The sequence below is a fragment of the Hemitrygon akajei genome, unplaced genomic scaffold, assembly GCF_048418815.1.
Source record: "Hemitrygon akajei unplaced genomic scaffold, sHemAka1.3 Scf000077, whole genome shotgun sequence".
NCBI classification, from domain to species: Eukaryota; Metazoa; Chordata; class Chondrichthyes; order Myliobatiformes; family Dasyatidae; genus Hemitrygon; species Hemitrygon akajei.
In genome coordinates this window covers 928,267-1,072,445 of record NW_027331963.1, presented here as the reverse complement: position 1 = coordinate 1,072,445, position 144,179 = coordinate 928,267, and the positions used below count along the sequence as shown (strand labels likewise).

General features: G+C 44.7%; 1 protein-coding gene across 1 annotated transcript; it reads left to right on the top strand.

The window, feature by feature from the left end:
- Nucleotides 1–23,082: 23,082 nt before the first annotated feature.
- On the top strand, nt 23,083–127,489 carry LOC140722413 (uncharacterized). The gene is made up of 8 exons (XM_073037163.1): nt 23,083–23,220; nt 26,868–27,040; nt 28,176–28,353; nt 46,541–48,709; nt 113,647–114,679; nt 119,144–119,441; nt 121,355–121,459; nt 124,487–127,489. Exons 4-8 carry the CDS (start codon nt 46,939–46,941, stop codon nt 125,945–125,947), a joined length of 4,668 nt encoding a protein of 1,555 aa, XP_072893264.1. The 5' UTR covers nt 23,083–23,220; nt 26,868–27,040; nt 28,176–28,353; nt 46,541–46,938; the 3' UTR covers nt 125,948–127,489.
- The last annotated feature ends 16,690 nt before the right edge of the window (nt 127,490–144,179 follow it).

Genomic DNA, 144,179 nt, shown 5'->3' with positions numbered 1-144,179 from the left:
ATTTTGATGATAGACTCACTTTGAACCGGTGATTTCTAACGTATCCTGAGACTGGAATAACATAGGGATTCGTGTTTTAATTGGAGATCGTTTAATAACTTGTCTATATTTGATTTTTCGCAAACGCACAACTGTGATTGATTCATCCTGTGATTGTACACTTTGGCTCTTGATGGAAAATTCACAATTTAATATGCAGAATAAGGGTTGGGTATTTAGAATTAAATGTAATATTGTGCTCGGATATTCAGTCACAGTCCGTGGTCGATGATTATGGGGTATTATTATTGACGAGTTTAAATATGAACGTCACTGCCGTGCCCGAGTTGGGACAGGAAATGTAACGGCAGTGTTAGTTTCGTGAGGGAAGTTCTGAATGAGCAATGAGATGATCTGTGCAGATATTCATGGACCTGATAGAAACATTTCTAACACGATTGCCGATATTGAGGGAGAAGCCTTGTCCCTGTGGTCAGTGACCGGTCTGAATACACAGTGACAATACCAGAGCGTCAGTGATGCGACACCAGCAGTCGTGATCGCTCTGTTTACTCCACGTTGAAGTGACAGGTCAGATCACTCGCTTTTCTCCTCTGATTCAGGGAATAAAGCGATAACCTGTTCAAGCTATACTTATAGCTCTGTCCTCAATACCCCACAACAGTCTCGTAAAATCCGTATGAACTCATTCAATCTTATTGATACCGTTCCTTCAGAAAGGTGACCAGATCTGCATACAATACTCCTAATTCGGCGTCACCGACGTCATAAAACTTCAACATAACATCTCATCACCGATACCCAATACAACATATGAAGATCAATGTACCAAATACCCTCTTTACGGCCCTGTCGAACTTTGATGCCGCTTTCGAGAGATTATGGATCTCCATTCCCAGATCCCCCTGTTCCACCGCACTCATCGCTGCCCCAACATTCAACGTGTGAATCCTCCTAACGCAACAGCTCGCAGTTCCCTGAATGAAATTACATCGACCACTTCTCAGCCCATTTTACCGGCTGCTCCAATGACTCTGAATGACTTTGATGGATTTGGGGAATTCAGGTAAGTTTGGAACACACGCCAATGGCATTAGGTCTGTGCTAAGTCTGAAGGAACGCGCAGTTCCAGAGTTTTCAGTCTCTCGATCCCTATCGGTAAAACACCAAAGTATGTGCGCTGTATTTCCCCCGCGTTTCTTTCACATTGGAATCCGGCGAAGTGTCTGTCCTCGCCTTTCCCCCCCTCGACCAGACTGAGGGTTTATAAAAAACTACAGCAATTGCACCCGACATTGCGGACTGACATTCGCATTTCCACAAAACTAGCATCGACTTTTCAAGCTTCCGTTAACACTGAGATTGCAAGATGTTTCCGGAATCCTTGGTCTCGGTCAGCGATACCCGCGACACGATCTCCAGTCTCGAACTGCGAACTGGGGGAACTGGACCGCTGAACAGGAGAGGTTTCGGGAACACAGAATCTCACGCTGGAGCGGGGTAGTGCATCCGCACCAGGTGGACGGTGGGACTTGCAGGACAGAACTGTGGGTCACCAGGGCTGATCTACGCTGACAAACGTAGGTCGTCCCACTCGGGAAGAGAGGGGAATACACTGGTGAATGCAGAAAAAAACACGATTCAAAGGGTCGTCAGTTGAGCGGGAGTGAGGAATCATGCGCGATAGTAAAGCGAGTGCGGAATGAGACGAACACGTATTTACACGGGTCCCCTTTGGTGCAGAGTTTGCCTGCAATGAGTGGTGAATTAGTTGAGCCAGGCAGGGAAACATCATTAATTCATGACATCCTCGCAGCAATGAGAGCCAGGGGATGTTTTATCGCGTCTTTCAGTTGCTCCCTGAACTTGGTCTGGGTGACGGCGTAAAGAGCCGTGTTTGTGCAGCAGCTCAGAAGCTGCAGCATCGAGCCCAGTTCTCGCAGAGAATCCGGAGGAAGATTCGCCGCAGAGGAAGCAGACAGTCGGTTCCACAAAGAATAAACAGTGAACGGTCCCCACAGCAGGACGAAATTACCAGAGATGATCAGCAGTAAATCGAGGGATTTCCTGCGGCTCTCCATCTCCGGGTCCCTGGCACCCTTTCCCTTGTCAGCACACCGGAGTCTCCTGCGCCCTCTGCTGGTGACTAAAACATGCCGGACGGTTAATGCATTCGTCAGGAGAACCAGCAGGAATGGGATTACAGGGGTGAGAAGGTAATGAAATAAGTCTATTGGCATTGCGACAGATAAAGGCAAATAATACGCAGTTTTCATACAAATAAATGGAGCAATCATCCATGAATAATGCCCTACGAGCCGAAAATACCAGTAAATGTTCCTTAAGCAGCTGATCACAGTCACTGTCCCCAGAATCACAGCCGCAGTTTTCCCGGTGCAATATTTTGTTTTCAGCTTCTGGCAGCAAATGGCCACAAACCGATCAAAGGTGAAAGTGACGGTGAACCAGACCGAACAATCGGTGGCGGCGTAAAGCAGGACGGCGTGGATTTTACATACTGGTGTATCCCAAGACCAGAGGAAAAGTTTCATTGGCGCATAAGTATTCGGAATCTTGCTGAATATCAGGTCCAGGACAACGACCATAAGATCCGCCGCTGCCATGACAACCAGGTAGCGAGTGACAACTCTGGAGAGACCACACTTTCCTCTGGACAGGATTAAAATCGTCACCAGGTTCACTGCGAGGAGGAAAAAAAAATATTCAAGTGACACACATCAGGAAGCGATTTCTGTTAAGAATTTGTCCGATTTGTGGCTAGTGTGTAGATTTGTGGCTGGCGTTTAGTCGACAGGGCGGTTGGCAGCGAGAATGTTCCGGCTTTAGATTATATTTCCAAATATTTGGATTTGGAAAATTAATTTGCATTTTAAACACAAGTTCTGGAAGCAACTTGATTCGGCAGCTGATGTTCTCGAGTGGAGATGAAGCGACAGAAAAGAAGCAACGTTTCCAGAGGCAACATATCAAAGCCCCGGTCATGTCATGGTGTGTGCAACGGCTGGACAGAGTTTACCGGTTACATCACTGACCTGCGCAGTGCCAGGAGTCACAGGGAACAGCATCGCTGCAGAATTTGAAGCTATCAGAATGTCTTATACGCAGTGTGCGACAGCAGCAATGATTTCAAATGGGCGATAAACATTAGAAAGCAGATAAATACTGTTGCATAGTTGAGCTTTGGAGAGAGACTTACCGGGAAGAGCAATGACAGCGAGGACGGGAAAGTAAATCACTTGAATGACTTTTAATGCATGCGCAATTCGAAGCTCTAAGGTCATCCATTCATAATTAGCAAAGATAAACTGAGCAACCCAGAAGACATTCTTAGGAATCTCTGCCACATTCGACACTGTTGCTCCGGGACTCTGATCCATTACGGAACCAGCAAACCTTCCTTCTGCAGCGTGCTCTCTCTGTCCCGCTGTGTGGATCGGCGAATCACTGTGAGTGCCGGAGCGGCTGTTCAGTGAGAGCTCAGTGATTCAGATGCTTATTAATAGGAGAGGGAAACTCCCTTGTGACGCTGAAACCCTCCGTGGAAATGACGATATCGGCATTTAACGAAATGACACATGCAGTTAACCCTTTTTGCATAGCAGCTGAGCAGCAGGTGTGGGGAGCTAGATTTATATGTTTATAATACGTTAATAAAATATTCAGTAGATTTAGCAAAAACTGAGTCAGAGTAAAATTCGATGAAAAGTTTAGAATAAAACGTGCAGATTCTCTCCTTAAGTTCGTTTACAGAAAACCGATGTTTGCTTCAAAAGCAACACAAACAAAATGCTGGTGGAAGGCAGCAGACCAGGCAGCATCGATAGGCGGAAGCACCGTCGACGTTTCGGGCCGAGACCATTCGGCAGCAGACCCGGCAGCATCGATAGGGGGAAGCACTGTCGACGTTTGGGGCCGAGACCATTTTGTGTGTGTTGCTTGAATTTCAAGCATCTGTAGATTTCCTCGTGTTTTTGTTTCAAAAGCTTACTTTTTATTATTGCGATTGCAAAGCAGGGTGGCATGAGTGTTTGGCTTAGAGAGTGAGAGAGACAGAGACAGAGAGAGAGAGAGAGAGAGAGAGAGAGAGAGAGAGAGAGAGAGAGAGAGGAAAGAGAGAGAAAGGGAGAGAGGGCAGGAGGGAAAGAGAGAGAAAGGGAGAGAGGAAGTGGAGGGGAGTGCGTGAGACGGAGAGTGAGAGAGAGAGGGAAAGCGAGACAGAGAGCGAAAGGGGTAGTGAGACAGAGAGAGAAAGAGAGTAAGGGATCGAGTGGGAGAGTGAGAGAGAGAGTGAGAAAGAAAGAGAGAGACAGGGAGTGAGACAGAGACAGACAGACAGAGAAGGAAGGGGAGAGAGAGAGAACGCGAGAGAGCGAGCATTATTATTCTTTGCACTCGGTCATTCTGTTCCTTTTCAAGTGCTTAATGGCCAGTTTTCCTATCATCGTAATAAAGTGATTTTGATCATGAAACATGTGGGGGAGGGTTTCTAAAGCATGAAACACGTTGCATTGGGGCAGTTCCATTCTTTTGACCAGAATTCCGTGTCCAGTGGTATAAACAACCATCACAAACTGAACTCTTTCTTGGTTCCATTGAAGAACCATGAGTTCATCTGTATCTTGACATGCCCTTCGCTCTCCCCGGAGCGTTGCAGTACCGGATGAAAGCATATACTTTCAGAATCAAAATCAGTTTTATTATCTCCAGCATGTGTCGTGAAATTTGTTAACAGCAGAAGTTCAATGCAATACATCACATAGAAAAAGTAAATAAATAAGTAAACCAATTACATTGGACGTATAGTGGATTTTAACAAAATCGTGTAAAACAGAAGTAATATATCTTAAAAACGTGAGATAGTAAGCACGGGTTCAGTCCATCTGGGAATCGGATGGAAGAAGCTGTTCCTGAATCGCTTAGTGTGTGGCTTCATGCTTCTGCACCCCCTACCTAATGGTAACAGTGAGGAAAGGCATGATCTGGGTAATCGGGGTCCTGAGTAATGGACACTGACACGGCTCCAAGAGGATGTCCTGGGAACTTTATAGGCTACTACCCAAGATGGAGCCTCCTAAATGTACGACGCTCTACAGCTTTTTTCGGTCCTGTGCAATAGCACAACCCCCAACCCTCTCTATCAGACAGTGACACAGCCTGTTAGAATGCTCTCCCATCTATAGAAGTTTTTAAGTATTTTTTTGTTCACATACCAAATCTCCTCAAACTAAAAATGAAGTATAGGCGCTGTCTTGCCTTCTTTATAGCTGCATCGATGTGTTGGGACCAGGTTAGGTCCTCAGATAAACAGACACCCAGGAACTTGAAACTGCTCCTCTCTCCACTTCTGATCCCTCTGTGAGGATTGGTATCTGATCCCTTGTCTTGCCGTTCCTGAAGCTCTTTCGTCTTACTGACGTTGAGTGCAATGTTGTTGCTGAGACACCACTCCACTAGTTGGTATATCTCGTTCCTGTGCGCCCTCTCGTCTCCATCTCATATTCGACCAACCATGGTTGTATCATCAGTAAATTTATAGATGGTATATGAGCCATGTCTAAACCACACAGTCATGTGTATAGAGAGTAGAGCAGTGGGCTAAGCACACAGCCCTGAGGTGCACCAAAGTTGACGTTAGCGTAGGAGCTATTTTCACCAATCCGCACAGATTGTGGTCTTCCAGTTAGGAAGTCGAGGATCCAATTGCAGACGGAGGCACAGAGGCCCAGGTTCTGTAACTTCTTAATCAGGATTGCGGAATGTGAGCTATTGTCACTAAACAGCATCCTGCATAGGTGTTTGTATTGTCCAGGTGGTCTAAAGCCGTATGAAGAGCCATTAAGATTGCATCAGTCGTTGACCTGTTGTGGCTATAGGCAAATTGCAGTGGGTCCAGATACTTGCTGAGGCAGGAGTTTTCCCTGGTTCATGAGCAACCTCTCAAAGCATTTCGTCACTCTCGATGTGAGTGTTACAGGGCGATAGTCATTAAGGCAGCTCACATTAATCTTCTTAGGCACTGGTACAATTGTTGATTTTTTAAGCAGTGGGAAATTCCGCCCGTAGCAGTGAAAGGTTGAAAATGTCCTTGAATACTCCCACCAGCTGGTTGACACAGACTTTCACAGCCTTACCAGGAATTCCATCGAACCTATCGCCTTGCGAGGTTTCACTGCCTTTAAAGACAACCTAACATCGGCCTCTGAGACAGAGATCACAGAGTCACCGCGTCCAGCAGGGATCTTCACAGCTGTAGTTACATTCGCGCAGAGAAGGCGTTGGGTACATCTGGTAGTGAAGCCCCGCTGCCATTCATGCCATTGGGTTTCGCTTTGTAGGAAGTAATGTCTTGCAGACCCTGCCAGATTTGTCGTACATCAGATGTCGCCTCCAACCTCATTCGAAATTGCCTCTTGCCCCTTGAAATGGCCCTCCGCAAATCACACCTGGATTTCTGGTACAGGCGCGGGTGGCCAGATTTTAATGCCACTAATCTAGACTTCAGCAGACGGCGTACCCTCTGTTTCATCCACGGCCTTTGGTTTGGGATTGTACAGTAATTCTTTGTAGGAACATACTCATCCACACAGGTTTTAATGAAGTCCGTAAGAACTACACCATACTCATCCAGGTTGGAAGATGAATCGCTGGATACAGTCCAGCCCGCCGATTCAAAGCCGTCCTCTAGGTGCTCCTGCGCTTCCCTGGTCCAAACGTTCCTGGTCCTCACTCCTGGTGCTGCGGTCTTCAGTCTCGGCCTATACTCAGGGAGCAGAAGTCCAGCCAGGTGATCAGACTTCCCGAAGTGAGGGAGTGGGACCGCACGGTTGATGGTGGTGTAAGAGTGGTCCAGTGTGTGGTTTCCTCTGGTACTGCAAGCGATCTGTTGATGGTAATTGCTTGGTGATTTTGTCAGACTGGCCTGGTTACCATCCCCCAAATCGCCGGTGAAGGCGTTAGGGGGCGCTGTTTCGTGCATGTTGATCCCATTGCTCCTTCCTTATGCCACCGAAAGTCGGGTTCACACCTATTAAGTTTTTGACTGAAATGTCTGTTCTCTCTCATCTCTCTTAAACCTGGAAACTAGTGGAGTGACGGTTATTGGTCACGAACGAATTCCCCACTGACACAGGAGCGACGTGAAAAGTCTCGCCCTCTCATAAATGATCGAGTGTAATGGTCTGACTCTCAGTATCGTCTTCATTTCACTTCTCAAAGCGGTCCCGGATTCATATAACACATTTAACCCGATCTACATTGGTGGCACTTCGGCAGTCTCGGGCAATATTTGGGAGGAATTCTTCAAGTATTACTACTACTTCTATTATTATTGCTATTATAGTGATTAATATTCGTATATTTATCTCCGAATTCCACACGTATTCTCACCTCTACTTCCTGCTCACGACTGGGTGTCCTGGTGTGCTAGCCCAGGTATTATGGATTGCCCTGCCCGCAATACTGGATCGCTCGTCATGTGATTGTCGGCCTCTGACTCTAAAACAGGACGCGGATTGTATTCATAGTAATGTATGGCATCTTTTATGGGATTGCCTTTTAAAACAACATTTTGGTGAATGATGTTTGCCACGTGGTTGTGTCCGTGTCAGTAACCAGATGATAAGCTCCCGCACGGGAGGCTGGTCACGAAGGTTCAGTTGCTCGGCATTCACGATGAGGTAGTAAATGGGATCAGACATCGGCTTTGTAGTGGAAGCCAGAGAGTGGAGGGAGATTGTCGCATCTCTGACTGGAGGCCTGTGACTCCTATAGTGCCGCAGGGAGCAGTGCCGGGTACGTTTTTGTTTCTCGTCTCTATCAACTATCTGAATGATAATGTGGTTTACTGGAAATCTGCGGATGACAACCTGATTGGAGGTGTAGTGGACAGCGAGGAAGGCTGTAATGACTTACAGCGGGATCCGCACCAGCTGGAGAAATGAGCTGAAATGGCTGAAGGAATTTAACGCAGACAAATGCGAGGTGTTGCTCTTCGGTAGAACTAACCAGGGGAGGCTGGACGGTCGGGCACTGAGGAGTGCGGTAGAACAAAGGGAGCTGGGAATACAGGTCCATAATCTGTTGAAAGTGGCGTCACAGGTAGATAGGGTCGTAAAGAAAGCTTTGGGCACATTGGCCTTCATGTATCAAAGAGTTAAATACAGGAGATGGGACGTCACGCTGAAGTAGTGTGATACATTTTTGAGGAAATTTACAAGGATGTTGCCGGGTCTGGAGTTCATGCTCTTCCATTGGTTAACAGTGTCTACTGTCGTGATACTTCCCTCAGTATTCATCCTTGTGCTTTCATTTAATTTCAGTTTCGTGTACTTCTTATCAGAATAGTATATGTTCGTTGGAGTGGTTAATCATGTCTCCATTAATGAAAATATATCCTTAGAAGTTTTATCTGACTGTTGTGTAAAGTATTTATGTCTTATTCTGTTCACCCTTCTTTCCCAGGTGGAGTTAATGTAAATAGGTTTGAGTGTACATGGTGTTTTCTGAAATTCCTCATTTCAGTCCTTATTTTCCTTTGTAAGGTTTCCAGATCGGTTTCAGACCGGGATATTATGTGATATGTGTGTTATACACGTCAATATGTATTATTTTGTTTTTCTCGGCTCAAGCTGATAAAACCAGAGGTCCGGGCACACTCATTTCTCAATTGCTCAGAACTTTCCGACTATTCTAATGGTGGTCAGTATTGAGCTTTTCTGGAGATTTACTGACATACTGCTGTATGAGGATGGTGACGGGTGGGGAGGATGGGGGGATGGAGGAGGTGAGGAGCGTGGACAGGGGAGAGAAGATGGTGAGGGAGCTACACACACTCAGACAGGGGATTGGGAAATTCCATTCACACTGACCCAAACACAGTAACCAAGTTAGCACAAGGGGAGGGGTCTGAGTTTCCCATTCTCGCTCCGTTCGCCATTTCCTCCTGTTCCCGAGCTGCGGTGCGAGTTTCCGCTACCATGGAGACGGGGAGACGGTGGAGGGGGGTGGGGTGACGGGGAGTGTCAGTCACTGATTACAGATGGACAGTGCCGGGTGCGACCGGGTAAAGTTGGACTGCCGTTCTCCCGGTCGCACTAACTCTCACCGACCGGAGCGGTCCAACAGCAGTAGGGAGGAGGAGTGGAACAACTGTAGCAACCGTAAACAGGACAACAAACAGGCTGCGTTAACCCTCGCTGCTGGCAGCAGGCAGTTTCTGTCTGGATGTCCATGGAGATCCCTTCTTGTCCTTTCATCACAACCAGCGGGGCGGAGTTTCCCTGTTAAACTCGGCGAATCGAAAGCTGCGAATTTGCTCCAGCCCGGTTTCTGGGAGGGTCTGTGCTCCGCCCAGTGTGAAACGGTGCTGCCCGGCACAGAGCGAGTTTCAGCTCAAACAGCCCTCACCAGGGAGACGCATTTCTGCTGAAAGTAGACAAAACACGTTCGACAATTTACTCCCACCCAACAGGAACAAATTTTGTCAATTATTTTCTCAGTGATTCTAGAACTAAAGGAGTCTATTCACGTTCATTATTTAACACTAACATTAAGAGATTATTACCATACCATCCGGACAACTGCTGTCGCAAGAAACCCCCTCCTCCAGGGTAAACAGCGGGTTTCATTTCACAAGCAGGGGTTGTTGCCCCCACCCAACCGGAATCATTTGTGGAATTTGTCTCCCTGAAAGTCCACAAGACAAAATGACCATAAGACATCGGTGCAGAATCAGCCCATCAGATCCATCGAGTCTGCGCCGCTATTTCATCATGACTGATTCCGTTTTCGTCTGAGCCCCAGTCTCTTGCCTTCTCCGTGTATCCATTTATGCCCTGACCAATCAAGAGACGATCAAACTCTTCCTTAAATATACATAAAGATTTAGCCTCCACAGCAGCCTGTAACAAAGAATTCCACACACTCACCACTTTCTGGCAAAATAAATGCCTTCTGAAAGGACGCCTCTCCATTGTGAGGTTGCGTCCTCTGGTCTCAGACTCTCCCACCAGAGGGAACATCCTCTCCACATCCACTCCGTCAAACTCTTCAGTCAGGCTTCAATGACGTCACCTCTTATCCTTCTGAAACCCAGTGAATACAGGCCCAGAGTCAAACACTTTTCATATGACAAGTCATTCAATCGCAGAATCGTTTTCGTCAACTTCGTTTGAACTCCTTCCAGTTTCACGACACTTTTTCTAAGGTAATGGCCTGAACTGCTGACAGTGCGGCCTCACCAGTGCTTTACAAAGTCCCAACAGGACATCTTTGCTTTTATATTCTATTCCTCTTGAAATGAATGCTAATATTGCACCTGCCTTCCTCACCACAGACTCAGCCGGAAACTCACCTTTAGGGAATCCAACACAAGGACTCCCAAGTGCACTTGCGCTTTCGTGTTTTTTCGTAATTTCTCTCCATTTCTAAAATACTCAATCCTTCCACTTCTTCAGTCAAAGAGCCTGACAGTACATCTGTGGACACTGTATTCCAACAGCCACTTCTTTGTCCATTCTCCTAATCTGGCTGTCCCCCTGTACCTCCTCAACTTCCTCAAAACTACCTGTCCCTCCACCCTTCTTCAACTCACCTGAAACTTTTCAACAAGGTAATCAATTACATCATCCAAATTCTGGCATACAACGCAAAAAGAAGCAGTCCCAACACATGTCCCTGTGGAACACCGCTAGCCATCGCCAGCTAACCAGAACAGGCTCGATTTATTCCCGCTCTTTGCCGCCTACCAATCAGCCACTGATTTATCTATGCCAGAATCTTTCCTGTAATACCACGAGTTCGTAACTTGTTAAGCAGCCTCAGTATAGGAAGGATGTGGAAGCATTCGAAAGAGTACAGAGGAGATTTACCAGGATGCTGCCTGTTTTAGAGAGTATGGATGATGATCAGAGATTAAGGGAGCTAGGGCTTTACTCTTTGGAGAGAAGGAGGAAGAGAGGAGACATGATAGAGGTGTACAAGATATTAAGAGGAATAGATAGAGTGGATAGCCAGCGCCTCTCCCCCAGGGCACCACTGCTCAGTACAAGAGGACATGGCTTTAAGGTAAGGGGAGGGAAGTTCAAGGGGGATATTAGAGGAAGGTTTTTCACTCAGAGAGTGGTTGGTGCGTGGAATGCACTGCCTGAGTAAGTGGAGGAGGCAGATCCACTAGTGAAGTTTAAGAGACTACTAGACAGGTATATGGAGGAATGTAAGGTGGGGTGTTATATGGGAGGCAGGGTTTGAGGGTCAGCACAACATTCTGGGCCGAAAGGCCTGTAATGTGCTGTGCTATTCTATGTTTTATGTATGGAATCTTGTCAAAGGCCTTCTGAAAATCCGAGTACACAGTTTCGATCGATTCTCCTTTGCCTCTCCTGCTTGTTATTTCTTCAGATAATTCCAACAGATTAATCAGTCGAGATTGTCCTTTGAGGAAACCATGCTGACGACGGCTTATCTTATCACGTGCCTCCAAGTACCGTCAGAGCTACTTAACAATAGACTCCAACACCTTTCCAACCCGAGGTCAGCCTAACTGGCCTACAATTTCCTTTCTTCTGACTCTTTCCCTTCTGGAAGAGTGGAGTGACACATGCAAACTTCCAGTGTTCCGGAACCTTTCCAGAACCCAGTGCTTCTTGAATGATCATTACTAATGCTTCCACAATCTCTTCAGACACCTCTTTCAGAATCCTGGGATCTCACCATCTGGTCCAGGTGACTTATCTTCCTTCAGACCTTTTAGTTCCCCAACAACCTTCGCTCTAATGATGGTAACTTCACACACTTCATGAAACATGACATCGGGAAATTCCACCATATTGCTCGTGTCGTCCACAGTGAAGACTGATGCAAAACACTCAATCAGTTCGTCCGCCATTTCCTTTCCCCATTACTATCTCTCCAGCGTCTTTTCTCAGCGTCCGACACCTAGTCTCGCATTTTGCTTCCGACTGTATGTTTCGAAAGAAACTTTCGATGTCCTCTTGGAATGTCGCTTATTCCAAAGGGCCAAATGATTTAACACGGGAAAGAGTGATGGGCTGATCCAAAATGGGAACCATGGAGGGAATGAGGTAAGAACTTCAGTAAAAAATTGTTGTCAGAATGTCGTCTGTGAGGGAGAGATGCATTCACTGAAAATGTTCACCTGTGTTAAAATGCCCGAAGGGAGGGTATGACGACCTGATTGACAATCAGCGAAGGAGTGAGCCGCGGATTGAAAATGGCCACCTGTGATGAAATGCACTGACCTCTTCAGGCTGTAAAGCGGGGAAGGTGTCTTCAATGGATTTCTGTGCCAACTGGAGGCGAGGTTTAAAGGTGCGAGTTGGTTAACGTCAATCAAGACCATCTTCTACAGGGGACATGGAGAACGGGAGAGGGTGATGGGAAGAGATTGGGGATGAGAGTGGGGAAAGCGAAGTGTAGAAGAGGAGGAAAGGTGAGTGAAACCATCATCACCCCGTGTCCTCCATCTCCACTTATCCATCACATTTCTGTCCCTCTCTCCACCAGTCTTTCCACTCACTCTGCACTCTCTCAACCCCCTCGCTCTCCGTCCACACTCTCGCCTCTAGCTCTGCACCGCTCCGTCACCACCCCCCTCACCACCACTATAGTCTTCTCTGCACATCCTTTGTCCTTCATTCCACTTTCCCCCGGTCTATCCCTCTCTTCCCATCCCTCCGCTCCATTAACCCTACCTGTAAGCCTCATAATTTGTATAATCTCTATCAAATGTCCCGGAAATCTACATTCCAAGGAATAAAGTCCTAACTTATTCAATCTTTCCTTATAACGTAGGTCCTCCAATCCCGGCATCATCCTTGTAAATTCTCAAAGTATTCTTACAAACCTATTTACATATTTCATGCAGTTAAGTGACCAAAACTGCAGACAATACTCTACATTAGGCCTCACCAACTTCAACATAACATCCCATCTCCTGCACCCAGTACATGGAGTCCAATGCGTCAAAACATTTCCTTACGACCCTATCCACATAGGACGCCATTTCCAACGCATTGCGACCTTGTATTCCCCGAACCCATTGTTGTACACACTCATCAGTGTCCTACTTTTAATCTGTAAACCCTAGCCTCCTGGTTCCTACCGAAGGTCCATTTGCCATTTATCCAGCTGATCCAAATCCCTCTGCAAGATAAGATGGCCTCCTTCGCTGTCCAATATACACTCACTTAGTGTACATACAGAAACTTGGTTAAGTACATGGATGGGAGGGCATGATCTGACGGATTTTCAGTTCGACACAGAGACCGGGAGCAGTGCGTGGAAATCGCAATACCCCCAACCCCCGCCTCACCCCACAACACCCCCTACCCCACCCCAGCGTCGGGTTGCAGAACCGGGGCCATGTGCGGTAAAAGTTTCGCTGTGGGATTCCGAGACGAGGGCCACAATCTCAACCATGACTAACATATTCGCCACTGTGGATAAATAACTGGTTAGTTTAATCATTCTGACCAGACGCACCGCCTCTCACTCATCCATGACTTCTCACTGCCGCTCCCCGTCACAGTGGACTCTTCTTCCAGCCTCACCCTCTTCCCTTCCAAATCGGTCCACTCTCCTCGACACCCAAAATACTGAACCCTCCTTTCCACGAACCCGGTCAGTTTACCACACCCTCCACACTGCACTCATTCACTCATTTACGCTGCAAACTCGTCTCCCCATCTCCTTTCTCTTGACGCCATTTTCACTCACATCTCCTTCCTCGCCACCCCTATAGCTCACCCCCACCACCTCGGTATCCTGCACACCCATCCATCCTCACCCCTTTCTGTAGCCCACCACGCCGTCTTCCCCCCCCCCCCCACCAATTCCACCTTTCCATCCCAGTCTCCGTAAAAAAAAACCTCCCACTCCCTTTCTTTTAGCCCTCTATCAAGTTAGTAATGGATCTCACGGGAGTGAGTTTGTTGAATGCCCGAGGGATAGCCTTTCAGAGCAGTTTGTCGTTGAGCCTACTACGGAATCAGCTGTACTGGATTGGGTGCTATATAATAAACGGGAGGCGATTAGGGAGCTTAAAGTAGAAGAACCTTTGGAAAATGTGATCGCAACACGAGTGCGAGCAACTAAAATCATTAGAAGGGAAAAGATGAAATATGAAAGCAAGCTAACAAATAATATCAAAGTGGAATATAAAAGTTTTTCCCCAAGTGTATATTAAAAATAAAAGAGAAATTAGAGTGGATCAAGGACCGCTAGAAAACGAGGCAGGAGAAATAATAACCGGGTACAAGGAGATGGCTGATGAAACTAATTGAGTATTTTGCATCATTCTTCACTGTGGAAGACACTAACAACACGCCTGATGTTGTGGTGTGGGAAGGAAGAGAAGTAGGTACAGTTACTATTACAAGAGAGAAGGTGCTCAAAATACTGAAAGACCTAAAGGAAAGTAAGTCACCGTGACCAGAAGAACTGCACCCTGGGGTGCTGAAAGATGTAGCGTTAGAGATTCTGCTGGCATTAGCAATTATCTTGCAATAATCATTAGACTCCAGCATGGTGTCGGAGGACTGGAAAACTGCAGATGCCACTCCACTCTTTAAGAAAGGAGGAAGGCAGCAGAAAGGCAACTATAGACCAGTTAGCCTGACCTCAGTTGTTGGGAAGATGTTAGAATCAATTGTTAAGAGTGAGATGATGCAGTATCTGGTGACACAGGACAAGATAATACAAAGTCAGCATGGTTTCCATCAGGGAAAATCCTGCCTGACGACTCTGTTGGAATTCTTGAAGGAGATTACAAGTAGATTAGATAAAGGTGATGAATTGGATGCTGTACATTTGAAACTCCAGAAGCCCTTTAACCAGGTGCACACACATGAACTGCTTACCAAGTTAAGAGCCCATAGTATTACAGGAAATTCACTAAAATGGTTAGAACATTGGCTGATTGGTAGGACGCAGGGAGTTAAAATAAAAAAGACCCTTTTCTGGTTGTTTGCAGGTCACTAGTTCCACAGGGGTCAGTGATGGGACCGCTTCTTTTTATGCTTTATATAAATGAGTTAGATAATGAAATAGATTGTTTTGTTGCCAAGTTTTCAGATGATGCGAAGGTTGATGAAGGGGCAATAGTGTTGAGGAAGCAGGTAGGATGAAGAAGGACTTAGATTAGGAGAATTGGGAAGAAAGTGGCAAATGAAGTACAATGTGGGAAAATGCAGGGTCATGCAATTTGGTAGCAGAAACAAATGTGCGGACTATTTTTTAAACTGGGAGAAATTCCAGGAAACTAAGATGCAGGGGGAGATGGGAGTCCTTGTGCAGAACACCATGAAGGTTATCCTGCAGGCTCAGTCGGTGGTGAGGAAAGCAAATGCCATGTTAGCATTCATTTCAAGAGGTCTAGCATACAAGAGCAAGGATGTGATGCTGAGGCCTTATAAGGCACTGGTGAGGCCTCACCTTGAGTATTTTGAACAGCGTTGAGCCCGTCATCTTAGAAAAGATCTGCTGCCATTGGAGAGGGTCCAGAGGAGGTTCACAAGGATGATTCCAGGAATGAAATGGTTATCACACGAGGAGCGTTACATGGCTCTGGGTCTGTACTCGCTGGAATTCAGAAGGATGAGGGGGAATATCATTGAAACCTTTCGAATGTTGAAAGGCCTGGACAGAGTGAGTGTGGAAAGGATGTTTTCCATCGTGGGACAGTCTAGGACAAGAGAGCACAGCCTCAGGATAGAGGGGCGCCCTTTCAAAACAGATCCGGAAAAATTTCCCGAGCCAAAGTATGTTGAATGTGTGGAATTCGTTGCCACATGCAGCGGTGATGGCCAGATCATTGGGTATGTTTAAGGCAGAGATTGACAAGTTCTTGATTAGACATGTCAATGAACATTACGGGGAGAAGAGCGGGAACTGGGATTGAGGAGGAGGGGAAAAGGTTTAGTCATGATTAAATAGCGGAGCAGACTCGATAGGCCAGATGGCCTCATTCTACTCCCATGTCTTATAGTCTCTCTTTCTCCTGCTCCTCTCTTTTCCCCACCATCTCTCCACACACTCACTTTCATCTGCAGCTACCCGCTCTCCACTTTCCACACACAACTTTCTCAACACCTCACTCTCCTCCCATTCCTCAGCAATGGAGGGAGTTAGCGTTCTACCTCTACTTCCACCCTCATATAAAGATCACTTAACAAGTCAGTAGCTCTGTAACCGCGAACGTTGCAGATTCCAGATTCTCGGTAATGTTCGTTATATTGAGGAAATCACAGTTAGGAACGCCACGGGCTGGTTTATGTATGTTGCCAGCGTGGGGGGGGGGGGCGCTGGTACTGGATCCAAATGCAAGACACAGACACTGAAGTACTGGGAGCAGGGCTAAGATTATCCAGTATGCAACGGAAGTCCGGAGGAAAGGTCGCTGGACATGGATACAGGCCCTGGACGAGACAAGCACACCGAGCCTGGTCTAGGACTCAGACTGTGAAAGCAGGACCTGGATGAGGAACTTGGAACTAGATGTCTGGACTAGCACTCCGAGCCAGAGACTGGACAGGGACCCGGAACATGGTTCTTGACTCGGGCTCGGAACCTGGATCCAGTCGAGGACTCGGGACTAGGAACAGACTAGACACAAGATAACACTGGGATCACAGGGACGTGGCTTGGACTAGACCAGGATCTTGGACGTGGCTAGGGCTGGGCGAGGAATCTCCAGCACCAGGCTGGGCGAGCTACTCCTGGGCTCAGTGAGGCACCAGAACTGGATGAGGACACGAAGCTCGGACTTGGACGGGGCTGGAACATGGCGCCCTGCCTTGATCTTGGAACACAGAGCCTTGGTGTTGGAGCACAGAGTTACAGAGCCGCTATCCCTCCCTGGGAACAGGTCTGAGAGCCGGGGTTCTACACAGAACACAGAAGCAGGACCCCTCCTTGGGAACAGGACTTAGGGCCGGGGATCTATACAGAGTCAGGACCCTCCTAAGGCCGGGACTCTTTCCTTGACGGACACTAAACACAGGGACACAAAGAGACAGATCCAAACTCAGTAATAGATACCTCCATATCTTGGCATGGCGAGGCTCCAGTCTCACTCCGGCGGTTGAACTTGACGGCGATACAGGCAAGGACGCAGGCGAGGTTACAGGCAAGGTAGCAGGCGAAGGAAACTGACGAAGGTTAGTGCCAAAATAACTGTTTTTTTTAAAAAACTTTTTTTTTATTGAGTTTTCAGATAATTACAGAAAGAAGAAAAAAAATACTCTTCCCCTCCCCTTAGCCCCTCCCCCTATCATTCCTATAGAAAAAGAAAGAAAGAAAGAAAGAAAGAAAGAAAGAAAGGAAGGAAGGAAGGAAGGAAGGAAGGAAGGAAGGAAGGAAGGAAGGAAGGAAGGAAGGAAGGAAGGAAGGAAGGAAGGAAGGAAGAAAGAGAAAGAAAGAAAGAGTGCCTGGATATCGGAAGATCCCCACATGCTTCACGGAGTTCGTAATAACTTTAGTATATATATTTCTTTCTTTCCCCAAATAGCCAATTATTTTATCTTCAGAGCACCTATATATTTAATCCTGTCTTTTGTAAATAAGGGCGCCAAATGTTCAAAAATGTTTCATATTTATCTCTTAGATTATAAGTAATTTTTTCAAGTTGAATACAGCTGGAAATTTCATTCTTCCAACGATCTATACTTAAGTATGCATCCGATTTCCAAGTAAATGCAATAGCCTTTTTGGCTACTGCCATTCCATTTTCATAAATTCTTTCTGATATTTATTCAATTTGGGTTTCGATTTTATCCCTTCAATATCGCCTAATAAAAATAATATTGGATTATGTGGAAGTTGTGTTCCAATAATTTGGTCCAATAAAACTCTTAAATTTGTTCGAAAAGGTTGAATTTTAGAACAAGACCAAGTAGAATGTAAAAAAGTACCAATTTCTTGGTTACATTGGAAACACTGATCAGATAAATTCGGGTTTAATTTATTTATTTTTTGTGGTGTAATATATAATTGATGTAACAAATTATATTGCACTAATCTTAACCGGACATTTATTGTATTTGTCATACTATCAAACCATAGTCTTGACCAAGTTGTTTCTTCAATTTTAATATTCAAATCACTTTCCCATTTTTGTCTTGACTTATGGACTCCTTGTTTAAATGCCTGTTTTTGAATCAAGCTATACATACAAGAAATAATTTTTTTAGTTTTTCCTTTTTGAATTAAAGTTTCTATTTTATTTAGATTTCGGCAATAACATTGTTTGACCTAATTTTTCTCTTAAATAAGCCCTTAATTGGAAGTAACAAAAAAGAGTGTTGTTTGATACTTTATATTTATTCCTTAATTGATCAAATGACATTAATATACCTCCTTCAAAACAATCTCCTATATATCTAATCCCTTTTTGAAACCAATTATATAAAAGTTGATCATCGATTGTAAAAGGAATAAGTCTATCTTGAATTAAAGATCTCTTTGCTAATAAAGATTTCTTTGTCTCATCATCAACATTTATCTTATTCCATTAGTCAATCAAATGTTTTAATATAGGAGATTCTTTCTTTTCCCGTATCCATTTAGATTCCTATTTATATATAAAATCTTCTGGTGTATTTTCTCCTATTTTATCTAGTTCTATTCTAATCCATGCCGGTCTATCTTTCTCAAAAAAAGATGCAATAAATCTAAGTTGATTTGCATTATAATAATTCTTAAAATTTGGAAGTTGTAACCCTCCTAGATCAAGTTTCCATGTCAATTTTTCCAACGATATTCTTGACATCTTACCTTTCCAAAGAAACTTCCTCACATATTTATTTAACTCTTGAAAAAACTTCTGGGGTAATTGTATTGGTAGTGATTGAAATAAGTATTGTAGTCTAGGGAATATATTCATTTTTACGGTATTTACTCTACCTACTAATGTTATTGGTAATATCATCCATTTATCAAGATCTTCTTGAATTTTTTTTCAATAATGGTAAGTAATTTAATTTGTATAAGTTCTTTATATCATTATCAACTCTTACACCTACATATTTTATACCATTTGCCGGCCATCTAAATTGAGTTATTAATCGACATTGACTATAATCGCCTTTAGTAAGACGTAAAATTTCACTTATATCCCAATTTATTTTGTAACCTGATATTTTCCCATATTCTTCAAATCTATAGAATAATTTACGCAACAAGTGCAATGGGTTTGTTAAATAAAGCAGAACATCATCAGCAAATAAGATAATCTTGTATTCTTCCTGATTAACTCTGAAACCCTTAATATCTGGGTCCATTCTAATTAATTCAGCTAATGGTTCTATCGCCAACACAAATAAAGCAGGTGATAATGGGCAACCTTGCCCTTGTTAACTGAAATGGTGTTGAAATTTGACCATTTGTCACTACTTTAGAGATATTATGAACTAGGTGAAAGATGACATAAGGTCCTTGCATGGCAGTTAAAAACAGACCAGACTTCTAAAACGATAAATGCAATTCGAACAAGAGTAAATAAAATTACTTATAAACCTTTAGAAATTAATGAAACTTTCAAGAATTTTTATTCTGGATTGTATAAATCAGAATCACAAAATGATAATGTCAAGATAGAAAGGTTTTTATCACAAATAACTCTTCCAAAATTAAATACGGAAGAACAGAAGGGATTAGATATGCGTTTTACATTAAAAGAGGTTGAAGAAGCTCTGGGATCATTTCAAAGCAATAAATCTCCAGGAGAAGATGGTTTTCAACCTGAATTTTATAAAAAGTTTAAAGATTTATTAATTCCTCCTTTTGTGGAGTTAATACATCAAGCGTAAAGAACTCATAAACTTCCAGAATCTTTTTTGACAGCTATTTTAATAGTATTGCCAAAGAAAGATAGAGATCTTTTAAAGCCAACATCATATAGACCTATTTCTTTGTTAAACACTGATTATAAAATAATAGCAAAAATCTTATCCAACAGACTATCTAAATACTTACCAAAATTAATACATATGGATCAAACAGGATTTATTAAAAATAGACAATCGGCAGATAATGTAACTCGGTTATTTAGTATAATTCATTTGGCTCAAAAGAGGGAGGAAATGAGTGTGGCAGTTGCTTTAGATGCAGAAAAAGCATTTGATAGATTGAATGGGATTTTTTATTTAAGGTATTGGAAAAATATGGATTAGGGGTATCTTTTATAAAATGGATTAAAATAACTGTTGAGATAAGCTGCCGAACTAACTGCCAAGGATTCAGAAGTGCGGGAACAGGAAGAAAGGAGAGAACAGTCCAGCAGATTGAAGCTGAATCCCGAAACGATTTATGGAGCCAGCCCAAAACGAGAATCAGGTGCCTCAATTAAGGCAGCCATTGGACCCAGGGAAAACAGGAAATCCCGGAATGAGGATCAATGAACCGGACCGTAAACCGGAATGCGGATTTCACGGACCGGACCATGACACTCACTCCAGTACAATCGCATGTTTATTGTGATTGTTTTTATCAGTTAATGTGAGAGGGGGTAAGTTCAAAGGAGATGTGAGAGGCAAGTTCATTCACACAGAGATTGGTGGGTGTCTGGAATGCCTGGGGTGATGGTAGAGGCAGATATATTAGAGACTTTTAAGAGACGCTGAGACAGGCACATAAATGTGAAGAACATGGAGGGAGATGGACATTGTGCAGGCACAAGGAATCAGTTTAGTGGCCATTTGGTTGCTAATTTATTTGGTTGAGCTCAACATGATGGGCCGAACTTTGTTGACGTACTTTGTTACTTCAGCAATATTTCAATGTTATTTTCAGTTCGGTGCATTGTTTTACCAAACCGAGCTGCAGAAATTCTTTCAGCCTTTTGTCCAACTTTGCAATCTCATTCCTGATTCCCACATCACTCTCTGGGACTGGGAGCCTTTCCCCATCACCAGGTCTGAGGAAAAGCGGGGAATCCTCTGTCACGGTTTCCTTCTCTGTGAGTTCTGTGATTTCCTGTAAACATGGAACGTGTTGAGTGACGGACTGAGTGAAAGAGAATGGAGAAGATATTATCTGCTCAATGATGAGACGTCCCAGTGACTGTGGAAATTACATATCAGAATATTATTAGAGTCACAGAGCCCAGCAGCACTGAAACAGGCATTTCTGCCCTTCTAGTCAATACCGACCCGTTTGTGTTTTTACTGCCAACTACCTGCATACACTTCCCATCCATGTCCTTACCCAAATTTCTCTTTAGTGTCTAACTCGAACCCACATCCACCACTTCCACTGGCAGCTCATTCCACACTCTCACCAACCTCTGAGTGAAGAACTCCCCTTCAGATTCCCCAAAAATATTTCATCTTTCACCCTGAGATATCAAGTGTGACAGTGGGAGAGTGGGTCTGGAACCGGAGGAAATAGCAGAGGTACTTAATGAATACTTTACTTCAGTATTCACTATGGAAAAGGCTCTTAGTGGTTGTACTGATGACTTGCAGCAGACTGAAAAGCTTGAGCATGTAGATATTGAGAAAGAGGATGTGCTGCAGCTTTTGGAAAGCATCAAGTTGGATAAGTCGCTATGGATCTGAACATTTGGAGAGGTATAATATGATTAGTAATAGTTAGCATGACTTTGTGAAGGACAGGTCGTGCCTTACGAGCCCGATTGAATTTTTTGATGATGTGACTAAACACATTGATGAAGGAAGAACAGTAGATGTAGTGTATATGGATTTCAGCAAGGCATTTGATACGGTAACCCATGTAAGGCTTATTGAGAAAGTAAGGAGGCATGGGATCCAAGGGGACATTGCTTTGTGGATCCAGAACTGGCTTGCCCACTGAAGGCAAAGAGTGGTTGTAGATGGGCCATATTCTGCATGAAGTTCCGGTGACCAGTGGAGTGCCTCAGGGATCTGAACTGGGACCCTTACTCTTTGTGATTTTTAAAATGACCTGGATGAGAAAGTGGAGGGATGGGTTGGTAAGTTTGCTGATGACACAAAGGTTGGATGTTTTGTGGATAGTGTGGATGGCTGTCAGAGTTTACTGCGGAACATTGATAGGATGCAGAACAGGGCTGAGAAGTGGCAGATGGAGTTCAGCCCAGGTAAGTGTGAAGTGGTTAATTTTAGTAGGTCAAATATGATGGCAGTGAAAATGTCGGGACTGAGATGAGGGGAAATGTCTCCACGCCGAGGGTGGTGAATGTCTGTAAATCCATACCACAGAGGGTGTTGAAGACTCGGTGATCGTCCTCACATAAAACAGAGGCTGGCAGATTTGTGGAGACCCAAGGGATCGAGAAAATGAGGATCGGTAGAAGCATGTGGCTGAGATGGGAGAGTAGCCTCCATCTTGCTGATGGTTAAAGGGGCCGAATGGCCTCCTCCTGTTGTTTCTCACTTAATGCTTCAGTGTTCCTGTCCAGTGAGGCCGGAGGAATGTGAATAGAAATGAGTGTTTATAAACATAGACTGATTTAAATGACAAGCACGAGGAAATTTGCAGATGCTGGAAATTCAAGCAACACACACAAAATGCTGGTGGAACGCAGCAGGTTAGGCAGCATCTACAGGGAGAAGCGCTGTCCACGTTTCGGAACGTTTCAGGACTGACGAAGGGTCTCGGCCCGAAGCGTCGACAATGCTTCTCCCTATAGATGCTGCCTGACCTGCTGCGTTCCACCAGCATTTTGTGTGTGTTGACGGATTTAAAAGAAACCTGCTCATTTTCTGTGTGGGTCTGAATTGTGTGTCGGGATGGAAAGTGAATCAAAACTATAACTCTGTGCCCTGGGGCTGGACGGAAAGTGATCGGGGAAGATATCGAGGGAAAATCTAAATACGTATGGAAATGATATAGGGAAATAATGAAATAATGTGGGAAATGCGGCGGTGGGTAGGGCAGTATGTGAAGGGCGAGGAACAGTCACCAGTCACATGGGAGACCCTCCAGCGAAACGTGATCATGTTTTACCGCAGATCGGCAGCATTTGCGGGTTTGTTTCCGTGGCCCCGCCCACCACATGTGACGCAATAAGAAGCACATTGCGCATGCTCACAGGCCCAAGCCAGGCAGTGTTTTTTTCGTTCTTTGTGGAAGTGGGTCAGGGTTCGGGATCGGGATCGGGATCGGGAGGGGGTCCTCGCCCCCTTGGACGGGGAGCCGGAGACGGATTATTCTCTGCGGGGCAACACCAACGATTTCCCTTCGGTGAGTATTGAAGCCGGTCCCGAGCGGGGAGGTCTGACGTTGAGTGGTGAGTTAACTTTCCCGAACTCAAACAAGAGAAAATCTGCAGTTGCTGGAAATGCGAGCAACGCGCACAAAATGCTGGAGGAACTCAGCAGGCCGGGCAGCATCTAGGGGAAGAATACAGTCGCCATTACCGGCCGAAACACTTCGGCAGGACTGGAGAATAAAAGGTGGGGGTGGGGGAGGCTTCGCCTCGCTTCCTTCACAGAATCTGCCGGGGTCGGTCCGGGTTGTGAGACCTTCACACAGAACCGTCTGAGATGAGCCGCCGCTCAGCCCCTGTTGTTCTGGTCCTATTAGCAGGATGACGTAAAACACGTTTCTATACTGTTACTGACAGAGAATTGTATAATTGCTGTTCTGTGTGTTCATCTGAATGTACTTGCCTGTGATGCTGCCACAAGTCAGTTTTTCTCTGTACCTGTACCTTCCCGTACTTGTGCACTTGGCAATAAATTCAACAGGACCTGAGAAATCTCAGTGTGATTTGATTAGTGATGATCATCTTGGCAGCTCGGTAGGTCGAATGTATGAGACAGTACACTGTTAAATGCAAAACCCTGAACAGTGATGATCAGAGGGATCTTAGACCCCAAGTTCATCGCTCCCTGAAAGAGACTGCACAGATTGATCGGGTGGTTAAGAAGGCAAATGACATGGTTGTCTTTATCAGTTGAAGCACTGAGTTCAAAAGTCATGAAGTTGTGTTGCAGCTTTATAAAACTCGTTAGACCACATCTGGAGTGTTTCATACAGTTCTGGTCGCCCCCATTCTCGGAAGGATGTCGGGGCTTTGGAGTGGGCGCAGAAAAGGTTTACCAGGATATTGCCTGGATTAGAGGACCTGAGCTTTATCGGGAGGTTGGACAAAATTGTGTTGTTTTCTCTGGAGTCGTGCCAGCTGGGGTGAGACTGGATAGACGTTTATAAGATTACCAGAGGATTAGAAGCCATGTCTCAGAAAGGCAGCGTCCATTAGCAAGGACCTCCAGCACCCAGGGCATGTGGTTTTCTCAGTGTTACCAGCAGGTAAGGAGGTACAGAAGTCTGAAGGCTCACACTCAGTGGATTCAGGAACAGTTTCTTCCCCTCTGCCATCCGATTGCTAAATGGATATTGAACCCTTGAACACTACCTCACATTTAAAATATATAGTATTTCTGTTTGTTGCACGATTTTTAATTTATTCACAGAAACATAGAAAACCTACAGCACAATACAAGACCTTCGGCCCACAAAGTTGTGCCAACATGTCCCTACCTTAGGAATTACTATGGTTACCCATAGCCCTCTATTTTTCTAAGCTAGTATTTCTTTATTTTTCTCCAGTGTCTCCAGGTACCTATCCAAAAGACCATATTCTACCCACCTCCACCACCATTGCTGGTAGCCAATTGCACACACTCACCACTCTCTGAGTAAAAAAACTTATCCGTAACATTTCCTCTGCAACTACTCCCCAGCAGCTTAAACCTGTGCTGTCTTTTCATAACCATTTCAGACCTGGGAAAAAGTCTCTGACTATCCACACGATCAATGCCTCTCATCATCTTATACACCTCTATCAGGTCACCTCTCATCCTCCATTGCTCCAAGTAGAAAAGGCCGAGTTCATTCAAACTATTCTAATAAGGCATGCTCCCCAATCCAGGCAACATCTGTGTAAATATCCTCTGCACCATTTCTATGGTTTCCACATGCTTCGTGTAGTGAGGCAACCAGAATTGAGCACAGTGTGGTGTGACCAGCATCACAAATAGCTGCAACATTACCTCTCGGCTCCTAAATTCAATCCCACGATTGTTGAAGGTCAATGCACCATAGGCCTTCTTAACCACAGAATCAACCTGCGTAGCAACTTTGAGTGTCCTATGGACTGGGACCGCAGGATCCCTCTGATCCTCCACACTGCCAAGAGTCTTACCATTAATGTTATATTCTGCCATCATGTTTGACCTAACAAAATGAACCACTTCACACTTATCTTGGTTGAACTCCATCTGCCACTTTTCAGCCCATTTTTGCATCCTATCAATGTCCCACTGAAACCTCTGACAGCCCTCCACACTGTCCACAACTCCCGCAACCTTTGTGTCATCAGCACACTTGCTAACCCATCCCTCCACTTCCTCATCCAGGTCATTTATCAAAATCACAAAGAGTAAGGGTCTCAGATATACTGTAAATGATTTAGTTGTTTATTTTTATTATTTTATTTTGTTTTTTTCCCTTCTATGATATGTATTGCATTGAACTGCTGCTGCACAGTTTTCAAATTTCATGACACACACCGGTGATAATAAACCTGATTCTGATTCTGAGTGGACAGACAATCTATTTTTCCTGGGGGTTGAAATGTCTAATATATTTATGGTGAGAAGAGATGTAAGCAGCAAGTTTGTTTCTTTACACAGAACGGTGGGTAGCTGGAAAACTCTGCCTGGGGTGGGAGACACGACTGGTCACGTGATCCCGTTTGCCCCTCCCATTTAACAGCAGATGGGCAACAGCTGTGCATCTGTTTCTGAGGCCCTGCCCTCTGGATGATGTGACACTCACTTTGCGCATGTTCACTGTCTCCGGCCGAGCGGTGTTTTCTTTTCCGCTCATCTGTGGGATTGAGGGAAGGGTCCTCACCTCCTGGGTGGGGGAGCCAGGGGTCGGGATCACTGTCTGTGGGCCGAAGATATCGCGTTCCCATCGGTGAGTATTGAGACCGATCCCAAGCTGGGAGATCTGATGTTGGCCGTGAGCCCCGAACTGAGGACCAATTACTCATTTATTTTCTGATTATCTGGGCTGGTCAAAAATGTGTAGACTTCACTTAATCTGCATTGAACGATCCAAACCTGGAGCCCAGGCAGTCTATTTCCGCAGAGTTGAAATGGGAGACCCACCAACAGGTCACGTGAGGCTGTTTACTGTCGATCTGCCCTGCCCTTCACTTAGCGATGCAAGATGATGTGGTGTGTGCTCAGAGTCCCCGGGTGGGTCAGGATGCTTCCCCTATGTTGTGTTGGGGGATCTGACATTGGTCACTGAGTCCCGTTAACTTCCCCCAACTCGCCTCGTTTCCTAAGGCTGCTCACATTTGCAGTTGAGCTTTCTGGCTGTTGTGTCTTCTCCCGGACTGGGGTGGGTGAGAAAGGAGAACGTCCCAGGTTGTGGGGATCTTTGATTTCACTGCCTGCTTTACCGAGGGACTGGGAAGTCTAGGGGGGAGAGTGGTTTCTGTGATGTGCATGTGGCCAAGTGGTTAAGCAATCTGAAGGTCATGAGTTTGAGCCTCAGGCCAGGCAGTGCGTTGTATCCTTGAGCATGGCACTTAACCACACATTGCTCCTGCACGTTTATAGCCCAGATGGATCAAATCACCTAATCCTGTTCCTGTGTCTTATGTATTACCATGACAGAATAATGACTCCTTCTTATCCCATATTGTTTTGTGATGTGTGAGGGACAATAAAAGATTGTTCACTGAGATTATTATATTTGGCTTCAACGTTTAAATTTCAGTGAGTTTTGTTCTTAGTAACATTAAGCAGAAATGTTTGGTTCTCCTTTTCATTGTTAATGTGCTTCATTATCTCTCTGGTTAATGTTAGACCTGCGGTGAGAGGTTTATTGGAAGAAAAACCCCAACTGGAAGCAAACCATGGCTAAAGATGTGGGAATAGCAACAAGTGAACTGGCCCGAGGACTGAGAGCATCAACTGGAGAGAACAACTCTGAATCAGCTGACTTGGAGTTCCCAGTGAGTCAGTGAGGAGGAAGTTTGGTGAGTCTCATTTACTCAAACACTGGTCCTTTATACATTACATACCTGTACAATAGAAGGTGGGAAATAGTTGGTGAGACTGAATGTGCCCAGAAGAACCATTTATGCCTCTGTCAGACACAGTTGCAATCACACCAGGTCTGGTAATGTGCTTCCAGCAGCCCAGCCCTTTAAAATCACTCGCATTTTGTGGAAGTCAAATCTGGATAAAGTGGTGGAAATCGGGCAGAATCTCAAGTTGCTGAAGATCTGCACTAAAAACTGAAAATGTTTGATGTCATTCTGACAAAATGTTATTAACCTGAATTGTAAAGATTGTTCCTCTCCCCACAGCTGTTCCTTACATGCTGAGCAGTTTGGTAATACCAATTTCTTTTTATTACATTCACTCTGGATTGGTTTATGTTTCCTGAAATGTACCGTTTTTAATGTGGAAGTGGAAATGGCTCACTCTGTGACAGTTGAACAATAAAGTAACCACAACTTTTCCCTGCAAATTACCCTGGTGCCAATTAGTTTGTTATTCCTAGAAATGTGTTCAGTACAGTTGTTGTGAACAAGGTTTACAAGAATAATCTCAGGAATGTTCGGCGTTATGTATGAGGAGCATTTGATTGTTTTGGACCTGTGCTCAATGGAGTTCAGAGGGACGGTGGGGGTGGTGGGGGATGTTTGGTTAAGTAAACCTACCAAATGCTGAAAAGCCTGGATACAGTGGACATGGAGAGCATATTTCCATTAGACTGTGATCTGACAGCACAGTCTCGGAATAAAGAAGCTTCCCTTTAAAACTGAGTGAAGAAAAAATTTGGCCAGAAGATGTTTGATCTGTGGAATTTGTTGCCACAGAGGTTGGTTGAAGCTGCCATTTGGGTATATTTATGACAGAGATTAACATATTGGTGATTGCTGAACAGCTCAGGGTTACAGGAGGAAGACAGGAATATGGTGTTGGAATGAAAATCAGCTGTGGTTAAATGGTGGGGCAGACCAGATGAATCGAATCACCTAATTCTGTTCCTGACTGCATGATGGCTCCTCCTTATCCCATATTGTTTTGTTCTTAGTAACATTAACCAGAAATGTTTGTACTCCTTTTTATTGTTATTGTGCTTCATTGTCTCTCTGGTTAAAGTTAGACCTGCGGTGAGAGGTTTATTTGAAGAAAAACACCAACTAGAAGCAAACCAAGGCTGAAGACGAGGGAACAGCAACAAGTGAACCAGCCTGAGGACTGAGAGCATTAACTGGAGAGAAAGCCTTCTGACTCAAGAGACTCTGAGATTCCATTGATACAGTCAGGAGAAAGTTTGGTGAGTCTCATTTACTCAAACACTGGTCCTTTAGACATTACATACCTGTATAAGGGAAGGTGGGATATAGTAGGAGTGAGACTGAAAGTGCCCATTAGTACCAGTTATGTCTCTGTCAGACCCAGTTGCAATCACTCCAGGTCTGGTAATGAACTTCGAGCAGCCCAGCCCTTTAAAACCACTCCCATTCTGTGGAAGTTGAATCCGGATAAAGTCACTCAGAGACCGTATGGTACAAACTCTTTAATCCAAGCACCCGGGGCTTACTTAGTTAGTCGCTCAAACGGGAACAGTCTGTGACTGTACCCACCAAATCCACTAACTGACTAACAATTCCCATTACACCACAGATATCTCCATCCATATACCCCCCACACAAGACAGGCGTGAGCCAAAGATATAAACAATAGACAATAGGTGCAGAAGTAAACCATTCGGCACTTCGAGCCTGCAGCACCATTTTGAGATGATGGCTGATCATCTACTATCAATACCCGGTTCCTGCCTTGTCCCCATATCCATTGATTACCCTATCCATAAGATACCTATCCAGCTCCTCCTTGAAATCATCCAGAGAATTGGCCTCCACTGCCTTCTGAGGCAGTGCATTCCAGACCCCCACAGCTCTCTGGGAGAAGAAGTTTTTCCTTAACTCTGTCCTAAATGACCTACCCCTTATTCTCAAACCATGCCCTCTGGTACTGGACTCTCCCAGCATCTGGAACATATTTTCTGCCTCCATCTTGTCCAATCCCTTAATAATCTTATATGTTGCAATCAGATCCCCTCTCAATCTCCTTAATTCCAGCGTGTACAAACCCAGTCTCTCTAACCTGTCTGCGTAAGACAGTCCTGACATCCCAGGAATTAACCTTGTGAATCTACGCTGCACTTCCTCTACAGCCAGGATGTCCCTTCCTTAACCCTGGAGACCAAAATTGTACACAATACTCCAGGTGTGGTCTCACCAGGGCCCTGTACAAATGCAAGAGGATTTCCTTGCTCTTGAACTCAATTCCCTTTGTAATAAAGGCCAACATTCCATTAGCCTTCTTCACTGCCTGCTGCACTTGCTCATTCACCTTCAGTGACTGATGAACAAGGACTCCTAGATCTCTTTGTATTTCTCCCTTACCTAACTCTACACCATTTTGATAATAATCTGCCTTCCTGTTCTTACTCCCAAAGTGGATAACCTCACACTTATTCACATTAAACGTCATCTGCCAAGTATCTGCCCACACACCCAGCCTATCCAAGTCACCCTGAATTCTCCTAACATCCTCATCACATGTCACACTGCCACCCAGCTTAGTATCATCAGCAAACTTGCTGATGTTATTCTCAATGCCTTCATCTAAATCGTTGACGTAAATCGTAAACAGCTGTGGTCCCAATACCGAGCCCTGTGGCACCCCACTAGTCACCACCTGCCATTCCGAGAAACACCCATTCACCGCAACCCTTTGCTTTCTATCTGCCAACCAGTTTTCTATCCATGTCAATGTCTTCCCCCCAATGCCATGAGCTTTGATTTTACCCATCAATCTCCTATGTGGGACTTTATCAAATGCCTTCTGAAAATCGAGCCTTCTGAATCCTTATGCACCTTGTACATTATTCCCAAGAATACCTGCCATTGCAGTTCCACTGTCTTTTCTGCTAGGATATCCATCCAGTTAACTTTGGCCAGCTCCTCCCTTATGGCTCCATAGTCTCCTTTGTTCAACTGCAACACTGACATCTCTGAGCTGCCCTTATCCTTCTCAAATTGCAGATAGAAACTTATCATATTATGATCACTACGTCCTAATGGCTCCTTTACTTAAGATCGCTTAACAAATCCTTTTCATTACATAGCACTAAATCCAGAATAGCCTTGTCCCTGGTCGGCTCTCGTACAAGCTGTTCCAAGAATGCATATTTACTACATGACAGGCTGGAGCCCCTAAAGACAAACTACTAAATAGTCATAATGGTTTACACACAGAGAACAGACTGAAGCTGTCCTATCTCTACATGTGAATGCGCAAGGAGATAAGCATCTTGAAACCCTAGCTAGCTACCCACAAGAAGAAACATGGCTCAGCACATCAGTTGATCATCAGCAGTTTCTTTCAGAAAAAGAGGCTGCTATTGTTTAACGAAGTGTCAACCATTTTACAGATTTTATCATTCCCTCCTTTTGATCATTACATTATCAACAACACAGTAACTTTTTACAGAGAAGGCAACTGACAACAGCATTGACTTATCAGTGGGTAAAGACAGTGTACAACAGTAATTATAACAAAGATATGTAGAACTATTAGGACATAATGCAGTATCATGCCCCACATATTACCAGACAGGCCTTTGAAGATCACCATTTCGACCCTTCGGTGAACCCGTGTAAATCCTGCCCACTTTCTTGATGCTGTCAATCTCCTTTGCAGTGTGCTCGGAGAGGGGTGTAATGTTAGTAGATTCATCAGGGATATAGGTGCAGCATTCTGTGTCAATAATAGCACAGCTTCCCTCTTTCTCAGCTGGGATAAACTCTAAAGCCGTACGATTCTGTATGACTGTTTGCTGGATTGCAATAATTTCAGTGGATATTTCTGTTACTTGGGCCTGTGTTTCTGCCAGGGGCCCCTGCAGTATTGTGGCCAGCTCCTCAAGTGCTTGTAGCCAAATTGATTATCTGTCATGAATTCCTGGCTACTCCATAGGAGAGAAAAGTAATCATCCAAAATCAAGCAGTCTCAGTTATTCCTCTCTTCTGCTGGGCACCTGCAGGTATGGCCAGGATGCATGCTTCCCAGTATTGGAAGTTCCGTTTGGTGGGGGCCTGAGACACCATTCCTCGAAACACTGACAGCCACAGTCATCTCTGACTGGAACACAGGTCCTCATCTCACTTCCCCGGATTGTATTTGAGAAAGCCCAGGCTGAGAGTTCCTCACTCTGGTTGAGTAAGATTACTGACATTGGAAGCATAGTTTTACCATGCTGTGGAATTTCAGCACAAACCCGGCAGGCCCCTAGTTCTACCTGTTTGGCATAGGTATGACAGAAAGACAGAAATGTGTTAACATGGGTGCACCCGGATGCTGGGGTGAGCCCTCTCAAAGACATAAACTTGAACACCAATAGACAATAGGTGCAGAAGTAGACCATTCGGCCCTTCGAGCCTGCACCACCATTTTGAGATCATGGCTGATCATCTACTATCAATACCCAGTTCCCGCCTTGTCCCCATATCCATTGATTCCCCTATCCATAAGATACCTATCTAGCTCCTCCTTGAAAGCATCCGGAGAATTGGCCTCCACTGCCTTCTGAGGCAGTGGATTCCAGACCCCCACGGCTCTCTGGGAGAAGAAGTTTTTCCTTAACTCTGTCCTAAATGACCTACCCCTTATTCTCAAACCATGCCATCTGGTACTGGACTCTCCCAGCATCTGGAACATATTTTCTGCCTCCATCTTGTCCAATCCCTTAATAATCTTATATGTTGCAATCAGATCCCCTCTCAATCTCCTTAATTCCAGCGTGTACAAACCCAGTCTCTCTAACCGCTCTGCGTAAGACAGTCCTGGCATCCCAGGAATTAAGCTTGTGAATCTACGCTGCACTTCCTCTACAGCCAGGATGACCCGTCCTTAACCCTGGAGACCAAAACTGTACACAATACTCCAGGTGTGGTCTCACCAGGGTCCTGTACAAATTCAAGAGGATTTCCTTGCTCTTGTACTCAATTCCCTTTGTAATAAAGGCCAACATTCCATTAGCCTTCTTCACTGCCTGCTGCACTTGCTCATTCACCTTCAGTGACTGATGAACAAGGACTCCTAGATCTCTTTGTATTTCTCCCTTACCTAACTCTACACCATTCCGATAATAATCTGCCTTCCTGTTCTTACTCCCAAAGTGGATAATCTCACACTTATTCACATTAAACGTCATCTGCCAAGTATCTGCCCACTCACCCAGCCTATCCAAGTCACCCTGAATTCTCCTAACATCCTCATCACATGTCACACTGCCACCCAGCTTAGTATCATCAGCAAACTTGCTGATGTTATTCTCAATGCCTTCATCTAAATCGTTGACGTAAATCGTAAACAGCTGTGGTCCCAATACCGAGCCCTGTGGCACCCCACTAGTCACCACCTGCCATTCCGAGAAACACCCATTCACCGCAACCCTTTGCTTTCTATCTGCCAACCAGTTTTCTATCCATGTCAATGTCTTCCCCCCAATGCCATGAGATTTGATTTTACCCATCAATCTCCTATGTGGGACTTTATCAAATGCCTTCTGAAAATCGAGGTACACTACATCCACTGGATCTCCCTTGTCTAACTCCCTGGTTACATCCTTGAAAAACTCCAATAGATTAGTCAAGCATGATTCACCCTTGGTAAATCCATGCTGGCTCAGCCCAATCCCATCACTGCTATCTAGATATGCCACAATTTCATCTTTAATAATGGACTCTAGCATCCTCCCCACTACTGATGTTAGGCTGACAGGTCGATAGTTCTCTGTTTTCTCCCTCCCTCCTTTCTTAAAAAGTGGGATAACATTAGCCATTCTCCAATCCTCAGGAACTGATCCTGAATCTAAGGAACATTGGAAAATGATTACCAATGCATCCACAATTTCCAGGGCCACATCCTTTAGTACCCTAGGATGCAGACCATCTGGACCTGGGGATTTGTCAGCCTTCAGTCCCATCAGTCTACTCATCACCATTTCCTTCCTAATGTCAATCTGTTTTATTTCCTCTGTTACCCTATGTCCTTGGCCCATCCATACATCTGGGAGATTGCTTGTGTCTTCCTCAGTGAAGACAGATCTAAAGTACTTATTCTTCTGCCATTTCTCTGTTTACCATATCAATTTCACCCAATTCATTCTTCAAGGGCCCAACATTGTTTTTAACTATCTTCTTTCTCTTCACATACCTAAAAAAGCTTTTGCTATCCTCCTTTATATTCCTGGCTAGTTTGCGTTCGTACCTCATTTTTTCTCCCCATATTGCCTTTTTAGTTAAGTTCTGTTGTTCCTTAAAAAATTCCCAATCATCCCTCCTCCAACTCACCTTAGGTCTGTCATACTTACTTTTTTTTTTAATGCTATGCAATCTCTGACTTCCTTTGTCAACCACTGTGGCCCCTTTCCCCCCTTTGAATCCTTCCTTCTCCTGGGGATGAACTGATTTTGCACCTTGTACATTATTCCCAAGAATACCTGCCATTGCTGTTCCACTGTATTTTCTGCTAGGATATCCATCCAGTTAACTTTGGCCAGCTCCTCCCTTATGGCTTCATAGTCTCCTTTATTCAACTGCAACACTGACACCTCTGAGCTGCCCTTATCCTTCTCAATTTGCAGATAAAAACATCATATTATGATCACTACCTCCTAATGGCTCCTTTACTTAAGATCGCATATCATATCCTTTTCATTCCATAACACTAAATCCAGAATAGCCTTGTCCCTGGTTGGCTCTCATACAAGCTGTTCCAAGAATGCATATTTACTACATGACAGGCTGGAGCCCCTAAAGACAAACTACAAAATAGTCATAATGGTTTACACACACAGAACAGACTGAAGCTATCCTATCTCTGCATGTGAATGCGCAAGGAGATAAGCATCTTGAAACCCTAGCCAGCTACCCACAAGAAGAAACATGGCTCAGCACATCGGTTGATCATCAGCAGTTTCTTTCAGAAAAACAGGCTGCAAATGTTTAACGAAGTGTTAACCATTTTACAGACTTTATCCTTCCCTCCTTTTGATCATTACATTATCAACAACGCAGTAACCTTTTACAGAGAAAGCAACTGACGACAGCATTGACTTATCAGTGGGTAAAGACAGTGTACAACAGTAATTATAACAAAGATATGTAGAACTATTAGGACGTAATGCAGTATCATGCCCCACATATTACCAAACAGGACTTCGAAGATCACCATTACGATCCTTCGGAGAACTCGTGTAAATCCTGCCCACTTTCTTGATGCTGTCAATCTCATTTGCAGTGTGCTCGGAGAGGGATGTAATGTTAGTAGATTCATGAGGGATATAGGTGCAGCATTCTGTGTCAATAACAGCACAGCTTCCCTCTTTCTCAGCTGGGATAAACTCTAAAGCCCTACGATTCTGTATGACTGTTTGCTGGATTGCAATAATTTCAGTGGATATTTCTGTTACTTGGGCCTGTGTTTCTGTCAGGGCCCCTGCAGTATTGTGGCCAACTCCTCAAGTGCTGTATCCAAATTGATTATCTGTCATGAATTCCTGGCTACTCCACAGGAGAGAAAAGTGATCCTCCAAAATCAATCAGTCTCAGTTATTCCTCTCTTCTGCTGGGCACCTGCAGGTATGGCCAGGATGCATGTTTCCCAGTATTGGAAGTTCCAATTGGTGCTGGCCTGAGACACCATCCGTCAAAACACTGACAGCCACAGTCACCTCTCACTGGAACACAGGTCCTCATCTCACTTCCCCGGATGTTATTTGAGAAAGCCCAGGCTGAGAGTTCCTCACTCTGCTTGAGCAGGATTACTGACATTGGAACCATAGTTTTACCATGCTGTGGAATTTCAGCACAAACCCAGCAGACCCCTAGTTCTAACTGTTTAGCATAGGTATAACAGAAAGACGGAAATGTGTTAACATGGGGGCCCCTGGATGCTGGGGTGAGTCCTCTCAAAGACATAAATATGAACACCAATAGACAATAGTTGCAGAAGTAGATCATTCGGCCCTTCGAGCCTGCACCACCATTTGAGATCATGGCTCAACATCTACTATCAATACCCAGTTCCCGCCTTGTCCCCATATCCCTTGATTCCCCTATCCATAAGATACCTATCTAGCTCCTCCTTGAAAGCATCCAGAGAATTGGCCTCCACTGCCTTCCGAGGCAGTGCATTCCAGACCCCCACAGCTCTCTGGGAGAAGAAGTTTTTCCTTAACTCTGTCCTAAATGACCTATCCCTTATTCTCAAACCATGCCCTCTGGTACTGGACTCTCACAGCATCTGGAACATATTTTCTGCCTCCATCTTGTCCAATCCCTTAATAATCTTATATGTTGCAATCAGGTCCCTTCTCAATCTCCTTAATACCAGCGTGTACAAGCCCAGTCTCTCTAACCTCTCTGCGTAAGACAGTCCTGACATTCCAGGAATTAACCTTGTGAATCTACGGTGCACTTCCTCTACAGTCAGGATGTCCCTTCCTTAACCCTGGAGACCAAAACTGTACACAATACTCCAGGTGTGGTCTCACCAGGGCCCTGTACAAATGCAAGAGGATTTCCTTGCTCTTGTACTCAATTCCCTTTGTAATAAAGGCCTTCTTCACTGCCTGCTGCACTTGCTCATTCGCCTTCAGTGACTGATGAACAAGGACTCCTAGTTCTCTTTGTATTTCTCCCTTACCTAACTTTACACAGTTCAGATAATAATCTGCCTTCCTGTTCTTACTCCCAAAGTGGATAATCTCACACTTATTTACATTAAACGTCATCTGCCAAGTATCTGCCCAGTCACCCAGCCTATCCAAGTCACCCTGAATTCTCCTAACATCCTCATCACATGTCACACTGCCACCCAGCTTAGTATCATCAGCAAACTTGCTGATGTTATTCTCAATGCCTTCATCTAAATCGTTGACGTAAATCGTAAACAGCTGTGGTCCCAATACCAGGCCCTGTGGCACCCCACTAGTCACCACCTGCCATTCCGAGAAACACCCATTCACCGCAACCCTTTGCTTTCTATCTGCCAAACAGTTTTCTATCCATGTCAATGTCTCCCCCCCCCAATGCCATGAGCTTTGATTTTACCCATCAATCTCCTATGTGGGACTTTATCAAATGCCTGCTGAAAATCGAGGTACAGTACATCCACTGGATCTCCCTTGTCTAACTTCCTGGTTACATCCTCGAAAAACTCCAGCAGATTAGTAAAGCATGATTTACCCTTGGTAAATCCATGCTGGCTCGGCCCAATCCTATCACTGCTATCTAAATATGCCACTATTTCATCTTTAATAATGGACTCTAACATCTTCCCCACTACTGATGTTAGGCTGACAGGTCAATAGTTCTCTGTTTTCTCCCTCCCTCCTTTCTTAAAAAGTGGGATAACATTAGCCATTCTCCAATCCTCAGGAACTGATCCTGAATCTAAGGAACATTGGAAAATGATTACCAATGCATCCGCAATTTCCAGGGCCACCTCCTTTAGTATCCTAGGATGCAGACCATCTGTATCTGGGGATTTGTTAGCCTTCAGACCCATCAGTCCACTCATCACTGTTTCCTTCCTAATGTCAATCTGTTTCATTTCCTCTGTTACCCTATGTCCTTGGCCCATCCATACATCTGGTAGATTGCTTGAGTCTTCCTTAGTGAAGACAAATCTAAAGTACTTATTAAATTCTTCTGCCATTTCTCTGTTTCCCATAACAATTTCACCCATTCTTTTGTATTATCAAAAAATATTCAGGATAGAGTGAAAAGTGTGGAATATAAAGCAAGAATACAGTCAGATCATTCCCACTTGATAATGATAATGATAATGATGGATAAGGAGGAATCAATCTATAGATGGAGATTTAATTCAATTTTATTAAAACGTCAAGATTTTTGTGATTTTATGAAAAAACATTCAATTTTTTTTGATACAAATTTACATTCAGTTGAGGATAAAATTGTATTATGGGAAATGATGAAAGCATATTTAAGGGGTCAGATTATGTTATACATCTAAAATTAAGAAGGATTACATGGCAGAAATAGATCAATTGGGAAAAGATATTATAAAGTTAGAGAAAGAATCTCAAAGATATATGACAGAAGAAAAATGAAGACAACTTGTTAATAAAAAACTACAATATCATACACTCCAGACATATTGTACAGAAAAAGTAATTATGAGAACTAAACAGAAATATTACGAATTAGGTGAAAGATCACATAAGATTCTTGCTTAGCAGTTGAAAACAGAACAGGGTTCTAAAACAATAAATGCAATTAGAACAAGTGTAAATAAGGTTACTTATAAACCTTTAGAAATTAATGAAACTTTCAAAAAAATTTATACTGAACTATATCAATCAGAATCACAAAATAAGATTGCTGAGATAGATGCATTTTTATCACAAATAACCCTTCCAAAATTAAATTTGGAAGAACAGGAAGGATTAAATATGCCCTTTACATTAAAAGAGGTTGAAGAAGCTTTAGGATCACTTCAGAGTAATAAATCCCCAGGAGAAGATGGTTTTCCTCCTGAATTTTATAAAAAAAATTAAAGATTTATTAATTCCTTTTATGGAATTAATATATCGTGGAAAGAATGCATAAACTCCCACAATCTTTTTTAACAGCGATCATAACTGTATTGCCAAAAAAAAGATAGAGATCCTTTAAAAACAACATCATATAGGCATATTTCTTTGTTGAATACAGATTATAAAATAATAGCAAAAATTTTATCTAATAGAATATCTAAATATTTACCAAAGTTAATACATATGGATCAAAAAGGTTTTATTAAAAACAGACAATCGATGGATAATATAACCCGGTTACTTAGTATAATTCATTTGGCACAAAAAAGAGAGGAAATGAGTGTGGCAGTTGCTTTGGATGCAGAAAAAGCATTTGATAGATTGGAATGGGATTTTTTATTTAAGGTATTGGAAAAATATGAGTTAGGAAAATCTTTTATACAATGGATTAAAACCTTAAATACTAATCTTCAAGCTAAAGTAATTACAAATGGTCAGATTTCAACACCATTTTGCTTAACGAGGTCAACCAGACAAGGCTGCCCATTATCACCTGCTTTATATGTATTGGCAATAGAACCATTAGCTGAATTAATTAGAACTGATTCAGACATTGGGGGTTTTAGAGTTAATCAAGAAGAATATAAGATTAATTTATTTGCTGATGATGTTTTGATTTATTTAACAAACCCATTGCAATCTTTGCAAAGATTATCTTTTAGATTGGAAGAATATGGGAAAGTATCAGGGTATAAAGTAAATTGGGATAAAAGTGAAATTTTACCCCTTACCAAAGGAAATTATAATCAATGTCGATTAGTAACTCAATTTCGATGGTCAATAAATGGGATAAAATATTTAGGTATTAGAGTTGATAATGATGCAAAAAATTTATATAAATAAAATTATTTGCCATTATTAAACAAAAAGAGGATCTTGATAAATGGATGATGTTAACAATAACGTTAATAGGTAGAGTTAATGCTGTAAAAATGAATATGTTTCCTAGACTGCAATATTTATTCCAAACTTTACCAATACAATTACCTCAGAAGTTTTTTCAAGAACTGAATAAATATGCAAGGAAATTTCTTTGGAAAGGAAAGATGTCAAGAATATCATTGTAAAAATTGATATGTAAATTTGATTTTGGAGGGTTACAACTTCCAAATTTTAAGAATTATTGTAAAGCAAATCAACTTTGATTTATTGCGTCTTTTTTGATGAAAAAAAATGGCATGGATTAGAATAGTATTAGATAAGATAGGAAAAAACATACCAGAAGATTTTGTATATAAATGGGAATCCAAATGGATACGGGAAAAAAAAGTATCTCCTATATTAAGACACTTGATTGATTTATGGAATAAGGTAAATATGGACGATGAGATAAAGAAATCTTTATTAGTAAAAAGAACTTTAATTCAAAATAGACTGATTCCTTTTACAATGGATAATAAACTTTTACATAATTGGTTCCAAAAGGGGATTAAATATATAGGTGATTGTTTTGAAGGAGGTAAATTGATGTCGTTTGTTCAATTAAAAAGTAAATATCAAATATCAAACAACAACCTTTTCTGTTATTTTCTATTAAAGGCTTATTTACGAGAAAAGCTGGGTCAAACAATGTTGATGCCAAAACCTAGTGAAATAGAAATATTAATTCAAAAAGGAAAAATTAAAAAATTTACATCTTGTATATACAATTTGATTCAAAAACAGACAATTAAATCAGGAATTCATAAATCAAGACAAAAATGGGAATCTGATTTGAATGTTAAAATTGATGGAAAAAGTTGGTCAAGATTATGTTCTGATAGTATGATAAATACAATAAATGTTCGACTTAGATTAATACAATATAATTTTTACATCAATTATTTATAACACCACAGAAAATAAATAGATTGAATTCAAATATGTCTGACCAATGTTTTTGATGTAATCAAGAAATTGGTACTTTTTTACATTCTACTTGGTCTTGTTTTAAAATTCAACCATTTTGGATAAATCTAAGACTTTGATTGGAACAAATTACTGGAGTACAACTCCCACATAGTCCAATATTATTTTTATTAGGAGATATTGAAGGGACAATACCGAAACCTAAATTGAATAAGTATCAGGAAAGATTTATAAAAATTGCATTGGCAGTAGCCAAAAAAGTTATCGCAGTTACTTGGAAATCTGATTTATATTTAACAATGGATCGTTGGAATAATGAAATATATAGTTGTATTCCACTTGAAAAAATTACATATAATCTAAGAAATGAATATGATATCATTTTGAAAATTTGTTTCCCATACCTACAAAAGATAGGATTAAATACATAGGTCCTTTGAAGATAAAATTATAAAGTAATTGGGGAAAGTAAAAATAAATATTAAAATTATTTTAAACTCCGTGGAGCATGTGGGGATCCTCCGATATCCAAGCAATCTTTTTCGTCTTTCTTTTTTTTCTTTCTTTAGATAAGGGTTAAGGGGGGGGAGGATTAATATTATTTTTCTTTTTCTTACTATTTTATCGTCACATTTATTCTTTGTAATTTTCTAAAAAATTAATAAATAAATAAAAAAATTTCACCCAATTCATTCTTCAAGGGACCAACATTGTTCTTAACTATCTTCTTTCACTTCACATACCTAAAAAAGCTTTTGCTATCCTCCTTTATATTCCTGGCTAGCTTGTGTTCATACCTCATTTTTTCTCCCCATATTGCCTTTTTAGTTAAGTTCTGTTGTTCCTTAAAAATTTCCCAATCTTCTGTCCTCTCACTCACCTTAGCTCTGTCATGCTTCCTTTTTTTTAATGCTATGCAATCTCTGACTTCCTTTGTCAACCACTGTGGCCCCTTTCCCCCCTTTGAATCCTTCCTTCTCCGGGAGATGAACTGATTTTGCACCTTGTGCATTATTCCCAAGAATACCTGCCATTGCTGTTCCACAGTCTTTTCTGCTAGGATATCCGTCCAGTCAACTTTGGCCAGCTCCTCCCTCATGGCTCCATAGTCTCCTTTGTTCAACTGCAAAACTGACACCTCCGAGCTGCCCTTATTCTTCTCAAATTGCAGATAAAAACTTATCATATTATGATCACTACCTCCTAATGGCTCCTTTACTGCAAGATCGCTTATCAAATCCTGTTCATTACATAGCACTAAATCTAGAATAGCCTTGTCCCTGGTTGGCTCTCGTACAAGCTGTTCCAAGAATGCATCCTGTAGGCACTCTATAAACTCCCTATCCTGGGGTCCAGCACCAACCTGATTCTCCCAGTTCACCTGCATGTTGAAATCCCCCATAGCTACTGTGACATTACCTTTGCCACATGCCAGTGTTAACTCCCTATTCCACTTGCACCCACTATCCATGCTACTGTTTGGTGGCCTGTAGACAACACCCATTAGGGTCCTTTTGCCCTTACTGTTCCTTAATTCTATCCACACAGACTCCACTTCTCCTGATCCTATGTCCCCCCTTGCAAAGGACTGAACCTCATTCCTCACCAACAGGGCCACCTCACCCACTCTGCCCACATTTCTGTCCCTATGATAGCACATATACCCTTGTACATTCATTTTCCAGGTCTGATCGCCCTGCAGCCATGTCTCTGTTATCCCAACAACATCATAGTTACCCATTCGCACCTGAGCTTCAAGCTCATCCGCCTTATTTCTGACACCATGCATTCAGATATAGAATTTTTAGCCCATTTCTCCTCTCCCTGTTTGAATCTCTGCCTATAGTGCTTAACCCAGCTCCCCAAACTCCCATCGGGCTATACACCCCTAGAATTTTGTTGTAATTCCTAACTCCATGTTCCGTCAGACCATCCCTCTGTACATGTGTCCTCCTTATCACTTGTTCTGCCTCACCGTTCTCTACTACACACTTACTATTCCGGAACCGTGTTGTCCCCACCTGTCCTTTATTCTTCATCTCACTATCCTCTCCCTCATTCTTGATCCCCGCCCCCCGCAAATTTAGTTTAAACCCCCCCCCCCCCCCAAGAAGCACTAGCAAACTAGCAAACTTCACTGCAAGAATGTTAGTACCGCTCCAGTTCAGGTGTAAACTGTCCCTTCAGAACAGATCCCACCTTCCCTGGAACAAAGCCCTATTATCTAAAAACCTGAAGCCCTCCCTCCTGCATCATCCTCTCAGCCACGTATTAATCTGTATAATCTTTCTGTTCCTTGCCTCTCTTGCACGTGGCACAGGTAGCAATCCTGAGATTGTTACCCTGGAGGTCCTGCTCTTCAGCTTCGCACCTAACTCCCTGAACTCCCTACGCAGGACCCCCTCACTCATCCTACCCATGTCGTTGGTCCCTACATGGACCACAACATCTGGATTCTTGCCCTCCCTCTGGAGAATAACCTGCACCCGATCTGAGATGTCTCGGACCCCGGCACCAGGGAAGCAACATACCATCCGAGACTCCCGATCTTCCCCACAAAATCTCCTATCCGCCCCCCGACTATAGAATCCCCTATCACTACCGCTCTCTTCTCTTCCCTCCTCCCCTTCCTAGTCGAGGGTCCAACTTCAGTGCCAGAGACAGGACCACTGCAACTCGTTCCTGGTAGGTCATCCTCACCAACAGTATCCAAAACGGTATACTTATTGTTGATGGGAACGGCCACAGGGGTGCTCTGCTCTCTCTGTCTATTCCCCCTGCCTCTCTTGACTGTCACCCATTTGCCTACCTCCTGTCTTTTCGGTGTGACTGCCTCCCGATAACTTTGATCTATCTCTGCCTCTGCCTCCCGAATGATCCGTAGTTCATCCAGCTCCTACTCCAGTTCCCTAACTTGGTCTGATAGGAGCTGCAGCTGGATGCACCTATTGCAGGTGTGGTCATCAGGGACAACTGTGTTGACTCTGACCTCCCACATACTGCATACGGAGCACACCACTGCTCTAACCGTCTCCCCCATTACCTGATCCCAGATTAGTCAGAATAAATGAAAAAAGGAACCGACTGACCTTACCTTTTTGCCTCAGCAAGCACGTACTCAGGCTCACTGATTTCCTCTCACCGAAGTCCTCCTGTGCCGAAGCCCGCTGAGCCAAAGCCCAGCATTCTGCTCCCACACACTCCGCTGCCCGTACCGACGCTGTCACTCCTGAAACTGGGCCTCTTTTTAAAGCCCTAACAACCAATACATTTTCCATTAGTCCGAGAGAGACCTTCTACTCAGTTCCTTTAGTAACATGTTTGTCGCCTAATCGGTGTATCCACTGAGATTGCTCCTTCAGTTTCACAGCCGTGGGAGTGGTTGGTAACACCTGATATGGTCCTCTCCACCGAGGTCCAAGATTACCTTAATCCCAGTTCTTCATCAGGAAAAAAAATCCCAGGTTCCATGGTGGGATAGTCACTCCTCTCTGTGGAGTGGTTCTCTTCCTTGTAAGCCTGTCATACCTGTGAATGTAATGCTTAGAAAATTTTGGTTTGTTGGCATATATATTTCCCAGTGTCTTCCCCTCAGGTATGTATATCCAATTTTGCTTGTAGACTTTCTGGGAACAATGGTACACAAGGTCTTAGTCCCCAGGGTGTCTTCATGGGCTATCCATAAATGATTTCAGCTGGTGACAACCCTGTTTTCCCCTGTGGGGTAACCCTCATGTGGAACTGGGTATTGGTAGGACCATCAACCAAGAGAGTCCAGTCTCCACTGTTAGTCTGGCCAGTTTATTCTTCAGAGTGCCATTGGCTCTTTCCATTCTGCCAGCGGACCGTGGGTGGTGTACACAGTGGAATTGTTGCTTGATAGCTAGTTTGTTACGTACCCCTTTGTTTACTTTCATCACAAGCCCTGTCTGTCACCAAAGGAAATCCGAAATTTCGGCCAGTAATGCACTGTACTCTCTTTCTGTAACATCTCCAACCACCGTGACTGGGAAGTTCTGTCCCTCGAGATATGGGCTTTCCTCAGTTGAGCACCCTGTAGGTTCATTGAACCATAGAACATTACAGCACAGAAACAGGCCTTTTGGCCCTTCTTGGCTGTGCCAAATCATTTTTCTGCCTCGTCCTATTGACTTGCACTCAGCCCATATCCCTCCATACACCTGTCACAGCACAGAGTCACATGAGATTTGTCCGCTGGGAAAGGGGGTTCGAACACAGTGGAGCCCAGATTAAGTGCCCAACACTGGAGGGATCGGAAACTGGTGAAGCTGTTAGTTGTTCGCTAGCCCCGGGGTGATACCTTTGCCCGTGCATAGAATCTCAATTTTCAGTGGACAGAGCAAGTCTCTCTCTGCAAGACTACACCCCTGACTGCTGTTGACTGTAAATGAAACCTCACACTGGTTCCCCTGGAATTCCACCTGCAGTGGCTGGGTACGTGAATAAGTACATACCGTGCCTTCAAACCCAGACAGAGTGATTGTAGCATCTGATAGCTGGAATCCCTTTTCCGATACTATTTCCTGATCGAGAGTGTTGTGGTTGCCCCCATATCAATCATAAACGGAACTGGATTTCCAGCAACTTGCAATATTACACTGGGCTCTTCCTGAGGGATGGTACTCATGGTAGGAAGCAACCTTGCTTGTCAATTTCTAAATGGGTTGTTGTCCCCACCTGTCCCTTGGTAGGTTTTTGATCCCATTTCTGATCCCAAGATAAAACCCACTCACGTCCTTCTTCCCGCTGAACGTATTCACCTTTTAATATTAGTTCCCTTCGGGGTTGATTGAGGTTTGAAAGTCAGGTCCCAGTAATATGTCAAAGCTCATCGCATTCGATTTCGGCCATTGTCAGGCCAATCCATATTATTTGTTTTAATCTTGTTGGCTAACTTAGTTGGTAACCATTGGAACAGTAGGGCATAAACTAGGGGGATGGATACCCATCATTAAAGGTTTGGTCTCCTGTGAAAGTGCCATAGTAGGCCACAAATCACTCCCAATAGTCTGGTCCTGATTCCCCAGGCTTAGGTTTGCATTCAAGTACTTTAGTGATGTTTACAGGTTGCTGGAGAGCCCTTTCCAAGGCTTGAATAATCTGGTCTGTCTGTTCATTCCCATTATGGTTTCCTGCCTGTAAATCCTGACAGGTTTGGTATCGCAATTCTGCCTTCCATTTCCGCCCCTCAGCAGCTGAGAGAATCATGCAGCAGAGACTGAATAAATCTTGCGGAGTCGCATTAAACATTTGTGTAGTACTGTGGACACACTGAGCAAACTCTGCTGGTTTTTCTTTTCCATCTGGGGCCTGATTCATGATCATTATCATTTCTGGAGGCTTCCAGGGAGCATACACAGGGATCACTGAGGGCTATCTCTCCTCCTGCTCGTGGATTGGGCAGCATTCGGGTGGGCAATTGCCTTTGTGGAGCCATTAACTCTAGGGATTTATTGGATTTTTCCCTCCCTGTCTCAGAATAATCCTCGGTATTCCCCTTCTGGGAATTCTGCAAAAAATCACTCTAAGTTATTTTAACAGCTGTGTGGACCAACCGTACATCTCAGCAGGAATTTTCTACATAGCGTTAAATCTGTGATACTTTAAGTCTTTAAATCTGTGATACATAAAAGAATTCCCAGCTGTGCATCAAGAAAGACTATTTCTGTGAGACTGTTTCAGTTACTGTGTGGCCAGGCCCCCATACTTCTCAGCAGGAACAGGGAATAATACCAATGGAGAGAGTTAAACTGAGCCAAGGTAGAAATTGGAGATGGCAGAAATGCCCCATTCTTATACAGACACGAAGAGCATCAGGGAATTGATGGTCATTCCAGATCCCAGCACTCTGCCCAGTCAGAAGATGATTTCTCTGTCCAGCTTGTGTTTAACCTCACTGTAGAAACATAGAAACATAGAAAATAGGTGCAGGGGTAGGCCTTTCAGCCCTTCAAGACTGTGCCACCATTCAGTCTGAACATGGCTGATCAACCAACTCAGAACCCAGTACTTGCTTTCTCTCCATACCCCCTGACACCTTTTAGCCACAAGGGCCATATCTAACTCCCTCTTAAATATAGCCAATGAACTGGCCTCAACTGTTTCCTGTGGCAGAGAATTCCACAGATTCACCACTCTCTCTGTGAAGAAGTTTTTCCTCATCTCGGTCCTAAAAGGGTTCCCCTTTATACTTAAACTGTGACCCCCTCATTCTGGACTTCCCCAACATTGGGAACAATCTTCCTGCATCTAGCCTGTCCAATCCCTTTAGAATTTTATGTTTCAATAAGATCCCCCCTCAATCTTCTAAATTCCAGCGAGTATAAGCCTAGTCAATTCAGTCTTTCTTCATATGAAAGCCATCCCAGGAATCAATCTGGTGAACCTTCTTTGTACTCCCTCTATGGCAAGAATGTCTTTCCTCAGATTACGGGACCAAAACTTTACACAATACTCCAGGTGTGGTCTCACCAAGGCCTTGTACAACTGCAGTAAAAACTCCCTGTTCCTGTACTCGAATCCTCTTGCTATGAATGCCAACATAGCATTCGCCTTTTTCACTGCCTGCTGTACCTGCATGCCCACTTTCAATGGCTGGAGTACAATGGCACACAGGTCTTGTTGCACCTCCCCATTTCCTAATTGGCCACCATTCAGATAATAATCTGTTTTCCTGTTTTTGCCACAAAAGTGGATAACCTCACCTATATCCACATTAAATTGCATCTGCCATGAATTTTCCCACTCACCTAACATATCCAAGTCACCCTGCATCCTCTTAGCATCCTCCTCACAGCTAACACCACTGCCCAGCTTTATGTCATCTGCAAACTTGGAGATGCTGCATTTAATTTCCTCGTAACAGTGTGATACCAGATCAAACCTTGGCAACTCAAGTAATCTCATCTGAGATGTTTTCCTACACCCATTGATGGATTTTTTTAAATCTTTACAGGTTAAAAATGAAAAGGAACTTGGCTTCTGGAATCTCAAACACGGCACACCAATTTTGCAGACTCTGTCTAGACATTTAAGAAGTGGAGCAAGGGATTCAATCGACCATCCTTCCTGCTCAGACAGTTGGAATGGATTCACTCAGTCATTTGACCAACTGGCACGCCTGTCATTTTACACAGGAGAAAGGCTGTTCACCTGCTCAGACAGTGGGAATGGATTCACTCAGTTATCTCAATTGAAGGTACATCAGCAAGTTCACACTGGGCAAGGCCATTCACTTGTTCTGTGTATGAGAAAGGATTCAGTGGGTCTTCCCACCTGTGGGCACAGCACTCAGATCACTCTGGGCAGAGGGTGGTCATCTGTTGAATTTCAGGGAGGGGATCATCTGACCTAATGCCACACCAGCGAGCTCACACCAGGGGGCGGCCATTCAACTGCTCAGAATGTGGGAAGGGATTCACACTGTCATCCCTACTACAGAGACATTGGCGAGTTCACACTGGAGAGAGACCATTCACCTGCTCGGTCTGTGGAAAGAGCTTCACTCAGTCATCCAGCCTAAAGAGTCATCAGCGAGTTCACACTGGGCAGAAGCCGTTCACCTGCTCAGAATGTGGTAAGGGATTCGCACTGTCATCCCCCCTACATAGACACTTACGAGTTCACTCTGGGGAGAGACCGTTCAACTGTTCTGTGTGTGGGAAGAGATTCACTCAGTTATCCAACCTAAAGAGTCACCAGCGAATTCACACTGGGGAGAAGCCGTTCATCTGCTCTGAATGTGGAAAGGGATTCACACTGTCATCCCACCTACAGAGACATCAGCAAGTTCACACTGAGGAGAGGCCATTCATCTGCTCAGAATGTGGGAAGGGATTCAAATTGTCATCCCACCTAGAGAGACATCAGCAAGTTCACCCTGGGGAGAAGCCATTCACCTGCTCAGTCTGTGGGAAGGGATTCACTCAGTCATCCTCACTACTGAATCATCAGAGAGTTCACACTGGGGAGAAGCCGTATACCTGCTCAGAATGTGGGAAAGGATTCACTCAGTCATCCAACCTACAGAATCACCAACGGGTTCATTCTGGGGAGAAGCCATTCATCTGCTCAGACTGTGGGAAGAGATTCACTGAGTCATCTGCCCTACTGGTACATCAGCAAGTTCACACTGGGGTGAAGCCGTTCACCTGCTCATTCTGTGGGAGGAGATTCACACTGTCATCCAAACTACTGGTACATCAGCGAGTTCACACTGGGGAGAAGCCGTTCACCTGCTCATTCTGTGGGAGGAGATTCACACTGTCATCCAAACTACTGGTACATCAGCGAGTTCACACTGGGGAGAAGCCATTCACCTGCTCTGTCTGTGGGAAGAGATTCAGTGAGTCATCCGCCCTGCTGGTACATCAGCGAGTTCACACTGGGGAGAAGCCATTCACCTGCTCAGAATGTGGGAAGAGATTCACTCGGTCTTCCAACCTACAGAGTCATCAGCAAGTTCACACTGGGGAGAAGCCATTCACCTGCTCAGAATGTGGGAAGGGATTCACTCAGTCATCCAACCTGCTGGCTCACCAGCGAGTTCACACTGGAGAGAGGCCATTCACCTGCTCAGACTGTGGGAAGAGATTCATTTGCTCATTTAAACTGAAGGTACATCAGAGAGTTCACACTGGGGAGAAGCCATTCACCTGCTCTGTCTGTGGGAAGAGATTCACTTGGTTATCCACCCTACAGAGTCATCAGCGAGTTCACACTGGGGAGAAGCCGTTCACCTGCTCAGAATGTGGGATAGGATTCACTCAGTTATCCAACCTGCTGACTCACAAGCGAGTTCACACTGGGGAGAGGCCGTTCACCTGCTCAGTCTGTGGGAAGGGATTCACTCAGTCATCCCACCTACCGAGTCATCAGCGAGTTCACACTGGGGAGAAGCCATTCACCTGCTCAGTCTGTGGGAAGGGATTCACTCAGTCATCCACTCTACAGAGACATCAGCGAGTTCACACTGGGGAGAAGCCGTTCACCTGCTCAGTCTGTGGGAAGAGATTCACTCGCTCATCCACCCTACAAAGTCATCAGCGAGTTCACACTGGGGAGAAGCCGTTCACCTGCTCAGTCTGTGGGAAGGGATTCACTCAGTCATCCACCCTACAGAGACATCAGCGAGTTCACACTGGGAGACGCCATTCACCTGCTCAGAATGTGGGATAGGATTCACTTAGTCATCCCAACTACTGGCACACCAGTCAGTTCGTAATGGGGAGTGGCTGTTATGAATCTCTAGGTTTTGTTTGCTGTGGACTGTCATTTTAAGAGAGAGAGAGAGATCAAGGAGTCGAATCAATTTGGCTTGCAGCTTGTTTACATCACTCGCAGCTTGTTTAGTTTTAACAGAGGACACAGACACTCAGAGTCAGATGGAGATGGAGGAAAAATGGAAGGATTGAAATCAGGGCCAAGGATCACTGTTTAGAACTTTCCTATGCCCAAAAGGGTGGTTTAATTATCGATTCAGCATACATCGAATATGTGGTTGTCACCTCTTTTGATCCATAGGAGTGTATCTGATTTGTGGTATCCTCTGAAGACCACTTATGTATTAACCCTTGCCTGGTTGTTCACTTGAAGACAATACCCCTTGTGACAAGTCACTTTTGGTGATAATTCCTATGTTGATTTGGAACAGCAGATAAAATCTACAGTGACTGTTCTCTCGTTTTACCACCATGGAACCTGTGGAATTTGACATAATTGCCTTCTGTCAACATTTACCCTGGATTACAAGTATCTCTCTCTCATCACCTATTCCGTGGATGAACTGAACTTTCCTACTTTACCATTTCAAGACTCTAAGCCTTGTTTCCCCTGAACTCAACAGTTTGGGAGGGAGTTATATTTACACACATTTATACACATAACACTTAACTTTTGTTTATCTTGTTTAAGTTACAATATTATAAGTAGTCACTAATAAAGATAGTGGTTTTAACATCAAAACCAGAGTCCAGGTATAGTCAATTGCTGCTGGTTTGTTTCTAAAGCATTACGGTTCATAACAAAATTGGGGCCTGCGTCTAGGATATGAACATATTTGGGGACGTATTGATCGATTAATTATCGACGATTGGGGTAATCCCTTTTGATTTATTTGTGGAACACCTTCCTGGCTGTGGTGCAACACCGAGCATCATAGGAAGCCATTCCTGCCTGTGGCCATCAAACTTTACAACTCCTCCCTCGGAGTGTTAGACCCCCTGAGCCAATAGGCTGGTCCTGGTCTTTTTCCAATTGGCATAATTTAGCTATTATTATTTAATTATTTATGGTTTTATATTGCTATATTTCTACACTAGTCTTGGTGGTGCAACTGTAATGAAACCCCATTTCCCTCAGGATCAATAAAGAATGTCTGTCTATCTGTCTTGTGTGTGGAAATCAGCAGCAGTGGAGATTGATATATTTCTGGAAGCGCCAACCCCTGAGGCATTAGGAAAACCCAAAAAGAATGAATTGCTGACTATTGCTAATGGGCTGAACCTTAAGGAGGTAAGGGGGTGTGAAGGACCAGGGGAAGCATAAAACTAGGAGAGCAGGTAAAGGTGAAAAAAAAAGGAGTTTTATTACCCCAAATGTTTACAAACTCAACAGAACTGTTCCAGAGTCCAAACTTGTATCAGCTAAACTGAACAGAACTGGGTTACAACAGAACAAAATACTCCTCAAACCAAGAGACATCACTCAGCTCCTGACTGTGGGTTTATATTCGATACTGGCCAGTCCATAGCACATTGCAGGGGAGAGAAAACATTCCACTCCTTAAACAGATACGAGGTAAATGAAGTAGCTCCAGAGAGCACCCCTCTAGCTGTAGCACAATCCAATTATCCAGCCCCATCTACTTCGGCTGGTGTAATGCAACCGCTCAGTCGTTTCCCAGAGTATCAGGAGGATGGTCGGCTACAGTACACTTTAATATGCCTGGTGGATGGTGCAGCTGGTAATTGCAGCCGCCATAGGGGGGGCTATGAGAAAGCCAGAAATAGGGGGAAATAGTTGAGCGCCATATATCTATGAAGATGTTTGAAAAGGAGGTGTTAAAGAGGTTTCCTGTGAGTAAACAGGAGATCCAGTTATGACTGGAACAATTGAAGATTGATGTACTTAAATTAGAGGCTGAAGAGAAAGAGAGACAGAGGGGGCTTGATGCTAGAGAGGCAGACAAACAGAGGGAAGAAGCAGAATAAAAAGGTGTTTTGAAGCTGAGGAAGCAGACAAATGAAAAAAAAAGATGTAATAAACTTTTTTAATTTTGTCGACTATTTGACTGACTGGGTTGTTGCTTTGGAAGTAGTGGAGTGAAGCTTAACTGAACTGTACACATTTATGAGAAGCTCAGAGAAATAGAAAAGGCTAAATTTTCACATAAATGTGTCAGACACCCAGAAACATTGGCAGCACTTCAGCAGGTAAAAACAGTGGAATGACACATGCTGAAAATATTGCAGGAAAAAAAACATATAGTTCACCCACAATGAGAGGACGTGACAGATCCGGATCTCACTGTCTTGTCTGAACGGGGAAAGATGAAGCTACACGTACACGTAGAACAGTGACCCGCAGATGCTGCAGATCTGTGGAAATGGTGAACAGGTGACGGGTGGAGGGTCTCCCACCTGAACCTGTGACTCTGCTCCTTGCCCCTCACACTCTGCCCAACCCATCCACCGCATTTCCCTCATTAATCCATATTTACACCAGATACATGTTTAGTTTCTTCCTCCATATCTTCCCTGTCCCTTTCCCTCCACCCCCAGGTCACAGACTCATGGGATTGATTCCCATCCCGGTCCAACACACAATTCAGACCCAAATGGGAAATGTGCGGGTTTCATTTAAATCAGTCTATGTTTATCAACACTAATTTCTTCAGTTTCAGTTTATTGTCATTTAGAAACCACAAATGCAATGCAGTTAAAAAATGAGACAATGTTCTCCAGAATGATATCACAAAAAGCACACGACAAAACAGACTACACCAGAAAATCTACATAATGTTTGGTAATCCTCAAATCCAGAGTCCGGAGGGGCTGCTCCGTATTAATATCGTGCTACCATCTCAGCGCATCCCCGGAAAGAGATCCAAATCCAGCAGACAAACAAGAATACCCAGACACACCAAGTCAAGGGACAACTCTACCACCCAACAAACCAAAAACTAAAGCTACAAGACCTACACAAAACCACATAGTTACATATAGTTATAGTTAACACATAGTTACAACAGTGCAGCCAACACCAAATTGATAAAAAAAAACAGACCATGGGCACAGTAAAAATAGTCCAAAGATGTTAACTATAAGTTCAAAAGAAACCACCAGACAGTTTCCACAAGTCCTCAGGGTCCCGATAGACTCGTCATCCCAAGCAATCGGCGGAAGGGAATATCCCCACTATGGACTTCCACGGCGCCGCCGGACTCAGCCTTCAGACGCAGCACATTCCTATTCACATTCCTCCGGCTTCACTGGACAGGAACACTGAAACATCAAGTGAGAAACAGCGGGATGTGGCCATTCAGCCCCTCTAACCATCTACAAGGCGGCTGCTCTCCCATCTCAGCCACATGTTTCTGCCCGATCCTCATTTCCTTGATCCCTTCGGTCTCCACACATCCGGCGGCCTCTGTTTTACTTTAGGACGATCAGCGAGTCTTTACCGCCCTCTGCCGTGAGGATTTACAGACATTCACCAGCCTCGGAGTGGATACATTTCCTCATCTCAGTCCCGGACAGTCCACCCCCCTTTTTCAGAGACTGGGATCCCTGGTTCAACCAGTAATGATGTTGTGCATTTCAATGTGTTCACCTCTCAGTCCTCGATTCTCCAAATGAAAGGGTTATTACATTTGATCTCTCTTCTATGATGACCCCGCCGCTCAAGGGATTCGTCTGGCGAATCTTCATTGCACTCTCTATAACAAATATTCTCTAACCTCTTTGTTAATCCTCTATGGAATTAATTTCCATCTTCTGCAGCCCCGTGTTGCCCCAACCACTTACCTCCCACCCCTATCACTATTTCCACCTTCCCACCTCCCCCCTCACCTGGATCCATCTCTCACTCCCCAGCTCTTGCCCCATCCCCACCCCTCACCTCTTTTCTCTGACTATTTCCCGTCCACTCTCAGTCCAGAGGGAGGGTCTCAGCCCGAAATGTTGACGGTCCATCTCCCTCAGCAGATGCTGCCCGACCGGAGTTCCTCCGGTAGTTTATTCTTTGGTCTGTTTAACCCGTGTTAGTATGGGGAGTGGGATTTTACACCATATTCAAAAAGCGTGACATTTACTTTGGGATTTGTTCCGCTCTGACCTTAGCCCGGCGCAGCAGCGAGAGACAGACACAGCGGGGTAACGCCCACTCAGCTGGTCCGCCTCCGCTATTGGGTGTAACCAGTGATTGACATTCGTATGCACCAATGGCAAAAGGGCAGCTCCTGATGTTCTGCTTTTCAACGGTGGAACAGAGGGTGGTTAGCCCAGCCGTTAAACCGATAAAGCTCGAACTCTCCAGCGCCTGGGTGACGGAAGGTACCGGGCACATGAGGGCAGATCCCGCTGTGGGGAGCCCATGTGTGACGTCGGTCGCGTGGGGGCGGGGCTGTTTGACGTCACATGTGGCGGAGCGCTCATATTTCAAAACACCTTAAAGGACGTTTCTTATGATTTCAGAGGGACAACATTAATCACGGGTTTCATCACTGAACCCAGTGTTGTGGGATGTAAAGTCCCCTGTTTGTGTCTGGCTCTGCCGTGTTGTTGGTGGAGTGGGCAGCGTGGTGTTTGCACGAGGAAATCTGCAGATGCTGGAAATTCAAACAACAAGAAGCGCTATCGACGTTTCGGACGCTTCGTCCTGACGAAGGGTCTCGGCCCGACACGTCGACAGCACTTCTCCCTATAGATGCTGCCTGGCCTGCTGTGTTCCACCAGTATTTCGTGTGTGTTGTAGCGTGGTGTTTGTTTCGATTCGGGTCACAACACCAGAATTGCCAGCGGGGTCCACACACGTTGCATTAGTCAACAGAAAACCTCTCGCCCCTGCAGTCTTTGTCTCCTGGTAAAATCAACACCCTGACAGTGTGGACCATAGATACCCCTTCCTCACCCACCCCGGTTTTATTCACTTAAAAAACATACAATCAAACCGTGCACGGTATATAAGCTGTGGATATATGTTGTTACTATTGTGTTGTTGTGTTTCATTGGAGCCGGAGTAATAATTATTTCGACCTCCTTTACACTTGTCTGCTGGAAATGGAATTAAACAACCCTGAATCTTGAATAAACATTTTAGTAGGCTGCAGCGTCACATTTCTGTCTCTCAGCGTTATTGCGGCAGAGCGCCACCTGGTGACAATGGAGTCCACAAGTCAGGGGGTCCTGTTATTGTGGTAAATCACCACCAAGTGGCAGTGTTGTCCACAAAAGGGAGAGTTTTACAGCGATAAGGAGGGGTGTAGGTGCTGGAAACTAACTCTACAAGTGGATGAAGTGCTAGACCTGCACCAAACCACTCTCCTCACCACTAGTCAGGGTCCCAAACAGTCCTTCCATATGAGGCAACTTTTCAACATCGTGCCTGTTGGGGTCATCTACTGTTTCCAGTTTTCCAGGTTGGCCTCCTCGACATTAGTGAGACCCGATGTCGTCTCTACATTCTGCACTCTGTCCCGATGAGATTCTGCAGATGTTGGAGATGCAGAGTAACAGACACAAAATGTTGGAGGAAGTCAGGAGGTCTGGTAGCTTCTATAGAGGGGATAAAGCAAAACAGAGATTTCCTGCCGAGACCCTTCATCAGGACTGGAAGTGAGGAGAAGCCGGAATAAGATGGTGTGGGGAGTGGAAAGAGTCCAAGCTGGTAGATGATAGGTGAAGCCAGATAAGAGTGAAGGTGACTGGGTGGGGGAGGTGGGAGATAAAGTGAGAGGTTTTGAGGTGGTAGGTGGAAAATGCAAAGGGCTGAAAAGAAGGAATCTGATAGGAAAGGAGAGTTGGCAAAGGGAAAACGGAAGTAAAAGAGGAACCAGAGGGAGACGATCCGCAGTGGAGAAGAGAGAAGTGGGGAGACAGAATGGAGGAGATGGGTGTGTGGGTTGATGAAAAGAAAAGATGTTCATGCCATCAGGTTGTAAACTATCCGGATGTAATATGAGGTGTTGCTCCTCCAACCTGAGAGTTCACTCATCGTGTTAGTTAAACAATGAACCGGAAGGGAGAGTGGGTTAATAATTTTCCCCTGGGATCCCGATTAAATCAATCCCGTCTCACCTTAAACCGGTGCCCTCTGGTTGCTGATTCCACAAAGGTGGGGAAAAGGACTGCACACATTCCCCACTTCTGTACACTCATAGTTTGGAACACCTGCACAAGGTCAGCCTCAATCTCCTACACTTCAAGGTGTGAAATCCCAACCTGTCCAACCTGTCTCCAGAACTCAGTCCCTCGAGTACCGGCACCATTCCTGGAAATCTCCAATGCACTCATTCCAGCTTAACGTCCTCTCTCCTATAGCAGAACGACCAAAACTGAATACAATAATCCAGGCGCGGATACCCTAACCCTACCCTAACCCTAATGCAAACTCACTCGCCACTTCTTCAGACCATGAAGCATGAGATTTCACGCAGAGGCTGCTCAGCCAATCGAATCTGCTCCGCCATTCTTTCCTGTCCACTTGATTATCTCTCTCAACCCCATTCTCCTGCCTTATCCCCATGGTCTTTGAACATCCATTGAAAATACACTCAATGACTTGGAGTCTGCTCCGTCCGTGACAATACATTCTAAAGATTCACCACTCCCTGACTAAAGAAATCCCTCCTCAACTCTGCTGTCAGTGGATGCCCTGTATATTGAGGCCGTGGCCTCTGGTCCCAGACTCACACAGTACAGGGTGCATCTTCTTCATAGCCACTCTGTCGAAGCCTTTCAATATTTAATAGGTTTCAATGAGATCCCCTCTCTTTCTTCTAGACCAGCGAGTACAGGGTCAAATCCGTCTAACGCTCCTCATACGTTAGCCCTTTCGTTGCTCATGAACCTTCTCCGGGCCCGCTCCAATACGAGCACATCTGTTTTCGCAGGTTGTAAACTGTTCACAATACACCAAGAGCGATTTAAAAGTGCGTTTTAAAGCCACAGTGTCACATCCTTGTTCTTATATGCTAACATTACAGTTGTCATCCTTAATCAACACAATCTGCAAGCAAATCTTTAGGGACTCTTGCTCAAGGACACCCAAGTACCTATGCACCTCTGATTTTTGAATTTTCTCCCATTTATTTATTTTTCTCTACGCCCTTATTCCTTCCACCAATTGTACATGACCGTACATTTGCATACACTGTACATTTCATCCACGACTTCGTTGTCCGTTCTCCAAACCTATCGAAGTCATTTTACAGACTCCAGCTTTGCTCTAAACTATCTGTCTCTTATCTGTATCAACTGCAAAGTTCTGTGGATGCTGGGAATCCAAGCAACACAGACACAAAATGCTGGAGGAACCTAGGAGGCCAGGCAGCTTATATGGGAAATAGTAAACAGTCGACGTTTCGGGCCCAGACCCTTCATCAGGACTGGGGGGAAGAAAAGATGAGACGTCAGAGGAAGAAGTGTGGGGGTGAAAAGGGTAGAAGAAGTGGTCGGTGATAGGTGAAACTGCGAGAGGGGGAGTAGTGAAGGGGAAAAAAACTTGGGATTTTATTTCCTTAACGATTCTCGAAAAATCATTGCTAATGCCTCCACATCACTTCAGCCACCTCTTTCAGATCTCTGGGGTGTATACCATCTGGTACAGGGAACCTATTTACCTTCAGACCATCTCTGTTTCCCAAGAACCTTCTCCCGAGTAATGTAACTTCACGCATTCGGTCCACTGACATCTGGTACTTCCGTATTCCTGCCGGGGTCTTCGAGAGATAAGAGTGATGTACAATACGTATTCAGTTCATCTGCCATCACCTTACACCCCCAGCCCATTACTACCTCTCCAGCATCATTTTTCAGTGGTTCGATATCCGCTTCCGCCTTTCTTTTACACTAAAATTACCTGAAGAAACATTTGGTATCCTCTTTAATATTACCGGCTAGCTCACTTAAGTGTTCCATCTTTTCCTTCTTAATTGTTTTAGTTGCATTCTGTTGGGTTTTTTAAATCTTCCCAATCCTCCAACATACTAGTGATTTTTGCTCTATGCCCTCTCCTTGGTTTTTATGTTTTCTTTGGTTTCTCTTATCAGCCACGGTTTTGTCACCTTAGCTTTAGAATCCTACTTCCTCTTTGTGATGCATAGAGATTTGAGGGGCGAAGAACATCTCAGACAGATCTGCAGTCAGCTCGACTTCTTCGCTCTGCAGAGAATTCAAGGGAAACCTCTTCACCCACAGATTGGTGACTGTTTGGAACTCATTCACAGGGACAGTGAGAGGTGAACAACAGGGGAGGATTTGAAAGATCTGCTGTGGAACAGAATCACTGGCAGAGTCCAGCCGGCCTGAGTTGACTCTCTGCTGTACACTAGGTGTGTCATAAAGTCACTAAGTACCGGAGACAGTGTTCAATATAGAACTGATTTATTTGTCACAGATCTAGTCCCATTAAAGGTGAATATGCAGCACAAGAAACCTCTCTTATGCCCAGTGACCAGGGTGCAGAACCGGGTGTGGTGAGCAGCACCAATAATTGCAGAGTTCAGCACCGACAGTCACTCTCGAAATTGCATTCAGCAACACTGATGGACAAATATTCAGCATGCAGCTCATTGAAACTTTCTCCCAGTGTGAACCGGCAGTGTGTGGTAAGTATAACACGCTGTAAGGTTTCACTGCTGAAGTAACGGCCTCTCTGTAATGTTTCGCTGCTGAGATAATGGTTTCTCTGTAGCAGCAATGTTTAGGTTACGACTAGAGGAAACAGGGCTTTCCAGTGTGGGGCTGTGCAATGACAGAAATATTCTTTCTTGTGAGTCTGGAAGAGAGATTTTCACGGTTTTTTGCTGGGAAGAAGTGAATGGAGAGAGTGGGCTCTTTTTTATTTTTTTTCATTTTCTTTACTAACCCTATAGTCAAAGGTAAGAATTATAGAACTGAATCGTTTAATTGCATATTGTGTATCGTTTGTTACTTCGGGGTACTGATCTGTAACATGGGACACATCACACAGCATCCACCCAAATGAGATTTCTGAAGTTTGGCCGGGCTGGGAGCTATCACCCCGTATATTAAACTGCCAGCTGAAGTGAAAGTTACGTAAGGTTAGATGACTGAGTGGATCGCTTCCCTCATTCACAGCAGATGAACAACCTCTCCACAGTGTGAACTCAATGATGCACTTTTGGTTGATTTGGCTGTGAAAATCTCCTCCTAAAGTCTGCGCAGGTGATCAGTCTCTACCCAGTGTGAACTCGCTGGTGTCTCAGTAGTTGAGATGACCAAGTGAATCCCTTCCCACACACTGAATCCAGAATTATTCTTCTCCGTCGAGGCTACGCCGTAGGCTCTACGTAGCCGCGTACCCGACGCTGCACCCTAGGCTGTACCGTATGCCGTAGCATAACGCGTACATTCATAAAAATGTAACTATGCATCGCAGCGACGGAGAGGACAAGAACTGAGATTGGCCCACCTGGTAGCAGCCAATTTCCTTTTCTTTTTCAATCTTTTTATTGTTTCAAATTTAATAAGCATAGCAATAATAGTAATGATATAAAGAGATCGGGATTACATTAATAACGGTTAACATGTAAAAACACCAATTCCAAATGACAAATATAGTTTAACCTCCCAATCTCATAGCAACTAACCATGAAAAAGATATTCTATAAGGGGAAAACACCCTAAACTAGAAATAAAACCTAAACTAAATAAAAACAAATAGACAAAGATTGGGCTGTCATATCACAATGTCTGAAATTATTATTTGTCTTTAACTCCGCTCCTCTATACATGAACAAAACCTTATTACACAAGATTCAGAAAGGGTCAACTTACATCATATAAAAATATTGAATAAATGGTCTCCGAGTCTCTTCACATTTAACCAAAAGATCCAAAGTACCACTCGTATTTTTTTCTCCAAGTTTCGACATGCTAAGGCTGGGGAAAACCTTCACAATGTAGTAGGGGGATTGGAATCTTTCAAGTAAAATGGGTCCATGGCTATTAATGTAACAAATGCAATTAGACGACAAGCTGATGAGGATAGTTGACTAGAGTCTATCACTGGTAGTCCAAATATTGCAATAATAGGATGTGGTTGTAAATCAATACGCAGAACTACTGAGATAATATCAAATATATATTTCCAATATTATTTTTAGAAGAGGACAAGACCAGAACATACGTTTCAATGAAGCTACCTCAGAATTACATCTATCACAGACAGGATTTATATGGCAGTAAAAATGAGCTAACTTACCCGTGGTCATATGAGCCCTATGAACCACCTTAAATTGTATGAGGGCATGTCTGACACACAGTGAAGAGGTATTTTCTAATTGAAGAATTTTCTCGCATTTCTGTATAGGTAAAGGTATCCGAAGTTCTCTTTCCCACCCATTCTTAATTTTATCAGAAGTATCTAAGTGTATTTTCATAATTAAATCATAAATAAATGATAATAAATTCTTCTGATATGGATTTGAACTTTTTTTCCCCCGTAACTTCAATTTGATGTGATATCGGAACAGAAAGTAAAATAACATTCAAAAAGTTTCTAACCTGTAAATATCCGAAAAAGTGTGATCGAGGAAAATTATATTTATTAGAAAACTGTTCAAAAGACATAAAACAATCAGCCATAAATAAGTCACGAAAACATAATTTTCCCTTTGTTTTCCATAAAAGAAAAGCTTGATCAATTTAAATGGTTGAAAGAAAAAAAATAGATGTAATAGAACTTGACAGTATATATTTATTCAGTCCAAAAAATTTACAAAATTGAAACCATTGTAGCGGTGTGCTACACGCAGCGCTAAAATAACGACACGGAGTCGGTAAAATGCAGTCAAAGATAAAGTTTATTCGAACTTCACAGCCTTGCTATTAAAGCCTCACTCAATCCGCCCTCCCCCGCGCGGATGCTTCAAGAGGCACGTACTCTCCCTTTGTTGCGGACCTAGCCTTTGTGTTGGCTAATTGTGAGCCGGTTCGAGTGTGCTAGTAAGTGGGTCGCCACATCACCCCACCCCCCCCCCCAGAACCGGCGATACACCCCCCAATGTCCACAGTCTGGGCCGGACCCTGTTTGGGAGGTCGCCCTCTGCGCCGTGGTGTCGGAAACTCGACCGTTTGCGCCAGGTCCACATGGGCCGGTTTGAGTCGGTCCACCGTGAAAACCTCCTCTCACCCCCCAACGTCCAGCACGAACGTGCACACGTTGTTCCTGAGCACCGTGAACGGCCCCTCGTAGGACAGCAGGGCGAACAGGGGGCGCATGATTCGGGCAGCTGAAGGGAGGGAGCGGTGGTAGAAATTGACCATACCTACGAATTCCTGAAGGCTTTTGATCGTGGTGGGTCGGGGGAAATGGCGGACCGCATCTACCTTAGCGGGCAGAGGGGTTGCCCCGTCTGCAGTAATCCTGTGGCCCAGGAAGTCAATGGTGTCGAGCCCGAAATGGCATTTGGCTGGGTTGATGGTTAGACCGTAGTCACTCAGCCGGGCATAGAGTTGACGGAGGTGGGACAGATGCTCCTGACGACTGCTGATGACTTTGAGGATGTCGTACAAGTAGATGAATGCGAAGTCCAGGTTGCGTCCCACCGCGTCCATTAACCGCTGGAACGTCTGTGCGGCATTATTCAGGCCGAACGGCATGCGGAGGAACTCAAAAAGGCCGAACGGGGTGATGAGAGCCGTTTTGGGGACGTCGTCCGGATGCATCGGGATTTGGTGGTACCCTCGGACGAGGTCTACCTTGGAGAAGATCCGTGCGCCGTGCAGGTTTGCTGCAAAGTCCTGAATGTGCGGCACAGGGTAGCGGTCCGGTGTGGTAGCCTCGTTCACCCTGCGGTAGTCGCCGCACGGTCTCCAGCCCCCTGTCGCTTTGGGCACCATGTGCAGGGGGGAGGCCCATGGGCTGTCGGACCGCCGATGATCCCCAATTCCTCCATCCTCTTGAACTCCCCCTTCGCCAGTCGGAGCTTGTCCGGGGGAAGCCGCCGAGCACGGGCGTGGAGGGGTGGTCTCTGGGTCGGGATGTGGTGCTGTACGCCGTGTCGGGGCATGGCTGCTGCGAACGGCGGTGCCAGAACCGATGGGAAATCCGCCAGGAACCTTGTGAAGTCGTTGTCGGACAGCGTGATGGAGCCGATGTGAGGGGCTGGCAACTGGTCTGAAAGGTCTCAGTGTGAACCAGTCTCTTCCTGTGCAGGTTGACCAGCAGGCTGTGAGACCGCAAAGAATCCGCACCCAGAAGCGGTTGGGCTATGGTGGCCAGTGTGAAGTCCCACGTGAACTGGCTGGAGCCGAACCGTAGCTGCACCGGACGGGTGCCATAGGTCCTTACCGTGCTGCCGTTCACGGCCCACAGGGGGGGGGGGGGGGGGGCGGTGCCCTGTTGCGGGTGTCGTAACTCGTCGGAGGTAAGACGCTGATCTCGGCACCGGTGTCGACCAAAAAACGGCGTCCCGACCTCTTGTCCCACACATACAGGAGGCTATCCCGACGGCCAGCCGCCGTCGCCATCAGCGGCGGCTGGCCCTGGCGTTTCCCGGGAAACTGGCAGGGCGGGCGACAACTGCGGGCTTCCGCGCTCCACCGCTGGTGGTAGAAGCACCATTGTTCGTTGGGCTCCTCACCCCTGCCTCTGGGGTTAGCGGGCTCTGCGGCCGGGCCTGGACTAGTCTGCTGTTGGAAGCGTGGCCGGGTGATCTGTGCGATGGACGCCCCACTCACTTTCTTGGCGTTCCACAGCAAGTCCGCCCGGGTTGCCACCTTCCGGGGGTCGCTGAAATCCGCGTCGGACAGCAGCAGGCGTATGTTCTCGGGCAGCTGCTCTAGGAATGCCTGCTCAAACATGAGACAGAGTGTGTGTCCGTCGGCCAGAGACAACATCTCATTCATTAAAGCTGATGGAGGCCTGTCTCCCAAACCATCCAGGTGCAGTAAACGGGCAGCTCGCTCGCGGCGTGAGAGTCCGAAAGTCCTTAGGAGCAGGGCTTTGAATGCCCTGTACTTGCCTTCCGCCGGGGGAGACTGTACGAATTCCGCAACCTGGGCCGCTGTGTCCTGGTCGAGGGAGCTCACCACGTAGTAGTAACGTGTATCCTCTGAGGTTATCTGCCGAACGTGGAATTGGGCTTCTGCTTGCTGGAACCATAGGTGAGGTCGCAGCGTCCAGAAGCTTGGCAGTGTCAACGAAACTGCGTGAACAGATGCGGCGTCGGTCATCTCCGGTCCAAAATCGTTTGGACCGTCGGGGTCACCAATTGTAGCGGTGAGCTACACGCAGCGCTAAAATAACGACACGGAGTCGGTAAACTGCAGTCAAAGTTAAAGTTTATTTGAACTTCATAGCCTTGCTTTTAAAGCCTCACTCAATCCGCCCTCCCCCGCGCGGATGCTTCGAGAGGGACGTACTGACACCCCCTCAGGCTTTCTCCCTTTGTTGCCACCTAGCCTTTGTGTTGGCTAATTGTGAGCCGGTTCGAGTGTGCTAGTAAGTGGGTCGCCACACCATATTCCTATTGTACGTTTATTTAGATAGATAGATAGATGGATAGATAGATAGATAGATAGATACTTTATTCATCCCCATGGGGAAATTCAACTTTTTTCCAATGTCCCATACACTTGTTGTAGCAAAACTAATTACATACAATACTTAACTCAGTAAAAAAAAATATGATATGCATCTAAATCACCATCTCAAAAAGCATTAATAATAGCTTATTCAATTTAGTAAGTGCAAAGGGGATAAAAGCCTCTAAAATAGAAGCCAATGAAAACTCCTGTACAGACTCACGCTCGAGGTTCATCCATCCTGGACACTAAATTTCATCCAACTCTTGTGTCCAAAACGTTAAATATCGAATATTAATTGCCCAATAATAAAATCTAGGATCCGCCTTCCTTTTTTGACTTCTGTAAATATTTCTTCCTTAAGCAGGAATTTCTATTCTGCCGTATATATGAAGACATTTTAGAATCAATAATATCAAAAAGAAAAATTTAGGGATAAAAATTGATATTGCATAAAATAGATACAGAAATTTAGGTAAAATAATCATCTCAATAGCATTAATGTAACCAATCAAGGATAAGGACAATGGGGACCATTTAGTAAACAATTGTTTAACATGATCAATTCAGGGTAAGCATTAACTTTAAATAAATCGTTGTGATTCTTAGTAATATTAACACCCAAATAAATAAAATAATCAGCAATCAATCTAAATGATGACTGTCTATACATTGAGACTTGAATATTTAATGGATAAAGCACACTTTTATTAAGATTCAATTTATATGCAGAAAAACTACTAAACTGAGGAAGTCGTGTTATTACTGCAGGAATGGATTTCTCTGGATTAGAAATATATAGTGACAGGTCATCTGCATATAGCGATACTTTATGCGTCCTATTCCCATGAATAAAACCAAATATGTTGGGGGAATCATGAATAGCAATTGCCAAGGTCTCCAGGCCAATATCTGATAGTAAGGGGCTCAAAGGGCAGCCTTGTCTAGTACCTTGAAAAAGCCTAAAGAAAGGGGACCTCTGATTATTAGTGAAAAAGACGCCAAAGGTATATGATATATCAATTGGATCCAAAATATAAATTTTGGGCTAAAATTATCAAATATAGTAAAAAGAAAATTCCCATTCAAGTGTATCAAACGCCTTCTCGGTGTCGAGCGAGATAACACATTTTGGAGTCTTAGATAAAATAGTGTATACAATGTTCATTAATCTCCAAACATTAAAATGTGAATAATGATTTTTAAAATATCCTGTCTGATCCTCGGGGACAATTTGTCGCAATACCTTCTTCAATCTAATTGCTAATATTTTAGAAAGGATTTTAGATTCCGCATTCAACAAAGATAGAGATCTGTATGATGCACATTCAGTGAGATCTTTATCATTTGTAGGAATTAAAAAAATAGATGCTTCATAAAAGGATTGTGGTAATTTACCTATAAATAAAGCATCTTTAAAATTTTTACCTAACCAGGAGAAAGTAAATCAGAAAAAGATTTGAAAAATTCAGCAGTATACCATCCAGACCAGGTGCTTTACCAGAATTCATTGAATAAATTGCTTACTTCTTCTTCAGTAATGGGTGTGTCTAATACTAAACGTTCATTAACTGATATTTTCAGAATATTTAATTTCTTTTAAAATTCATGCATTATGGTAGAATCATCAGGAAATTCTGATTGTATAAATTGGTATAAAATTCTTGAAAAGATATGTTAACTTCACCATGGACCGTCAAAATACCTTCCCGTTTGCAAACCCTATTAATCTGAAGTTTCGCCAAATCACTTTTAATTGGTTACCTAATAATTTTCCCGATTTATTACCATATTTATAAAATTGACTCTTAGTTTTAAGTAACTGATTTTCAATCTGGGATGTTAATAACAAATGATGTTGCATCTGAAGTTCAATTCTCTCTTTATAAAGACTTAAAATGAGAGCAAAAGAATATTTTCTATCAATTTCTTTAATATTATTAACCAATGTACATATTTCATTAAGAATTTGTTTTTTCAATTCAGCAGAGTATGAGATAATTTGCCCTTGGATATATGTTTTAAAAGTATCGTATAATATCCCACTGAAAATTTCTTCCATTGAGTTAGTTGAAAAGAAAAAGGCAATCTGTTCTTTAATGAAATTAACAAAACTTATGCCCTGAAGTAAAATAGAGTTGAACCACCATTCATCATAGGATTCAGACAACAATTAAAATCTCCACCCATTATTACCATATATTCATTTAAATTGAGAAAAAATACAAAAAAGTGCTTAAAGAATTCAGGATAGTCAGTATTTAGTGCATAAATATTAACCAAAACTAATTTATCGTTATAAAGTTAACCAGTGACTAATAGAGATCTACCATATGGGTCTGAAATTGTATTGTAGTGAACAAATGAGTTCCAGGAGTCTAGAAAAAAGAAACACCTTTCTCCTTAGTCAATGAGTGAAACTGTTGGCCTTTCCAATACCTAAAGACATGCTGATTATCCTCCTTCCTCACATGAGCCTCCTGTGCAAAGATAATCTGAGCATTCAGTCTATGAAAAACTCTAAAAATCTTCTTCCATTTAATTGGATGATTCAAATCATTCGTATTCCATGAAACAAAATTAATAATGCCAAAATAATTAATGATATCAATTTTCCTTAAATAAACAATGTAGTATGTAAAGGGTTAACCATATCGCATAGGAAACTCACGAATCAGGAAGAGGGAAAGTTTAAAGAGGAACCGGAAGTTATGACAATACAGACATTTTTGTAGCTTCAATTCAGCCCAAAAGAAAAATACTAGACTAAAAATAGCCCTATCCCCCACCCACAAAGTCCAAAAACCTGGCCAATAGACAGCCAGAGAACTATCTAAGAACCTCTCTACCCCCATCTCCCCTGAGGGAAAATCTCCAAATTACAAAAAAAAATAAACAAAGCACCCATAGTCAAAAAATTACGAGGAATGTCAAACACATTTCAGAGAAAACAGCCTATTGCAGACCGTTTTAAAAGACGAGGTCTTTAAAAATGACACAAACTACAATCTTAATAATATTTCAAGAAAAAATAAATAATCAGCAAATCAGAGTCTTAATAATTTTCAAAAGCAAACAATTAAAAATAAAAAAAGTAAAACCATGAAGGTAAAAGAAAGGAACTTTAACATGGAAACATAATAAACATCGGAATGTCAAAACACAGTACGACTGTAATCAACCCAAGGGCAAAGTTCTAAAGTGTCCAAATCTATAAGCTGGTTGTTATCTAAGAAACCAGATACACACAGACATAAAGGAACGGTATATTTCATAGACATCCAAACTCAAATATTGATCTTCAAAACATTAGACATCTGCGTTCAAGCTTAGATCTTCGAGAAATTGTTTTGCTTCATCCACGGATTTAAACCATTTAAATGATTTATTAGGCAGAGCAACCCTTAGATGAAAGGGATATAACAAAGCCGGATGAAGATTCCTCTGATACAATTCTGACATCACCATTTTAAAATGCGATCTTTCTTGCATCACCTCAGGACAACAAACTTCAACAAAATGGAACTTAAGATTCTCATGCTCAGTAAATCCTTTCTGACGAGCAATCCGAATGAAGTGCTCCTTAGTATTCAGATTGTGACGTCGAAGAATTACATGACACGGTTTTAACCCTTTCGATTGTTTTGGTTTCAGCGCCCGCTGTGCGCAGTCGAGTGCAGGAAGAGAAGAAAAAACCTCCGAGCCAAAGACCTCCATTGAGAATTGAGGAAAAAACTGAGTAAGATCCCGGCTCTCAACGTCCTCACTGAGTCTATTATTCGCAAATTCAGTCTGTGGCTTCGACTCTCCAAATCAATAATCTTGACTTTATTCTGCTCCAATGTATGAGTGGTCGAAGTTCATTTCTTTTCCAAAGAATTCAATTTGTGATCTCTCTGTTTCTAGCTGTAAGAAGCCCTGAAATTTGTCGCTGCTGTTTTTCGTTCTTTTCAAGTGTTGCCAACCTACCTTTGCTCTCCTTTAACCATACTTCCAAGGTAGTAAACCTTTTATCAAGTTTTTCATCCAAAAGATTGCCAGTTTCCTTGCCTTCAGCTAATGCCTTTCTTCCTCTGTAAGCCATTTTAGTCGATTAAAATTCAAATTCAAACATATAAAAGTGTTATAAACACTTTGATAAAGATATTAAAGGGGTGGTAAGTAAATTTAAAATGAACGGAGCAAAGCCAGAAAGCGACTCCATGTAGCGCCTCCAAGAGAGTCTTTTGCCTAATGTAGCCTAACGCGCACATTCCCAAAAATGTAGCGACACGTCGTGGCGACACAGACGGCAAGAACTGTGATTCGTCTACTTGGCAGCAGCCTGTTTCCTCCTGTGCATTTCCTGTTGCTTCAAAGTTGGTAAGTGGACCAAGTCGAGGAGAGATTAAGTGAGGAAGTCAGAAAATAAGTACATTTACACGACTCTTCACCGGCACATAATAAAGACTTGCAAATGGCATCAAATTTGTGGAAAGAAATTTCCACAAACATCAGTTTGGTCGTCGCGGACTGCACAAAGAAATGGAAAAACTTCTCTCTTTTCTGCGCTGTAGTAATTTCAATAAAAATAACTCTTGTTCAACATCTATTAGCTTCAACTCCAACAAGATGAACTCAGCAGTCGCCATCGTTCCCAACTCCACACGAGTCAATTCAACACAGTGCCATGGAACCCCAACGCCGACTAGCGTTTTGGCAGAGCGACGCAGAGACACAAACGCACAAGTAGAAATGCTCACAACTGTGTAGACGACATGTATGGGCTATTGTGTATGCTATGCCATAGCGCCAACTCAGAGGTATAATTCAGGCTTGAGCAGGTAAATGGCTTCTCCCCAGAGTGAACTGACCGGTGTGCTTGTAGGTGGGATGACCGAGTGAATCCCTTCGGACAGGAGCAGTAAACGGCCTCTCCCCAGTGTGAACTTGCTGGTGTCTCAGTAGGTGAGATGACAGACTGAATCCCTTCCCACAGTCTGAGCAGATGAACGACCTCTCTCCAGTGTGAACTCGCTGGTGTACCTTCAGTTCAGATGAGGAAGTGAATCCCTTCCCACAGTCTGAGCAGGTGAACGGCCTCTCTCCAGTGTGAACTCGCTGATGTACCTTAAGTTTAGTTGAGGAAGTGAATCCCTTCCCACAGTCCAAGCAGGTGAACGGCCTCTCCCCAGTATGAACTCTTTGATGTATCTTCAGATGAGATGACTGAGTGAATCCCTTCCCACAGACTGAGCAGTTAAATGGCCTCTCTCCAGTGTGAACTCGCTGATGTACCTTAAGTTTAGATGACAGAGTGAATCCCTTCCCACAGTCTGAGCAGGTGAACGGCCTCTCCCCAGTGTGGACTGACTGGTGTCTCAGTAGCTGAGATGACAAAGTGAATCCCTCCCCACAGTATGAGCAGATAAATGGCCTCTCCCCCGTGTGAACTGACCTGTGTGCTTGTAGGTTGGATGACCGAGTGAATCCCTTCCCACAGTCCAAGCATGTGTACGGCCGCTCCCCGGTGTGAACCCGCTGGTGAGCCATTAGTGTGGATGACCGAGTGAATCCCTTCCCACACACTGAGCAGGTGTATGGCTTCTCCACAGTGTGAACTGACTGGTGTCTCAGCAGCTGAGTTGACAAAATGAATTCCTTCCCACAGTACGAACAGGTAAACAGCCTCTCCCCAGTGTGAACTGACCTGTGTGCTCGTAGGTGGGCTGACTGAGTGAATCTCTTCCCACAGTCCGAGCAGGTGAATGGCCTCTCCCCAGTGTGAACTCGCTGATGTACCTTCAGTTTAGATGACTGTGTGAACCTCTTCCCACAGTCTGAGCAGGTGAACGGCCGCTCCCTAGTGTGAACTCTGTGATGTACCTTCAGTTCAGATAACTGAGTGAATCCCTTCCCACAGTCTGAGCAGGTGAAAGGCCGCTCCCCAGTGTGAACTCTCTGATGTACCTTCAGTTTTGATGAGAAACTGAATCCCTTCCCACAGTCTGAGCAGGTGAACGGCCACTCCCCGGTGTGAACTCGGTGAGCCATTAGGGTGGATGACTGAGTGAATCCCTTCCCACAGTCTGAGCAGGTGAAAGTTCTCTGCCCAATGTGAACTGATTGGTTTGCCCACAGGGGGAAGACCTACTGAATCCCTTCTCACAGAGAACAGGTGAATGGCCTTGTCCCAGTGTGAAATTGCTAATGTCCCTTTAGTTGAAATATCCGACTGAATCCATTCACACCGTTTGTGCAGATGAATGGGAATTGCCTGTTTAAAATGACAGGCGTGGCAGTTGGTCAGATGACCAAGTGAAACCCTCCCCACAGTCTGAGCAGGAAGGATGATCGATTGAACCCCTTGCTCCACTTCTTAAATATCTGGACAGAGACAGCAAAACTGGTGTGGTGTATTTTAGATCCCCGTAGAGAAATTTCTTGTCATTTGTAACCTGTAAAAAAATTAACAAAATCCATCAGTGGGTGTAGGACAACATTTCAGATGAGATCCCTTGAGTTGTTAAGCTGTGAACTGACATCACACTGTTACAGTGAAGTTCAACACAAGTTGGAGAGAGAAATCATCTTCTAACTGGGCAGAGTGCTGGTATCTGGAATGACCATCAAACTCTCTGACGCTCCTCCTGTCTCTATAAGAATGAGGCATTTTTGCCATCTCCAATCTGTGACCTGGCTCAGTTTGACTCTCTCCATTGGTATTATTCCCTGTTCCCACTGAGCTGCATGGGTTCCTGGCCCCAAAGTAACTGAAACAATCTCACACAAATAGCCGGCAGTGCATTCCATGCACCCACCACTCTCTGTGTAAAAAACTTACCCCTGACATCCCCTCAGTATCTATTTCCAAGCACCTTAAAACTCTGCTCCCTCATGTTAGACATTTCAGCCCTGGGAAAACAAACCTCTGGCTATGCACACGATCAATGTCCCTCATCATCTCATACACCTAAAAAAGGCTCTAAACATAAACAAGGAAATTACACAAGGGCCCAAAGGTTATCGGGGACCAAATTCACCACAACCACAAACTCTTCCTGCTGCTACCATCCAGGAAATGGTACCACAGCAAAAGGACCAACAGGCTCCGGGACATCATCTTCCACCAGGCCATCAGACTGTTTAATTGATTTCTGTTTTCTTGACTGTCCTATATACAAACTAATTATTATAAATTAATATAAATTACACCTTGCACATTTAGATGGGACACATAACATAAAGATTTCTACTCCTCATCTATATGAAGGTTATATATAATAAAGCCAATTCAATTCAATTCACCCTCTCCACTATCTATTGTCATTCTGGCTCCCATTCCCCCTACAACTTAAGTGCATCACCCACCCCGCCCACATTACCTCTAGCAAGCCTTACCACTAGGATATTAGTCACCTCTTGTTCTGTCCCCTGAACTAACGAATCCCCTCTCACCTCTTTGACTTTTCTCTGTCAGGCAATTCCCCCCAACAGCTTCTAAATTGATTTACCTGTTGTTGTGTGGGATGGCCACAGGAGTACACTGCGATGGCTATTTAACCTCATTCCCCTTCCTGACTCTCACCCAGTTTCCTGTGTCCTGCGCCTTGGGTATAACTCACCTCACTTCATGTCATATCCATCACTCCCCTCCAACTGCTGGATGATCTGGAATTCACCCATTTCAAGATCCAACATCTTAAAGTGCAGGGTTACAAGCTGCAGCTGGATGCACATCTTGTAGTTGAGGGTATCAGGGACACTGGAGGTCTCCCCTCCTTCCCTCCAATACCCCCTCTAATTTGTAATAACCAGTGTGCACATAAATCTTGTACTGTGCATTTTTTACCCAGTGACAACATGTGCACAGTGAATTTTATATAGAGTGGTATTCATTATAACAGCTAGCAAATCACTGTCAATAGGAACTTTGATCTCCTCTGGGTTCGATCCAGTTCATCTGCACTCTCACACAACCTATGTAGCAGGCCTGTAATGGGTAATGAAGGATTTTCTCACCAAAGCTTTTGCATATTGTCCATATGTGTTTTGCTTGCTAAATTATGCTTTAAAAAGTCAGATTTCCAAATATCACACCACTTCTTCCCACTTGCAAATTCTCCAGCAACTTTTGCATCACCACAATACACACAAGTATCACCAGTTTCTGTATTGTACATAAATATTTCCCCTGAAGCCTCACCCAGGTGACTGACGATGATGAACTTAGTGATGGCAATGCCAATGAATATGAAGTGATGTGAAAGCTACTTGCTGCCCAGGGCAAAAGTGTTTGATATCATTATGTGCCCGGAGAGAATGGGTGAAAACATGTTCTCACGGGTAGAAAAGTCCAGAGCAAGAGGAGGCAGAACAAACAACACACACAAAATGCTGGAGGAACTCAGCAGGCCAGCCAGCAGCTACGGAAAAGAGTACTAATGCTGAGTTCCTCCGGCATTTTGTGCGTGTTGCTTGGATTTCCAGCATCTTCAGATTTTCTCTTATTAGTGATTGGAGGTAGAACAAAGGTGATTTTCTCAACTGCTGATGTAAAAGATTTTATTCCCTTTCTCCGAGTTCCCAATCCTTGCATTTAGATAGCTGGAGCTCAGCTCTATCTGAGAGATCCATCAGTTCCCATTCCCTCATCAACCGGAAGCTCCCCGGGGCCCGGGGCTGAGAGACAGGGACGAGAGCAGGACTGTCCCAGGATTGCGGGTAATGGTGCCCAGATTTCACAGGAATTGTCCCAAAGTCGGTGTTTAAGATAAAAACATGGAGAATCGCACCGGTGAAATTCCTAACGCATGGCCCTATGGGTAATCACGGTGCCATTAACCATTTCTGCCAGCACCGGTTCAATGTCCATACCTCATTTTTTTTATAGTGTGTATAGAAAAAATCTGCAGCTGTTTTAACGCAGAAAGCGGCTCCCATAAACAATATACTCAATATCAACGTGCATCTAATGCCACAGTAAAATGCAGATATAAAACACAGGAGATTCTGCAGTTGCTGGAAATACAGAGATGCTCACACACAAAACGCTGGAGGAACTCTGCAGTTCAAGCAGCAACTAAGCAGTGGAGTACACAGTCCAGGCATGCTGAAGGGGCTCGGCCTAAACGTTGTCTATTTATTCCTCTCCACATTTGCTGCCTGAAATTAACCACCTTTTTTTCGGTCAACCAGTTTCCAAATGTTTCTGACCTTTCTTTTGTAGCCACATCCTGCTGGTCTGATTCCTCCTCCTCCTCGTAAACTCCAGACCCCATCTCTCGCTGGAGCCCCAAAGCCCTGACTCAGGCTGGCAACTTTTTGGTTTTTGACTCTGCACCATCAAAGATTTACTCACTGGTCTGCTGTCAGGCTTTAGATGCGCATTGTGTTGCGAGACCGCGGGTTCATTTACTGTGAGTGTCGCTTTAATTGCCTTAGTGAGGCGGGGCTGTGACGTCAGACACAAGGAGAGAGAGAGAGAGGGAGAGAGAGAGAACGTCAAAACCACAGTCAGCTCATCGTCTTATTCACCCTGGAGAAAATCATGCGGGTGTCTAAGATGATGAGAGGCATTGGTCGTGTGGATAGCCAGAGGCTTTTCCCCCAGGGCTGAAATGGCTAACACAAGGGGGAATAGGTTTAAGCTGCCTGGAAGTAAGTACAGAGGAGATGTCAGAGCTAACTTTTTTAAGCAAAGAGTGGTGTGTGTGTGGAAAGCACCACCAGCAACAGTGGTAGAGGCAGATACAATAGAGTCTTTTAAGAGACTCTCAGATAGGTACATGGAGCTTAGGAAAATAGGTGGCTATGTGGTTGAGTAATTCTGAGCAGTTTCTAGAGTAAGATACATGGTCGGCACAGCAATGTGGGACAAAGCATCTGTAATGTGTTGTGCATTTATATGTTTCCATGAAATTCATGGGAAATCTCCTATCCCACAGAGTGGTGACTAGCTGCAACCTGTCACCTCAGGGAGAGTGAGAGGGGAATGGCAGGGAGAGATTTTGATATACTGATATGGAACAGAAACTTGGGCAGGAACCAGATGGGCCGAGTGGCCTTTCTAGTGTACATTGTGAGTGTGGTAGAGACAGTAAGTACCTGAGACATGGGATTTGATACAGAACTGATTTATCTTTCACAGATCCACAATATTAAATGCCAGTCTAGTTTAAGGCTAACATCAGCAGAACAGACTCCTCCAATGCTCAGTGACCAGGGTTCAGTCCTGGGTGCGATGAGCAGCCGCAAGAACTGCAGAATCTGACAGTAACAGTCCCTCATGAACCTGCAGCTGCCTTCAGTCACCATGATGGCTAAACTTTTAACACACAGATGATTTGAACTCCCTCCCTGATGTAGAAGCGCTCAGACCGAAGATGTAGGGGAGAAGTGAAAAAAAGAGATAATAAAGTTATTTGCACCGTTAGGGATAAACAGAGAGGAAGAGGTGGAAAGTTTCTTGAATGCATCTATTTTAATGCTAGGAGCATTGTAAGAAAGGTGGATGAGCTTAGAGTATGGATTGATAACTGGAAATATGATGTTGTATCTATTAGTGAAACATGGTTGCAGGAGGGGTGTGATTGGCAACTAAATATTCCTGGATTTCGTTGCTTCTGGTGTGATAGAATCAGAAGGGCAAGAGGGGGAGGTATTGCAATGCTTTTCTGAGAAAATATTACAGCGGTGCTTTGACAGGATAGATTACAGGGCTCATTTAGGGAGCCTATTTGGGTGGAATTGAGGAATGGGGAAGGTATAGTAACACTTATAGGGGTGTATTATAAACCACCTGATTGGGAGCGAGAATTGGAGAAGGAAATTTGTAAGGAGATAGCAGATATTTGTAGTAAGCATAAGGTTGTGATTGTGGGAGATTTTAATTTTCTACACATAGAAACATAGAAAATAAGTGCAGGAGTAGGCCATTAGGCCCTTCAAGCCTGCACCACCATTCAGTATGATAATGCCTGGTCATCCAACTCAGAACCCTGTACCTGCTTTCACTCCATACCCCTGATCCCTTTAGCCACAAGGGCCATATCTAACTCCCTCTTAAATATAGCCAATGACCTCAACTGTTTCCTGTGGCAGAGAATTCCACAGATTCTCCACTCTCTGTGTGAAGAAGTTTTTCCTCATCTTGGTCCTAAAAGGCTTCCCCTTTATCCTTAAACTGTGACCCCTCGCTCTGGACTCCCCCAACATAGGAAACAATCTTCCTGCATCTAGCCTGTCCAATCCCTTTAAAATTTTATACATTTCAATAAGATCCCCCCTCAGTCTTCTAAATTCCAGTGAGTATAAGCCTAGTCGATCCAGTCTTTCTTCATATGAAAGTCCTGCCATTCCAGGAATCAATCTGTTGAACCTTCTTTGTACTCCCTCTATGGCAAGAATGTCTTTCCTCAGATTAGGGAACCAAAACTGCATACAGTACTCTGGCTGTGGCCTCACCTGGGCCTCGTACAACAGCAGTAGAACCTCCCTGCTCCTGCACTCAAATCCTCTTGCTATGAATGCCAACATACCATTTGCCTTTTTCACCGCCTGCTGTACCTGCATGCCCACTTTCAATGACTGGTGTACAATGACACCCAGGTCTCGTTACACCTCCCCTTTTCCTAATCGGCCATTCAGATAATAATCTGTTTTCCTGTTCTTGCAAACAAAGTGAATAACCTCACATTTATCCACATTAAGTTGCATCTGCCATGAATATGCCTACTCACCTAACCTATCCAAGTCACCCTGAATCCTCTTAGCATCCTCACAGCTAACACTGCCGCCCAGCTTGGTGTCATCCGCAAACTTGGAGATGCTGCATTTAATTCCCTCGTCTAAGTCATTAATATATATTGTAAACAACTGGGATCCCAGCACTGAGCCTTGCAGTACCCCACTAATGACTGCCTGCCAATCTGAAAAGGTCCCATTTATTCCCACTCTTTGCTTCCTGTTTGCCAACCAATTCTCTATCCACATCAATAACATACCCCCAATACTGTGTGCTTTAAGTTTCCACACTAATTTCCTGTGTGGGACCTTGTCAAAAGCCTTTTGAAAATCCAAATATACCACATCCACTTGTTCTCCCTTATCCATTCGACTAGTTACATCTTCAAAAAACTCTATAAGATTCGTCAGACATGATTTTCCTTTCACAAATCCATGCTGACGTTGTCCGATTATTTCACCTCTTTCCAAATGTGCTGTTATCACATTTTCACAACCAACTCTAGCATTTTCCCCACCACCGATGTCAGGCTAACCGGTCTATAATTCCCCGGTTTCTCTCTCCCTCATTTTTAAAAAAAGTGAGGTCACATTAGCCACCCTCCAATCCTCAGGAACTAATCCAGAATCTAAGGAGTTTTGAAAAATTATCACTAATTCTTGGGCTAATTTCTTAAGCACTCTGGGATGCAGACCATCTTACCCTGGGGATTTATCTGCCTTTAATCCCTTCAATTTGCCTAACACCACTTCCCTACTAACATGTATTTCCCTCAGTTCCTCCATCTCACTAGACCCTCGGTCCTCTATATTTCCGGAAGATTATTTATGTCCTCCTTAGTGAAGACAGAACTAAAGTAGTTATTGAATTGGTCTGCCATGTCCTTGTTCCCTATGACCAATTCACCTGTTTATAACTGTAAGGGACCTACATTTGTCTTAACCAATCGTTTTCTTTTCACTTATCTATAAAAGCTTTTACAGTCAGTTTTTATGTTCCCTGCCAGCTTTCTCTCATAATCTTTTTTCCCTTTCCTAATTAATCCCATTGTCCTCCTCTGCTAGACACTGAATTTCTCCCAGTCCTCCGGTGTGCCGCTTTTTCTGGCTAATTTGTATGTTTCTTCTTTGGACTTGATACTATCCCTAATTTCCCCTGTCAGCCACGGGTGCACTACCTTCCCTGGTTTATTCTTTTGCCAAACTGGGATGAACATTTTTTGTAGTTCATCCATGCAATCTGTAAATGCTTGCCATTGCATATGAATGTTGAGGAACCAACTAGAGAGCAGGCCATTCCACATTGGGTATTGAGCAATGAGGAAGGATTTGTTAGCAATCTTGTCGTGCGAGGCTTGGGTAAGAGTGACCATAATATGGTGGGATTCTTCATTAAGATGGAGAGTGACATAGTTAATTCAGAAACAAAGGTTCTGAACTTAAAGAAGGGTAACTTTGAAGGTATGAGACGTGAATTAGCTAAGATAGACTGCCAAATGATACTTAAAGGGTTGATGGTGGATATGCAATGGCAAGCATTTAAAGATCGCATGGATGAACTACAACAAATGTTCATCCCAGTTTGGCAAAAGAATAAACCAGGGAAGGTAGTGCACCCGTGGCTGACAAGGGAAATTAGAGATAGTATCAAGTCCAAAGAAGAAACATATAAATTAGCAAAAAAAAGCGGCACACCTGAGGACTGGGAGAAATTAAGAGACCAGTACAGGAGGACAAAGGGCTTAAATAGGAAAGGGAAAAAAGATTATGAGAGAAAGCTGGCAGGGAACATAAAAACTGACTGTAAAAGCTTTTACAGATATGTGAAAAGAGAAAGATTGGTCAAGTCAAATGTAAGGACCTTTCCAGTCAGAAACAGGTGAATTGACCATAGGGAACAAAGACATGGCAGACCAACTGAATAACTACTTTGGTTCTGTCTTCACTAAGGAGGACATAAATAATCCTCCGGAAATAGTAAGGGACCAAGGGTCTAGTGAGATGGAGGAACTGAGGGAAATACATGTTAGTAGGGAAGTGGTGTTAGGTAAATTGAAGGGATTAAAGGCAGATAAATCCCCAGGGCCAGATGGTCTGCATCCCAGAGTAGCCCAATATATAGTGGATGCATTAGTGATAATTTTTCAAAACTCCTTAGATTCAGGATTAGTTCCTGAGGATTGGAGGGTGGCTAATGTAACCCCACTTTTTAAAAAAGGAGGGAGAGAAAAACCGGGAATTTATAGACCGGTTAGTCTGATGTTGGTGGTGGGGAAAATGCTAGAGTCGGTTATCAAAGATGTGATAACAGCACATTTGGAAAGAGGTGAAATCATCGGACAAAGTCAGCATGGATTTGTGAAAGGAAAGTCATGTCTGACGAATCTTATAGAATTTTTTGAAGATGTAACTAGTGGAGTGGATAGGGGAGAGCCAGTAGATGTGGTATATTTAGATTTTCAAAAGGCTTTTGACAAGGTCCCACACAGGAGATTAGTGTGTAAACTTAAAGCACACGGTATTGGGGGTATGGTATTGATGTGGATAGAGAATTAGTTGGCAGACAGGAAGCAAAGAGTGGGAGTAAACGGGACCTTTTCAGAATGGCTGGCAGTGACTAGTGGGGTACCGCAAGGCTCAGTGCTGGGACCCCAGTTGTTTACAATATATATTAATGATTTAGATGAGGGAATTAAATGCAGCATCTCCAAGTTTGCGGATGACACGAAGCTGGGCGGCGGTGTTAGCTGTGAGGAGGATTCTAAGAGGATGCAGGGTGACTTAGATAGGTTAGGTGAGTGGGCAAATTCATGGCAGATGCAATTTAATGTGGATAAATGTAAGGTTATTCACTTTGGTTGCAAGGACAGGAAAACAGATTATTATCTGAACGGTGGCCGATTAGGAAAAGGGGAGGTGCAATGAGACCTAGGTGTCATTGTACACCAGTCATTGAAGGGAGGCATGCAGGTACAGCAGGCGGTGAAAAAGGCGAAAGGTATGCTAGCATTCATAGCAAAAGGATTTGAGTACAGGAGCAGGGAGGTTCTACTGCAGTTGTACAAGGCCTTGGTGAGACCGCACCTAGTGAGCAGTTTTGGTCCCCTAAACTGACGAAAGACATTCTTGCCACAGAGTGAGTACAAAGAAGGTTCACCAGATTGACTCCTGGGATGGCAGGACTTTCACATGAAGAAAGACTGGATCGACTAGGCTTATACTCACTGGAATTTTGAAGATTGATGGGGGATCTTATTGAAACGTATACAATTCTAAAGGGATTGGATAGGCTAGATGCAGGAAGATTGTTTCCAATGTTGGAGAAGTCCAGAACGAGGGGTCACAGTTTAAGGTTAAAGGGGAAGACTTTTAGGACCGAGATGAGGAAAAACTTCTTCACACAGAGAGTGGAGAATCTGTGGAATTCTCTGCTACAGGAAACAGTTGAGGCCAGTTCATTGGCTGTATTTAGATATGGCCCTTGTGGCTAAAGGGATCGGGGGTATGGAGAGAAAGCAGGTACAGGGTTCTGAGTTGGATGATCAGCCATGATCATACTGAATGGCGGTGCAGACTCGAAGGCCCGAATGGCCTACTCCTGCACCTATTTTCTATGTTTCTATCCACCGTCAACCCTTTAAATATCATTTGCCAGTCTGTCTTAGCTAATTCACGTCTCATACCTTCAAAGTTGCCCTTCTTTAAGTTCAGAACATTTGGTTCTGAATTAACTATGTCACTCACCATCTTAATGAAATAATCCACCATATTATGGTCACTCTTACACAAGAGGCCTCGCATGACAAGATTGCTAATTAACCCTTCCTCATTGCTCAATACCCAGTCTAGAATGGCCTGCTCTCTAGTTGGTTCCTCGACATGTTGGTTCAGAAAACCATCCCGCACACATTCTAAGAAATCCTCTTCCTCAGCACCCTTACCAATTTGGTTCACCCAATCTATATGTAGATTGAAGTCACCCATTATAACTGATGTTTCTTTTTTGCACGCATTTCTAATTTCCTGTTTAATGCCATCCCCAACTTCACTACTACTGTTAGGTGGCCTGTACACAACTCCCACCAGCGTTTTATGCCCCTTAGTGTTACGCAGCTCTACCCATATCGATTGCACATCCTCCAGGCTAATGTCCTTCCTTTCTATTGCGTTAATCTCTTCTCTAACCAGCAAAGCTACCCCACCTCCTTTTCTTTCCTGTCTATCCCTCCTGAATATTGAATATCCCTGGATGTTGAGCTCCTATCCTTGGTCACCCTAGAGCCATGTCTCTGTGATTCCAACTATATCATATTCATTAATAACTATCTGCACATTCAAATCATCCATCTTATTACGAATGCTCCTTGCATTGACACACAAAGCCTTCAGGCTTGTTTTTACAACACTCTTAGCCCTTATACAATTATGTTGAAAAGTGGCCCTTTTTGATTTTTGCCCTGGATTTGACTGCCTGCCACTTTTACTTTTCACCTTACTACTTTTTGCTTCTACTCTCATTTTGCACCCCTCTGTCTCTCTGCACTTGTTCCTATCCCCCTGCCACATTAGTTTCAATCCTCCTGAACAGCAGTAGCAAATGCTCCCCCTAGGACTAGGAGGAGGGACAGCCCTCAGTGAATCCTGTGTATGCTCCCTGGAAGCCTCAAGAAATGATAATGATCATGAATCAGGCCCCAGATAGAAAAGAAAAACCAGCACAGTTTGCTCAGTGTGTCCACAGTACTGTACAAATGTTTAATGCGACTCTGCAAGATTTATTCGGTCTCTCCTGCATGATTCTCTCAGCTGATGAGGGGTGGAAATGGAAGGCAGAATTGAGATACCAAACCTATCAGGAGTTACAGATGGGAAAACATAATGAGAATGAACAGATGGACCAGATCATTCAAGCCTTGGAAAGGGCTCTCCAGCAACCTGTAAACATCACTAAAGTACCTGAATGCAAACCTAAGCCTGGGGAATTGGGACCAGACTATTGAGAGCGATTTGTGGCCTGCTACGGCAACTTCGCAGGAGACCATGACTTTAATGATGGGAATCTGTCCCCCCAGTTCAATGCCCTACTGCTCCAATGCTTAGCAACTAAGTTCGCCAACATGATTAAAACAAATAATATGGATTGGACTGACAATGACCGAAATCTAATGCGACGAGCTTTGACATATCATTAGGACCCAACTTTCGAATCTCGATCAACCCCGAAGGGAACTAATATTAAAGGTGAATATGCTCAGCTGGAAGAAGGATGCGAGCAGGCTATATCTGAGGAACAGAAATGGGAACAAAAACCTACCAAGGGACAGGTGGGGACAAAAACCCGTTTAGAAATTGACAAGAAGATGCTTCCAACCATGAGTGCCAACCGTCAGGAAGAGCCCAGTGTAATATTGCAAGTTGCTGGAAATCCAGTTCCATTTATGATTGATATGAGGGCAACCACAACCAGTCTCGATCAGGAAATAGTTTCGGAAAAGTGATTCCAGCTATCAGATGCTACAATCACTCTGTCTGGGTTCGAAGGCATGGAAGGTTCGTATTCACGTACCCAGCCACCGCAGGTGGAATTCCAGGGGAACCAATGTGTGGTTTCATTTACAGTCACCACCAGACGGGGGTGTAATCTTGCAGGGAGAGACTTGCTCTGTCTGTTGGAAGTCGAGATTCTTTGCACAGACAATGCTGTCACCCTTGACAGGTGAACAACCGACAGCTTCCCCAGTTTCCGACCCCCAAGTGCTGGGCACTTGGTTTGGACTCCACTCCTTCTGCCAGCAGCCGACCCTCATGTGACTCTGTGCTTTGACCCTATGGGGTGCGCCACTGAGGAAAGCCAATATTATGCACCCCTCGATGGACAGAAGTTCCCAGTCACGATGATTAGACAGGTTAAAGGAAGAGACGGTTTTGCATTACTGGCTGAATTTCCAGATTTCCTTTGGCAACAGACAGAACTGGTAGTTCCCCATACCACCATTAGGGTTTGCACTGGGTTCAAGCCAAAGAGCCCAGGGTTCCTGGCCTAAACCCTAACGAAACAAGCCTCAGGCACCGAGGGAGACTGGCAAGACGTTGCCGTGGGTCTAGTCTAATACGGGAAGGAGTCTGAGGTGAAGACGGGATATCTGGTAAGACAACCTTTTAATATTGACCGATCCCAAGACGCTGTACCCCATCTCTGTGCAATTTCAGGCCAAGAAGTCTGTCGCACCAACTGCCCCCCTGTCTGGATCACCAGATAGCAATATCCCCTCAATCCCGAGGCAACGTTTTATGAGGATGGAAACTCTTTTGTGGATCCAGCAGGATAACAATATTCTGACTATGCAATAATGATGGACGGTGAAGTAATTGAACAGGCATCTTTTGAAGCAGCTGTCTCCGCCCAGAAGGCTGAGCTGTTTGCTCTGACTCATGCCTGTATCCCAGCAACAGACTAAAGTGGGAACGTTTACACAGACTCCCGTTATGCATTTGGAATTGTACATGACTATGGGGCTCTCTGGGAACGTGGGGATTCCTGACTTCCTCTGGCCACCCCATTAGTAATGCCACCATTGTAAACAACTTACTCACTGCTCTACAGCTACCTCGAGTTTTGTTCTTCTCAGGGGGACGCCTCTGAGGAGGAGCACAAACTGTGGTCCCAGATGGGGTGCCAGAAAGACCCCGACCTGGGTTTTTGGATCACCTAGCGGGACAGGTTTGTGTTCCTACACAGCTTTTACCAATATTGGTCGATTATATACATAATTGTATGCACATGGGAAAGGAGGGAATAGTTGGTAACCTGTACCCTGCACACTGGGTACGACTCCCTTGCCAGGTGGACCTTTTTGTGTCTACAGGTTGATTTTATTGAATTGCCTAGAGTACATTGCTATAGATGCTGCTTAGATATTATAGATGTGTTTAGTAGATGGGTTGAAGCTGTTCCAACTACCAATAATACTGTTATGACTGTTGTGAGGGTATTATTACGGGAAATACTTCCCAGGTACGGCCTGCCAGAGATACTGAGCTCTGACAATGACCCACACTTCGTGATGAAGGTAAACAAAGGCGTACGTAACAAACTAGCTATCAAGCAACAATTCCACTGTGTACACCACACATGGGCCGCTGGCACAGTGCAGAGAGCCAATGGCATTCTGAAGAGTAAACTGGCCAATCTAACAGTGGAGACTGGACTCGGTTGAAGGTCCTACCGTCACCCAGTTCCACATGAGGGTTACCCCACAGGGGAAAACAGGGTTGTCACCAGCTGAAATCATTTATGGATGGTCCATGAAAACACCCTGGGGACTAAGACCTTGTGTATCATTGCTCCCAGAAAGTCTACCAGCAAAATTGGATATTCATACCTGAGGGGCAGACATGGGGAAATATATATGCCAACTAACCAAAATTTTCCAAGCATACATTCACAGGTATGACAGGCTTACAAGGAAGAGAACTACTCCGCACCATGGAACCTGGGATTTTTTTTCCTGATGAAGAACTGGAATTAAGGGAATCTTGGACCTCGGAGGAGAGGACCATATCAGGTGTTACCGACCACTCCAACGGCTGTGAAACTGAAGGGGCAATCTTGGTGGATACATCATTAGGCGCCAAACATGTTACTGAAGGAACTGAGTAGAAGGTCTCTCTCGGACTAATGGAAAATGTATTGGTTGTTAGTGGTGTTCATGTTTATGTCTTTGAGAGGGCTCACCCCAGCATCCGGGGGCCCCCATGTTAACACATTTCTGTCTTTCTGTCATACCTATGCCAAACAGGTAGAACTAGGGGCCTGCTGGGTTTGTGCTGAAATTCCACAGCATGGTAAAACTATGTTTCCAATGTCAGTAATCCTGCTCAACCAGAGTGAGGAACTCTCAGCCTGGGCTTTCTCAAATAACATCCGGGGAAGTGAGATGAGCACCTGTGGTCCAGTCATAGATGACTGTGGCTGTCAGTGTTTTGAGGAATGGTGTCTCAGGCCCCCACCAAACGGAACTTCCAACACTGGGAAACATGCATCCTGGCCATACTTGCAGGTGCCCAGCAGCCGAGAGGAACAACTGAGACTGATTGATTTTGGATGATTACTTTTCTCTCCTATGGAGTAGCCGGGAATTTATGAGAGATAATCAATTTGGATACAGCACTTGAGGAGCTGGCCACAATACTGCAGGGGCCCTGACAGAAACACAGGCCCAAGTAACAGAAATATCCACTGAAATTATTGCAATATGACAAACAGTCCTACAGAATTGTATGGCTTTAGATATTATCCTAGCTGAGAAAGGGGGAACCTGTGCTATTATTGACACAGAATGTTGAACCTATACCCCTGATGAATCTGCTAACATTACATCCCTCTCCGAGCACACTGCAAAGGAGATTGACAGCATCAAGAGAGTAGGGCAGGATTTACACGGGTTCACCGAAGGATCGAAACGGTGATCTTGAAGGCCTGTTTGGTAATATGTGGGGCATGATACTGCATTATGGCCTAATAGTTGTACATATCTTTGTTATAATTACTGTTGTACACTGTCATTACCCACTGAGAAGTCAAAGCTGTACTCGGTTGCTTTCTCTGTAAAAAGTTACTGCTTTGTTGATCATGTAATGATCTAAAAGATGGAATGATAAAGTATGTAAAAGGGTTAACACTTCATTAAACAATAGCAGCCTGTTTTTCTGAAAGAAACTGCTGATGATCAACAGATGTGCTAAGCTATGCTGAGCCATGTTTCTTCTTGAGGGTAGCTAGCTAGGGTTTCAGGATGCTTATCCCCATGTGCACTCATGCGAAGAGATAGGACAGCTTCAGTCTGTTCTGTGTCTGGAAGCCATTATGACTGTTCTGTAACTTGTCTATAGGGGCGGGTCATGTAGTAAATATCTTTGGCTCCAGCCTGTGTTGCGTGGGGAGTATCTGGATGGATATATCTGTGGTGTAAGGGGAATTGTTAGTCAGTTAGTGGATTGGGTGGGGACAGTCATCGACTGTGCCTGTCTGAGTGACTAACTGAGTAAGCCTCAGGTGCTTGGAACAAAGCATTTGTACTAATACGGTCTCTGAGTGACTCTCTCCAGATTCGACTTCCACAGAATAGGAGTGGTTTTAAAGGGCTGGAAGCTGGAAGCTCATTACCAGACCTGGAGTGATTGCAACTGGGTCTGACAGAGGCATAAATGGTTCTTCTGGGCACATTCAGTCTCGCTCCAACTATATCACACCTTCCCTTATACAGGTATGTAATGTCTAAAGGATCAGAGTTTGAGTAAATGAGACTCACCAAACTTTCTCCTGACTGAATAAATGGAATCTCCGAGTCTCTTGAGGCAGAGCTGTTCTCTCCAGTTAATGCTTTCAGTCCTCAGGCTGTTTCACTTGTTGCTGTTCCCTCGTCTTCAGCCGTGGTTTGCTTCTAGTTGGGCTTTTTCTTCCAATAAACCTCTCACCGCAGGTCTAACTTTAACCAGAGAGATAATGAAGCACAATAACAATAAAAAGGAGAACCAAACATTTCTGGTTAATGTTACTAAGAACAAAACGTTGAAGGCTGATATAATGATCTCAGTAAACATCTTTTTTATTGTCATTCACACATCACAAAATGATACGGGATAAGGAGGAGCCATCATTCAGTCAGGAACAGAATTAGATGATTCGGTCCATCTGGTCTGCCCCACCATTTAACCACAGCTGATTTTCATTCCAACACCATATTCCTGCCTTCCTCCTTTAACCCTGAGCTACTCAGCAATCAGGAATATGTTAATCGCTGTCATAAATATACCCAAATGGCAGCTTCAACCAGCCTCTGTGGCAACAAATTCCACAGATCAGACATCTTCTGGCCAAAAAATTCTTCTCCTCTCAGTTTTAAAGGGAAGCTTCTTTATTCCGATACTGTGCTGTCAGATCACAGTCTAATGGAAGCATCCTCTCCATGTCCACTGTATCCAGGCTTTTCAGCAGTTGGTAGGTTTACTTAACCATACATCCGTCCACCACCCCCACCGTCCCTCTGAACTCCATTGAGCACAGGTCCAGAACCATCAAATGCTCCTCATACATAACGCTGAACATTCCTGAGATTATTTTTGTAAACCTTGTTCGCAGCAACTGTACTGAACACATTTCTAGGAATAACAAACTAATTGGTACCAGGGTAATTTGCAGGGGAAAGTTGTGGTTACTTTACTGTTCTACTATCACAGAGTGAGCCATTTCCATGTCCATATTAAAACCGGTACATTTCAGGAAACATAAACCAATCCAGAGTGAATGTAATAAAAAGAAATTGGAATTACCAAACTGCTCAGCATGTAAGGAACACCTGTGGGGAGAGGAACAATCTTTACAATTCAGGTTAAAAACATTTTGTCACAATGACTTCATTTTCAGTTTTTAATGCAGATCTCCAGCAACTTGAGATTCTGCCCGATTTCCACCATTTTATCCAGATTTGACTTCCACAAAATGCGAGTGATTTTAAAGGGCTGGGCTGCTGGAAGCACATTACCAGACCTGCAGTGATTGCAACTGTATCTGACAGAGGCATAAATGGTTCTTCTGGGCACATTCAGTCTCACCAACTATCTCCCACCTTCTATTGTACAGGTATGTAATGTATAAAGGACCAGTGTTTGAGTAAATGAGACTCACCAAACTTCCTCCTCACTGACTCACTGGGAACTCCAAGTCAGCTGATTCAGAGGTGTTCTCTCCAGTTGATGCTCTCAGTCCTCGGGCCAGTTCACTTGTTGCTATTCCCACATCTTTAGCCATGGTTTGCTTCCAGTTGGGGTTTTTCTTCCAATAAACCTCTCACTGCAGGTCTAACATTAACCAGAGAGATAATGAAGCACATTAACAATGAAAAGGAGAACCAAACATTTCTGCTTAATGTTACTAAGAACAAAACTCACTGAAATTTAAATGTTGAAGCCAAATATAATAATCTCAGTGAACAATCTTTTATTGTCCCTCACACATCACAAAACAATATGGGATAAGAAGGAGCCATCATTCTGTCATGGTAATACATAAGACACAGGAACAGGATTAGGTGATTTGATCCATCTGGGCTATAAACGTGCAGGAGCAATGTGTGGTTAAGTGCCATGCTCAAGGATACAACGCACTGCCTGGCCTGAGGCTCAAACTCATGACCTTCAGATTGCTTAACCACTTGGCCACGTGCACATCACAGAAACCACTCTCCCCCCTAGACTTCCCAGTCCCTCGGTAAAGCAGGCAGTGAAATCAAAGATCCCCACAACCTGGGGACATCACGTGATGACGTAGGATCGAGATGCAGAGACCCAGCTCTCCCGTAAAATGTTAATAAATTAATGTTTAAATGAAGAAAAGTTAGTCAATACTTTCTAAAAGTTACTTATAAACGACTCCGGACTGTGTCAAGCTATGCCTCAAGGAAGGAAGATGAAGAAAACTAATACCGGGAAGACTACGCAAGTTGGAACAAGAACAAGGCCCACGTCTACCGAGGAACCGTGGTCTCAGGTACATTATATCACCGGTGATACGGAACAGAAGACCGTGGCAACTTTGGCCACAGGAAAAGACCATCGTGAGCTGCGCAAACGCGAAGGACGGAGCATGCGCAAACGGGAGCAACAAGAACTACAAAGCCCAGCTACCACTGCAACTGAAAGTGATAGCAAATCGGAGGGAGAGTCAAATCTCTCGGAAGGATCAGCTGAAGAAGGAGATAAAAGTCCTTCTAGAAATATAGAAAAGACTTTGAGGCAAATAATGCGTAAATTAGAGACATTAAAAGTAATTTAAAAAAATCAAAAAATACTCAAAAAAAAATGACCAAAATGGAGATTATGCTTGATAAAATGACAAAGAGACAGGAAAAAATGGGAAAAAGAATTAAGGACTTGGAAACTACAACGGAGGACATGGTTGAAAGAATGGACAAAATAGAAAAGGAAAATACTGCTTGGACATCAGAAAGAAAACAATTTATGGAAAAAATTGATAAGCTTGAAAATTTCAGTAGACGAAATAATATTAAAATTGTTGGACTTAAAGAAGATATAGAAGGAGAAGATCCAATAAATTTTTTTCAAAAATGGATCCCTAAAAAATTGAAAATGGAAAGAGAAACTCCAATTGAGATTGAAAGGGCGCATAGATCTTTAAGGTCAAGACCTCGAGCTGATCAAAACCCACGATCAATTTTGATAAAATGCTTATGATACCAAGACAAAGAAAAGATCCTGAAGGCCGCTGCCCAATGTGCCAAAAATAGAAACGGGCCACTGATGATAGCAGGGAAACCAGTTCTTTTTTATCCTGATATAAGTTACAACCTGTTGAAGAGAAAGAAGGAATTTAACCCAGTGAAAAAAGCCTTATGGGAAAAGGGTTATAAATTTACAATGCGTCATCCAGCAACACTGATAATTTTTTTGGAGGAGGGAAATTTTTTTTTTTCCGATTATCGAAAAGCGGAGGAGTTTGTACAAGAACTTCCATCTATTCGCTAATTACACATAGAGGCTTCCAAACGTAATGGATTAAAGATGAAGATTGACCCAAGGAACAGAAGTAATGGACATTTATGGATATTATAGAAGAGAAAAGCAAAATTTTAGAAATACTAAATGAGAATAGTATTTTTCTTTTCTCTTCTTATACATATACTTTTTTATGTTGCGGGGGGGGTTGGGAGGCTGTGGATCTGTTACTGCGGGATTCACGTGTGTAATCATGGTGGTTGCCATGACCCGTACAGCAGAGGGGGGTAATGTTGTGTTTTTTTTTTCCACAACATTAGTAGGGGGGTATTTTGGTTTTTTTCTTTATATTTTAATTTTTTTCTATCTTTTTGCCTGGATGATTGGTGAGGACACACATAGCAATATGGAGATTTTTATAAAGATTTCCCAGGATACCACGAAAGTGGAAAGATTAGGTATTATTATAGATTGGAGTAATATAATAATAAAAAATAATGACTAATCTACTAAATTTTTAAAGTTTTAATGTTAATGGGCTTAATGGGCCAGTAAAAAGAAAAAGAATTTTAACATATATTAAAAAAATGAGAACTCCGTGGAGCATGTGGGGATCTTCCAACATCCAGGCATTCCTTTTTTTTCTCTTTCTTATTTCTTTAATAGGGATGTTAGGGGGGAGGGGTTAAGGGGAGGGGGGCTGGGTAACACTTTTTTTTATATACACATTTATTCTGTAACTATTTGAAAACAATAAAAAAAAAATATATTTAAAAAAAAAGATCCCCACAACCTGGAACGTTCTCCTTTCTCACCCAACCCAGTCCGGGAGAAGACACAACAGCCAGAAAGCTCAAGGACAAATGTGAGCAGCCTCAGGAAACGAGGCGAGTTCGGGGAAGTTAATGAACACAGTGGCAAAAATCACACTATGTGATCTTGCGTCACAAAGCTAAGGGCGGGGCAGATCTGCGGCACACAGCCTCACATGACCTATTGGCGGGACTTCCATTTCAACTCTGCGGAAATAGACAGCCTGGGCTCCTGGTTTGAATCGTTCAATGCAGGTTAAGTGAAGTCCACACATTTTTGACAAGCCCAGATAATCGGAAAATAAATGAGTAATTAGTGATCAGTTCAGGGCTCACGGCCAACAATGGATCTCCCTGCTCGGGACTGGTCTCAATACTCAACAATGGGAACGCAATATCTTCGGCCCGCAGACAGTGATCCCGATCCCTGGCTCCCCCACCCAGAAGATGAGGACCATTTCCCAATCCCACAGATGAAGTACTTCAGCACTGAGCGGAAATGAAAACACCGCCCAGCCGGAGACAGAGAGCATGCGCGAAGTGAGTGCCTCAGAAACAGATGGGCAGATGCTGCCCATCTGTTGTTAAATGGGAGGGGCAAATGTGATCATGTGACCAGTGGGGTCTCCCACCACTCTGTGGAAAGAAGCAAACCTGCCGCTCAGATCTCCTCTCACCTGAAATGTATCAGACATTTCAAGCCCCAGGAAAAATGTATCATCAGTCCACTCAGAATCACAATCAGGTTTATTATGAATGGCGTGTGTCAGAAAATTTGTTAACTGTGCAGCAGCAGTTCAATGCAATACATAATATAGAACAAAAAAACCCTATTTAAAATAATAAAAATAACTAAATCAATTACAGTATACATATATCTGGGGCCCTTACTCTTCATGATTTTTATGAATGACCTGGATGAGGAAGTGGAGGGATGGGTTAGTAAATTTGCTGATGACACAAAGGTTGGGGGAGTTGTGGATAGGGTGGAGAGCTGTCAGAGGTTTCAGCGGGACATCGATAGGATGCAAAAATGAGCTAAGAAGTGGCAAATGGAGTTCAACCAGCATAAGTGTGAAGTGGTTCATTTTGTTAGGTCAAACATGATGGCAGAATATAGTATTAATGGTAAGACTCTTGGCAGTGTGGAGGATCAGAGGGATTTTGGGTTCCCAGTCCATAGGACATTCAAAGCTGCTACGCAGGTTGACTCTGTGGTTAAGAAGGCATATGGTGCATTGACCTTCCTCAATCGCGGGATTAAATTTAGGAGCCGAGAGGTAATGTTGCAGCTATATCTGATGCTGGTCACACCCCAATTTGCTCAATCTGGTTGCCTCACTACATGAAGCATGTGGAAACCATAGAAAGGTTGCAGAGATTTACACAGATGTTACCTGGTTTGGGGAGCATGCCTTTTTAAAATTGTTTGAGTGAACTCGGCCTTTTCTACTTGGAGCAACGGAGGATGAGAGGTGACCTGATAGAGGTGTATAAGATTGTGAGAGGCATTGATCGTGTGGATAGTCAGAGACTTTTTCCCAGGTCTGAAATGGTTATGACAAGACAGCACAGGTTTAAGGTGCTCATGTGTAGCTGCAGAGGAAATGATAGGGATAAATTTTTTACTCAGACAGTGGTGAGTGTGTGGAATTGGCTACCAGCAACGGTGGTGGAGGTGGGTATGATAGTGTCTTTTGGATAGGTACCTAGAGACACTGGAGAAAAATGAAGAAAAACTAGCTTAGAAAAATAGAGGGCTATGGGTAACCATAGTAATTCCGAAGGTAGGGACATGTTGGCACAACTTAGTGGACCGAAGGGCTTGTATTGTGCTGTAGGTTTTCTATGTTTCTGTTGTTATGAGTGATGAACAGACCTGATGGACAATGGGGTGCAGAGTTAACCATTCCCAACCCCCCTCCTGAGAACTACGAACTATTGCTGTTGTTATGCTGCTCATGAAAGAGAGAGATAAAGCCCAGGCAAGAACATCTGCTACAGATAAGAGGGGGAGAGAGACTGTTGATTTACTGTATTATGACTCTTCCTGGATTATTTACCTTCCACTACAAGGACTTCACTTTGCTCCTTAACATTCCTCAGGAGATAGCAGTAGTGGCCTGATTTGATGGACACGGTCATTCAGAGTTGATGGATAGCTGAGACCCCGTGAGTGGGGATAAAATGCAGGTCTGGAGAGACACCCTTCAGACACCACCTTTGGAGACCGAACCAGGAGATCGGTCAGTAAAGCTCACAGTGTTACAGCAGGGCCAGTGGGGACTTGTGTGTATGTCCACTCATGCCAGAGTGATGAGTCCACCACAGAAGAATGGTCTAGCTGAAGGAGGGAGGGGTCATAACTGAATGGCCATAACGATATGATGGATTAAGAAAGCCACAAAAGGTTTGCCTGCCGCAGCTGTTGCTGTTATATCTCGCTCGCTCTCACTCTCTCTCCAACGATTTCAATACAACAGCCATAACCACCTCAGCATTTATGAACTGAACTCTATACTTTCCTATGACAATTCATTTACCCCTAGACATCGATAGAGCTAGTTTATTATTTATTATTATTATTCCTACACTTTTAGGTTTATTACTGCTAACTTGTTTTATATGTATATTTGCATTTTTGATAGTGTATTGTGTAGTTTACTAATAAACACCTTTAGTTTGGTACCACCAGACTCCAACGTATTCTTCTTTCTCTGCTGGTCAGACACCCAGTTACGGGGTACGTAACACTGTGAATAAATTAAAAATCGTGCAACAAACAGAAATACTATATATTTTAAATGTGAGGTAGTGTTCAAGGGTTCAATATCCATTTAGCAATCGGATGGCAGAGGGGAAGAAACTGTTCCTGAATCACTGAGTGTGAGCCTTCAGACTTCTGTACCTCCTTACCTGCTGGTAACATTGAGAAAACTACATTCCCTGGGTGCTGGAGGTCCTTGATAATAGACGCTGCCTTTCTGAGACATGGCTTCTAATCCTCTGGCAATCTTATAAACGTCTATCCAGTCTCACCCCAGCCGGCACAGCTCCGGAAAAACAACACAAGTTTGTCCAACCTCCTGTTATAGCTCAGGCCCTCTAATCCAGGCAATATCCTGGTAAACCTCTTCTGCGCCCTCTCCAAAGCCCCGACATCCTTCCGAAAATGGGAGCGACCAGAACTGTATGAAACACTTCAGATGTGGTCTAACTAGTTTTATAAAGCTGCAGCACAACTTCCCGACTTTTGAACTCAATGCTTCAACTAATAAAGACAACCGTGCCATTTGCCTTCTTAACCACCCGATCAATCTCTGCAGTCTCTTTCAGGGAGTGATGAACTTGGAGTCTAAGATCCATCTGATCATCAACACTGTTCAGGGTTTTGCATTTAACAGTGTATTGTCTCATACATTCGACCTACCGAGCTGCCAAGACTAATCAAATCTCACTGAGATTTCTCAGGTCCTGTTGAATTTATTGCCAAGTGCACAAGTACGGGAAGGTACAGGTACAGAGAAACACTGACTTGTGGCAGCATCACAGGCAAGTACATTCAGATAACACACGGGACACAAATTATACAATTCTCTGTCAGTAACAATACAGAAATATGTTTTACTTCATCGTGCTAATAGGACCAGAACACCAGGGGCTGTGCGGCGGCTCATCTCAGACGGTTCGGTGTGAAGGTCTCACAACCCGGACCGACCCCGGCAGATTCTGTGAAGGAAGCGAGGCGAGGCCGCCAGTTCGGGAAAGTTCATCCCCTCCCCCTTCAGGTTTCACCGATCACCCTGTGTTTCTCTCTTCCCTCCCCACCCCAATCTTTTATTCTCCAGTCCTGCCGAAGGGTTTCGGCCGGTAATGTCGACTGTATTCTTCCCCTAGATTCTGCCCGGACTGCTGAGTTCCTCCAGCATTTTGTGCGCGTTGCTCGAATTTCCAGCAACTGCAGATTTTCTTTTGTTTGAGTTCGGGAAAGTTAAGTCACTGCTCAACGTCAGACCTCCCCGCTCGGGACCGGCTTCAATACTCACCGAAGGGAAATAGTTGGTGTTGCCCCGCAGAGAATAATCCGTCTCCGGCTCGCCGTCCAAGGGGGCGAGGACCCCCTCCGGATCCTGATCCCGAACCCGGACCCACTTCCACAAAGAACGAAAAAAACATCACTGCCTTGCTCGGGCATGTGAGCATGCGCACTGTGCTTCATGCGGCACAGGCGGTGGGCGGGGCCACGGAAACAACCCCGCAAATGCTGCCTATCTGCAGTAAAACATGATCACGTGACGCTGGAGGGTCTCCCGTGTGACCGGTGACTGTTCCTCGCCCTTCACATACTGCCCTACCCACTGCCGCATTTCCCAAATTATTTCATTATTTCCGTATATCATTTCCATACGTATTTAGATTTTCCCTCGATATCTTCCCCGATCACTTTCCGTCCAGCCCCAGGTCACAGAGTTCTCAGAGTTATAGTTTCGATTCACTTCCCATCCCGACACACAATTCAGACCCACACAGAAAATGAGCAGGTTTCTTTTAAATCCGTCAACACACACAAAATGCTGGTGGAACGCAGCAGGTCCGGCAGCATCTATAGGGAGAAGCGCTGTCGACGCTTCGGGCCGAGACCCTTCGACAGTCCTGAAACGTTCCGAAACGTGGACAGCGCTTCTCCCTATAGATGCTGCCTAACCTGCTGCGTTCCACCGGCATTTTGTGTGTGTTGCTTGAATTTCCAGCATCTGCAAATTTCCTCGTGTTTGTCATTTAAATCAGTCTATGTTTATAAACACTCATTTTTATTCACATTCCTCTAGCCTCACTGGACAGGAACACTGAAACATTAAGTGAGAAACAACAGGAGGAGGCCATTCGGCCCCTCTAACCATCAGTAAGATGGAGGCTACTCTCCCATCTCAGCCACATGCTTCTGCCGATCCTCGTTTTCTCGATCCCTTGGGTCTCCACGCATCTGTCAGCCTCTGTTTTATGTGATGACGATCACCGAGTCATCACCGCCCTCTGTGGTGGGGATTTACAGACATTCACCACCCTCGGAGACATTTCCCCTCATCTCAGTCCCGATATTTTCACTGCCATCATATTTGACCTACCAAAATGAACCATTTCACACTTACCTGGGCTGAACTCCATCTGCCACTTCTCAGCCCTGTTCTGCATCCTATCAATGTTCCGCTGTAAACTCTGACAGCCATCCACGCTATCCACAAAACATCCAACCTTTGTGTCATCAGTAAACTTACTAACCCATCCCTCCACTTCCTGATCCAGGTCATTTATAAAAATCACAAAGAGTAAGGGTCCCAGAACAGGTCCCTGAGGCACTCCACTGGTCACCGACCTCCCTACAGAATATGACCCAGCTACAACCACTCTTTGCCTTCAGTGGGCAAGCCAGTTCTGGATCTACAAAGCAATGTCCAATTGCCTCCCATGCTTCCTTACTTTCTCAATAAGCCTTACATGGGTTACCTTATGAAATGCCTTGCTGAAATCCATATACACTACATCTACTGCTCTACTGCTATACCTTCATCAATGCGTTTAGTCACATCCTCAAAAAATTCAATCGGGCTCGTAAGGCACGACCTGTCCTTGACAAAGTCATGCTGACTATTACTAGACATATTATACCTCTCCAAATGTTTATAAATCCTGCCTCTCAGGAACTTCTCCATCAACTTACCAACCACTGAGGTAAGAATCACTGGTCTATAATTTCCTGGGCTATCTCTACACCCTTTCTTCAATAAAGGAACAACATCCGCAACCCTCCAAACCTCCGGAAACTCTCTGGTCCCCATTGATGATCATTGCCAGAGGCTCAGCAATCTCCCCCCTCGCCTCTCACAGTAGACGGGGTACATCTTATCCAATACCCGCGACTTATCCAACTTGATGCTTTCCAAAAGCTGCAGCACATCCTCTTTCTTAATATCTACATGCTCAAGGTTTTCAGTCTGCTGCAAGTCATCACTACAATCACTAAGATCCTTTTCCATAGTGAATACTGAAGTAAAGTATTCATTAAGTACCTCTGCTATTTCCTCCGGTTCCAGACCCACTCTCCCACTGTCACACTTGATATTTCAGGGTGAATTGTGAATTTTTTTCGGGAATCTGAAGGGGAATTCTTCACTCAGAGTTTGGTGAGAGTGTGGAATGAGCTGCCAGTGGAAGTGGTGGATGTGGGTTCAAGTTAGACACTAAAGAGAAATTTGGGTAAGGACATGGATGGGAAGTGTATGCAGGTAGTTGGCAGTAAAAACAAAAACGGGTCGGTAATTGACTAGAAGGGCCGAAATGCCTGTTTCAGTGCTGCTGGGCTCTGTGACTCTAATAATATTCTGATTTGTAATTTCCACAGTCATGTGCTTTGCTGCTAATTACCGAACCCGGTAATTTACAGAATAGATAAAGGAGCTGCCCAGTAACTGTTCCTGTGATCAAAGTCACTGGGACGTTTCATCACTGAGCAGATAATGTCTTCTCCATTCTCTTTCACTCAGTCCATCACTCAACACCTTCCATGTTTACAGGAAATCACAGAACTCACAGAGAAGGAAACTGCGACAGAGGATTCCTCGCTTTTCCTCAGACCTGGTGATGGGGAAAGGCTCCCAGTCCCAGAGAGTGATGTGGGAATCAGGAATGAGATTGCAAAGTTGGACAAAAGGCTGAAAGAATGTCTGCTGCTCGGTACGGTAAAGCAATGCACCGAACTGAAAATAACATTGAAATATTGCTGACGTAACAAAGTACGTCAACAAAGTTCAGCCCATCATGTTGAGCTCAGCCAAATAAATTAGCAACCAAATGGCCACTAAACTGATTCCTTGTGCCTGCACAATGTCCATCTCCCTCCATGTTCTTCACATTTATGTGCCTGTCTCAGCGTCTCTTAAAAGTCTCTAATATATCTGCCTCTACCATCACCCCAGGCATTCCAGACACCCACCAATCTCTGTGTGAAAGAACTTGCCTCTCACATCTCCTTTGAACTGCGAACTGAGAAAAAGAATCACAATAAACATGCGATTGTACTGGAGTGAGTGTCATGGTCCGATCCGTGAAATCCGCATTCCAGTTTACGGTCCGGTTCATCGATCCTCATTCCGGGATTTCCTGTTTTCCCTGGGTCCAGTGGCTGCCTTAATTGAGGCACCTGATTCTCGTTTTGTGCTGGCTCCATAAACAGCTTCGGGATTCATCTTCCGTCTGCTGGACTGTTCTCTCCTTTCTTCCTGTCCCTGCACTTCTGAAATTCTGGCAGTTAGTTCGGCATCTTATCTCAATAGTTATTTTGGCACTAACCTTCGTCAGTTTCCTGCGCCTGCTACCTTGCCTGTAACCTCGCTTGCGTCCTTGCCTGTATCGCCGTCAAGTTCAACCGCCGGAGTGAGACTGGAGCCTCGCCATGCCAAGATATGGATGTATCTATTGCTGAGTTTGGATCTGTCTCTTTGTGCCCCTGTGTTTAGTGTCCGTCAAGGAAAGAGTCCCGGCCTTAGGAGGGGTCCTGACTCTGCATAGATCCCCGGCCCTAAGTCCTGTTCCCAAGGAGGGGTCCTGGTTCTGTGTTCTGTGTAGAACCCCGGCTCTCAGACCTGTTTCCAAGGAGGGGTCCTGGTTCTGTGTTCTGTGTAGAACCCCGGCTCTCAGACCTGTTCCCAAGGAGGTGTCCCGACTCTGTGACCCTGTATTCCAACACCAAGGCTCTGTGTTCCAAGATCAAGGCAGGGCGCCGTGTTCCAGCCCCGTCCAAGTCTGAGCTTCGTGTCCTCATCCAGTACTGGTGCCTCACTGAGCCCAGGAGTACCTCGCCCAGCCTGGTGCTGGGGATTCCTCGTCCAGCCCTAGCCACGTCCAAGATCCTGGTCTAGTCCAAGCCACGTCCCTGTGATCCCAGTGCTATCTTGTGTCTAGTCTGTTCCTAGTCCCGAGTCCTCGACTGCATCCGGGTTCCGAGCTCGAATCAAGACCCATGTTCCGGGTCACTGTCCAGTCTCTGTCTCGGAGTCCTAGTCCAGACATCTAGTTCCAAGTTCCTCATCCAGGTCCCGCTTTCACAGTCTGAGTCCTAGACCCGGCTCGGTGTGCTTGTCTCGTCCAGGGCCAGTATCCATGTCCAGCATCCTTTCCTCCTGACTTCCCTTGCATTCTGGATAATCTTAGCCCTGCTCCCAGTACTTCAGTGTCTGTGTCTTGCATTTGGATCCACTACCAGCGCCCCCCTCCCCCCGCTGGCAACATACATAAACCAGCCCTAACTGTTCCTAACTGTGATTTCCTCAATATAACGGACATTACCGAGAATCTGGAATCTGCAGCGTTCGCGGTTACAGAGCTACTGACTTGTTAAGTGATCTTTATATGAGGGTGGAGGTAGAGGTAGAACGCTACCTCCCTCCATTGCTGAGGAATGGGAGGAGAGTGAGGTGTTGAGAAAGTTGTGTGTGGAAAGTGGAGATCGGGTAGCTGCAGATGAAAGTGAGTGTGTGGAGAGATGGTGGGGAAAAGAGAGGAGGAGAAAGAGAGACCATAAGACATGGGAGCAGAATGAGGCCATCTGGCCAATCGAGTCTGCTCCGCCATTTAATCATGACTAAACCTTTTCCCCTCCTCCTCAATCCCAGTTCCCGCTCTTCTCCCCGTAATGTTCATTGTCATGTCTAATCAAGTGCTTGTCAATCTCTGCCTTAAACATACCCAATGATCTGGCCATCACCGCTGCACGTGGCAACGAATTCCACACATTCAACATACTTTAGCTTGGGAAATTTTTCTGGATCTGTTTTGAAAGGGCACCCCTCTATCCTGAGGCTGTGCTCTCTTGTCCTAGACTGTCCCACGATGGAAAATATCCTTTCTACACCCACTCTGTCCAGGCCTTTCGACATTCGAAAGGTTTCAATGAGATTCCCCCTCATCCTTCTGAATTCCAGCGAGTACAGACCCAGAGCCATGTAACGCTCCTTGTGTGATAACCCTTTCATTCCTGGAATCATCCTTGTGAACCTCCTCTGGACTCTCTCCAATGGCAGCAGATCTTTTCTAAGATGACGGGCTCGAAGCTGTTCAAAATACTCAAGGTGAGGCCTCACCAATGCCTTATAAGGCCTCAGCATCACATCCTTGCTCTTGTATGCTAGACCTCTTGAAATGAATGCTAACATGGCATTTGCCTTCCTCACCACCGAATGAGCCTGCAAGATAACCTTCATGGTGTTTTGCACAAGGACTCCCATCTCCCCCTGCATCTTAGATTCCTGGAATTTCTCACAGTTTAAAAAATAGTCCGTACATTTGTTTCTGCTACCAAATTGCATGACCGTGCATTTTCCCACATTGTACTTCATTTGCCACTTTCTTCCCCATTCTCCTAAACTAAATCATTCTTCATCCTTCCTGTTTCCTCAACACTATTGCCCCTTCACCAACCTTCGCATCATCTGAAAACTTGGCAGCAAAACAATCTATTTCATCATCTAAATCATTTATATAAAGCATAAAAAGAAGCGGTCCCATTACTGACCCCTGCGGAACTAGTGACTGGCAAACAACCAGAAAAGGGTCCTTTTTATTTTAACTCCCTGCGTCCTGCCAATCAGCCAATGCTCTAACCACTTTAGTGAATTTCCTGTAATACCATGGACTCTTCACTTGGTAAGCAGTTCATGTGTGTGCACCTGGTCAAAGGGCTTCTGGAGTTCCAAATGTACAGCATCCAATTCATCACCTTTATCTAATCTACTTGTAATCTCCTTCAAGAATTCCGAAAGAGTCGTCAGGCAGGATTTTCCCTGAAGGAAACCATGCTGACTTTGTATTATCTTGTCCTGTGTCACCAGGTACTGCATCACCTCATCCTTAACAATTGATTCTAACATCTTCCCAACAACTGAGGTCAGGCTAACTGGTCTATAGTTGCCTTTCTGCTGCCTTCCTTCTTTCTTAAAGAGTGGAGTGGCATCTGCAATTTTCCAGTCCTCCGACACCATGCCGGAGTCTAATGATTATCGCAAGATAATTTCTAACGCCAGCAGAATCTCACATGCTACCTCTTTCAGCACCCCAGGGTGCAGTTCTTCTGGTCACGGTGACTTGTGTACCTTTAGGTCTTTCAGTATTTTGAGCACCTTCTCTCTTGTAATAGTAACTGCACCCACTTCTCTTCCTTCACACACCACAATATCAGGCGTGTTGTTAGTGTCTTCCACAGTGAAGAATGATGCAAAATACTCAATTAGTTTCATCAGCCATCTCATTGTACCCGGTTATTATTTCTCCTGCCTCGTTTTCTAGCGGTCCTTGATCCACTCCAATTTCTCTTTTATTTTTAATATACACTTGGGGAAAAACTTTTATATTCCACTTTGATATTGTTTCTCAGCTTGCTTTCATATTTCATCTTTTCCCTTCTAATGATTTTAGTTGCTCGCACTCATGTTGCGATCACATTTTCCAAAGGTTCTTCTACTTTAAGCTCCCTAATCGCTTCCCGTTCATTGTATAGCACCCAATCCAGTACAGCTGATTCCGTAGTAGGCTCAACGACAAACTGCTCTGAAAGGCTATCCCTCGGGCATTCAACAAACTCATGACCTTGAGATCCATTACTAACTTGATTTTCTCAGTTGACCTTCATGTTAACATGTCCCATGACTGCCATAACATTGCCCTTTTGACTCGCCTTTTCTATTACCTGTTGTAACCTGTGGTCCACCTCCCAGCCACTGTTAGAGGCCTCTATATAACTGCCATCAGCGTCTTTTTACACTTGCTGTTTCTTAACTCAATCCACAAGGATTCAACATCTTCCGGTCCTATGTAACATCACCCTACCTTTACCAGTAGAGCCGCACTACCCACTCTGCCTGCCTTCCTCTCCCTCTTGTATAACGTGTAACCTCGGGCATTCAGCTCCCCACTGCAATCATCCTTCAGCCACGATTCAGTGATGGCCGCATCATCACACCTGGCAATGTATGATGTTGAGAGTGGACAGTCACGGGGGATATAGAGAGGGGGATTTAGAGATTGTTGGAGCAAGGGGAGAGAGCTGGAGAGTGAGGAGAGGGAGGTAGAGAGAATGGGATAGAGGGCTAAAAGAAAGGGAGTGGGAGGTTTTTTTACGGAGACTGGGATGGAAAGGTGGAATTGGTGGGGGGGGGAGGCGGCGTGGTGGGCTACAGAAAGGGGTGAGGAAGGATGGGTGTGCAGGATACCGAGGTGGCGGGGGTGAGCTATAGGGGTGGCGAGGAAGGTGAGGTGAGTGAAAATGGCGTCAAGAGAAAGGAGAGGGGGAGACGAGTTTGCAGCGTAAATGAGTGAATGAGTGCAGTGTGGAGGGTGTGGTAAACTGCCCGGGTTCATAGAAAGGAGGGTTCAGTGTTTTGGGTGGCGAGGAGAGTGGAGCGATTTGGAAGGGAAGAGGGAGAGGCTGGAAGAAGAGTCCATTGTGACGGGGAGCGGCAGTGAGGAGTCATGGATGAGTGAGAGGCGGTGCGTCTGGTCAGAATGATTAGACTAACCAGTTATTTATCCACAGTGGCGAATATGTTAGTCATGGTTGAGATTGTGGCCCTCGTCTCGGAATCCCACAGCGAAACTTTTACTGCACATGGCCCCGGTTCTGCAACCCGACGCTGAGGTGGGGTAGGGGGTGTTGTGGGGTGAGGCGGGGGTATGGGTATTGCGATTTCCACGCACTGCTCCCGATCATTGTGTCGAACTGTAAATCCGTCAGATCATGCCCTCCCATCCATGTACTTAACCAAGTTTCTGTATGTACACCAAGTGAGTGTATATTGGACAGCGAAGGAGGCCATCATATCTTGCAGAGGGATTTGGATCGGCTGGATAAATAGCAAATGGACCTTCGGTAGGAACCAGAGGCTAGGGTTTACAGATTAAAAGTAGGACACTGATGAGTGTGTACAACAATGGGGTCGGGGAATACAAGGTCACAATGCGTTGGAAATGGCGTCCTATGTGGATAGGGTCGTAAGGAAATGTTTTGACGCATTGGACTTCATGTACTGGGTGCAGGAGATGGGATGTTATGTTGAAGTTGGTGAGGCCTAATGTAGAGTATTGTCTGCAGTTTTGGTCACTTAACTGCATGAAATATGTAAATAGGTTTGTAAGAATACATTGAAAATTTACAAGGATGATGCCGCGATTGGAGGACCTACGTTATAAGGAAAGATTGAATAGGTTAGGACTTTATTCCTTGGAATGTAGATTTCCGGGACATTTGATAGAGATTATACAAATTATGAGGCTTACAGGGTTAATGGAGCGGAGGGATGGGAAGAGAGGGATAGACCGGGGGAAAGGGGAATGAAGGACAAAGGATGTGCAGAGGAGAGTATAGTGGTGGTGAGAGGGGTGCTGACGGAGCGGTGCAGAGCTAGAGGCGAGAGTGTGGGCGGAGAGCGAGGGGGTTGAGAGAGTGCAGAGTGAGTGGAATGACTGGTGGAGAGAGGGACAGAAATGTGAAGGGTAAGTGGAGATGGAGGACACAGGGGTGATGATGGTTTCACACATCTTTCCTCCTCTTCTCCACTTCGCTTTCCCCACTCTCTTCCCATCCCCTCTCCCGCTCTCCATGTCCCCTGTAGAAGATGGTCTTGATTGACGCTAACCAACTCGCACCTTTAAACCTCACCTCCAGTTGGCACAGAAATCCATTGAAGACACCTTCCCCGGTCCACAGCCTGGAGAGGTCAGTGCATTTCATCACAGGTGGCCATTTTCAATCCGCGGCTCACTCCTTCGCTGATTGTCAATCAGGTCGTCATACCCTCCCTTCGGGCATTTTAACACAGGTGAACATTTTCAGTGAATGCATCTCTCCCTCCCAGACGACATTCTGACAACAATTTTTTATTGAAGTTCTTGCCTCACTCCCTCCATGGTTCCCATTTTGGATCAGCCCATCACTCTTTCCCGTGTTAAATCATTTGGCCCTTTGGAATAAGCGACATTCCAAGAGGATATCGAAAGTTTCTTTCGAAACATACAGTCGGATGCAAAATGTGAGACTAGGTGTCGGACGCTGGGGAAAGACGCTGGAGAGATAGTAATGGGGAAAGGAAATGGCGGACGAACTGATTGAGTGTTTTGCATCAGTCTTCACTGTGGACGACACGAGCAATATGGTGGAATTTCCCGGTGTCATGGTTCATGAAGTGTGTGAAGTTACCATCATTAGAGCGAAGGTTGTTGGGGAACTAAAAGGTCTGAAGGAAGATAAGTCACTTGGACCAGATGGTGAGATCCCAGGATACTGAAAGAGGTGTCTGAAGAGATTGTGGAAGCATTAGTAATGATCATTCAGGAAGCACTAGGATCTGGAAAGTTTCCGGAACACTGGAAGTTTGCATGTGTCACTCCACTCTTCCAGAAGGGAAAGAGTCAGAAGAAAGGAAATTGTAGGCCAGTTAGGCTGATCTCGGGTTGGAAAGGTGTTGGAGTCTATTATTAAGTAGCTCTGACGGTACTTGGAGTCACATGATAAGGTAAACCGTCGTCAGCATGGTTTCCTCAAAGGACAATCTCGACTGATAAATCTGTTGGAATTATCTGGAGACATAACAAGCAGGAGAGGCAAAGGAGAATCGATCGAAACTGTGTACTCGGATTTTCAGAAGGCCTTTGACAAGATTCCATACATAGAACATAGAATAGTACAGCACATTACAGGCCTTTCGGCCCAGAATGTTGTGCTGACCCTCAAACCCTGCCACCCATATAACACCCCACCTTAAATTCCTCCATATACCTGTCTAGTAGTCTCTTAAACTTCACTAGTGGATCTGCCTCCACCACTGACTCAGGCAGTGCATTCCACACACCAACAACTCTCTGAGTAATGGTGCCCTGGGGTAGAGACGCTGGCTATACACTCTATCTATTCCTCTTAATATCTTGTACACCTCTATCATGTCTCCTCTCAACCTCCTTCTCTCCAAAGTGTAAAGCCCTAGCTCCCTTAATCTCTGATCATCATCCATGCTCTCTAAACCGGGCAGCATCCTGGTAAATCTCCTCTGTACTCTTTCGAATGCTTCCACATCCTTCCTATAGTGAGGCTGCTTAACAAGTTACGAACTCGTGGTATTACAGGAAAGATTCTGGCATAGATAAATCAGTGGCTGATTGGTAGGCGGCAAAGAGCGGGAATAAATCGAGCCTATTCTGGTTAGCTGGCGATGGCCAGTGGTGTTCCACAGGGACAGGTGTTGGGACTGCTTCTTTTTGCGTTGTATGCCAGAATTTGGATGATGTAACTGATTACCTTGTTGAAAAGTTTCAGGTGAGATGAAGAAGGGTGGAGGGACAGGTAGTTTTGAGGAAGTTGAGGAGGTACGGGGGGACGGACAGCCAGATTAGGAGAGTGGACAAAGAAATGGCAGTTGGAACACAGTGTCTGCAAATGTACTGTCAGGCACTTTGGTTGAAGAAGTGGAAGGATTGAGTATTTTCGAAACGGAGGGAAATTACGAAAAAACACGAGGGCGCCAATGCACTTGGGAGTCCTTGTGTAGGATTCCCTAAAGGTGAGTTTTCCGGGTGAGTCCGTGGTGAGGAAGGCAGGTGCAATATTAGCATTCATTTCAAGAGTAATAGAATATAAAAGCAAAGATGTCCTGTTGAGACTTTGTAAAGCACTGGTGAGGCCGCACTGTCAGCAGTTCAGGCCATTACCTTAGAAAAAGTGCTGTGAACCTGGAAGGAGTTCAGACGAAGGTGACGAAAACGATTCGGCGATTGAACGACTTGTCGTATGAAAAGTGTTTGACTCTGGGTCTGTATTCACTGGATTTCAGAAGTATAAGAGGTGATGTTATTGAAGCCTGACTGAAGAGTTTGACGGAGTGGATGTGGAGAGGATGTTTCCTCTGGTGGGAGAGTCTGAGACCAGAGGACACAACCTCACAATGGAGAGGCGTCCTTCTGGAAGGCATTTATTTTGCCAGGAAGCGGTGAATGTGTAGAATTCTTTCTTACAGGCTGCTGTGGAGGCCAAATCTTTATGTATATTTAAGGAAGAGTTTGATCGACTCTTGATTGGTCAGGGCATGAATGGATGCACGGAGAAGGCAGGAGACTGGGGCTCAGACGGAAACGGAATCAGTCATGATGAAATGGCGGCGCAGACTCGATGGATCTGATGGGCTGATTCTGCACCGATGTCTTATGGTCATTTTGTCTTGTGGACTTTCAGGGAGACAAATTCCACAAATGATTCCGGTTGGGTGGGGTCAACAACCCCTGCTTGTGAAATAAAACCCGCTGTTTACCGTGGAGGAGGGGGTTTCTTGCGACAGCAGTTGTCCGGATGGTATGACAATGATCTCTTAACGTTTGTGTTAAATAATGAACGTGAATAGACTCCTTTAGTTCTAGAGTCACTGAGAAAATAATTGCCAACATTTGTTCCTGTTGAGTGGGAGTTAATTGTCGAACGTGTTTTCTCTAATTTCAGCAGAGATTCTAACTCCCCATCTGCCCGATTTATTAATCTAATACCAAATACACATGGACGGGAGGGATATGAAGGACTCTCCATATTCCAGTTCTAGCTCCAGAGGACCATAAGATCAGAAGACGGAATGTCAGAATTGGGCCATTCAGCCCATCGAGTCTGCTCCGCCAGTTCATGGCTGATCCCGGATTCCACGCGACCCCATACACCTGTCTTCACACTATATCCTTTGATGCCCTGACCGTTCAGGAAACGATAGACTTACGCGTGAGATGTAAGCAAGACTTGTCCTCCACCGCAGACTGTAGAAGAGCGTTTCACAGACTCTCATGCTCCATGATAGGTAATTGTAGTATGGCAAGCGGCTGCGGATTGTACCATTAACTCCGTGGTCACACTGGCGCTGCTCAGAATTCTGCCTTCTGAGAGACATAACTACCTCTCAAAACTTCAGGAGCTTCACCGCACAGTCGGCGGTGACGTCACATGAAGCGGCTGCTGTGCAGAACGACTTTGAGGAACCTGCTGACAATCATGGGCACAGTATATCCCTCGGTTACTGACATAGGTATACAGACAGGGCTCTCCATTACTTTAACCTCAGTAACACCTGCTCTCTATGCTCCGGCAAACATGGAACATTATTCACTGCATTACTAAAATGGATATTTTAAATATCTGGCAAATTCACTTATAAATAAATAATTTCAGACCTCCCGTTATACCTGTTTCTGTACTCCATATTCACTGTCCCTGACGACACTGAAACATTCTTTAATCTCACCGAAGAGCACATCGCGGGAATTGCAAAACTTGGACGTTTAAGCGGTCGATTGAAGTGGAATATGGACAGAAACTTCACAGAAAGGCCCTGTCCTGTGTTCACATAATCTGTCGCATTACGCTGTCTATAGTCAGCACTTAGAATTGATTGGGCAGAAATAGTTTCTGATTGAAACAATATCTGGCACCAATAGAATCTGCTGCTGAACCTAGGTTTTGTCTGAAATCGAGATGGTATGTTGTTTCTGTAATCGGTACTATTGAATGGAAACTAATGCAATGAGCTACCTGCACAATCACAGTTAATTTGCAGGTAGATCCCTGCGCTGTCGCGGTTGTAGCCATTGCTCACGGTCCATTTATATTCTTCCTGTCATTTTTGTACAGATGTACATCTACAACCTGGCCTCGGTTCCGTCACCCAGCTTACAGCATCGCGTCCTCTCTCCCTCATCCCCTCGGGCCGACTCCCCAAAAGCCCGCCAAAACTAGCTTACAGACCCAGAAGAGAGAATAACATTAATCCCAATTGGTTAACAAATGAATGCAATTCTCGCTATCAGTAAATTTTAACCCAAACAAGCTTCCAGATAAAAGTCATGTCCTCATGACTTCTAAATAACTCCCCAACCATTCCTGCCAATACACATCCTAACCCAGGCACAAACAGTGACATTGCTCCCCAAACAGTAGACCTCACGCCCTGTTCCTCAGGCGCTATATAGGTCAACTTATCTGGGAGTTCCTTAACCCTCCGAGACCTCGTAACCCCTCCCCGAAACCATCCAGGCTCGGACACAACCGGGGATACCTCGGGTTCGCTTGCCAACTCCTCTCTCAATCTCTCACTGATGCCCCCACTGCAACTCTGAGTCCCCTGCTGTCCACGGCTAACCCTCCCCACTACACCTGACTCAGTGGTAGAAGGGCTAACGTTATCTTCCTCAATCGAGGAGAAGTTAGCAAAAGGCAGAATGTACCACACATCCAGAGCATCATCCTTCGAATCCGTATTCTTCCTCACTTCTGCGATCGGTAGCTGCTGTTTGATCTTCTCCAAACGGAAGCACGTGGCCTGCACTGCTCCCCCAGCCTCTTCAGCCTCCCGCAATCGAGACATCAGCTTCCCCTCTGGCTCCTCCAACTCCCGCCACAGTCTCAACAATTCTGTATTCACTGCACTTATCTCCAGCTTTTCCTTCCTGATGACTTCTTCAAGGTCAACCTTCAGGGTTTCCACTTCATTTGGACTGTCGATGGTCATCTTCAGGTTCCCTTCAAGCTTCCGCTTCCCTCTTCCAAGATCTGTCCGCAATTGCTTCACCTCCTCAAACTCCCCTCTCCGGGCTCTCGGTTTGCTGTTACTCTTAATCAGATAACTTTCTTGGTCTTCCAACTGATTCCGGATCACTTTCTCCGGTTTCTGCTGAGAATACGGCCTCTCCATCTCCATTTCAAACTTGATTCCGTAGAGACAGTCACTCACGAGCTGCGACCTTCGCCAGACCTGACACGTGACCAGAGAAAGCTTTAGCTCTTTAGTTCTCAGTCGCTCCTGCAACAGTCTCGCTTCAGATTCTCCCGAGGCAAATCCAAATACCAGGAGAACATCCACATACGCCAAAACTCCAAACACCTCCACATCCCCCATGGTCTTCCACATGCCCCGCGGGAAGGTTGTAAGGGCTCCGGATATGCCCTCTGGCATCTTTCCGGACGGGAAGAATCCTAGGGGACCTATAAAGGCCGTCTTCTCCTTGTCGGCCTCGCTCATCGGGATCTGGCAACATCCACTCCTCAGATCCAGCACCTTAAACCACTTCGCACCACCCAGACAGGCCATCGCCTCTTCGGCCCTCAGGGCCGTATTCTGGTCACTGACAGTGCGCCTCTTCAGCGCAATATAATCCACACACACGCTGCCTACGTCTCCCACGGCCTCAGGGCCCAGTCGCCGCGACCTCTCTCTCTCACCGAGGTGTCTTCAGCGGTCAACTTCCCTCCCTCGTGGTATTTCGGAGCGTCCACTAAGAGGGTCTCACCCTCAGATACTTGCCCCAGGCCGTACCACCACCGGCTCTCGTTTGAATTCGGTACCGGCCCGTGGCTATTACACAAGTCCTCACAAGCAGCTCGAAACTCTGGGTTTAATAATAATAATAGACAGTACACCATATGCGATCAAATGATAACACTTTATAGATATTACTAGAACTATGTGATTAATAATGATACAATATATATATAAAGGAAAATAAAATAAAGAAAAGGCGCCAAGACTTATCAAATTCCAAACCACTTCGTGTACAACCGTTGGGGCTCAATTAACAAAGTCTTCTGGCCACCATTTGATCTCCTCCGAACTCCTCGACTCGTAGCTCAGGACCACCCGAAGTGATCAACCAAGCACATCTATTTTCGTCTTCTGTCCTCGCCGAACATCCTGGCCTCCGAGTGGGGGTCCGTTCCTCACCCAGTTTACAGCATCGCGTCCTCTCTCTCTCTCTCTCACCCCCTCGCGGCGATCTTCCCAAAAGCCCGCCAACAATAGCTTACAGACCCAGAAGAGAGAATAACGTTAATTCCAATTGGTTAACAAATGAATACAATTCCCGTTATCAGTAAATTTAACTCAAACAAGCTTCCAGCACTCTCTTGCAACAAAGAAGGATTCCTACTTTTAACAAAACTAAGAAGCCATTTGATTAACATACGCAGTAACAAAAAAGAAAAATAAACCCTCACAAAGAAGAAACCCCCTTATACTAATAAGAAACCCCCTTTACACAACGTTCTCATGGATGCTGCCCGATCTGCTGAGTTCCTCCAGTGTGTTGTACGTGTTGCCTTTACCAGCGTTTGAATGCCACCGATCCCTGAATGTGGAGTTAGAGATGCAGGAGAAGACAGCGCCCCACTGACGTTTAATATTGTGGATCTGTGAAAGATAAATCAATTCTGTATCAAATCCCACGTCGCAGGTACTTACTGTCACTGCCAAACTCACAATGTACACTAGAGAGGCCACTCGGTCCATCTGCTCTCTGCCCAGGTTTCTGTTCCATATCAGTATTTTAAAAGTTATCTCTCACTCTCCCTGTTGCAACTTGTCACCACTCCGTGGGAGAAGAGATTTCCCTTGAATTCCCAGAATCAGAGAAACCTGCAGCAAATTACAGGTCCTTCGGCCCACAGCAACCAACTCTAGAAAATGCCTAGAATTTTCCTACGACAGAACCCTCTATTTTCCTAAGCTCCGTGTACCTATCTAAGGTTCTCTTGAGAGGCTCAATTGTACCCGTCTGTACCACCGTCGCTGGCAGTGCAGTCCACACACCCACCACTCTCTGTATAAAAAAATATATCTCTGACATCTCCCTTGAACTACTTCCAAGCACCTTAACTATGCCCCCCACATGTTAGCCATCTCAGCCCTGGGGGAAAAAAATCCTCTGACTTTTCACACGATCAATGCCTCTCATCATCTTGTACACCTGCATGAATTTCCTGCATGATTTCCCCCAGGCTAATTAACACGATGAGCTCAGTGAGTATTTGACCTTCCCCAGAGTTCTGGACTAAGGTGGTTAAAGTCCCTTTTCCCTGCTTTTTTCAAATTTTCTGTCATTTTCACCAATTTCAAAGGACTGTACCTCAGACAGCTGGGTTCCTGCAATGCACCTCTTAAGCTTGACAGCAGACTAGTGAGTGAATCTTCAGTGGAGCAGAGTCAGAAACCAAAGAGTTGCCAGCACCAATCAGGGCTTTGGGGCTCTGGAAAGAGATGGGGTCTGGAGGTTACGAGCAGGAGGAGGAAGAGAAGCAAGACCAGCAGGATGTGGCTATGAATGAAAGATGAGAAACATTTGGAAACTGGTTAATTGAAAAACAAAATGGTTAATTTCTACAAAACATTGCAGGTAATCAGCAGATCAGGCAGCAAATGTGGAGAGGAATAAATGGGCAGCATTTAATCCGAGACCCTTCAGCATGTCTAGACTGTGTACTCCTCTGCTTAGTTGCTGCCTGAACTGCAGAGTTCCTCCAGTATTGTGTGTGTGTGTGTGTGTGTGTGTGTGTGTGTGTGTGTGTGTGTGTGTATGTGTGTGTGTGTGTCTCTGTATTTCCAGCAACTGCAGAATCTCTTTTGTTTCACATCTGCATTTGTAAGAGGATTGTACTTTGGCATTAGATACACGAAATGCATGTTGATAATGAGTGTATCGTTTATGGGAGCCGCTTTCTGCGTTAAGAAAGCTGCTGAGTTTTCTACACACACAAAAAAACTGAGATATGGACATGGAACCGATGCTTGCAAGAAATTTTTAATGGCACCATGATTACCCATAAAGCCCCGCGGTTAAAAATTTCGCTGTCGTTTGAAGCACCGATCAAATGCACAGGCGTCAGGATTGCAGCCGTCTCCGATAATTACGCATGCGCGCAGTATACAAAATGTCGGGAGGAGCGGAAAGGTAAGGGCTTTTTCGACTCGAATTGAGTGACAATTGCTGTGAGAACCGGAGACTGTGGCCCGCAAACTCGGCACAGGCCAGGTCTTTATCCTATCTCTCAGCCCCAAGATCCGTATACGGGCCCCGGGGAGCTTCCGGCTAATCGGAATGGGAGCAGATAGATCTCACAGACAGAGCTGAGCTCTAGCAATCCGAATGCAAGGATAATGAACTCGGAAAAAGAGAACACAATCTTTCTATCAGCTGTTGAGGAAATCACCTTTGTTCTGCTTCCAACCGCAGCAAGAGAAAATCTGCAGCGGCTGGAAATCCAAGCAACACACAAAATGCCGGAGGAACTCAGCATTAGTACTCTTTTCCATAGATGCTGCCTGGCCTGCTGAGTTCCTCCAGCATTTTGTGTGTGTTGCTTGTTCTACCTCCTCTTGCTCTGGACTTTTCTACCAGTGAGAACATGTTTTGTCCTATTCTCTCTCGGTCCGTAATAATATCAAGCACCTTTGCCCTGGGCAACAAGCAGCTTTAACATCACAAATGTGCCAGACTCAAATGAGACAGACACTGCCCTTGTCTTCATATTCATTGGCATTACCATCACTGAGTTCACCACCATCAGTCATTGGGGGAGGGTTCAGGGGGAATATTTATGTAGAGTACAGAAACTGGGGATGCCTGTTTGCATTTTGGTGATGCAAAAGTTACTGGAGAATTTGCAAGTGGGAAGAAGTGGCGTGATATTTGGAAATCTGACTTTTTAAAGCATAGTTTAGCAAGCAAACCACATATGGACAATGTGCAAAAGCTTTGGTGAGAAAATCCTCTGTTACCCGTTCCAGGCCTGCTACATAGGTTGTGTGAGAGTGCAGATGAACTGGATCGAACCCAGAGGAGATCAAAGTTCCTATTGACAGTGATTTGCCAGCTGTTAGAATGAATGCCTCTCTATATAAAATTCACTGTGCACATCTTGTCACTGGGTAAAAAATGCACAGTACAAGATCTATCTGCACAGTAGTTATTACAAATTAGAGGGGAGATTTTTACAAATTAGAGAAGTATTGGAGGGAAGGAGGGGAGACCTCCCGTGTCCCTGATGCCCTCACCTACAAGATGTGCATCCAGCTGCAGCTTGTAACCCTGCACTTCAATGAGCTGCAACTTGAAATGGGTGAATTCCAGATCATCCAGCAGTTGGAGGGCGTGATAGATATGACATGAAGAGAGGTGAGTTACACCCAAGGGGCAGGACAAAGGAAACTGGGTGAGAGTCAGGAAGGAAAATGAGGTTAAATAGGCATCACAGAGTACTCTAGTGGCCATCCCCCATAACAACAGGTGGACCACTTTAGAAGCTGTTGGGGGTAATTACCTGGCAGAGGAGTCAAATGATGAGGGGTATTGAGCGTGTGGGTGGCCAGCAGTTTTTTCCCAGGGTTGAAATGGTTAACATGAGGGGGCATAGTTTTAAGGTGCTTGGAAATAGATACCGAGGGGATGTCAGGGGTAAGTTTTTTACACAGAGAGTGGTGGGTGCGTGAAATGTGCTGCCAGCTGTGGTTGTTGAGGCAGATACAACAGGGTCTTTCAACAGCCTCTTAGATAGGTACATGTAGCTTAGAAAAATAGAGGGTGTGTGCTGGGGAAATTCTGGGCAGTTACTAGAGTAGGTCACATGATTGGCACAACATTTTAGTCAGAATGGCCTGGAATATGCTGTAGATTTCTACGTTCCATTTTGAACAGTGAAGTAACTTCTCTTCTTTAAACTGTACAGGGTCCATGATTTTAATGCCGCTTTTCCACACTCCCATAGAATCTTTGTCCATATCCTGAGTAAATAGAGAATGGAAAAATATTTAAGATCTCCCCCATCTGCTTTGGTTCCACACGTGGATTGCCATTCTGTTCTTCCAGAGGACCAACTTTGTGTCTTGCAATCCTTTTGCTCTTAATCTATCACTAGAATCCCTGAGGATTATCCTTCACCTTTTCTGTGACAGCAACCTCATGCCTTCTTTTAGCCATCCTGATTTATTTCTTATGTGTTTTCTTGCATTTCTTATACTCCATAAGAAACTGACTGCCTATCCCTGTTATGCAATTCCATTTTGTGCTTTACCAGGGTCTCAATATCTCTTGCAATCCAAGTTTCCCTACAGTTTCTATCTTTACCTTTTATTCTGACAAGCGCATACCCACTTTGTACTTTCAAAATTTTGGTTTGAAGGCCTCCCATTTACCAAGCACACCTTTGCCATAAAGCAGCCTGTCCCAATCCACAGTTGTCAGATGCTAGTGTTGATTCCAGGTGTTGATCCATGCCCTGAACACATCCACCTTTCCTACGCTGCTCCTTGTATTGAAATATATAGGGCTCAGCATATTCACTGCACCATGCTCAACGTTTTCATTCCTGACTTTGTCTGAGGCCTGAACAACATCTGTCTCCACAACCTCTCCACTACCATTCAGGCTCCCATTCCCCCTGCAACTTTAGTTTAACCCTCCCTACCCCCACCTCCCAGCATGCAGATCTATCACCCCTTTGGCTTTCCTCTCCCAGATCAATAAAAAGGAGGTTCATACCAGGTACAGGCAGATAGGAACAAATGGGGTCCTTATGAAATACAGGAAATTCAAGTGAACACTTATGAAAGAAATAAAAGAAGGCATGAGGTTGCCCCAGCAGACAAGGTGAAGGAGAATCCTCAGGGATTCTGCAGATATGTTAAGAGCAAAACGATTGTAAGGGAAAAAATTAATTCTCTGGAAGATCAGAATGGTAATCCATAAGAAGGGATAACATAGACTTGGGGAGATTTTTTTTGCATCCGTATTTACTCAAGAGCTGAACACAGAGTCTACAGAAGTGAGGCAGAGCCGCATCAACTTCATGGACCCTGTACAGATTACAGAGGTGGAGGTGTTTGCTGTCTTAAGGCAGATTAGTGTGGATAAATCCCCAGGGCCTGACAAGTTGTTCCCCAGAATCCTGCGGAGGACAAGTGCAGAAATTGTCAGGGCACAAGCACAGATATTTAAATAATCGTAAGTGACAGGTGAGGTACTGGAGGATTGGAGGACAGCCGATGTTGTTCTGCTGTTCAAGAAAGGCTCTGAAACTAAACTGAGAAATTGTACATTGGTGAGCTTGACATCAGTAGTGGGAAAGTTCTTGGAATGTTATGTGCAGGAACCCAATATATAAGTATTTGGATCGATGTGGACTGATTAAGGAGAGACACCATGGCTTTGTGCATGGTAGGTCATGTCTAACCAATCTTATAGAGTCTCTTGAGGAAGTTATCAGGGAAGTGTATGAAGGCCAAGCAGCAGATGTCTACATGGACTTTAGCAAGGCACTTGACAAAGTCTCATATGGGAGTTTGGTCAAGAAGTTTCAGTCACTCAGCATTCAAGATGAGATAGTAAATTGGATGAGACACTGTCTTTGGGAGAAGCCAGAGTGTGGTAGCAGATGGTTGCCTCTCTGACTAGAGGCCTGTGACTAGTGGTTGCTGCAGGGATCAGTGCTGGATCTGTTGTTGTTTGTCATCTATATCAGTAATCTGGATAATAGTGTGGTTAACTGGATCATCAGATTTGTGGATGACACCAAGATTGGTGGTGTAGTGGACAGTGAGGAAGATTATCATGGCTTGCAGTGCGATCTGCACCAGCTGGGAAAATGGTTTGAGAAATGGAAGATGGAATTTAATGGAGACACGTGTGAGGTGTTGCACTTTGGTCTGACCTACCAAGGGAGGTCTTTCACAGTGAGTGGTCGGGCACGGAGGAGTGTTGTAGAAGAAAGGGTCCTGGGAGTACAGGTCCTTAATTCACTGAAATTGGTATCACAGTTAGATAGAGACGGAAAAAAAGATTTCAGCCCAATGGCCTTCATGAACCAAAGTACTGACAAATATAGATGGATTTTATGTTCACTTGTAGAAGACATTGGTGAGGCCTAATTTAGAGTATTGTGTGCAGTTTTGGTCACCTGCCTACAGGAAAGATGTAAAAGGTTCAGAGAGTTCAGAGAAAATTCTCAATAAAGTTGCCAGATCCGGAGGACTTGGGTTATAAGGAAAGATTGAACAGGTCAGGGCTTTATTCATTGGAATGTAGAAGATTGAGGGGAGATTTGATTGTGATAGAGGGGCATAGATAGTGTAAATGCAAGCTGGCTTTCTCCACTGAGATTGGCTGGGACTACAACCAGAGGCCATGGGTTAAGGGTGAAAGGTGAAATGTTAAGTGGAACATGAGGGGAAACTTCTTCACACAGTCAGTCATCCGGGTGTGGAATGAGCAGCCAGCATAAGTGGCACATGCGAGCTCGATCTCAACATTTAATAGATTTGTGTAGATACCTGGATGGTAAGGGTATGGGATTGGGCAATTTAAATAGTTCGACATAAACTAGATGGCCCAAAGGGCCTGTTTCTGTGTTGTAATTTTTTATGACTGTGACAAGAACCTGAAATAATACAAAAATTCACTCTAAATCCTTTTATCAGACGTGCGGACATCTCAGCAGGAATTTTTCATATGGTGTTAAAACTGTGGCACTTTAAGTTGATAATACATAAAAGAAAATCCCAGTTGCACGAGGGAATAATACCAATGGAGAGAGTCAAACTGAGCGAGGGTACAAATTGGTGATGGCAGAAATGCCCCATTCTTATAGAGACAGGAAGAGCATCAGGGAATTGATGGTCATTCCAGATACCAGCACTCTGCCCAGTCAGGAGATGATTTCTCTGTCCAGCTTGGGTTGAACCTCACTGTAACAGTGTGATACAGATCAAACCTTGGCAACTCAAGTAATTTCAACTGAAATATTGTCCTAAACCCATTGATGGATTTTGCAAATCTTTTTACAGGTTAAAAACGAGAAGGAATTTGTTGCTGTGAATCTCAAACATGACACGCCAGTTTTGCTGTCTCTGTCTGGATGTTTAAGAAGTGGAGCAAGGGATTCACTCGATCATCCTTCCTGCTCAGACCGTGGAATGGATTCACTCGGTCAACTGACCAACTGGCACACCCATCATTTTACACAAGAGAAAGGCCGTTCACCTCCTCAGACAGTGGGAATGGATTCACTCGGTCATCTCAACTGAAGGTACATTAGCAAGTTCACACTGGGCAAGGCCATTCACCTGTTCTGTGTGTGAGAAAGGATTCAGTCAGTTTTCCCACCTGTGGACACACCAGGCAGAGGCTGGTCATCTGCTGAATTTCTGGGAAAAGATTCACTCAGTCATCTGACGTAATGGCTCACCAGCGAGTTCACAGCAGGGAGCGGCCGTACACCTGCTCAGACTGTGGGAAGGGATTCAGTCAGTCATCTTACCTGCATAGACATCAGCGAGTTCACACTGGGGAGAAGCCGTTCACCTGCTCAGAATGTGGGAAGGGATTCACAGATTCATCCTGCCTACTGGTACATCAGCGAGTTCACACTGGGGAGAAGCCGTTCACCTGCTCAGAATGTGGGAAAGGATTCACTCAGTCATCCCACCTGCAGAGACATCAGCGAGTTCACACTGGGGAGAGGCCTTTCACCTGCTCAGAATGTGGGAAGAGATTCACTGAGTTATCCAACCTACAGAATCATCAGCGAGTTCACACTGGGGAGAAGCCATTCACCTGCTCAGTCTGTGGGAAGGGATTCACTCACTTATCCAACCTACAGAATCATCAGCGAGTTCACACTGGGGAGAAGCCGTTCACCTGCTCAGACTGTGGGAAGAGATTCACTCACTTATGCAACCTGCAGAATCATCAGCGAGTTCACACTGGGGAGAAGCTGTTCACCTGCTCTGTCTGTGGGAAGGGATTCACTGATTCATCCACCCGGCAGAAACATCAGCGAGTTCACACTGGGGAGAAGTCGTTCACCTGCTCAGAATGTGGGAAGGGATTCACGGATTCATCCTGCCTACTGGTACATCAGCGAGTTCACACTGGGGAGAAGCCGTTCACCTGCTCAGAATGTGGGAAGGGATTCACACAGTCATCCCACCTACAGAGACATCAGCGAGTTCACACTGGGGAGAGGCCATTCACCTGCTCAGACTGTGGGAAGAGATTCACTGAATCTTCCACCCTACGGAGACACCAGCGAGTTCACACTGGGGAGAAGCCGTTCACTTGCTCAGTTTGTGGGAAACGATTCACTCTGTCATCAACCCTACTGGTACATCAGCGAGTTCACACTGGGGAGAAACCGTTCACTTGCTCAGTCTGTGGGAAACGATTCACTCTGTCATTCCAACTACTGAAACACCAGCGAGTTCACACAGGGGAAAGGCCGTTCGCCTGCTCAAAATGTGGGAAGAGATTCGCTGGATCATCCAACCTACAGAGACATCAGCAAGTTCACACTGGGGAAAAGCCGTTCACTTGCTCAGTCTGTGGGAAGAGATTCACTCAATCGTCCCAACTAGTGGCTCACCAGTCACTTCACAATGGGGAGTGGCCATAGTTATGAATCCCTGGGTTTCGTTTGCTTTGGACTGTCATTTTAAGAGAGAGAGAGAGAGATTAAGAAGGTGAATCAGTCTGACTTGCAGCTTGTTTTCATCGCGTGCAGCTTGTTTTGTTTTAACCGAGGACACAGACATTCAGAGACAGACGGAGATGAAGGAGGCAAAATGGAAGGATCGAAACCAGGGAACTAATGGCCAAGGGTCACTGTTTGGAATTTTCCTATGCCCACAAGTGTGGGTTAATTATCGATTCAGCGTACATCAAATGTGTGGTTGTTACCTTGTTTGATCCACAGGAATGGATCTGATTTGGGGTATACTGTGTAGACCACTGATGTGTTAACCCTTGCCTGGCTGTGGTGTGGTTATCCACTTGAAGACGATACCCCTTGTGACAAGTCACTTTTGGTGATAAATTGTATGTGGGTTTGGAACAATGACAAATAAAATTTACAGCGACTGTTCTCTTGTTTTACCACCATGGAACCCGTGAAGTTCGACATAATTGCCTTCTTTCAAAATTTACCCTGGATTACAAATATCTCTCTTATCACCTATTCTGCGGTTGAACTGAACTTTCACACTTTACCATCTCAAGACTCCAAGCCTTGTTTCCCCTGAGCTCAATAGTATTGGATTTATATTTACACACATATATACACATAACACTGTTAACTTTTGTTTATCTTGCTTAAGTTACTATATTATAAGTAGATTCTAATAAAGATAGTTTTAACATCAAAAACAGACTCCAGGTATAGTCTACTGCTGCTGGTTCGTTTCTAAAACGTTATGATTTGTAACAAAATTGGGGTCTGCATCCAGGATATGGACAGATTTGGGGCGTATTGATTAATTATCAATTTCATCCATTTTCATTTATTTGTGTGTGGAAAATCAGCAGCAATGGATGCTGATAGACGTCTGGAATAACCAACCTCTGAGGCATTAGAGGATGCCAGAAGGATTGAGTTGTTGAGCCTTGCCAGGTTAAAACTTGCTAAGGTGAAATTGACAATGAGGAGGGCACAGATGCAGAGGATAATAGCTGAACATTATGAATTTGATGGTGTGTTTAAAGTGGAGGAGTTGGAGGTGTTTCCTGAAAGTAAACCTAGTGAGCTTGAGCTCCAGTACAAGTGAGAAAAATTAAAGCTGGAGGCTGCGGAAAGGCAGAGGCAGTTTGAGGCTAGAGAAGCAGAAAAACAGAGAAGAGGCAGAAAAATAGAGGGAGGAGACAGAAAGACAGAGGCTGTTCGAGCTGGAAAAGATAAAGAGTTTGCAGCAAAGGAGTCTAGCGTTGGTCTCTGGTGATAAATTTGAGGCTAGTTGGGAAGTTAAATTGGTCCCTCCATTTGACGAGACAGAAGTTGATAAATACTTTCAGCATTTTGAGAAGGTTGCTCAGAGTTTAGAGTGGCCAGAAGAGGTTTGGCCTATTCTCTTACAAAGTGTAATTAAGGGGAAGGCTCAACAAGCCTATTCTGCTTTGACAGTTGATGAAGCAGCTGATTATGACATAGTGAAACAGGCTGTGCTCAAAACTTATGAGTTGGTCCCAGAATCATACAGCAAAAGTTTAGAAATTTGAGGAAATCTGTGAAGCAGACTTTTATGGAATTTGCTTATGAGAAGTTTGTGTTTTGACCGCTGGTGCGCATATAAAAATGTGAATGATGATTTTAACAGCTTGAAAGAATTGGTTTTAATTGAAGAATTCTAAAGGTGTGTCCCTGATGACATAAAGACATACTTAGATGAAAAGGATGCTGCCACTTTGCAGGAGTCTGCTAGATTAGCAGATGAGTTTGCTCTAACTCATAACGTTAAGTTTATCCCGAATAAGAGCTTCCAGAAGAGTAGCAGGGATCACCAGGGTAAACCAGAAATTAAAGCTGGGACTAGTGACAAGAGTAAGGATGAAGGGAAACAGTTGAAGGAGAAATATTCTGGTCTTACTTGTTACTATTGTAAGAAAGCTGGTCATGTGATGGCTAATTGTTCTGTCCTGAAGAAGAAAAAGGAAAAGGAGGCAGTCCCAAATGCCTGTGTTCAGTATGTTGAAGCACCTGTAAACCCACAGGGTCTTGAACATTCTATTGAGGCTCAGTTAAGGTCTGAGAGGTCTGACCGAGTTAAGAAGGGGTTCGATCATTTTATGTCAGATGGATTTTTATTAGTAAAGGAAGGGTGAACCCCAGTTCCAGTGAAAATTCTTCGAGATACTGCAGCTTTTAAAGCTTCACTTATATTAGACAGCGTTCTAAAGTTTGGTGATGAGACTAACACTGGTGAGGTAAATCTTATTGAAGGCATTGGGGGCGGCATGGTTTCTGTGCCATTGCACAAGGTAAGTTTACTGTCAGGGTTGGTTTCGGGACCTGTTAAGATCGAATTATGTTCCAGTTTACTGGTGGAAGATGTTACTTTGCTGTTAGGGAATGACCTGACAGATGGTAAAGTTGTTCCTGCAGTGCAGTTAACAACTGACCCAACCACTGATGACCACAGCTGGATTTTAACATTTATCTTTCCTGCACAGGAACTCGAAGTTTGGCTAAAATGTCTGCCGATGCAGACGAGTTTATAGCAGAACAAAACCGAAACCCTGAGATTGAAGCTTTAAAAGAAACAGCTTTCTCAGATGATGAGATTAAGAAAGTGCCAGTAGGGTATTATCTCAAGGATGGAGTGTTAATGCAGAAGTGGAGGCCACCTACTATACCAGCGAGTGAGGAATGGGAATTGTTCACCAAGTTGTAGTTCCTTAAGTTTATAGGGCTGAAATTTTAACTTTGGCCCACAATATGCTCTTAGGTGGCCATTTTGGAGTGAATAAAACGGTAAACAGGATTACGAAATAATTCTACTGGCCTAATCTGAGGAAAGATGTTGTGAGCTTTTGCAGAACCTGTCACACTTGTCAAGTTGTGAGTAAACCTAATCAGGTCACCCCAGTGCCCCACTGTGGTCTGTACCTGCATTCGGTGAACCCTTTTCAAAATTTATAGTGGATTGTGTTGGCCCATTGCCAAAGACTAAAGCTGGCCATCAGTATCTGCTAATTATTATGTGCACTGCATCCAGATTCCCAGAGGCAATAACTCTCAGAAATATTAAAGCTAAAACTGTGGTGAAGGCTCTTACCAAGTTTTCTACATTTTCTGGTTTGCCAAAAGAAATCCAGTCTGATCAAGGACGTGAATTTACATCTGGATTATTCCAGCAGGTAGTTTATGAACTGGGAGCTGAACAAATTACATCGTCTGCATAATATCCAGAATCACAAGGGGCTTTAGAAAAATTTCATTCTACCCTCAAAACAATGATTATGACATTAAAATGTTGAAAATGGAAAAGACTGGGATGAAGGTATACGTTTGCTTTTGTTTGCAGTAAGAGAGTCGGTACAGAGATCACTGGGCTTTAGTCTATTTGAACTTGTATTTGGTCAGAGAGTGAGGGGACCTTTGACCTTGTTAAAGGAACAGTGGATTGATGGGGATGTACATGTTAACTTGTTAGACTATGTTTTGAAGTTCAGAAATAAACTACACCAAGCCTGTAGTCTAGCGAGACAAAACCTAAAGATTTCTCAAAACAAAATGAAGTGTTGGTTTGATAAGCGGGCTTGCAAAAGAAAATACCAGGTGGTGGATAAGGTGCTTGCCTTATTTTCAATGTTGACGAATCCACTTCAGGCGAAATTCAACAGACCGTATGAAATAGTCTCTCAATTTAATGATGTGAATTATGTTATCAAAACGACCGACCGACGTAACCTAACACAGGTGTTACACATAAATATGATAAAGCCTAATTTTGATAAGCAGGCACCGTCTGTGAGTGTTGTTGTCAGAACATATGAATCTGGTAACCCTCAGAATGAAACAATTGACTCATCTGAGACTTTTCACAAGCCAAACATGGTCCCAGTTAGGCTAATGAACTCGGTTGTTCCAGAAAACATTGATAACAAGTTGGCTCATCTGCAGCCAAAGCAACAACAACAGCTGAAGGAATTAATTCTGAAGTTTAAGGATTTATTTCCCGATGTTCCCAAGCAAACCACGGTCTCAGTACATGACGTAGATATTGGTCAAGCCAAACCGATTAAACAACACCCATATTGCATGAACGTAGAAAAATGTAAATTGGCTGAGCAAATGTTGTAAGTGGGGAAACAGATTCGATATGTCTCAGAAGCAAGGACTTTGGACAGAAAATGATTTTATTTACAAAAGGCAAACGTGGGAAAACGGCAACAGAAGCAACAGGCACATGCGCACAATTTACAGCAGTCGTGGGGAAAGTCGGTTCGGCAATAAAACACACACGGACAATTACTAACGAACGTTGGGAAATCGCCTGGGAACAAAATACACGCGCGCACACCCGCAAACACACAAGGGAAAATTCTGTACGATATCCGCCAGCCCTTGACCCTGTGCAGGCACAGCTCTGTGTTATTAAAGACAGTAATCAACGCTCCCATCCTATTCAATGCACAGCTCACTAACAATTCCTCCAGCGCCGTTCCACGGTTCTCAGCCTGGAGTGAAGCAGGGTGGTCCCTTGAAGATGGCAAAGGGAAAGCACACGTGGCACCCTTTATAGTGCACAGGGATGGAGGGTCCAGCCCAGGTAATCTACAGAGTGGCCAAAGGCTCCGTGCCAGCAGAGTTAAGCCGATTACAAAGGCCAATTGCTCGAGGCCAAGTACAAGGCTAATTAAAGGGGCCAGTGGTGAGGTGTGTATTTGGCAGGTGGCGTACCTTCCGACCAGGTAGTGGGCAGTTTTGTCACGTGACAGTCACGACCCCTCCAATACAGTCTACCCCTCGGATCCACGCCACTCGCCAAGCATTACATGTAACAGAGTGAGAAGGAAAGTGATATATCTTAATGGAAGTCTTAAACTTAACTGTTTCTAAGGTTAACGCTGTATGTGACTGTACAGAACTAAAGAAAGGCAGACGTGCTCTGAATGGTTTAGCAAGCACAGCATAACACACACAGCGATGATAACGAGAGGTAAAACGTAGAGAGAAAAAGCAATTACGGGGAATTTCACGGGTTCCACGGTGGTAATTAATAAATATCAGTGGTGGAAGATCCTCCGTCGAGCCGTTCCAAACCCACACACGAATGACCACCAGAGTGATCTGTCACAGGGATGCCGTCTTCAAGGGGTTACCACATCACACACCCAGGCAAGGGGTTACTTCGAGTGGTACCAAAGGACATTCCCAGATCCACTCCTTTGGATTATACAGAGTGAGAGCCACACATCCGATGTGCACCGGATCGATAATCACCCCACCCTTGTGGGTATAGCGGAGTTCCAAATCCCCAGCTTCGACAAGCTGGAACTGCTACCTTTTCTTTAACTGCTTGACCCTGCGATTTATGCAGCGTGACAACATCCTTCACTATTTCCAAAACTCCAGCAACTTTGCTCTGGGAAGCGGCCGTTCACCTGCTCCGTGTGTGCGAAGAGACTCATTCAGTTAACCCACCTAGTGATGCTCCGGTGAGTTCGCAATAAATAGAGGCCACATTTCTGTCCGGAGTGAGCAAAGAGTTTTACTCAATCATCCCAGCAGCTGCAACACCAGCAACTTCACATCAGGGAGGAAGTTCAAATCAGCTCCGTGTTAAATGTTTAACCATCACGGTGACTGAAGGAAGCTGCAGGTTCATGAGGGACTGTTACTGTCAGATTCTGCAGTTCTTGCGGCTGCTCATCGCCCCCAGGACTGAACCCTGGTCACTGAGCATTGGAGGAGTCTGTTCTGCTGATGTTAGCCTTAAACTAGACTGGTGTTTAATATTGTGGATCTGTGAAAGATAAATCAAGTCTATATCAAATCCCGTGTCTCAGGTACTCACTGTCTATACCACACTCACAATGTACACTAGAAAGGCCACTCGGCCCATCTGGTTCCTGCCCATGTTTCTGTTCCATATCAGAATATTAAACTCCTTCTTCACTGCTCTTTTGAACGTCATTGTAACATTTTCACTCATTTCAGAGGACGTGCTTCAGACAGCTGGGTTATTGCAATGCGCCTCTAAAGTCTGACCGCAGACCAGTGAGTGAATCTTCGATGGAGCAGAGTCAGAAACCAAAGAGTGGCCATCCTGAGCCAGGGCTTTGGGGCTCCGGAAAGAGACGGGGTCTAGAGTTTAAGAGGAGAAGGAGGAAGAGGAATCAGGCCAGCAGGATGTGCCTACAGATGAAAGATCGGAAACATTTGGAAATTGATTGAAAAAAAATGCAAAACACTGGAGGAAATCGACAGAGCAGGCAGCAAATGTGGAGAGGAATAAATAGACAACGTGTAGGCCGGGCTCCTTCAGCAAGTCTAGACCATGTATTCCTCTGTTTAGTTGTTGCCTGAACTGCAGAGTTCCTCCAGCATTTTGTGTGTGTGCGTCTCTGTATTTCCATCAACTGCAGAATCTCTTGTGTTTTATATCTGCCTTTGTAAGAGGATTGTACTTTGGGATTAGATACACTTTGATATTGAGTATATTGTTTATGGGAGCCGCTTTCTGCGTTAAAACACCCGCTGAGTTTTCTATATACAAAAAAAAACTGAGGTATGGACATAGAAGCGGTGCTTGCAGTAATTGTTTAAAAATTTCGCCGGCGCTGAAGCATCGATCATATGCGCAGGCGTCAATGTTGATGACGTATGCGAATATCACGCATGCGCGCAGTTTACAAAAGGCCTATGGAAAACGGCTGCCGGATCGGACGCAGGTAAGCGAATATTTCGGGGCGACTGTCCTAAACAGCGATTTCGGCACAATTCCTGTGAACTCCGCACAGCGTGACCCGTAATCCCGGGACAGTCCTGCTCTCTTCCCTCCCTCTCAGCCCCACGGGCCCCGGGGAGCTTCCGGCTGATGAGGGAATGGGAACCGATGGATCTCTCAGACAGAGCTGAGCTCCAGCTATCTAAATGCAAGGATTAGGAACTCGGAGAAAGGGAACAAAATCTTTTACATCACCAGTTGAGAAAATCACCTTTGTTCTATCTCCAATCACTAACAAGAGAAAATCTGCAGATGCTGGAAATCCAAGCAACACACACAAAATGCCGGAGGAACTCGGAATTAGTACTCTTTTCCGTAGATGCTGCCTGGCCTGCTGAGTTCCTCCAGCATTTTGTGTGTGTTGCTTGAGCTACCTCCTTTTGTTCTCGACTTTTCTACCCGTGACGACATGTTTTGACCCATTCTTTCAGGGAAGATAATGATATCAAAAACTTTTGCCCTGGGCAACAAGTAGCTTTCAGATCACAAATGTGCCAGACTCCAGTGAGACAGACTACTGCCCTTCCCTTCATATTCATTGGCATTACCATCACTGAGTTCACCACCGTCAGACACCCAGGGGAGGGTTCAGGGGAAATAGTTATGTACAATACAGAAACTGGTGTTACCTGTGTGTATTGTGGTGATGCAAAAGTTGTTGAAGAGTTTGCAAGTGGGAAGAGGTGGAGTGATATTTGGAAATCTGACTTTTTAAAGCATAATTTAGCAAGCAAACCATTTATGGACAATATGCAAAAGCTTTGGTGGGAAAATCCTCCATTACCTGTTACAGGCCTGTAACATGGTGTGAGAGTGCAGATGAACTGGATCGAACCCAGAGGAGATCACAGTTCTTACAGACAGTGATTTGCTGGCTGTTAAAATGAATACCTCTCTATATAAAATTCACAGTGCACATGTCGTCATTGGGTAAGAGAATGCACAGTACAAGATTTATGTGCATACTGGTCATTACAAATTAGAGGGGACATTGGTGGGAAGGTGGGGAGAACTCCAGTGTCCCTGACACCCTAACCTACAAGATGTGCGTCCAGCTGCACCTTAAGGAGATGGAGCTGAAAATGGATGAATTTTGGATCATCCAGCTGTTGGAGGGGGTGATAGATATGACATGAAGAGAGGTGAGTTGCACCTAAGGTGCAGGACACAGGAAACTGGTTGAGAGACATGAAGGGGAATGAAGTTAAACAGCCATCGCAGAGTACTCTTGTTGCCATCCCACACAACAGCAGGTGGGCCGCATTAGAAACTGTTGGGGAGGGAGGGATTACCTGGCAGAGGAAAGTCAAACAGGTGATAGGGGATTCGTTAGTTAGGGGAACAGAACAGAGGGGATGAATGGTCAGTCTTGATGGTGTCAAAAGGACCTGACAAGTGTGGTTTGGGATAGGCCGTTTTCTGGCAAAGGAGTACTTGGTAAGCGGGAGGCCTTCAGAAGAGACATTTTTGAGAGTGTAGAGTTTGTATGTTGAAAGGTAAATGGTGCAGGGAACCTTGGATTTCAAGAGATATTGAGGCCCCCGATATTTTGTTCCTCTAAATGCCTCAGACTGTTGGGTGCTACCAAGACTCATTAATGACAACAGTATCATAATTCCACCCCCGAGCTCATCTGACTTATTTTGAATCATCTTCTGTTGGTTTCTAAAAGCTTCGAATAGTTTTTGCTCTTTTGTTTGCCCTCTCTTTGACATTTATGTTGGCTTTGGCTTCTCATTTCAACCACGGTTATGTCTTCCTGCCTTTACAATGCTTCCACTTCTTTGGGATGTATCGATCACTCAGCTCCTGAATTCTCCCAGAAACTCCAGCCATTGCTGCTCCGTTGTCAGTCCAACCTTTTCCCTTCCAATCAAGTTTGGCCAGCTTCTCTGTCACAGAAACATGGAGAAGTTCAGTACAGAAACAGGCTATTTGCCCAATCCAGTCAATGCCAAACAAACATTTAAACTGTCTAATGCAACTACCTGCACCGGCACCATCACCCTCCATACCCCTACCATCCAGGCTCCCATCCAAACTTCTCTTAAGTGGTGAAACCGAGCTCATATTCACCACTTGCGTTGGCATCTCATTCCACACTCTCACGACCATTTCAGTAAAGAGCTTTTCCAAATGTTCCCATGAAATTTTCACTTCCCCACTTACCCATAACCTATGGTTGTCATCGCACCCATCCTCAGTGGAAATAGCTGCTTACCTGTACCCTATCTATACTGTCATAATGTTGTCTATTCCCAACAAATCCTCAAAGAAATGTATAATATCTTTGTTTATGTTTCGAGCCTTTTTCAGATGTATAGGATGATGAGGGACACTGATCGTGTGGATAGCCAGAGGTTTTTTCCCCAGTGCTGAAATGGCGAATGTGAGGGAGCATAGTTTTAAGGTGCTTGAAAGTTGATATGGAGGGAATGTCAGGGGTAACTTTATTTACAGTGAGAGTTGTGGGTGCATGGAACGGATTGCAGGTTACTTGTGTGAGAGTGTTTCAGTTACTGTGGGGCCAGGAACCCATGCAGCTCAGTGGGAACAGGGAATAATACCAATGGAGAGAGTCAAACTGAGCCAGGTCACAGATCGGAGATAGCAGAAATGCCCCATTCTTACAGAGACAGGAAAAGCATCAGAGAATTTGATGGTCATTCCAGATACCAGCACCGTGCCCAGTTAGAACATGATTTCTCTCTCCAACTCTTCACTGTAACAGTGTGATGCCAGCTGACACCTTGACAACTCAAGCGATCTCATTAGAAATGCCCTGCACCCATTGATGAATTTTGTAAATCTTTTTACAGGTTAAAAATGACAAGGAATTTGCCTACGGGAATCTCGAACACAACACGCCAGTTTTGTTGTCTCTGTCCAGATATTTAAGAAGTGCAGCAAGGGATTCAGTCGATCATCCTTCCTGCTCAGACTGTGGGGAGGGATTCACTCGATCATCTGACCCAATGGCACGCCCGTTAGTTTACATGGGGGGAGCCCATTCATCTGCTCAGACAGTGGGAATGGATGCACTTGGTCAGCTCAACTGAAGGTACATCAGCAAGTTCACACTGGGACAAGGCCATTAACCTGTTCTGTGTGTGAGAAGGGATTCAGTCTGTCATCCCACCTCTGGACACACCAATCAGTTTACATTGGGCAGAGGCTGGTCATCTGTGGAATTTGTGGGGAAGAATTCACTCAGTCAACTAACCTAATGGCTCACCAGCGAGTTCACACTCGGGAGCGGCCGTTCACCTGCTCAGACTGTGGGAAAGGATTCACTCAGTCATCTCAGTTACTGAGACACCAGTCAGTTCACACTGGGGACAGGCCATTCAACTGCTCAGCCTGCGGGAAGGGATTCACTTCCGCATATAAGTTACTGAGACACCAGTCAGTTCACACTGGGGAGAGGCCATTCACCTGCTCAGAATGCGGGAAGGGATTCACATCATCATATCAGTTACTGAGACACCAGTCAGTTCACACCGGAGAGTGGCCGTTCACCTGCTCAGACTGTGGGAAGCGATTCACTGAATTATCTCGACTGAAGATACATCAGCGAGTTCACACCGGAGAGAGGCCATTCAACTGCTCAGACTGTGGGAAGGGATTCGCTCAGTCATCTCAACTGAAGGTACATCAGCGAATTCACACTGGGGAGAGGCCATTCACCTGCTCGGACTGTGGGAAGGGATTCACTTCATCATCTCTACTGAAGGTACATCAACAAGTTCACACTGGGGAGAAGCCGTTCACGTGCTCGGACTGTGGCAATGCATTCACTTCTTCAGCTCACTTACTGAGACACCAGTCAGTTCACACTGGGGAGAGGCCATTCACCTGCTCAGACTGTGGGAAAGGATTCACTTTGTCATATAAGTTACTGAAACACCGGTCAGTTCACACCGGAGAGTGGCCGTTCTCCTGCTTAGACTGCGGGAAGGGATTCACCGAATTACCTCAACTTAAAGTACATCAGCGAGTTCACACCAGAGAGAGGCCATTCACCTGCTCAAACTGTGGGAAGGGATTCGCTCAGTCATCTCAACTGAAGGTACATCAGCGAATTCACACTGGAGAGAAGCCGTTCACCTGCTCAGACTGTGGGAAAGGATTCACTCAGTTATCTCAACTGAAGGCACACCAGGGAGTTCACACCGGAGAGTGGCAAATCACCTGCTCAGACTGTGGGAAGGGATTCGCTTCATCATCCCATCTGAAGGTACATCAGCGAGTTCACACTGGAGAGAGGCCGTTCACCTGCTCAGACTGTGGGAAGGGATTCACTTCGTCATCCCATCTGAAGGTACATCAGCGAGTTCACACTGGAGAGAGGCCATTCACCTGCTCAAAATGTGGGAAAGGATTCACTCAGTCATCCATCCTAAAGGCACACCAGCGACTTCACACTAGGTAGAGACCGATCTGCTCAGACTTTGGGAAAAGATTCTCTCAGCCAAATCAACCAGTGTGCATCATTGAGTTCACACTGGGGAGAGGCCGTTCACCTGCTGTGAATGTAGGAAGCGATTCACTCAGTCATCTAATCTTATGTAGCTCTCAGTTCTGCTGGCAGCTTAACAGAGGGGTTTATAGCCCGCCCACCCCAGTCTGGCCAAACTGAAGAATCTCGTTTGGGTGGATACTGAGCGATGTGTCCCCTGTGTAATCTGCCCCGGGGTTCATACTTTCTGTGGACTGTCTCTTTAAAATGCAAAGAGAACCGAGACTGACCTTGGATACGCTGTTGGATTTCTGCAGAAGTGCAGGGTTGCTATGGTGACCAGCTAATGTTTATGCTCTCTGTGGTTAAGCAAGGTCAGAATGATCCTTTACCGACACAGAACAAGCAAGCGACTTCTTACAGAGTGAGGGGGCGGAGCTACCTGATGGACAGCTGGTGTTCAGCACAATGGTATTTAAACACACGTAACTGCTTTTCTCGCAGGACACACGGACGCACGAAGGCTAGTGATGAAAGTTTCTGCCAGTTGGACTTTCTAGCAGGGTGGGATTTGAGGATCGATAAAGAAGAGTCGATCTGTGGCTGTTAGTGCGTGTAAGAGCAACCCTGTGGAATCTACCGGTGAGTCTAACCCTTGCCTGGGTTGGTAGACTTTCTCTTGAAAAGGTGCTCTTGAGTTGGTCACGTCTGGCTAACTTGGAAGATTTGATGGGCATTGGAAAAGGTCGACAACACCTGTTTACTTGGATTACATCTCCCTCTCCCTCCCTCCCTCCTCCCCCCCCCCCAATCTTGTGAACTAAATTGAATCTACCACATCATTGTAAGACTATGTCGTTTACCACCGAGGTTTTGGATTTTATATACAGGTGACCCCCATTTTTCGGACATTCGCTTTACGACAGCTCACTGTTACGAAAGACCTACATTAGTACCTGTTTTTGCTGACCAAAGAGGATTTTCGCTTTTACGATAAAGATGATGCCTCCTTTATATGTGAGTTTACCCCGAAAAAGACTACCATGACCGTGAAGCCTTGTGCGGCAGTTGTGTACGCATGTGTGTACGTGCATAGCTGTGCACGTGCCGATTCTTTTTCTCTCCAAATCAATTTCAGTTCACTATCTTCCCGATTTTCAGTGAAACTACACTGTAAATACAATATTTCTACTTTATATAGTGTGTATATTTATCATATCATTCCTACTTTTACTATAGGTTAGTGTTATTTTAGGTTTTATGTGCTATTTGGTATGATTTGGTGGGTTATTCTTTGGGTCTGGGAACGTCCAAAATCTTTTCCCGTTTAGATTAATGGTAATTGCTTCTTCACTTCATGACATTTCGGTTTACAAACGGTTTCATAGGAACGCTCTACCTTCAGATACCGGGGGAAACCTGTATTCACAACTATATATGCATAACATTGCTAACCCTTGGATTATCTGGTTTAAGTTCACTATTATTAGTAGTTACCAATTAAATAGTGTTTGTTAACTGCAAAACCAGACTCCAAGTGTGTTCAATTGTTGCTGGTAGTTTTATAAGGTTTGCGTCTGTGTGACACCTGAAATAACAAATGGTACACAATATGTGATTAAACTATTAAGATTTATAATTCTTACTTTGACTATAGGGTTAGTAAAGAAACTGAAAAAAAGAAAAAGGGCCCACTCTCTCCATTCACGTCTTCTCATCTCTCCCCAGCAAAAAACCGTGAAAATCTCTCTTCCAGACTCACAAGAAAGAACATTTCTGTCATTGGATAATTTTGTCGTGGTTTTTCGTGCCCCACAAACGACCAGGAGACGCAGAAGATTCTTCAAGAAGTATTAAACTTTAATTTGCAAATCAAAGCTGAGACAGTCATTGAGCTAGTCGCTGATTGCCCACCGATCCTTGGACATAGCATGTTTTATAGCAATCTCCTGGCTTAGTTGCATTAGCATATGCAATCGGTACCCCGAAATTACAAACAGTACACAATATGTGATTAAGCAATTGAGATTTATAATTCTTACTTTGACTATAGGGTTAGTAAAGTAAAGTAAACAAAAAAAAGAAAAAGGGCCCACTCTCTCCATTCACGTCTTCTCATCTCTCCCCAGCAAAAGACCATGAAAATCTCTCTTCCTGACTCACAAGAAAGAAGGTTTCTCTCATCGGATAGCCCCGCACTCCAAAACTCTGTTATCTCTAATTGTAACCTAGACATTGCTGCTGCAGAGAAACCATTACCTCAGCAGTGAAACATTACAGAGAGGCCATTACATCAGCAATGAAACCTTACAGTATGTTACACTTGTGACACACTACCGGGTTCACACTGGGGAGAAAGTTTCAATAAGCTGCATGCTGGATATTTGTCCATCACTGTTGCTGAATGCAATTTCGAGAGTGACTGTTGGTGCTGAACTCTGCAATTATTGCTGCTGCTCACCACACCCAGTTCTGCACCCTGGTCACTGGGCATGGGAGGAGTTTATTCTGCTGCACATTCACCTTTAATGGAACTGGAGTTTAATATTCTGGATCTGAGACAAATAAACCAGTTCTATTTTAAACTCTGTCTTTGGTGTTTAGTGAATTTATAACACAACTGGTGTACTCAGGCCTGCTGAACCCGGCCAGTGAATCTGTTCCACATCAGTCCATTTAAATCCTCCCCTGTTGTTTCCCTTGAATTCTCTGCAGACTGAAGAAGTCGAGATGACTGCAGTTCTAATCTCTGGGCTGATGAAGAATGACATTGTCCGTTAACCTCCTTAATCACAACTTATTTCCACATTATGACTCATTTTCCCTGCTTCTAATCGGTTGTTGGATACACCACTGTCCTCTAAAGACTTAAATTGGAATGGGAAACCATAAATTGGATGTTCAAAGGAGCAGGGTCAGAAACCAGAGGCAGGTCTGCACAGGGCAGAGTTTGGGACTCTGGATGATGGATGGGGTAAGAACGTATGATGAGGAGAAAGGAATCAACAGTGGGGTGTGGCAATGGATGACAGAATAGCAACATTTGGACGCTAATTGGCAGATGAAATAACTTGGTTATCTGACTGACGAACAATGCCTGTGGTGAGGGGCCCCATTGGTCGAGGCAAATATGTGTGTTGAGAATGGTTATTCCTGCTTGTTTATCCTGTAATATTATATCTGAATGTTTATTTCAGATGATCCTATCTGTAATAATGTATTTATTATCATATAAATTGTGAGATTATGTCCTTAACTGAATCAGGCTTGAAGTCATGGTGCCTTTATGAAGTTACCGTGGTCATTCATCCGTTTGTATTTTAAAGCAAGATTTTGGTGAATGATATTTGCCACTTGATTGTAGCTGCATAAGTAATCAGATTGAGTTCAACTGCTGCAGGATCCTGGAATGTGTTGGATTGTGTCTGGTTTCTCTTGGCATTTTCTGCATTTAGTGTCTTGTTTGCTTGTATTGCATGTATTTCATTTTTTTTTCTTTTTCTTAAACACCTTGTCCTGTATTTCTGCAAGGAACTCCTCTGTTTTTAGGAAGAGGTCTCCAACTCTCAGTCAGGTGCTCGGTGTTTCCTTGTCACCATCTAGTCTGCTCAGATCGTTGGGATGTCTCCCATGGAGGGTCATACTCATCCCACTGGTTAATGTTTTCTTGCAGAGTGATGATTCATTTTTCTGAGCTGGCCTCTCATGTACGTGTTCTGGTCTGTACTTCTTATCGCAATTGCATATACACACATGGAGTGCTGAATCCAGTTCATTTTTGATGAAAATATATATATACCTAGAAGTTTTATCTGACTGTTGTGTGATTTCTTTTTATTTCATGTGTATCATTTCTCTTCTTCCTCTTGTCCAAGGCAGTGTTAATCTAAGTGAGTTTGAGTGTAAATAGTCTTTTCTAAAGCTTTCTTAAGTTCTTGTTTATCATTCTAAATTTTGCTGATTGAAATGGGACCAAGATACTTTTATTTAAAAAAAAAATCAGTGTCGGTATTGATGAAAATGTTTATTGCCTGTGTTGTATTTGTTAATTATTGAGCTCTATTTGGTAGTTTTTTTAAAGCCTTGGACTAAATTTTTCAAAGGTTTTCCCTATTCCACACTACTTACTATTTTCTTTGCTTGTTGATATTCCAGATATGTGGGTATCAAGAGTCCTGGTGAAGGGTCTTGGCCTGAAATTTTGATTCCCATCCACAGATGCTGCCTGACATGCTGAGCTCCTCCAGCACTTTGTGTGTAGTTCTCTAGATTTCTAGCATCTGCAGGTCTTCTTGTTTCCCAGATACTTATGTTTCTTGGAAGAACAAGCAAAGAACAAGCTAGTAGTGGGGTTGTGTGACTCTGTTGGTGAAATATTAAATAAAATCCTTAGAAAGAGGTGGCATAGGGTTGGAAGGTGTAGAATCTGTGGGTAGAATTAAGGAACAGCAAATGTTAAAAAAAAACCCTGATGGGAATTGTACAGAGACTTCCAAACAATAGTAAGAATGAGGTCCACAAATTACAATGGGAAATAGAAAATGAGTGCCAAAAGGGCAATGTTACAATAGTCATGGGGGATTATCATGCAGGTGATTAGGAAAATTAGGATGGTGTTGGTCTCAAGAGGAGGAATTTCCTAGAATGCCGACAAGTTGCTTTTTTTTAGAGCAGCTCGTGGTTGAGCTCGCTTGGGGATCAGATATACTGGATTATTGTAATGAACTGGAATTAAATAGGTCACTGAAGTCCAAAGAACACTTAGGGGCAAGTGCTCTTAATATGATCAAATTCACCCCTACATTAGAGAAGGAGAAGCTAAAGTCAGATGTGGAATAAAGAGAATTAGAGAGGCATGAGAGAAAAATTGGTCAAAACTGATTTTAAAAGAACACGGGCAGGAAAGATAACAAAGCAGCAATGGCTGGAATTTTTGGAAGCAATTTGGAAGGCACAGTATATATACAGTGGCATGCAAAAGTTTGGGCACCGCGGTCAAAATTTCTGTTCCTGTGAATAGCTAAGCGAGTAAAAGATGACCTGATTACAAAAGGCATAAAGTTAAAGATGACACATTTCTTTAATATTTTAAGCAAGATTACATTTTTAGTTCCATCTTTTACAATTTCAAAATAACAAAGAAGGAAAAGGGCCGGAAGCAAACGTTTGTGTGCCCTGCATTGTCAGTACTGAGTAACACCCCCTTTGGCAAGTATCACAGCTTGTAAACACTTTCTGTAGCCAGCTAAGAGTCTTTCAGTTCTTGTTTGGGTAAATGTCTGGGTTCCGTCATAAGTAGCAAAGTACTAACTGTGGAAATTACAAATCAGAATATTATTAGAGTCACAGAGAGCAGCAGCACTGAAACAGGCCGCTCTGCCCTTCTAGTCCATGCCGACCTGTTTTTGTTGTTACTGCCTAGTTCCTGCTACGTGCACCAGAGCCTCCATACACCTCCCATCCACGTCCTCACACAAATTCCTCTTTAGTGTCTAAATCAAACCCACATCCTCCACTTCCACTGGTAGCTCATTCCACACTCTCACCAACCTCTGAGTGAAGAATTCCCCGAAAATAATTCACTTTCACCCTGAACGTATGTCCAATGTCAGGGTGAGAGGGAGGACGGGGTAGAGAGGGAAGACAGTAAGGGGAGGGGGTGGTCAAATGCAGAGAGAGAAACAGAGCAGAGAGATTATACTGAATATCTTTCAGAAAAAGTAATTGAACTTGCTGCAAACCTACTCTCCATATCCTGTACATTCTTAACCAAATTATTGATATAGATGACAATAATGGTATATGTTCAAAGTAAATGTTATTATCAGAGTACATATATGTCACCACATACAACCCTGAGATTGTTTTTCCTACAGGAACACTTAGCAAATCTTTAGAATAATAACAGGATCAATGAAAGATCAAGTGGAGCATAGAATTCAACAAACTGTGCAAATGCAAATATAATTAAATATCAATGAATAATGAGAGCAATGGGGTGTAACCGTGGGGAACCTCACTAGGCCCGGGCCTTGAGTCCATTAAACAGCCTCCCACCATCACTCTCTGCTTCCTACCATCAAGACAACTGTGCATCCAGTGAGCCAGCTCTCCCTGGATCCGTGTGGTCTGACTTTCCACAACAACTTACCATGTGAACCTTATCAAAGGCCTCACTGATGCCCATATCGGCCCCGATCCTGGGACAGAGGTGTCACCGATCAGAGGGCATGGATTTAAGCAGAGAATGAAGAGGTTTATAGGGATCTGAGGAGGAGATTTCTCACTCAGAGGGTAGTTGAAACCTGGAACACATTGCCCGAGGTGGTGGTGGAGGCAGGTGCCTTCACAACATTTACGAAGAGGATGAGCATTGAAACTGCCGAGATACAGTCGGCTGTGAACCAAGTGCTGATAAATGGGACCAGTGTAGACAGTGAGTGGATGGTCAGAACAGGTATGGCCGGCCAAAGGTCTGTTTCCGTGCTGTGTGATCCACCACTCTGGACATGCTAAATTAACGATGGTGGCACTGGAAGGCATTGATTTCAAAACTCCACACCCCTCTCCAACCTGAAATAAACTAGACTGCACCCCTTTGTCACCACTGTGAATATCAGTTTCTCTCAAGGTAACATACAAATTGTTCACTTTTGCTAAACAACTGGCAATTGATGAAGTTCCTGTGTCTTCTTCCATTAATGTTGCTGCCTTACAGCAAAACTAACCCTCTCACTGTGTCAGAATCAGTGATTAAATCAGACCCCAAACACTGTGCTTTCACCCCTGCACGTTATAACTGGAACCATCTCACTGAGGGTCTGATGGAGACATGGGATCACATCTCCCCTGCTTCTGACATTTCAAATACCCTCAGAATGGTTTTCTCATTCAGTCTGAAGGTTATGGTACATTCAGCTCGTCGTCAGACCTGACAAACCATGTCTTCCCACAGCTGGTTCCACCTGTTGGTGTGTCCTCTTTCCTCCACCTCCAGGGAAGCTGCATCTCCACACAAACTCCTCACTTGAGACGACTGTCTGTACCCGTGACACAGGAAATCACATCACTGTCACTCTCCTGATACCGTGTCTGACCTGCTCACCTCCGGGTATCCTCCATCAACAAACCTCTTCCTCAGTCACCACCTGTGAGATTATAAAAACACTATTAAAACGATCTATCAGACAGCTCCTGTACCCCTCCACCTCTGACCATGCTGCGCTGGTTATAACTCTTTCTCCCTTTGCAAACTCCAGATGTCCCACTAGATCCGAACCATCTGTACAAACCCGTGTCCTCCTCTGATGCAAAGGTCACTGACCTCCCCCCCCCCCTTCCCAATCAGCAGTCGCAGCCCATGATGGTGACAGCGGCTCGCAGACTCTACGGCTTTGTAACAAACACAGTGTTAACAGCAAGATTGCACAGTAATTAATATGAACAGAGAATTGCTGTTTCCTGAAAGGACACGCCAACTGGCTCATCCAATTGCTCAGATTCTCCCTAATTAACAACTTATTTTGTCCCGGGACCTCTCTTCCCCGGGTTACGGAAAGTCCGATCACCACTCTGCTCCCACATCCCTCATCCGACCACTCACCCCACACCTATACATCCACCTATCAGCTCTATCCACACACACAGACAGATCCCCTTCGTTCCAAGCATCCTTCCGGCTCGGGGAACCACAACTTACCGATCCCACAGGGTTCGGGCGCAAAGCTAAAACCGGGGCTGCGGGACCGGAAAGCCCGGAGCTTCCAGCCGTCCGGCAGAGCTCGATCCCAGGCCTTTCCCTCTGCAGTCGGCCCCGATTTACACAACCCCGGGATCAGCCCCTTACTCACCGCTGCCCGAATAGGAAAACGCCGCGCCTGCGTTTAGCAGGAGGTACTCCGAAGCAACACCGGTGGACAGAGGTCTGCACAGCGCCACCAGTGGCCGGAGGCGGAAGGGGCACCGGAGAGGTAAATCACAAATAATACGTACACAACGCTGGAAGAACTCAGCATCCGTGAGAAAAGAGTAGCCAACGTTTCGGGACGAGACCCTTCATCAGGAATGGGGGGGAAGAGAGGGCCGAAGCCCAGTAATAGAGATAGGGGAGGGGGAAGGGCTAGAGACGCCAGGTGGAGAACCAATCAGAGGAAAGATAAAGGGGGGTGGGGATAAGCACCAGTGTAGAGGCGGCCGCATCGGGAGCAGCGGACACAACAGGCGACCCCGGAAGATTCACAGGTGAAGTGTCGCCTCACCTGGAAGGATGTTTGGACAATGGAGAGAGTTCGACCGCCCGGCCCTTTCACTGTGACACCCCGAACTCCACATCAAATCCGTCCAAACAAATCTGGGTGAACTTTAATGACCAATAAATATAATTCCTCTCAGCGATCAGCTGTATGAGTGATTCCCTGACTCTGAGAGGAAGGGTTATCTATGGTCCACACTGTCAGGGTGTTGAGTTTACCAGGAGACAAAGACTGCAGGGACGAGAGGTTTTCTGTTGACTAATACACTGTGTGTCGACCCCGCTGGCAATTCTGGTGTTGTGACCCGAATCGAGGCAAACACCACGCTGCCCACTCCACCAACAACACGGCACAGCCGGACACATAACAGCGGACTTTACATCCCACAACACTGGATTCAGTGATGAAACCCGTCATTAATGTTGTTGTCCCACTGAAAAGTCCATTAAGGTGCTTTTAAATGCCAGCGCTCTCCCACAGGTGACGTCACACAGCTCCTCCCCCCACGCGCCTGACGTCACACATGGGCTCCCCACACCGGGATCTGCACTCCCGTGCGCGGTGTCTTACGTCACCCACGCGCTGCTGTGCTCGAGCTTTATCGGTTAAACGGCTGGGCTAATAATCACGTGACCAGCCCCTCCCCCACCGCTGTCAACAGAGGATTCAGGAGCTGCGCTATTCCCATTGGTGCGAAGCGATGTCAATCACAGGTTACAACCATTCGCGGAGGCGGACAAGCCGAGTGGGCGTTACCCCGCTGAGTTCGTCTCCCGCTCAAGCGCCGACCGCCTCCTCAGAGCGGAGAAAACCTCAAAGTAAATGTCCGCTTTCTGATTTATTTCCATTTCCCTCCGAGGGAAGTTGGGGGCTTTTGTGAAGCGTCTCCCGCGGCCGGAGTCTGATGTATCGCTGAGAGGTAGGACGAGACCGCTCGGCCCGTCGGTTTGATGCCGGTTTCCCGGGGAGGCATTTTATTGAAAGGATGAAGATGGTGAGAGAGGGGGCGGACAGGATGTTTGTCCCGGTGGGGACAGGAGGGGCTCATCTGTGGAAATCCCGACAGAAGACAGGGGGGGATTTTATTGAAAGGGTGAAGATGGTGTGAGAGGGGGCGGACAGGATGTTCTGGGTAACCACGCCAGAGGAATCATCTTCATACTATCTCGTCCTGTCAACATTCGGTATCTTTCAATGAGATCCCCACACATTCCTCTGAATTCCGGCGAGTACAAGCCCAGACCCGGCAAACGCTCATCTTATGTTAACCCCTTCATTCCCGGAATCATCCTCGTGAAACTCCTCTGGACTCTCTCCAGTGACAACTCATCCTTTCTGCGATATGGAGTCCAAAACTGTAGACAATTCTCCAAATGCAGCCTGACTACTGTCTTAGAAAGGCTCAGCATTATCTCCTTGCAGTTATATTCGATTCCCCTTGAAATAAACACTAACATTGCACTTGCCTTATTTACCATAGAAACGACCTGTAAATGAACCTTCCGGGTGTCATAAGGGGGGTGCAGGTAGTGGAGCCAAATGCAAGACACAGCCACTGAGGTGCTAGGAACAGGGCTCGGTTTGTCAGGAAAGCAACGGCAGAAACAACGCTGGACATTGACACAGACTAGGATTCAGGGCCGGGGCCAGGAGTCAGACAAGGAAAGCGGGACCAGGATAAGGAACTTCGTACTCGGTACCTGGTCTAGGACTCCGAGCCAGAGACTGGACAGGGCCCGATTGGTACCAACGTCGCCCTGTGACCCACCGTCTCCCGAAGGAGAGAAGCTGCTTTCCACCCTGATGTCCCTCACCAGGTCATCCAGGAAGGATTTCAGCTGCCGTCTGTCATTCCCCGACACAACATTCCCCTTCCCCTTCCCCTTCCGTCTGAGGGTGACACGCAGGGACTTCACCAGCCTCGACATGCTAGGCCAGCGAAGCGAGGCTAGTTTAGGCCGATGCTTTGCACCCACAGAGGAGTGAATAAACTCTCTGATCTCCTCCACAGGTATCAATGGGGATTTCTCAGGAGGGGTGAGTATGTCCATTGTCTCGCTATCAAAAGAGTCTCCCTCCAATCCCTCACTGCAGACAGATTCCCCATCTTCCTCCTCATGTGGTGTATAAGGTGGCTGCCCCTGTAACCCACACTGCACAGCGGGTACCTCCCTCATACCTTCCAGCTCCACCGTCGCATCAGTCTTATCCACAGTTGCGACGATGGAGGGAAAATCCCCAGTGACTCCCTGCAGGCCATTAGTTGTTGGGGGTCGGCATGCAGGTTATATCACCCTTCCCAGGAGACAAGTATGAAGGGGACCCCAGCAGCTCTGGTCCAAGGAATTCACCGGCAGCCTGACGCTGACAGTGAGAGAGCTTGGTCTCCTCTCCGCTCACACTGTTTAGTACACTTGCCTCCAGGGAGGCACATTCTGCTTAGTCCTGGGTGGAGGGCTCCAGGTCTGTTTTAGTTGTGCCAACAGGCCTAGCACTAGATTCCTGCACAACCACACCACCTACCACAGGACTGGGGGTTCAGGGTTAGAAGCACCTTCCACCCGGATTCCCACCCCTTTCTGGGACTCCTCCGCATCTACATCCCTGCCCTCTTGGGGTAACATTCCCTTCAAGCGGGAGGAGCACACAGGTACGGGATTCACCGATGGATCGTTACTCCCAGGTTCCATGGGTATAAAACACAATGGCATACACAGCACACAGACACTTATGAAAGCAATGACAATATCCACAGATGGACTGGGCACAAATAAGCACAATTAAGTTTTTTCCTACTTGGTCTCTCTCTACCTCATCGAAGTGTCCCGTGTCCTTCTCTCCACTCTTTTCATTCCTTTCTCTTCCGTCACTGAACGCGTTAAACAATATATTTTACGGTTGAGTCTACATATTGATTAAGCGATGAAAAAACAGAAGTGCAAACCTTGTTGCGAAATCAAACGATATTCATAGCGGAATGAGAGAAAATAAAAAAAGTAAGTTGGGAGAACAGAGAGTGATAGCCCACTCTGTTGGAGAGAAAATGATTCAGAATGCAATACGTTTCAAACAGAAAATGAAGAGACGATTGATATGGAATTCACATGAATTACGGATAGGTGATAGAGAACGACAGCAGAGCAGAGAAAATCAACAAACTAGAGACATTCAGTGCAATATCATAAGAACATCAGACAAAGGAGCAGAAGTCGTCCATTCGGCCCATCAAGTCTTTTCCACCATTTCATCATGAGCTGATCCAATCTCCCCTTTAGTCCCATTCCCCCGCCTTCTCACCATAATTTTTGATGCCCTGACTACTCAGATACTCAGCACTACCGGCCCATCCACCTATCTTTGTATCATGGGCAAACTTAGCCACAATGCCATCTATTCCATAATCCAAATCGTTGATACACAACGTAGAAAGAAGCGGCCTCAACATGGACCCCTGTGGAACACCACAGGTAACCGGCACCCAACCAGAATGGGATCCTTTTATTCCCACTCTCTGTTTCCTGCCAATCAGCCAACGCTCTATCCACGTATGTAACTTCCCCGCAATTCCATGAGCGGGGAAATCTTGTTTAGCAGCCTCATGTGCGGCACCTTGTCAATGGCCTTTTGAAAATCCAAATACACAACATCCACTGCATCTCCCTTATCTCGCCTATTTTTAATTTCCTCAAAAAAATTGCACTAGGTTTGTCAGGCAGGAATTTCCTTTAAGGAAACCATGCTGAGTTCTGCCTATCTTGTCAGATGCCTCCAGGTACTCCGGAACCTCATCCTCGACAACCGATTCCGACAACTTCCCAACCACTGATGTCAAGCTAACAGGTCTATAATTTCCTTTTTGCTTTCTTGCCCCCTTCTTAAATAGCGGACTGTCATTTCCAATCTTCCAGTCCTCCGGAACCAGGCCAGAATCTATCGACTTTTGAAGGATTCAATACACTTGACAATGAAAATTATTTTACAGATGCACAAAATTGATAGCTTTGTTGACAGTGAGGTAGAAATTGGACAATGTGAACTGCACTTTCATGGCAACCATTGTCTATTCCGTGTTTTTCCCCGACGTGCTGCCTTGATGCGCACATGCATTAAACTGTCTGAAATGAATGACCCACATGAACAGTCTTTCACGTGTCCAGCTACTCTGTGCGGTAATAAGCCAGTGGGTCGTCAATTATGGTATGGAATTGATCAGCTTCTCAGATAGTCCTCGATGGGCACACAGGGGTCAATATTGAGGTACCCACTGAGTCAGTTCCATGGATGAGCAGAGCTGGAATATTCACAAAGAGTGAGAGGTTCTGGAGAGTGCTGATGCAGGGACGGACAAGGAAATGGACGGCCAGAATTCACTGAAGGCAGGGATGCGGGTTGATATTAGCGACATACAAATGTTCAGTAGTGGATAATACAATGGACGCAGTAGGAGTGGAAGTGGAAGCTTTAGCATAAGCTTGCGTGAGGTGTTGGCTTTCTTTGTTCATTTTCATGTAATTAATTGACGCAGAGATTTAGGTGCAGGCCTGCCTAGTTGCGTACCGAGGCGACAGCAATTTCAGTCTCCACAATGATGTCTCCATCACACCAGAGAGAGAAAGAATACAACAACAAGCGAGTTTGGGTGCTGGGAGTGCCGAATATTTGCTCACGGTCAACGTGTTTAATCCTGAGCTTCTGGCTTCACCACAGTTTAATTCTTATTCCGCTGACATTCGGAGCATTTCTCTGCCTGCGGCCTTCTCCACTGACATCGTGAGGCGGAGCGTAACCGAGAGGGACGGCATCTCATCTTCCAACCGGACTGCTTGCTACGATCGCGAATGAACTGTGATTTTCTCTGTCTCTCTCTCTCACACACTGGCTGAACTCCCCCCTCATTGTTTGTATGGAGATGCTGCTTTCTCGCTCGAGGACGGTGAGACCCTAAGGAACGGCCAGTATTTTACGCTGCACAAGACTGAATACAGCTCCATGTTCTAATTTATCATTCAGGTCACCGCAGTCTTCATGACGGGAAATTACACAATTGACCCAGTCCCGGGGGTGAGTGTTAACTAGTTTCTGTTTCTACGGGGTCTGGTTCACTGGACGAGTTCTCCGAGTCTATGTTTCAATTTTGGACCATGAACAGCAAAAGAAACAAAAAACAACTCATTGCGACCACTTTTATTTGTTCCAATTAAGTCAAGTGAAGACACTTTTATTGTCATTTCGACCATAACTGCTGGTACAGTGCATAGTAAAAATGAGACAACGTTTTTCAGGACCATGGTTTACATGACACAGTCCAAAAACTAGACTGAACTACGTAAAAAAAGAACCAACTACAACAACATAGAGAAAGCTATACTAGACTACAGACCTACACAGGACTGCGAAAAGTGCACAAAAACTGCAGGCATTACAATAAATAATAAACAGGACAATAGGGCAAGGTGTCAGTCCAGGCTTCGGGTATTGAGGAGTCTGATAGCTTGGGGGAAGAAACTGTTACATAGTCTGTTCGTGAGAGCCCGAATGCTTCGGTGCCTTTTCCCAGACGGCAGGAGGGAGTATGAGGATTGTATGAAGGAGTGCGTGGAGTCCTTCATAATGCTGTTTCCTTTGCGAATGCAGCGTGTAGTGTAAATGTCCGTGATGGCGGGAAGAGAGACCCCGATGATCTTCTCAGCTAACCTCACTATCCGCTGCAGTGTCTTGCGATCCGAGATGGTGCAATTATCCGAACCAGGCAGTGATGCAGCTGCTCAGGATGCTCTCAATACAACCCCTGTAGAATCTGATGAGGATGTGGGGTGGGAGACTTTCCTGAGCTTCGCAGAAAGTAGAGACGCTGCTGGGCTTTCTTTGCTATGCAGCTGGTGTTGAGGGACCAGGTGAGATTCTCCGCCAGGTGAACACCAAGAAATCTGGTGCTCTTAACGATCTCTACCGAGGAGCCGTCGAGGAGTGGTTGCTCCGTGCCCTCCTGCAGTCAACAACCATCTCTTTTGTTTTGTTCACATTCAGAGACAGGTTGTTGGCTCTGCACCCGTCCGTTAGCCGCTGCACCTCCTCTCTGTAAGCTGACTCGTCGTTCTTGCTGATGAGACCCACCACGGTCGTGTAATCGGCGAACTTGATGATATGATTCGAGCTGTGTGTTGCAGCACAGTCGTGGGTCAGCAGAATGATCAGCAGTGGACTGAGCACGCAACCCTGGGGAGCCCTCGTGCTCAGTGTGATGTTGTTGGAGATGCTGCTCCCGATCCGGACTGACTGAGGTCTCCCGGTCAGTAAGTCTAGGATCCAGCTGCAGAGGGAGGTGTTCAGACCCAGTAGGCTCAGCTTTCCAATCAGTTTCTGAGGGATCATTGTGTTGAATGCTGAACTGAAGTCTATGAACAGCATCCGAACGTATATCTTTTTTGTCCAGGTGGGTTATGGCCAGGTGGAGGGTGGTGGCAATGGCGTCGTCTGTTAAGCGGTTGGGACGGCACGCAAACTGCAGGGGGTTCAGTGTGGGTGGCAGCAGGGTCTTGGTATGCCTCATGACGAGACTCTTGAAACACTCCATGATTTTGGATGTAAGTGCAGGACACTGAAGACTTCTTCGGCACGGGGACGATGGTGGCGGCCTTGAAGCAAGTTGGAACGCTGGCGCTGCTCAGGGAGATGTTGAAGATGTCAGTGAGAACATCTGGTAGCTGGTCTGCACATCCTCTGAGCACTCTACCAGGAATGTAATCTGGTCCAGCAGCCTTCCGTGGGTTGACCCTCCACAGGGTTCTTCTCACATCGGCCACGGTGAGACACAGAACCTGGTCATTCGTAGGAGGGGTGGACTTCCTCACCACCACGTCATTTTCCGCCTCAAAACGAGCGTAGAAGTTATTCAGCGCATCAGGGAAGGAGGCATCACCCGCACAGTCAGGTGATGTTCTGTAATTGGTCATCTCCTGGATGCCCTTCCACATACGCCGCGTGTCGTCACTGTCCTGAAAATGGCTGTGGATTAGGTGGGCGTGTGCACGCTTTGCCCCTCTGATGACCCGGGACAGTTTGGCCCTCGCTGTTGTTAGGGCTGCCTTGTCGCCTGCTCTGAAGGCGGAGAGCTGCGCACGCACTTCTGCGGTCATCCATTGCTTCGGGTTAGCGCGCATAGCGATTTTCTTGGACAGGGTAACGTCATCAATGCACTTGCTGATGTAGCTGGTCACTGATGCTGTGGACTCATCTGTTGATAGAGTCGCCATCGGTTGCAGCCTCCCTGAACATGTGCCAGTTAGTGTGCTCAAAGCAGTCTTGAAGAGCGGAGATGGCTCCTGCTGTCCAGGTTTTCACCTACTTCTCAACAGATTTGGAGCGGTCTGTATGCTAGGATTAGCATAACAGAGATGTGGTTGAGTAACTGAGGTGGGGACGGGGCTCCGCCCGGTACGCGTCGGGGATGTTTGTGTAAACCTGGTCCAACACGTTCTCCCCTCTCGTTGCAAAGTACACATACTGATGGAATTTGGGAATCACCAGCGACAATAAACTGTCCATCAGGGTATTAACAGTTCTGCAATAGCCCCGTACAGTTCACAAAGCGTCGCCTGAGCATTAGCGCTGGGGAGAATGCAGACACTGACTATGAGGGCAGTGGTGAATTCCCGTGGTAAGTAAAGTTGTTAAACCGTACACTGCTGATGCTTCTGTATAACATCATTCCGCTCATTTCGCTCAGGCTGGTTTTATAAGATTTCCTTCTTCCGCGTTTAAACAAATTTTGACCTGTTTGCTCCCCCTGCCTTGGCTGACCATATCGTGCACTTGCTGCTTTCGAAGATACCTCCCTCCCTGTGGGCGATACACAAAAAAAATCATGTGGAACTTGTACATTCCGCCACACCACACATAGACCAATGCTATTCTACCCCCCATACGGCAATATAACTTGTCACCGGAGGCAGTGGAAGGTATCAAGTCTGTCATAAAATCACTTTCTGTTCAGGAAGTCCTGGTACCAACCTGCAGTCCCTGTAAATCTCCTATTCTACCAATTCCGACACCATGTCGCGATAATGAGTGACAATTTGTACAAGGGCTAAGGGCTATTAACAAAATAGTTGTACCTCTTCCTTCCGTCCTAGCCAATACTGTACTGTCGTTATCCTCTCCATATTACTGCCGCATGTGAATGTTATTCTATTATATACTCTGTTCTGCCTTTTTTCTCCATCTCATTACATAAGGACAGTCAGTAATTGTTTGCTTTCTCATACAGTGGTGGACAGAGAACTCGGACCAGGTTGCATCATGGGTAAACTGAGAGCCCCTCGGTTTATGCCGCGGCCGTCACACAAGATTTAAAGAGCCCTACGGTTGCCAGGGAAAAGTGGAATTTTACAAAGTGCCGATTATCTGTTTATTAGCTCTCCCGCCCGGGTTAATTGTGAAAAAGATATAGGCCCGGAACATCGACTGTTTGCTCTTTTACATAGATGCCGTCTGGACCGCTGAGTTCCATATAACCATATAATAATTACAGCACGGAAACAGGATATCTCGGCCCTTCTTGTCCGTGCCGACGCTTACACTCACCTAGTCCCAGTGGCCTGCACTCAGCCCATAACCCTCCATTCCTTTCCTGTCCATATACCTATCCAATTTGACTTTAAATGACAATACCAAACCTGTCTCTACCACTTCTACTGGAAGCTCGATCCACACACCTACCACTCTCTGAGTAAAGAAGTTCCCCCTCGTGTTACCCTTAAACTTTTGCCCCCTAACTGTCAAATCATGTCCTCTTGTTTGAATCTCCCTTACTCTCAATGGAAAAAGCCTATACATGTCAACTCGATCTATCCTCCTCATTATTTAAATAACTTTATCAAGTCCCCCTTCAACCTTGTACGCTCCAATGCATAAAGACCTAGCTTGTTCAGACTTTCCCTGTAACCTAGGTGCTGAAACCCAGGTAACATATCTAGTAAATCTTCTCTGTACTCTCTCTATTTTGTTGATATCTTTCCTATAATTCGGTGACCAGAACTGTACACAATACTCCAAATTCGGCCTTACCAATGCCTTGTACAATTTTAACATTACATCCTAACTCCTTTACTCAATGTTCTGATTTATAAAGGCCAGCATACCAAAAGCTTTCTTCACATCCCTATCCACATTAGATTCCACCTTCAGGGAAAAAATGCACCATTATTCCTAGATCACTCTGTTTTTCTGCATTCTTCAATGCCCTACCATTTATCATGTATGTCCTATTTGGATTATTCCTACCAAAAAGTAACACCTCACATTTAAACTCCATCTGCCATTGTTCAGACCGCTCTTCTAACTGGCCTAAATCTTTCTGCAAGCTTGGAAAACCTACTTCATTATCCACAACGCCACCTACCTTAGTATCATCTGCATACTTACTAATCCAATTTACCACCCATCATCCAGATTATTAATGTATATGAGAAACAACATTGGACCCAGTAGAGATCCCTGAGGCACACCAGTAGTCACCGGCCTCCAACCTGACAAACAGTTATCCACCACTACTCACTGGCATCTCCCATCTAGCCACTGTTGAATCCATTTTACGACTTCAATATTAATACCTAACGATTGAACCTTCCTAACTAACCTTCCGTGCGGAACCTTTGGACTGAAGTCCATATAGACAACATCCACTGCTTTACCCTCGTCAAATTTCCACGTAACCACTTCATAAAATTCAATAAGATTTGTTAAACATGACCTTCCACGCACAAATCCATGCTGACTATTCCTAATCAGACCCTGTCTATCCAGATAATTATATATACCATCTCTAAGAATACTTTCCATTAATTTACCCACCAGTGACGTCAAACGTACAGGCCTATAATTGCTAGGTTTACTCTTAGAACCCTTTTTAAACAATGGAACCACGTAAGCAATACGCCAATCCTCCGGCACCA

What these genes read in the sequence shown, in the direction of transcription:
- LOC140722413 (XM_073037163.1), top strand. Translation starts at nt 46,939, where the DNA reads ATGCCACACCAGCGAGCTCACACCAGGGGGCGGCCATTCAACTGCTCA. An exon ending in TCACTTCACAATGGGGAGTG is followed by an intron (nt 114,680 to 119,143) that starts GCCATAGTTATG and finishes GACCCTGTGCAG; the next exon opens with GCACAGCTCTGTGTTATTAA. An exon ending in GGCTGCCGGATCGGACGCAG is followed by an intron (nt 121,460 to 124,486) that starts GTAAGCGAATAT and finishes TCGATCATCTGA; the next exon opens with CCCAATGGCACGCCCGTTAG.